The sequence below is a fragment of the Bombina bombina genome, chromosome 2 (assembly GCF_027579735.1).
Source record: "Bombina bombina isolate aBomBom1 chromosome 2, aBomBom1.pri, whole genome shotgun sequence".
Classification (NCBI taxonomy): Eukaryota; Metazoa; Chordata; class Amphibia; order Anura; family Bombinatoridae; genus Bombina; species Bombina bombina.
In genome coordinates, this window is record NC_069500.1 from 717,987,889 (window position 1) to 718,132,067 (window position 144,179).

The following is a 144,179-nucleotide window of genomic DNA, read 5'->3' on the forward strand; positions in this document are numbered from 1 at the left end:
GTGTTAGGTTTAAACATACCTTTTTTTTCCCCATAGACATCAATGGGGTTGCGTTACAGGCGATTGCCATTCCACGCTTCAGGTGTTAGTTTTATTTCTAACACTCTCTCCCCATTGATGTCTATGGGGAAAGCGTGCATGAGCACGTATTCTCAGCCCTTGGATTTTGGGCGGTATGGAGCTCATCGCCACCATATCGCACACACAAGGAGACTTTTTAGAAACTTGTAATGGCAGCACTATGGAGGGTGAAATAACGCAACTTTTGTTCTGTTCATTTCACACCCTCTATAGCGCAAAACTTGTACCCAATGGTTCTTATGCCATTGTTGTCACATTTTTCCTGGCTGTCAGAAAGTGTGGTAGCCAGGCTCAGCATTATCCTCTTCTTTACTCCCCTGCACAAGTTCTGCACACAGTGCTAAAGAGACAACACACCAACACAGAGAAAACCAAAAGCAGCAGAGAACCAAGTGGCCCAGGAATATAAGTTAAGTAAAAACGGCTCACTCAAAACACTTTATTAAGTAAAAAGTTTAACCAACGTGGGCAAAAAAGCATACAAAAAAATATGATTAAAAACTAAGAAAGAGCAGTACAGCATGCATCCCAGCCAAGGACGCGTTTCGGGATTGCCCCATACTCACATAAGCCAGGTAGGTGCTAATAGGTCTATTTATATGCGCATGCTTAGAAAACACCTGTTCTATGTCAAGTTAATAGCACCAATAGATCAAATAGACATAAGAGCTTATAAATACATTGCTAGCAAGGTACGGTATAACATTTTTAAATATAAAAATGCTGTAAAATTTAAAAGGGTCACATATAACTCCTAATATACATATATATTGCAATAAGAAACACATCCTTTTAGAAAAATAACCTTCCTTACCTAGATGATTGCTCCCATATCTATATAAATATGAAAACTGACTGATATACTCCAAAGGACAGTGAAATACCCTAAAAGTCAAAGACACATAAACATGTAGTGTCAAAATATGCATATCATTCACAGAATATTTGACCAATATGACAGGTGTAAATAAATCTACAGTGGTGTACAAGATTAAACAATACAAGGAAAAATGGTAATGAATGTTAGACAGCTTATATCGTTAACTAAAGTAAATTTCCAGATACAGAGAGCTTGATATATCTGTAAAAAAAGGGTATTGAAACCCATGTTGGCTATTCAGATAAATACAGAAGTAAACACATGAATTATTTATTTCCTTGTAAATAAATTGCATAATTTACCATCTCTGCATTGTTACCACTCTTGCACAATGTGTTAATTTCAAGGAGAAGTCAAAAACCAGTGGGAATTTAATCCTCTCATAGATATTGTAGATTATATGAATGCACATTAGCGAAAAGGACAAACAACCCCGAGTGAAAATATCCCAATTATTAGTTTATTTACTAAGTGGAACTGTGAGGGTAATAGTGTCAATATTATTTATTTACTTAATGGAACTGTGAAGGTAATAGTTTCAATAGACCACTTCAATAATTCTAATTTCTGACATTACTGTTCCCAATGGTTCATTATGTCGTAATCCAAATTGAAACCTTTTGGGTACCTAGTGCCTAATTTAAAGATCCAGAAGGTTTCTATGCGATTGAGTTCCTTGACTCCATAACCCCCTCGTTACGCTGTAGCATAAAACTCTTAACTAAAGTGCTAAAATGTACACTAACACCCATAAATTACCTATTAACCCCAAAGCCGAGGCCCTCCCACATCGCAAACACTAAAAGAAAAAATATAACACCTAATCAGCCTAACCGGACATTGCCGCCACTATAATAAATATACCCCATAACCGCCGCACTCCCGCCTCGCAAACATCAATTAAATATTATTAACCCCTAATCTGCCGTCCGTGATTGGAAAAGCCAATAGAATGCAAGCTCAATCCTACTGGCTGATTGCATCAGCCAATAGGATTTTTTTCTACCTTAATTCCGATTGGCTGATAGAATTCTATCAGCCAATCGGAATCTAAGGGACGCCATCTTGGATGACATCACTTAAAGGTACCTTCATTCTGTGTTAGTCGTCGGATGAAGAGGATGCTCCGCGTCGGATGTCTTGAAGATGGACCCGCTCCGTGCCGGATGAATGAAGATAGAAGATGTCGTCTGGATGAAGACTTCTGCCCATCTGGAGGACCACTTCTGCCCGGCTTGGATGAAGACTTCTGCCCGTCTGGAGGACCACTTCGCCCGGCTTGGATGAAGACGTCTCCCGGTAAGTCGATCTTCAGGAGGTTAGTGTTAGGTTTTTTTAAGGGTGTATTGGGTGGGTTTTATTTTCAGGTTAGGGACTTTGGGAGGCAAAAGAGCTAACTGCCCTTTAAAGGGCAATGCCCATCCAAATGCCCTTTTCAGGGCAATGGGGAGCTTAGGTTTTTTTAGATAGGTTTTTATTTGGGGTGTTGGTTGTGTGGGTGGTGAGTTTTACTGTTGGGGGGTTGTTTGTATTTTTTTTACAGGTAAAAGAGCTGATTACTTTGGGGCAATGCCCAGCAAAAGGCCCTTTTAAGGGCTATTGGTAGTTTAGTTTAGGTTAGGGTTTTTTTATTTTGGGGGCCTTTTTTATTTTAATAGGGCTATTAGATTAGGTGTAATTAGTTTAAATATCTGTAATTTGTTTATTATTTTCTGTAATTTAGTGGGTTTTTTTTTTGTACTTTAGCTAATTTAATTTAGGTAATTGTATTTAATTTAGTTAATTTATTTAATTATAGTGTAGTGTTAGGTGTTAGTGTAACTTAGGTTAGGTTTTATTTTACAGGTAAATTTGTCTTTATTTTAACTAGGTAGTTTTTAAATAGTTAATAACTATTTGATAATTATTCTACCTAGTTAAAATAAATACAAACTTGCCTGTAAAATAAAAATATACCCTAAGCTAGATACAATGTAACGTTATATTGTAGCTATCTTACGGCTAGATTTAGAGTTTTGTCGGTAACGACCCGAAAAGCTAATGCCGGCTTTTTTCTGGCCGCACCATAAAAATAACTCTCGTATTGAGAGTCCACATAAAGGCTGCGTTAGGCTCCAAAAAAAGGAGCGTAGAGCATATTTAACGCAGATTCAACTCTCGATACCAGAGTTGCTTACGCAAGCGGCCAGCCTAAAAAACGTGCTCGTGCACGATTCCCCCATAGGAAACAATGGGGCTGTTTGAGCTGAAAAAAAAACTAACACCTGCAAAAAAGCTGCGTTCAGCTCCTAACGCAGCCCCATTGTTTGCTATGGGGAAACACTTCCTACGTCTGCACCTAACACTCTAACATGTACCCCGAGTCTAAACACCCCTAGCCTTACACTTATTAACCCCTATTCTGCCGCCCCCGCTATCGCTGACCCCTGCATATTATTATTAACCCCTAATCTGCCGCTCCGTAAACCGCCGCTACTTACATTATCCCTATGTACCCCTAATCTGCTGCCCCTAACACCGCCGACCCCTATATTATATTTATTAACCCCTAATCTGCCCCCCACAACGTCGCCTCCACCTGCCTACACTTATTAACCCCTAATCTGCCGACCGGACCTGAGCGCTACTATAATAAAGTTATTAACCCCTAATCTGCCTCACTCCCGCCTCAATAACCCTATAATAAATAGTATTAACCCCTAATCTGCCCTCCCTAACATCGCCGACACCTAACTTCAATTATTAACCCCTAATCTGCCGACTGGAGCTCACCACTATTCTAATAAATGTATTAACCCCTAAAGCTAAGTCTAACCCTAACACTAACACCCCCCTAAATTCAATATAATTTACATCTAACGAAATTAATTATCTCTTATTAAATAAATTATTCCTATTTAAAGCTAAATACTTACCTGTAAAATAAATCCTAATATAGCTACACTATAAATTATAATTATATTATAGCTATTTTAGGATTAATATTTATTTTACAGGTAACTTTGTATTTATTTTAACCAGGTACAATAGCTATTAAATAGTTAAGAACTATTTAATAGCTAAAATAGTTAAAATAATTACAAAATTACCTGTAAAATAAATCCTAACCTAAGTTACAATTAAACCTAACACTACACTATCAATAAATTAATTAAATAAAATACCTACAATTACCTACAATTAAACCTAACACTACACTATCAATAAATTAATTAAATACAATACCTACAAATAACTACAATGAAATAAACTAACTAAAGTACAAAAAATAAAAAAGAACTAAGTTACAAAAAATAAAAAAATATTTACAAACATAAGAAAAATATTACAACAATTTTAAACTAATTACACCTACTCTAAGCCCCCTAATAAAATAACAAAGCCCCCCAAAATAAAAAAAATGCCCTACCCTATTCTAAATTACTAAAGTTCAAAGCTCTTTTACCTTACCAGCCCTGAACAGGGACCTTTGCTGGGCATGCCCCAAGAAGTTCAGCTCTTTTGCCTGTAAAAAAAACCATACAATACCCCCCCCCCAACATTACAACCCACCACCCACATACCCCTAATCTAACCCAAACCCCCCTTAAATAAACCTAACACTAAGCCCCTGAAGATCATCCTACCTTGTCTTCACCATACCAGGTTCACCGATCCATCCTGGCTCCAAAATCTTCATCCAACCCAAGCGGGGGCTGGGGATCCATCTTCCGGGGGCTGAAGAGGTCCAGAAGAGGCTCCAAAGTCTTCATCCTATCCGGGAAGAAGAGTAGATACGGACCGGCAACCATCATCTTCCAAGCGGCATCTTCTATCTTCATCCGATGAGGACCGGCTCCATCAGCCAATCGGATTGAACTTGATTCTGATTGGCTGATTCCATCAGCCAATCAGAATATTCCTACCTTAATTCCGATTGGCTGATACAATCCTATCAGCCAATTGGAATTCGACGGACGCCATCTTGGATGACGTCATTTAAAGGAACCGTCATTCTTCAGTTGGACGTCGCCGGATGAAGATGGGTCCGCGGTGGAGGTCTTCAGGATGGAGCCGGTCCTCATCGGATGAAGATAGAAGATGCCGCTTGGAAGATGATGGTTGCCGGTCCGGATCTACTCTTCTTCCCGGATAGGATGAAGACTTTGGAGCCTCTTCTGGACCTCTTCAGCTTGGGTTGGATGAAGATTTTGGAGCCAGGACGGATCGGTGAACCTGGTATTGTGAAGACAAGGTAGGATGATCTTCAGGGGCTTAGTGTTAGGTTTATTTAAGGGGGGTTTGGGTTAGATTAGGGGTATGTGGGTGGTGGGTTGTAATGTTGGGGGGGGGGTATTGTATGGTTTTTTTTTACAGGCAAAAGAGCTGAACTTCTTGGGGCATGCCCCGCAAAGGGCCCTGTTCAGGGCTGGTAAGGTAAAAGAGCTTTGAACTTTAGTAATTTAGAATAGGGTAGGGCATTTTTTATTTTGGGGGCTTTGTTATTTTATTAGGGGGCTTAGAGTAGGTGTAATTAGTTTTAAATTGTTGTAATATTTTTCTTATGTTTGTAAATATTTTTTTATTTTTTGTAACTTAGTTCTTTTTTATTTTTTGTACTTTAGTTAGTTTATTTCATTGTAGTTATTTGTAGGTATTGTATTTAATTAATTTATTGATAGTGTAGTGTTAGGTTTAATTGTAGGTAATTGTAGGTATTTTATTTAATTAATTTATTGATAGTGTAGTGTTAGGTTTAATTGTAACTTAGGTTAGGATTTATTTTACAGGTAAATTTGTAATTATTTTAACTATTTTAGCTATTAAATAGTTCTTAACTATTTAATAGCTATTGTTCCTGGTTAAAATAAATACAAAGTTACCTGTAAAATAAATATTAATCCTAAAATAGCTATAATATAATTATAATTTATAGTGTAGCTATATTAGGATTTATTTTACAGGTAAGTATTTAGCTTTAAATAGGAATAATTTATTTAATAAGAGTGAATTAATTTCGTTAGATTAAAATTATATTTAAGTTATGGGGGTGTTAGTGTTAGGGTTAGACTTAGCTTTAGGGGTTAATACATTTATTAGAATAGCGGCGAGATTCGGTCGGCAGATTAGGGGTTAATAATTGAAGTTAGGTGTCGGCGATGTTAGGGAGGGCAGGTTAGGGGTTAATAAATATAATATAGGGGTCGGCGGTGTTAGGGGCAGCAGATTAAGGGTACATAGCTATAATGTAGCTGGCGGCTCTTTGCGGTCGGCAGATTAGGGGTTAATTATTGTAGGTAGGTGGCGGCGACGTTGTGGGGGGCAGGTTAGGGGTTAATAAATATAATATAGGGGTCAGCGATGTTAGGGCAGCAGATTAGGGGTACATAGGGATAATGTAGCTGGCGGCGGCGTGCGGACGGCAGATTAGGGGTTAATAAGTGTAGGTAGCTGGCGGCGACGTTGTGGGGGGCAGATTAGGGGTTAATAAATATAATATAGGGGTCGGCGGTGTTAGGGGCAGCAGATTAGGGGTACATAAGGATAACGTAGGTGGCGGTCGGCAGATTAGGGGTTAAAAAAATTTAATCGAGTTGCGCCGATGTGGGGGGACCTCGGTTTAGGGGTACATAGGTAGTTTATGGGTGTTAGTGTACTTTAGAGCACAGTAGTTAAGAGCTTTATGAACCGGCGTTAGCCCAGAAAGCTCTTAACTACTGACTTTTTTCTGCGGCTGGAGTTTTGTTGTTAGATTTCTAACGCTCACTTCAGACACGACTCTAAATCCCATTGAAAAGATAGGATACGCAATTTACGTAAGGGGATCTGCGGTATGGAAAAGTCGCGGCTGAAAAGTGAGCGTTAGACCCTTTTTTGAGTGACTCCAAATACAGGAGGTAGCCTAAAACCAGCGTTAGGAGCCTCTAACGCTGGTTTTCACGGCTACCGCCAAACTCCAAATCTAGGCCTTAGGGTTTATTTTACAGGTAAGTATTTAGTTTTAAATAGGAATAATTTAGTTAATGATAGGAATATTTATTTTGATTTATTTAAATTATATTTAAGTTAGGGGGTCTTAGGTTTAGGGTTAGACTTAGGTTTAGGGGTTAATAACTTTAATATAGTGGCGGTGACGTTGGGGGCGACAGATTGGGGTTAATAAGTGTAGGTAGGTGGCGGCGACATTGGGGGCGGCAGAGTAGGGGTTAATAAATATAATGTAGGTGTCGGCGATGTTGGGGGCAGCAGATTAGGGGTTAATAAGTATAATGTAGGTGGCGGTGGTGTCCGGAGCGGCAGATTAGGGGTTAATAATTATAATTTAGGTGTCGGCGATGTCGGGGGTGGAAGATTAGGGGTTAATAATTGTAAGATTAGGGGTGTTTAGACTCGGGGTTCATGTTAGGTTGTTAGGTGTAGACATAAATTTTATTTCCCGATAGGAATCAATGGGGCTGCGTTAAGTAGTTTTACGCTGCTTTTTTGCTATGGGGAAATCATGCATGAGCGCGTTACACCAGCTCACCGCTGACTTAAGTAGCGCTGGTATTGGAGTGCGGTAATGAGCAAAATTTTGCTCAACGCTCACTTCTTGCCTTTTTTAACGACAGGTTTCTGAAAACTCGTAATACCAGCTCTGTAGGTAAGTGAGCGGTGAGGGAAAACTGCTCGTTAGCACCGCACAGCCTATAACGCAAAACTCGTAATCTGGGCCTTAGGATTTTATGAGGAGCCAGTACTGAATAACACATCTGTTCTATCATTCCATCAGTTAATGTATCTCATAATTTCCTATATCCCTACCTATTTTACCAATTTCTTTACCTTAACATCTATTTACACCTTGACTTCAAATTCCACTACAATGTCACCAGAGAGACATAAATATAGATAAGATATTAATTTAGATGAATATACTATTGTTGGATTGCATAAAAATTAGCGAGAATTTTTATAACTGTGAATCCATACCACATGTCTATTTGGATGTTTTATAGCTGTCCATGTTGAATATAAGAGAACGCTTTCACAAAATCAAAGTAACTGAACCCAATTCTCTGGTCTATGAAAAAGAAGGAAGATTCTTTTACCCTTGTCTTCGAAGACTGACATTGAATAGCTTTGTTATCTATAATAGGTTGAATTCTGCATCAGCATCATGGTTTATAAAATTGTACAGCGCTAAGTAAGGTTATCTTACTAATGAACCAACATATTAACATTGCAGTGCATATCCAGAGCCATATTTCTCCCAGCTCAATCTAGAGCTCAATCTGCATAGTAGTAAAATAGTTATTATGTTTCAAATATGTAGAAGATTCTTATGAATTGTCATGATTTGATTAATTTATTTGTAATTTGCAATTTTCTTTAGAATTATTGCCTGTTATTGAATCAACAATCTCATTAAAAAAAAAAAAAACTTTATATATAATATCTTTTGAAGAAGAGTTTAAGGGGTAGATTTAACAAGCAGAGGATGCTGCAATCTTCTCCCGTAGTTTCCAGATCGCTGGAAAAAGGAGTTAAGAAGCAGCTGCACCTTAACTCGGCCGCCACCTCTGAGGCGGTGGACAGCATTCATCCCAATCGGATATGATCGGGATGATTGACACCCCTTGCTGATTGGCCATGAATCTGCAGAGGGCGTCATTGCGCAAGCATTTACCTAGAAATGCTTGTGCAATGATAAATGCAGACAGTGTATGCTGTCTGCATTTATCGATGCTACAGCAGATCATGTCCACCTGCACAATGATAATTATTCTCAAATGTATTTGTTTTTTTCTAAAACTATTTTGCTCACCTTTACCAGGCAGGTTGGATGTTTTAAGGTAGTTCCTACTGAACATAATCAGTTAATCAGTTGTTATAAACTGTACTCAGACTGTCACTTGCTTTGAAGGCCATGCACTTCTGCCTGACATGTATTCAATATTAGGACTCCAGCTAATATCCTCAAACTATATCCAAATTTTTAATGATTGTGCAAAAGCATGTGTAATGATGCGGCTGGTCTTACTGCTATCAATCTGCTGTAGAAAGATTCCTCATGGAGATGGTCACACAGAGAACAGTGTGACACCCTCAACATGGCGGCCGCCATGCTTCCCAGCTGTTGTAATGTTTATGGGCGTGATAGTGACGTCAGCACCATACCCCCCTTCAGTAAAACACCCTCTGTCAGCTGTCAGTCTGCATGTTCAATAAGAAGTACATACACACACCTCCTGCTAGCTGTCAGTCATTATCATCCCCCTATAAAGAATTGCCTTACACACTACTCAGTACTCAGTTATTGAGTGAGTTTCATTGTGAACAGTACTCTGCTTTTGATTGCTCTGTATCCTGATATTGATCCTTTTGCCTGATTAACCATTTGTGAACCTTTTCTGCCTGCCTTGACCCTTTTGCCTGATTAACCATTTGAAAACCTTTGCTGCATGCCTTGACCCTTTGCCTGTTTTACCTATTAAGAACCTTGCTGCCTGCACCAACCTTGGCTTGTATACTGGACTCTGATTTTGGATTACCCCTATTCTGCTCTGACTTGTGTGTGCTTATCACTTTACAGAATCAAGCCTTACTTACTACTATTATTATGTGAACTTTTATTATTGCTGAAGCTGGGCTTATCATTATTATACTCACCATGTAACTGAAGGCAAGTATCTTCTTTGTTATCTTGTGATACTTTATCATTTCCCAAGCTATTGGGTCCTATCTGGTATCTGATCCTGACAAAATAGTCTTAAAATGTACCCCGCTGGGATATCTGCAGCACTCACGGCCATAACCCAGCAGTTAGCGGCTCTCACCCAATCAGTCCAAGAGATACAGACCGCCCAAGTCTCCCTACAAAGCAATCAATCTCGGCTTGACCAGATGCTACAGGCTTCTCAGTATCCACTGCTACTGCCTCTCTCCGAACTCTTAAACAAGGGAAAAGATGTGTTGAGGAGTATGTAACAGACTTCCGTCACCTGGCCTTGAATTCAAAGTGGAACGAGCCAGCACTCCTTGACCAGATGTGGCTTATCAGATTCTCTTAAAGATGAGCTAGCAAGAGTTGGCATCCCAGATACTCTGGAGAGTACTATATCCCTATGTATATATATGCGGTTGAGAGAAAGAAAGAGAGAACGCCTACAGATGTGCCCTTCAGCTCCCGGTCGTCCAGCCTTTCTTCGTAGTTCACCTGTACCAGTTAATGCTCCTGAAGAGAAATCCCTGCAGATCAGCATGGCTAGAGGACAACTGTCTGAGACAGAAAAAGCTCAGAGATGCTTCTAAGGTTTATGTTTGTATTGTGTAAAGCCAGGGCACCAGGTCCTAGAATGCAAGGTTAAACCTAAATCTTTGGGAGGTAAGGAACATTCCCCTCTTCTCAGCTGTAAAACCATGTTTAATAGTTCTGCCTCTCATCTGTCTATCTCCCTCTCTATACAGTTGAATAATAAACCAATGATTCTTGCTGCCATGGTGGATTCTGGAGCCAGTGGATGCTACATGGACATCACTCTAGCCAGAACTTTATCTATCCTTACAACACACAAATTCATACCCACTTATATCCAACTCATTGATGGCTCCTCACCTAGTTTGGGGCCTATAGTAGAAAAGACTGTTTCACTACCCATATTAATTGGAGTCAAAAAAGAAAATATGTCATTCGATTTGGTACACTCCCCTATATTTCCCCTAGAATTGGGGTTAAACTGGCTAAAGAGACATAATCCTACCATACTGGGAGACTGGCAAATTACATTTTATTTCCTCCTTTTTTTCTGTCACACTGTCTCACTGATTAATCTACCCATTCTGCCTTAGAAAAAACCGACATAGATAAAGAACAAATGCTAATTCCTCAATCATATAAAGACTTCTATGATGTATTCCAGGAAAAAGGATCAGATATATTGCCCCCTCATAGAGAATATGACTGTTCTATTGATTTATTACCTGGATCTACAGTACCTTTTGGACACATATATCCCTTATCAGAACTAGAATCTAAAATATTAAAGGAATATATATATAAGACAATCTTGCTAAGGGTTTTATCTGTCCATCAACCTCTCCTGCTGGAGCAGGAATCTTTTTTTGTTGGAAAAAAAGATGGGGGTCTACATCCCTGTGTTGACTATAGAACATTACATGATATCACTATAAAAAACAGATACCCATTACCTCTGATCCCTGAGTTATTGGAAAGGCTATGCGAGGCAACTGTATATAGTAAACTAGATCTACGTGGAGCATATAATTTAGTCAGAGTTCGGACAGGTGATAAGTGGAGGACAGTAGGGTGAGTGCCGCTGCAGAAACTTCCTCAGTGTGATAGAGAGACCAGTTCACAGCTAAGTGCAGGGGTTGTGTGGAGCCAGTGAAAAAAGTGGTGGACAGCCGCGCATAAATATAAGAAAATAACTGGCTACTGAGCAACAGAGTGAAAAAACGTCTTCTTTATTCCATAGGTATGGACATTTTGAATACTTTGTGATGCCCTATGGGTTATGCAATGCCCCTGCCACCTTCCAAAGATTTGTTAACGACATCCTACGAGACATTTTGGACATTTTTGTTGTTGTTTATTTAGATGACATTTTAATTTATTCCACATCATCAGACAAACATTAAGAACATATACATACAGTATTGTCACTCCTCCGAAAACTTTGCCTCTATGTAAAGCTAGAAAATGTGCTTTCCATGTTACCACTGTCAAGTTCTTGGGTTATGTATTATCCCCTGGTAAATTGGAGATGGATCCTGATAAAATTAAAGCCATAATAACCTGGCCTGTTCCTTCAACAAAAAAGGGTGTACAGTTCATTCTAGGTTTCTGTAATTGTTAAAATTCATACAAGATTTTTCAAAATTAGTTCAGCCCATTACAGTCTTAACCAAAAGGACACCAAATTCTTCTGGTCACCACAGGCACAAAGGGCATTTGAAGAATTAAAGAAATTATTCACCTCTACTCCTATACTATTATTACCCATGGTCAATCAACCCTATTTCTTGGAGGTAGATGCTTCAGAAACAGCTGTTGGAGCAATATTATCACAATGTGCTGGTCGAAAGAATTTAATACATCCTGTGGCATATTTTTCTCGCACATTATCTTCAGCAGAAAAAAATTACGATGTTGGTGATAGAGAGTTATTGACAATAAAATTGGCGCTAGAAGAATGGAGACATTTATTGGAAGGTACCAGTCATCCAGTAACCATTTATACTGATCATAGGAATCTGGAATATTTACAGTCTGCAGTAAATAAAACCCAGGCAAGCAAGGTGGGCTCTGTTCTTTAGTCGTTTTTCTCTAATCCTAATTTACAGACCTGGTTCACGCAATGGTAAGGCCGATGCACTATCCCGTATGATTGATAATAGTCCCAAGAACACAGAAATCTCTAAACCTATATTACAGAAAGAATGCTTTTTAGCAACCTCTACTAATTTATGGGGGAAAAACAAGTGCTGTAGTGATAACCACAACATATCAAATACTATTCCTCCTCTGCGAATACAACATGGTCTTTACCTTTATAAGGATAAGATATACTTTCCTCCAAAAGCCATCCCAGAACTTCTACAATATCATCATGACACCCCTTTGTGTGGTCATAGTGGGGTAAAGAATACCAAAGACCTTGTTTGTCGCAAGGTCCGGTGGCCTACACTTCCCAAGGATGTGATCTCCAATGTATCTGCCTGCCCTATATGTGCCAGAGCTAAAAGTCCCTGCAAAAGACCTTCAGGAATCCTAAGACCCTTGCCTGTTCCTAATAAACCTTGGGACAATATATCCATGGATTTTATCATCGAACTTTCTAAGACACAAGGATATAACACCATTGTCGCCATCGTAGATCGATTTAGCAAAATGGCACATTTTATTCCCACTAAAGGACTTCCTACAGCTAGTCAAACTGCTACTCTATTCATCAATGAAATCTTCTGTCTACATGGGATACCAGAATCCATTGTCTCAGATAGAGCTACGCAATTTACCTCCAAATTTTGGACCTCATTCTGCCAAGGATTACATATTCAAATATCTTTATCTACAGCCTTCCACCCTCAATAGAACGGACAAACAGAAAATACAAATCAAACTTTAGAGCAGTATCTACAATCTTTACATCTTCAAGATGACTCAAAGCAGTTTTTAGCCCTAGCCAAGTTTGCCTATAATAATCAGATACACTCTTCTATTGCTTATTCTCCATTCTTTGTTAATTATTGATATCATCCTGTGATGTTACCTGGATCTCCCATAGTCACTTCGGTTCCTGAGGCGGACAAACAAATTGATTCTCACAAATTGATTCTCACAAATTTTAAGGTTATCAGAAAAACTTTACTTAAATCTCAAGAGAGTTTCAAACATTATGAAGATCGTCACCGTAATCCAGCTCCTATATATAAAATAGGTGACAAGGTATGGTTGTCAACTATAAACCTAAAGATACAATGCCCTTCTAAGAAACTCGGCCCTCGATTCATTGGACCTTTTTAAAACATCAAAATCATCTCGCCTAATACTGTTAAGCTTCATCTTCCAAATAATTACAAAATACACCAAGTATTTAATACTTCTTTATTGAAAACAGCAATACCAGATTCCTTTACTTCCAGAACTCCAGCTCCTCCTGATCCTATCATGATAGATGGTGTTGAAGAATTTGAAGTACAGGATATACTAGATTCTCGCCTACGCAGAGGTTGTCACAGAATACTTCATTCATTGGCGTGGATATGGTCCTGAAGAGTGATCTTGGATGTCTGCAGATGATGTTCACGCTCCCATATGTGTCTGATTTTTCATAGGAAATACCTAGAGAAACCTGGTTCTTATCACCCCCTGAGGGCTTACCTTAGGAGGGGGAACTGTAATGATGAAGCTGGTATTACCACTATCACTCCGCTACAGAAGGATTCCTCAGGGAGATGGTCACACAGAGAGCAGTGTGACTCCCTCAACATGGCGTCCGCCATGCTTCCCAGCTGTTGATGTCAGCACCACGCCCCCCTCAGTAAAACACTCACTGTCAGCTGTCAGTCTGCATGTTCAGTAAGGGAGAAGTATATGCACACACCTCCTGCCAGCTGTCAGTCAGTTATTGAGTGAGTTTCCTTGTGAACAGTACTCTGCATTTGGTTGCTCTGTATCCAGATAGTGACCCTTTTGCCCGATTAACCATTTGTGAACCTTTGCTGTCTGCCTTAACCCTTTTTGCCTGATTAACCATTTGTGAACCTTTGCTGACTGACTTGACCCTTTGCCTGTTTAACTGATTAAGAACCTTGCTGCCTGTACTGACCTTGGCTTGTTTACTGGATTACCCCTATTCTACTGTGATTTGTGTATGCTTATCACGTTACAGAATCAAGCCTTACTTACTACTATTATTATGTGAACTTTTATCAATGCTGAATCTGGCTTATCGTTACTATACTCACCCAGTAACTGCAGGCAAGTATCTTCTTTGTTATCTTGTGATACTTTACCTTTTCCCAAGCTATTGGGGTCCTATCTGGTATCTGATCCTGACAGCATGATAGCTCAAATCTGTATGAAACAACATATAAATATATATAAAATAACAAGAGTATTGCATTGAGCAATGATACTTTTTATTTGACTAGCTATACATTTATAAGACAAAAAGCTTTCGGGATATAACTCCCTTTCTCAAGTCTGAAGCAATATTGACCAAATCAATGGAATTTTTCAGATTATTTCTTGAAGCAGAGGATGGTTAAAAAGACAGAAAGTGTTACAGAGGTCTGAATGAAGGGAGAGAAATGGGTGTCGTAAAAATCATAAGGGGGGTTTAGGTGACAGAAGCTGACAATATGCATTGTAACAGACAGGGGAAAGATAGTTTTACATAGATCATATACTGACATAACGTATATATCTACCTGGCATCAAGATGTATAAAGATGTGTAATTATGTATACGCGGAACATAAAATTGTAACAAAAAATAAAAAGAAGAAAAAAAAAATAAATAATAAGGGTTAGTATCCTGTGGATCAGTTTCTGTTTTAGGTTAGGTGGCTGCCTGAATGCCAAGATTGGGGGTAGTGGAAAGATTTTGTTTTGAGTGTGGAGTCCTCTGTGAGTAGTTGCTGTAAGTCTTTTAAGATTTTTCATATGCCCTCCAGAGCAGGATTGTATTTGACCACAAGTGGGATATGTGATATGTTTTTCTTCTCCCTGTATTGTAATAGGTGGTCACATGGGGTATTGAGGGCAGTGTTAATTTTTTTTAATTTATAACCCTTGTTTTGTAGCCTTTTTGTTTGAATGATTGGGACAGTGTGATGAAGTGTTTGTCACAGCCCATGGTATCTGATAAAATTGTGTGATATCTGGTAGCCTGACTGTAAGATTATGGATTTTTTAATGTGACTAGGGTGGGAACTGGAGCTGTGGAGGTAGCTGCACCTATCTGTTGGTTTCCTGGAGTGCAGTTTGCCATTTGTGATGGCTATTCTTGGATCCAGAAAGCTGACACAATCGTTAGAAAAGTTTATTTTAAGCTTGATTGATGCATGAAATAAATTAAATGCTTTATGAAAATGTTAAAAAAAAAATTCTCCTTCTGCCCATATGAATATATCATCAATGTAGCGAACATATTTGAAAAGTCTGTGAGAGTGAGTGACCCTATCAGTCATACATTGTTAGTAAACTATGCTCAGACATATTCTGTTATTTACAAACAAATTTGCAAAGGAGTTTGAGAAACAAAAATCTAAAAAAATGTCCTTTAATTTTTACTAATGAACTAATATTCCATATACTAATTAATTAACTTACTCCATGATATAAAGCAAACCCATTTTAAATACATACATTGCTTCATTTTGTTGTGCAAAATGAACTTAAAGTAAAAAAAACAAACATTTTATTACTTTTCAAAAATTCTCTTGTAATAAACTTGAAAATTAAATTAAAAAACAACAACATATTGCTATGAAACAATTATTTGTTGCACATAGAAATTAATAAAAACATTCTGAAATGAATTATACGAAAAGCAAACTAGACTTAACATAAAAAGGCACAGTATATGTATTTTGAATTTCAGCTAATTGAAAAAAAAAATATTTTGCAAAAGTAACTCAGAATGTTCTTGCTTAAAGGACATGACACCCAAAAATATTATTTCATGATTCAGATAGAGCAACTTTCCAATTTATATCTATTATCAAATTTGTTTAATTATCTTGGTATCACATGATCACATCAGGTGAGCCAATCACAAAGGTCATATACATGCAGCCACCATTCAGCAGTTAGCTAACAGTGGTGCAGTGCTGCTCTTGAGCCATCCTAGATATGATATTCAACAAAGGATACAGTGGAAGGAAGTAAAATAGATAATAGAAGTAAATTGCAAAGTTGTTTAAAATTGCATGCTCTGTCTGAATCATAAAATAAAACATTTGGGATTCACGTCCCTTTAATCAGTATGTTCAGGGTTGGTAACTCATGTTTCATTGGCTCTGTTTTGGTTCTCCATTGATTTGGAAGTAGAAGATGTTGTCCCTGGCCCAAAAGATGACCGAGAAGATGTTGCACGGGCTCCTTAAAAAAAAAATAATTGTGTAATTATCTTAAAGATATTTAATTTTATGACAGAAGATAGAAAATATTATTAGTTTTGCAATCCAAAACCATAATATGTATGTATGTATCTTAACAGTTTTCTAAAAGTTATTTATTTTTAAACTTACTTTGATTCAGCAATTAGTATTTGAATCTGTTTGGTGATGGGGCTTCCTACTGTCCTGGACTGGCACATGTTATCCCCTTAGTGACAAGACAATTTTTCAATTTTCTTACCGTTAGGGACCAGGGCTATTTTTACATTTCTGCGGTGTTTGTGTTTAGCTGTAATTTCCCTCTTACTCATTTACTGTACCCACACATATTATATACAGTTTTTCTCTTCATTAAATTGACTTTCTAAAGATACCATTATTTTCATCATACATTCAGCTAGATTACGAGTTTTGAGCGCTATAGCGAAATTAACGACCGCCACAAAAGTGGCAGTATTTAACCTCCCTATAGTGCTGCTATTACAGGTTCCCGTGAAACCCGGCCTGTGCGGGCAATATGGTTGCGTTGAGCTCCATACTTCACCCAAATACAAGCGGTGTTTTGATGTGCTCGTGCACGATTTCCTCATAAACATCAATGGGGATGCGATCGCGGAAACAAAAGCTCCCTAACGCAGCCCCATTAATGTTTATGGGGAAAGAAAAAGTTACGTTTAAACCTAACACCATAACATAAAAAACACATCTAAACACCACTAATCTGCTGCCCCTAACATCGCCGCCACGTACATTACAGTTATTAACCCCTAATCTGCCATCCCCAATGTCGCCACCACTATACTAAAGTTATTAACCCCTAAACCTGGCCTCCCACATCACTAACACTAAATAAATATATTAACCCCCTAAACCTAACCCTAACCTAGCCCTAACCCTAAGCATAACCCTAACAATAACGTAAACCTAAGCCTAACCCTCCCTAACTTAAATATATTTAAAATAAATCTAAATTAAACTTACAATTATTACCTAAATAATTCCTATTTAAAACTAAATACTTACCTGTAAAAAGAAACCTAAGCTAGCTACAATATAACTAATAGTTATATTGTAGCTATCTTAGGTTTTATTTTTATTTCACAGGTAAGTTTGTATTCATTTTAACTAGATAGACTAGTTAGTAAATAGTTATTAACTATTTACTAGCTACCTAGTTAAAATAAATACAAATTTACCTGTGAAATAAAACCTAAAACAAAAAGGGGTCTACAATCCATATAGGAGGCGCTATAAACAGTAACAAAGTATCCTATATGGATACGCAGACTCTCATAAGTAAGAAATACTGTATATATATACCAAAGGCAGATGTATAAACTGAAGTCAATAAGACTATATGTCTCTCATATACATGAAATATATATGGTGGAATCTTGATTATCTTAATTCATATATATAAAATAAAACCTAAACTGCCTTACACTAAAACCTAACATTACAATCAAATAAAATAAATTAAATTAATAAAATACAATTATCTTAATTACAAAAAAATAAAATAAACACTAAATTACACAAAATAAAAAAGAAATTATCAAAAATAAAAACGAATTACTCCTATTATAATAGCCCTATCAAAATAAAAAAGCCCACCCAAAATAAAAAAAACCCTAGCCTACACTAAACTGCCAATGGCCCTTAAAAGGGCCTTTTGCGTGGCATTGCCCCAAAGAAATCAGCTCTTTTACCTGTTAAAAAAATACAAACACTCCCCAACAGTAAAACCATCCAAGCGGGCAGAAGTCCTCATTGAAGCCGGCAGAAGTCTTCATCTAAGTGGGCAGAAGTCTTCATCCCGACGGCAACTTCTATCTTCATCCATCCGGCGCAGAGCGGGTCCATCTTCAAGACATCCGGCGCGTAGCATCCTCTTCTTCCGATCGCTGCTGTAGAATGAAGTTTCCCTTTAAGTGACGTCATCCAAGATGGTGTCCCTTATATTCCGATTGGCTGATAGAATTCTATCAGCCAATAGGAATTAAAGGTGAAAAAATCCTATTGGCTGTTGCAATCAGCCAATAGGATTGATCTTTCAGCCTATTGGCTGATCCAATCAGCCAATAGGATTGAGCTTGAATTCTATTGTCTATTCCAATCAGCCAATAGAATTCAAGCTCAATCCTATTGGCTGATTGCAACAGCCAATAGGATTTTTTCACCTTTAATTCCTATTGGCTGATAGAATTCTATCAGCCAATCGGAATATAAGGGATGCCATCTTGGATGACATCACTTAAAGGGAAACTTCATTCTACAGCAGCAATCGGAAGAAGAGGATGCTCCGTGCCGGATGGCTTGAAGATGGACCCGCTCCGCGCCGGATGGATGGATGAAGATAGAAGATGCCGTCTGGATGAAGACTTCTGCCCGCTTGGATGAAGACTTCTGCCGGCTTTGATGAGGACTTCTGCCCGCTTGGTTTAAGACTTCTGCCGACTGGATGAGGATGGATGTCCGGTCTTCGAAAACTGTAAGTGGATCGTCGGTGGTTAGTGTTAGGTTTTTTTAAGGGTTTATTGGGTGGGTTCTATTTTTAGCTTAGGGTTTGGGCAATGTTAAAAGAGCTAAATGCCCTTTTAAGGGCAATGCCCATTCAAATGCCCTTTTCAGGGAAATGGTTAGCTTAGGTTTATTTAGATAGGTTTTTATTTGGGTGGTTTGGTTGGGTGGGTGGTGGGTTTTACTGTTGGGGGGTGTTTGTATTTTTTTAACAGGTAAAATAGCTGATTTCTTGCCCCCTTTTAAAGGCCATTGGCAGTTTAGTGTAGGCTATGTTTTTTTTATTTTGGGTGGGCTTTTTTATTTTGATAGGGCTATTAAATTAGGAGTAATTCGTTTTTATTTTTGATAATTTCTTTTTTTATTTTTTTATTTTGTGTAATTTAGTGTTTATTTGTTTTTGTAATTTAGATAATTGTGTTTTATTAATTGAATTTATTTTATTTGATTGTAATGTTAGGTTTTATTGTAAGGCAGGTTAGGTTTTATTTTACAGGTAACTTTGTATTTATTTTAGCTAGGTAGTTAGTAAATAGTTAATAACTATTTACTGACTAGTCTACCTAGTTAAACTAAATACAAACTTACCTGTGAAACAAAAATAAAACATAAGCTAGCTACAATGTAACTATTATTTATTTTGTAGCTAGCTTAGGTTTTATTTTATAGGTAAGTATTTAGTTTTAAATAGGAATTATTTAGGTAATAATTGTAAGTTTAATTTTGATTTATTTGAATTATATTTAAGATAGGTTTAGGCGGTGTTAGGGTTAGGGTTAGACTTAGGCTTAGGGTTACGTTAGGGTTAGGTTTAGGGGTTAATGTTTTTATGTAGTGATGAAGGAGGCCAGAGGTTTAGGGGTTAATAGTTTATTTTAGTATATTTCGTTGTGGGGGGCTTGCAGTTTAGTGGTTAATAGGTTTACTATTGCGGCGGTGTGGGCGGACGGCAGATTAGGGGTTAATAAATAGTGTTTGCAATGCGGGAGGGTGGCGGTTTAGGGGTTAATAGGTTTATTATAGTGGCAATGATGTTGGGGAGTGGCAGATTAGGGGTTAATAAATTTATTTTAGTGTTTGCGATGCGGGAGGGCCTCGGTTTAGGGGTTAATAGGTAGTTTATGGGTGTTAGTGTACTTTTTAACTCTTTAGTTATGAGTTTTATGCTACAGATTTGTAACGTAAATCTCATAACTACTGACTTTAGATGGTGGTACGAATCTTGTCAGTATAGGGTGTACCGCTCACTTTTTGACCTCACAGCAAAACTTTTAATACCGGCGCTATGAAAGTCCCATTGAAAAAGGACTTTTTTAAAAGTGCAGTACTGACGTTGTGTGACGGCCAAAAAGGTTTGCGGTACACCTATACCTACAAGACTTGTAATAGCGGCGTTAGGGGAAAAGCATTGTTATGAAGCATAACGATGCTTTTTCACTCGTAACGCAAAACTCGTAATCTAGCTGCATATCATTTACTATAAAATCTTTTATAAAATATGATAAAAAAATTGAAAAAAAACACACTTTTTCTAACTTTGACCCCCAAAATCTCTTACACATCTACAACCACCAAAAAACACCCATGCTAAATAGTTTCAAAATTTTGTCCTGAGTTTAGAAATACCCAATGTTTACATATTCTTTGCTTTTTTGCAAGTTATAGGGCAATAAATACAAGTAGCGATAGTTACATTTTAACACTGATATCTGTCAAGAATCCCTGAATAACCCTTCACATGTACATATTTTTTTTTAGTAGACGGTATTGATCTAGGCCCATTTTGGTATATTTCATGCCACCATTTCACCGCCAAATGCGATCAAATTAAAAAAATTGTTAACTTTTTCACAAACTTTAGGTTTGTGCAATTATGATACAAATGGTTGTAAATGCTTATCTGAGATCCCCTTTGTTCAAAAATAGCAGACATATATGGCTTTGGCATTGTTTTTTGGTAATTAGAAGGCCGCTAAAAGCCGATGCGCACCACACTTGTATTATGCCCAGCAGTGAAGGGGTTAATTGGGTAGCTTGAAGGGTTAATTTTAGCTTTAGTGTAGAGATCAGTCTCCCACCTGACACATCCAACCCCTGATCTCTCTCTGACCCCTCTCCAACAGCTCTCTTCCATCCCCCACCCACAACACCCCCATCTTAAGTATAAAAGGCTTTTTTTTTTTTTTTTTTTTTTATATATATATATATATATATATATTCTACTGGGTAGTATCCCCCCTTACCTCCCAAACAGCTCTCTAACCCTCCCTCCTCTACCTATTTGCCGCCATATTAGGTACTGTCAGCTGTCTGCCAGTACCCAGTTTTCTGCAAATTAGGCAATTAATAAAAAAATTAAAAATTAAAATACAATTTTTTTCTGTAGTGTAGCTGCCCCCCTCAATACCCTACCCCCTCCCAGATCCCTTACCCTCTCACCCACCAACGATTGGCACCACCCACCAACGATTGGCATCGGTAACTCTGCAAATCTATTTCTGCAGTGCCCCACTCGTGGGGCATGAGAAATAGCACAATCTCGCTATTTTGAGCGAGATTGCGGCAGAGAGAAGCCCAGGACTGCAGCGACGTACAGGGTACGGCGCTGGTCGTTAAGGGATAGAGACATCAAAAATGAAATCTGCATGGGTGCATTTCAATTTGAAATAGAAGCATTTTTGCAATATACTATTACTACTACCATTAGCAATAATGCTTCTAGTAAAAGTTATGACTGTTTTTCTGTGGCATACGCACATATCTTGTGAGGGCCCATGCACCAGTATTCAAACAGCGCACCTTCTCAGGGATTCATTAGTGGCTTGTATGACACATATTATATTTTCAGAAGCAATACACACCACAGCCAGCTCTCTGAGCAGGTGTGGTGCTTTATTAATAGTGCACGGGCCCTCATAGGATATGTGCATATGCTGAAGAAAAACAGTAATAACTTTTACTGGAAGCATTTTTGCTATAGAAAGTATAATGCAAAAATGCTTACCTTTCAAATTGAAATGCACCCATGTACATTTCCTTTTTGACCTTTCTATCCCTTTAAGTATAAGGTCATTTTTCGCTTAACTGATAATGAAAAATATGTAAGAGATAAACAATGATAATGGCTGATTGTGATCACATAATTAAAATGCCGGTAATTATTAAAAGATAGAATGATGAATGAATTATTGATATATTCCTTTAAAGTGTTTTTATAAATAATTTTGTATTTGGAATATTGTTGCAATTACAAATATTTAGGCATTCTCCTGTTTATTTCTTTTGTTTGTATTGGTATGAAACAAAAAAGTGGAGAAAAAAAAGCCAAATCTGACACATTCCACGCAAAACTCTTACACCTCTTTACTGGAATTATGGACCACTCTTCTTTTGCCAACTGCTCCAGGTCTCTCAGATTGGTAGAGTTCCTTTTCCAAACTACTGTTTTGAGATCTCTCTACAGGTGCTCTACTGGATTGAGATCTGGACTCATTGCTGTCCAGTTCAGTACTCTCCGGCGCTTTGCCTTAAAACATTTCTGGGTGCTTTTTGAGATGTGCTTTGGGTCATTGTCCTGCTGTATGACTCATGACCTCTGACGGAGACCCAACTTTCTAACACTGGGCCCTACATTGTACCACAGAATTCTTTGGTAGCCTTACCATTTCATAATTCCATGCACACAGTCAAGACATCCAGTGCCTGAAGCAGCAAAGCAACCCCAAAAGATCAGTGAACCTCCACCATGTTTGATTGTAGGAACTGTATTGTTTTCTTTAAAAGCCTCATTTCTTTTTCTTAAAACAGTAGAATGATGGGCTTTACCAAAAAGCTGTAATTTGTTTTGTCTGTCCACAGCACATTCTCCCAAAAGGATTTTGGATTCCTCAGGTAAATTTTGGCAAACTCCAATCTGTTTTTTTATGTTTCTGTGTGAGCAGTGGGGTCCTCTTGGGTCTCCTACCATAGCGTCCCTTTTCATTCAGATGGCAACATATAGTACGAGCTAACACATTTGGACCCTGTGCCTGAATGTCAGCTTGACTTTGTCTGGAAGTTGATCAAGGTTCTTTATCCACCATTCGAACAATCCTTTGTTGCAATCTTTGATCAATTTTTCTCTTTTGTCCACATCCAAGGAGATTAGCCATGGGCTGTAAACTTCTTGACAATGTTGCTCACAGTGGACACAGGGACAATTAAGATCTCTGGAGATGGACCTGTAACCTTGAGATTTTCCATGCTTTTACACAATTTTGGTTCTCAAATCCTCAGACAATTATTTGCTGCTCTTTCTCTTCTCCATGCTCAGTGTGGCACACAGAGACACACAACAGAAAGGTTGAGTCAATTTTCACCATTTTAACTGGTTGCCAGTGTGATTTCTATATTGTCAGCACCTGTTAATTGATACAGGTGAGTTTAATTACAAATTACAGGAGCATCACAAACTTGGAATGCAATTATTTCTTACAACTTTGAGAAGGTGCCAATAATTTTGTCCAGTCAATTTTTGGAGTTTTGCGTGGAATGCGTCAGATTTGGCTTTTTTTTTCTTCACTTTTTTGTGTCATACCAATAGAAACAAAATACATAAACATGAGAATGCCTAAACATTTGTAATTGCAACAATTTTCTGGGCGAAGTGGTGCATTATTTGACAGAAATGCAGGAGTGCCAATATTTTTGGCTATGACTGTATGTTCATATATGTGTATATTTTTATGTATGTATACACATATATACACGTTTACATACACACAGACACTTATTTATACACTTCCTTACCATATACCATATCCCTTTTTAATCCTTTTGAAACATTTTTATATAAATGTTATATATATATATATATATATATATATATATTTATATTTAATATGTATATATAAGTGTAATACTTTATTTTAATATGTTTTAGATGTGTTTTGTGGGGTGGGGGGAAATTACCCCTAAACTTTACTTCACTTGTGTGCAATCCATACCTTTCAGCACTATAGGTTGTGATATCCTTTGAAAGTAATCGGTGTGCTAGAGCGATGTTGCCCACACTAAACCTTCTCTGGTAAATCTGGTTTACCATGGACATGTAATATCAAGTTGCGTGATAATATTAGCAAACTATACTCCTAGCATTAGCACACTTCTTGTAATCTGGCCCTAATTGTTTTCTTCTATTTCTAGTTTAGTTGGTTTAAAATAAAGTTCCTTTTTTTTTTCTTTTACCTTTTTTTATATAGAGGATTTCCATTAAAATAATTTAGTTTTACTTTAAATATGTTTTGTGCACCACATACAGATAATAATTAGTCACTTTGTGCATATTAAATTTAACTGTAATTTAATTTTATACTTCAGTGAGGTTAATACTTTTCTTTGTGTTTTGCTATTGTACAGTATTTGGAACCTTCCAAGTGAAGTCTGTCTAGAACAGACATCCTCAAACTTGGCCCTCCAGAGGTTTTGGAACTACATTTCCCATGATGCTCAGCCAGCTGATATGCTGGCTGAGCATCATTGGAAATGTAGTTCCAAAACCTCTGGAGGGCCAAGTTTGAGGATGTCTGGTCTAGACGTTCATCTTTGTACTTTACAGTTATTTAAGACCTGTTTATTTTTAGATAATAATTGTTGCAATATTCAGCAATATTTCCAATATTTTACTATCCAGTATTTGCCTAGACTATCCTACAACCAGAATATTTAGGTGGAAATCTGGAGTATGCCCAGATGTTGAAAAGTTTAATGTAAGGTGACTTTTGTTTAACTCTGGCACCAATCATAACCCTAGCCCAAGCCATAATTCGAAATGCAGGTTGCCAAAATGTCTTAAAAATTACTGTGCATTGAGATGTTTAATTACAACAATAGGATATAATGGGAAGCAAGATTTCATTATAGTAGAGGTATTTCTGCCCAAAATAACTTGGCCATGAGATAATGGCCTGCAGTCTCACAACTCTTAAATAATGGTTAGATACTGCTTTTGTATCTTAGAGGTTTTTTTATACCAAGTAAAATCTGGTGTAAAGCCTTTACTACCAGCTGCTATCCTTAAAAAAAAGTCCTACACTTAAAGCTATAATGATTTTAATAAAAAAAAATAGTTATATATTTAAAGTAATAATCCAATTTAATAAAATAAAGTTAATTTTATGTATTTGTTATAAGAATTTACAATTTATTTGGACAGTATTGGTGATTACGCACAGTGTGCAGCTCCCTACCTGCACTTTTACACTTTGGCATGCTATTTAAATTCATAGCTAGTAAATAGCTACCCTTTTCTTAAAACCAAGGTATAGATGCTCAGTATCACTGATTTCAAATACATCCCATATTGAAATGTATTAGAGAAGAACTTGTCTATGGGGTTGCCTAGATGTGGACTGATGAGCTTAAATATCTACGGGCCGAATGATCAAACTCTGAATAGAGCTTGATGCCCCTGTTTCCGCACAAGCCTTCAGGCCGCTGCTCGATAACTAATCCGCCTGCTCTGAGGCCGCGGACAGAAATCGACCCAATTGAATACGATCGGGTTGATTGACACCCCTTGCTAGTGGCCAATCTGCAGGGGGCGGCATTGCACAAGCAGTTCACAAGAACTGCTTGTGCAATGATAAATGCAGACAGTGTATGCTGTTGGCATTTATCGATGTGCGGCGGACATGATAAGCTACATTGTATCATGTCCGCTCGCACTATGATAAATTGGCCCCCTAGTCTAAAATATGGTACTAAAATCTCTCTTTTTAATATTAGTTTAGGGATAGTGCACAGATAACTGTTTTCTCTTGTTTATAAAATGTGGCGAAGGGCTCCATTTATCAAGCTGGGGCTGAAGCTTTGGTGCACCTTCAGGTCAGGCTTGCATGAGCAAGCCGGCACTCCATAGTTCAGAAGAAGCAGTCATAGCACCACTATTTACAAAAAATACGCTAGCTCTGAGCTAGTGGATTACAATCATCCCAGACTAGTCAAAGATTGAAAGCCCCTGCTCGCATGCGATTAGCTGCCCTCGTCTGCCCGGCATTTATATCATATTATAGCCTGACAAAGGGACCTTAGTGTCCTGGAAGCTTACAACTGTTTATATACATACATGCATAGATATACAAATACACACAATATAATTACCATGTGCTAGCATGAATATTTACATATTTACCTCTTGGTCCAAAATGCAGAAGATAGCATCGGTTACAATATGGTTTATCATCGTACTAAAAGAGAAATATAAAAATATATCAAAAACATTGTAACATTGTTGTGCAAATGGTGTTTAGCATACTCATTTCTAAAACAATTATACCAATGTTTTATACAGTGTAATTCTTTTGTTTTTTTTTATAATCTTTTTCCATTCTTCGACTGTGAAAATAGATGAGGTTTATTTCATTGTAATTATATATGAAATCTATGAAAACTAAACAACTCCATTCATATTTTTTTGCAGAGTGTATATATATATATATGTACACATGAAAGACTATGTTCTAGAGGCTTGCTAAAAAGTTTTTCAAGTGAAATTCTAATGTATCCAATAAAAAGTGGTAACAAATGTGGTAAACTGTTTAGTAATAATATCACATTAAGGGGTCGATAACAATAATTTTGATAATTTTTCGACATTAGAATGCAAATTACTTGTTGCATGTAGGTCATGTTGTCAATGTTTGTGATTGGCTATTGAGTCTATGGGGATGGTATGTAAAAGAAAAAGTGTGTGAACCAGCCATTTGGGGTTTGGATGCTTATTATGCAGTTTAATATTTTTTTTGTGTGTGTATTCATTCGGTTTTGGTGAACGTCAACCCTTATTGGTCAATTACAGTGCAATTGTACAAAAAAATCATATCATATATTGTGGGAGTTAAAAAGCTTACATGTGTTTTAGTAAGATTGTGATTGTTGTTTTAAAAAAATTATAAAAAAAAGTGTCTGAAGAATGTGGGTGTGTGATTAAAAGATACTAACACTCAATTTTCTCAAATGCTAATCCCAAAATAGGTGATCTAACCTCAAAAGAACACCCAAAAGCAAAAAGAAAAAGGGGGGATTATGGGATTGCGCTAGAATAGCTGAGAAGTGCAATATTAAAACATGAACTTCTACCTAGAAGATATAGTGTACTCAAATTAGGGGGATTGAGACAAATATGGTGACTATATTTACTTTCCCAAATATAAGGAATTATAGGGATTATAACCCACGTGATAACTGGAATAATGCCCAGATAAGCACAAAAGATGGATGATTCCTCCAAAAAGAGCCGAAAGCAATGTATAATTACAACTTCAAATGTCCAATAGAAATCACGGAATGCTAAAAGTATGAATATATATCAAAAATATTTAATAACAAAAAAATAATTAAATAACAAAAAAATAAAACATATAAATTCACAATAAAAAAAGTAAAAAAATTTTATGCACAATTCATAATATTCTGAAAACAATTTATGCACAATAATACATATATTCTGAAAATACAAATGATCCAAGCATCTAATATTGTGAGCTCAAGACCGGTTACGGATCAAGTGTTAGCAGTTAAAGCTTGTTACTATATATCAGCAACGGAAGCTTGTATAGCGTCTTTAGGATTTAACCTAATTGGTACCTTATGTCCTCAGTAAGTATAACCAAGTTCCGTAAATTGACAGGGTCACTTATGTGAATACCTGATCCTTGGAAACTGTACTGTGAAAACTCAGTTGGCTAAATTATTAGCTTGGGTGCTATAAACAGCACTATGTATCCTTGAGCAGTTCCGGTTGTTAGGTTAGCGCTGTTCTTGTAGGATATACTGGAAATTCGAAGTCCTAAGCAAGATCTTTATCAAGATCTTGATAAAGGCCCCTGGCGGCTGAAACGCGTAGATTTGCTTACTCTGGATACAAATATACTTATTGGGCTCAACTGGTGTGGTCTGACTGTGAGTAGATAGGGCAAGTACATCGAGCTATTTCCAAAATTTGAATATTCTCTAAATGTATAATTCCTGTTCCAGGACCTACTTGTACAAATAAGACCCATCAATCCAATTGATCTCTATACTGTTCCGATATCAATCATTGCTTAGTACAGAGCTTTCCAAACTTTTCATGTTGGTGACACACTTTTAAGACCTACATCATTTCGCGACACGGTAATTAATTCAGTTGTACTTGCAAAAAGGAGGTTAAACTAACTTGTCTAAAAATATACGGACACATACATAAATTATATAATAATAATATGTATTTACAAGTAACAGTATGTATGTGCAAGAATTAAAAAATGTTTTAATAACACCAATAGCTACTTACTATTTTAATGGGATTTATGAGGTTGATGGGATGAACACAATTTCTGAATATTTGGTGGAATATTAGATAAAGATACTCACATTTCATCATCAAGCATTTTTAAGCTTCCACTTCCTAGCCATATATCAAGAGCAGAAGCAGCAATGCACTACTGGGAGATAGCTGCAAAAAATACGCTCTGACTTCAGCTCAGCATTTAAGCTGCCGCCCTCAGAGCTCCGTGAGCCCTACTAACTACTGCATGCACTGCAAACACACTGCTGTCCCACTCACTGACTACACATGCAGTCACAAGCCAATTAAGGAGACTACATGTGCAGTCATGAGCCAATGTACCGCCAATGGGAATAGTTTCAGTTCCCACTGAGCTGCGCCAATTAGTTAAGATGATCTGTGACCCACTAGGTATCAATCATGTGTCAACCATGTGATATGCATAGCAGGCAGGCGGAAAGTCAGAAACCAAAAAAAAAAAATTAAAAAAAAATCAAATTTAAAAAAAATTGTGCTGAAGCAGGGACACACCTACACACTGCTGCCGACACACTAGTGTGTCCCGACACACAGTTTGGAAAGCACTGGCTTAGGACTTCGAATTTCCAGTATATCCTACGAGAACAGCGCTAACCTAACAACCGGAAGTACTTACAGCGAGGATACACTGTTTCTCTAGAACGCTAAAGACACACAGTGCTGCCGAGGATACATAGTGCTGTTTATAGCACCCAAGCTAATAATTTAGCCAACTGAGTTTTCACAGTACAGTTTCCAAGGATCAGGTATTCACATAAGTGACCCCATCAATTTATGGAACTTGGTTATACTCACTGAGGACATAAGGTACCAATTAGGTTAAATCCTAAAGACGCTATACAAGCTTCCATTGCTGCTATATAGTAACAAGCTTTAACTGCTAACTTTTGATCCGTAACCGGTCTTGAGCTCACAATATTAGATGCTTGGATCATTTGTATTTTCAGAATATATGTTTTTATTGTGCATACATTGTTTTCAGAATATTATGAATTGTGCATAAATTTTTTTTTTTTTTTATTGTGAATTTATATGTTTTATTTTTTTGTTATTTAATTATTTTTTTGTTATTAAATATTTTTGATATATATTCATACTTTTACACTAAAAATGTCTGACCCAACTTTTTAATATAGAACTAGTATTTCTGACAGACTGGAACTGAGGCCTAAGTCTACAACAACAATATATGACAAAACACATGGATATATCAAGCATCTGCTATATTCAGCCAGAAATTGCTGTAAATATATAACTCCAATTAAAGATTTTGAGATCTTCTCTTTAGGTCTGTTAATCATGCAGTGTTTAAAGCCTACCTCTGCATGCTGGCCTGCAGTAAGCTGTCGCTTGCACTTAAAACACTTCAAGCAAAGTGGATGGTAATCTTTACCTAGTGATCGTTTTCTTTCAGCTGTTCAGATAAAACAAAAACAAATTAATTAAAATTAATTCAACAAACACCTTTTAATAGATAGTTGTATGGAAAGATATATATTTTTCTTAAGTTTGAAATATAATATGCACAGACTTAATAATGTTACTGAGATGTTATGTATGAAGGTTAAAGATAAAAGGATATAAAGGTCAAAATTAAAATGTGTATTTCAATTTTAAATAAGCATTTTTGAAATGTACATCCATTAGCAAAAATGCTTTAAAGCAAAAGTTATTACTGTTTTTTAGACATGTGTGTTTCGTTTCATTCCGAATCGAAATTCGGACGAATTTGTCAAATTCGGAGCTTTGGATCGATTCAAATTTCCGAATTACCGTAGCACCGAAACTAACGAATAAATCTGAATTAGTGTAGATTTATTTGTTACAGTCGGATGGCCATGGACTAATCACAATTACACTAGTATTTTATAGTATATTAGGTTATATCACTCTGCTATGGGTTACACCTAATATTACAGTACATAATACTAGTCTAATACACAACACATCCCACCTAACACATACCAAACTTCCGAATTTACGAATCAAATCCAAACCGAATACATCCGAATAAATCCGAATTTATTCGAATCCGAATGAATCAGAAAAGAATACATTCAAATGTATCCAAATTCAAATTGATCCAAAAACAAAATTCGAAATCATTCAAATCGATCCGAAACAAATTTTTCCGCCGCGCACAAGTCTACTGTTTTTCAGCAGCATACACATATATGCTGTGCGTTGCTTGTGCACCAGCTTTCAAACTCCACACCTTCTCAGAGAATCAGCAGTGGCTTGTATGACACATATTAAGTCAATGCACACCAATGCCAATGTGTTTAAATCCTGATCCTCTAGCAAAATGTATCATTTGTGCATTTGCCACTGAAACAGTAATTCTTTTTACTAGAATTTCTTTTTTGCTAACGGAAATAAATTGCAAAGTGCTTCTATTTAAAATTAAAAAGCATCCATGTACATTTTAATTTTGACCTTTTCCTTTACGAAGCAGCGTCCTGGACTCATGATTGAATATCCCTGCTCATTCAGTTAGTTGCACAAAAGCAGGGGGCAAGGCTGCAGAAGCAGTTGGTTTTGTAATCTTACATTCTGGTAGAGGATGCTGCATCCCTTGCTGCAAACACAGTGGACAGATTTCCTATCTGGAAGCATTGTCCTGCAGTATTTTTATAAATTGTCCCTAAGTTTAATTTTTACAGCATTCAGTTGCATCTTAGAGAAACGGCCCCTCATTAGAAAACAAGGATGGTGTGGGTAGATGTGAGCTCTGTAAGAGCCTCCTACCATCACTAATAACAGTGACAAAGTCCATGTGCCCTTAAGAACTTCCACACTGAATGTGACATTATCATGCTTGTGAAAATCACAGCAGTCATAGGAGCACTGAGAATTAAAAGAGGCCATTGAAAACATATAGGATCAGATTACAAATGGAGCTCTAAATTTTGCTTTCATGAATTCTAATGAGCGCTGGTTTTACAAGTTCACAGCAATGCAAACGGGACCTTGCGTTCACATTGCTGGGAAGCATTGCGCTCACGAGAGCGCGCTTCCATAGGCTCCTATGGGATCCTCATTCTGATGTCTTTAACAGTATCATTAGAGGGAAATAATAGCCCCTACAAGTGAAAAGGAACATTTAATAGATTAATTGTAAATGGACAAAACAAATACACTTATTTTTCAAAATGTCAGTGCTGCAGTAATTTAAAACAGTGATGGCCCACTTTCTAGCAGATCAATATTTTAGGAGCCTTAAAGGGACAGTCTACTCCAAAATTGTTATTGTTTAAAAAGATAGATAATCTCTTTATTACCCATTACCCAATTTTTCATAACCAACACTGTTATATTAATATACTTTTTACTGTGATTACCTTTTTCTGTGATCACCTGGTAACTAAACCTTTTGCAGTCTGCACCCCTTATCTCAGGGTTATTTACAGACTTGTGTTTTAGTCATTTAGTACTGACTCGTGAATACTCCATAGGAGTGAGCAAAATGCTATTTATATAGCACACATGAGCTAGCTTTGTCTGGGTGTGAAAAGCTATAACAAATGCATAACATAAGAGATGGCCTGCAGAGGCTTAGAAAGAGATTTTTAAGTATATTAATATAACAATGTTGGTTGTGCAAAGCTGAAGAATGGGTAGTAAAGATGTTATCTATCTATTAAAACAATAACAATTTTGGCGTAAACTGTTCCTTTAATGTTCAAATATAAATGTATGGCTATAATACAAACAAATAATCTAAAATGATGTAATCATATAATAGATTTAGTTGTATGGGGGATTAGGGAACTGTAGAGGATTTTGGCATTTAAGCCAAGTGTTGAATTAAACACTAACTGATCAATATAAATGAGTAAAAAAATTAACACTTTATTTAACATATATGCGAATGGACAGAACAGTGAATCAGACACCAAAAAGGAATCTTAGAGATGGGTATAGGCACTTCCAAACTCTATATTAATCAATATTCCATAATAGGTGTCTTGAATTAAAAACATGAGGGCCTTGTGGACCAGAGGGTAGTGTGGGTTGTCTGCTTGGTTAGTATTGTAGGATAGATCTGGAGAGCTGATATAAAAGCTATCTGTATATCACAGTGTCAATCAACAAACTGTTGAATCATTCATATTCAAATACAGACATCCTATGTGCTCAAAGGCAGCCTCCTATCTGAGTACTGCTTTGATTGAACAAAGTCAGCCAATTTCTAGCTCATTTCCTCCATAATAAATACATACAGACTTACAAACACACAGCACAGCACATACTGGTTAATGGCTAATGAGACTTACCTATATATTACTATAATATTGATCAATAACTCCAAAGTAATAACAAGTGGAGAGGAAAAATATATATCTCACACCCTGGTTGCTGTAACCTTATGCTTGAGTATAATTAAAATTTTCGATATAGTAATATCTCGTAGTAGGTGAATATATTGTGTTGGGATAGACCATAAAGCATTGAGGCTATGTAAGGTATACTGCTTAGGCATTTATCTGCCCAAAGCTGCTATGGTAGATTAAATATTGTACCAATTAGTAACAGTATATTACACATAGTATAATTAGTATAGCTAGCACTATTTAATTACAAGGCCTTTTGACGATCACCCCAAATGCTACTTGAGCCCTTTATAACAATAGCTCTCAATACTTACAACAATGTATCAGCTGCGGTATCAATAAAAAACGCTAGTTAGTAATGCTGTATTGAACGAGTGTCCCTAGGCCACGCCCACCAATGTTTTTAATTCAAGACACCTATTATGGAATATTGATTAATATAGAGTTTGGAAGTGCCTATACCCATCTCTAAGATTCCTTTTTTTTTGTCTGATTCACTGTTCTGTCCATTTGCATATATGTTAAATAAAGTGTTAATTTTTTACTCATTTATATTGGTAAAATAGATTTAGGTAAGGCTGCAAGGTATATTCTGTCTAGTCTTCCCACCAGAGGGAATTTATAAGTTGTGGTCACCTGAAAGCACACATTTGGCAATACCTGATTTAAATGCCCCTGTCTTTGTACAAATACCTTGTTATCTTTAAATTAGACTGTTCTGTATATTAACAAGAACATGTGTCACTGTCTACAATACTTTTGAGCATAAATAGCTTCATTCTGTTTCAAATATCAGTTTCTTAGTCATTTATACAAGCGTTTCAGTCAAGTTCAACCTTAAATGATTTGCTTTTTTCTGTATCATTCTCTTTGAATCACAACAGGCTTTTAACTAAAGTTTTTTTCATTATTATATCTTGTACCTTCATTGTCTTATTTGATCTTTTTTCCCCTTACTATTCCATTTTTTCCTTTTCTGAAACTGTGTTTAATATAATTATGTCCTACTACTACAGACTTAAAGGTGCTCTATAGAATGATTTCGATCACATGACTTAGCATTTCCTAATTCGGCAATGCTTATTTCTCCATATATGTTCCACAATGGGTTGATTTATTATTTTTTTGAATAAATAGCATGTAAATGTTCTTCCTAGTATTAAAAGGACATTAAACAATAAATAAATGCTAGATTGAATTAATGCATTCAAAGAAAAGATTAATCTGAGAATACCATGTAGATGTATTTTTTAAAGTTTAATTTGCTGTTTAAATATTGATAATATCAGTGTATCGTTTTAGGGGCCGATTAATGTCTGTCCGACAGACATCGCTGAATGCCGACAGCATATGCTGTCGGCTTCTAACATTGCACAAGCAGTGCACTGCAGATTCGCGGACAATCGGCTGCTAGCAGGGGGTGTCAATCAGCCCAATCGTATATGATTGAGCGGATTGCATACCGCAGCCTCAGAGGTAGCGGACCAGTTGTGAAGCAGCAGTCTTTAGACCGCTGCTTCATAACTGCTGTTTTCAGCGAGCTGTTTTCAGAGAGCAGAAACAGGGGCATCAAGCTCAATTTGGAGCTTGATAATTCGGCCCCTTAGTGTCTATAAAGCAATGGGAGCTGCCATGTTGTAACTTAGGTTACCTTCTCTGCTGTGGTCAATCAGGGACAGTTATAAATTAGAGTCATTAGAGTGTGCAGCCAATAGCAGTGTGGAATATAACAGTGTTCTGCACTTCCATTTCTAATTACAATTTCAGAACGGGTTTACAGGAAAAGGAGACAAAATAATAATGAAAGTATTTTGCATACAAAGAGAGAAGCGCTCTACCAGGAACGAACAACAGCTCAGTGGCTTGTTCTATGGCGATTTACCACCCAGAGGCAGCTTCTTTTAGACCAGTGTGCTTTTTACAGAAGAAAACTTTCCTGAAGTATATCAGTCTGATCCCGCCAAGTAAGGTCAGTCCAGCCCCGAAATACCAGGCAATTCTCCTCTGAACAAAGAACATGACAACCCCAGACGATCGTTTCGGCCTACTATGGGCCTCGTCAGTGAGGTGCAGCCACATTCCTCTAAGCACACTGGGCAAGGAGTCCACGTCTGGTTTCCCCCATCACCCATAGGGAGACTTCCCCAGGGTTATAATAATTTGCATACAAAGAGAGAAGCGCTCTACCAGGAATGAACAACAGCTCAGTGGCTTGTTCTATGGCGATTTACCACCCAGAGGCAGCTTCTTTTAGACCAGTGTGCTTTTCACAGAAGAAAACTTTCCTGAAGTATATCAGTCTGATCCCGCCAAGTAAGGTCAGTCCAGCCCCGAAATACCAGGCAATTCTCCTCTGAACAAAGAACATGACAACCCCAGACGATCGTTTCGGCCTACTATGGGCCTCGTCAGTGAGGTGCAGCCACATTCCTCTATGCACACTGGGCAAGGAGTCCATGTCTGGTTTCCCCCATCACCCATAGGGAGACTTCCCCAGGGTTATAATAATTTGCATACAAAGAGAGAAGCGCTCTACCAGGAACGAACAACAGCTCAGTGGCTTGTTCTATGGCGATTTACCACCCAGAGGCAGCTTCTTTTAGACCAGTGTGCTTTTCACAGAAGAAAACTTTCCTGAAGTATATCAGTCTGATCCCGCCAAGTAAGGTCAGTCCAGCCCCGAAATACCAGGCAATTCTCCTCTGAACAAAGAACATGACAACCCCAGACGATTGTTTCGGCCTACTATGGGCCTCGTCAGTGAGGTGCAGCCACATTCCTCTAAGCACACTGGGCAAGGAGTCCACGTCTGGTTTCCCCCATCACCCATAGGGAGACTTCCCCAGGGTTATAATAATTTGCATATAAAGAGAGAAGCGCTCTACCAGGAACGAACAACAGCTCAGTGGCTTGTTCTATGGCGATTTACCACCCAGAGGCAGCTTCTTTTAGACCAGTGTGCTTTTTACAGAAGAAAACTTTCCTGAAGTATATCAGTCTGATCCCGCCAAGTAAGGTCAGTCCAGCCCCGAAATACCAGGCAATTCTCCTCTGAACAAAGAACATGACAACCCCAGACGATCGTTTCGGCCTACTATGGGCCTCGTCAGTGAGGTACAGCCACATTCCTCTAAGCACACTGGGCAAGGAGTCCACGTCTGGTTTCCCCCATCACCCATAGGGAGACTTCCCCAGGGTTATAATAATTTGCATACAAATAATGAAAGTATATTGCAGAGTTTTATATATATATATTTGTTTTATCATTTTATATTACATCTCAAAGTGTTTAATGTCCCTTTAATACTTAATAAATTAATTTCAGAAAAGCTATATACTTACAGGACTTACCTGTTTGGTTTGGTTTTTAATCATATCATATCATATTGTAGACATGTGTAATTACTGCATATCTATATAAAATATATCATGCTTTAGGGAATTTCTTATTGCAATTGAAATGCTTCTTTTCTCTTTCAAAGGGACCTCTATCATCTTTCAGTCTAAAAAAATCACCTTTTTTTCAAGTTGATTTCATGAATAAAGGCAGTATGTATATGTACACTTACCAATATAGGCACACATTACAAGTGGAGTGGAGTGCAAAATAGTAGCACTAATGTGTACTTATATTGCCTAAGCGCATTCAGTATTGCTTTTATTTTGCGCTTATATTACAAGCTGAAAATAACATATTTGCTCTTGAATGAAAAACTAGGGCGCGCTAACATATGCATGCTGGATATAAAAGGTGAGCTAAATCCATCATATAATAGACTTCTATTGGGGAGCTCTAAAAAATTAATGTTGGCTATCGCTCAAAAGATAATCAGAAGGTGCACTATGACAAAGGTCAATTAATTGAGTTCTTCACTTACTTTTAAACTATAGTTTTGCATTGAAGTATAAATGTAAAACACATACACACATACATATAGTACATACTGCGCATTTGAAAAATAGCATAAATTTATATACAGTAGGGGGCCAAAGTCTGACCCCATCATCATCAGCGAATGTTGTTTTTTTTTTTGATCATATAATAAAATGTAAGAAAATATTGTAATCATTTATGAAATTACAGATACAACTTCGGAACCCCAGCTGAACATCTTTGGGAACTTTTGAAAATGGAAAAGGTGAAACACACTGTGAAATCTCTAGATACTTTCTGAGATGTTCTAAAGGAGGTACAAAATAGCCTATTTGTTTCAGGCTTCCAACAGTGCCTCTAATACTATGTTCCACCATTGCAGTGTATGGTTTATCCAATACAACTTTAGAAAAGTGGTTCTAACCACTTTCTTATTATAGTGGCATCATGGCAGTACAATAGAAGTTGCAACATACACTTAACCAGTTCAAAGATGAATATGATCTCTGTGTTTGAATTAATATTTAGTGGATCTCTGCTATGCTCCTAGCTTTGCTGCTACTGCTATAGGATTATAGCCTTCGGATTGTCTCATTATTCACATTTGTTGATTTTAGCAATGATTTTCCTACAACTCTGTTAATTCAGACCTAGAAAAATTGTCACACCAGCTTAAAAGCCTTTATTTTGTTTAGATCTGCATTATTTTCATGGTTGGCAACTGTTTTATCTGATCCCTATATGAGGTATCTATTCTGCCCAATTCTGCAAGGACAACTTTGATTAAATTGAAAAAAGGAACCCACTTACAATAATAATTTGCGATTTATATAGCGCTTTTCTCCCTGTGAGACTCAAAGCACTTTACAAATATACCAACATAAGACATAAAAGTTAGGAGTTTATGAAGGTCAGATAAGCGGACTGAATGCCTGATGGAAGAGGTGGGTCTTTAGCTTTTTTTTAAAAGTCTGTAAGAATGGTGCCTCTCTGATTGCGCATGGTAAAGAGTTCCAGAAAGTAGGGGCAGCGTGGCAGAATGCTCTGGAGCCTGAGTTTGTCCTTATTCTTGGCACTGAGAGGAGGGATGTGTTGGTTGACCTAAGTGAACGGGATGGGATGTAGGGTGCCATTTAATTGGAAGCCAATGCAGAGAGTGGAGAACAAGTGTTATGTGGCAGGAGCGAGTTTGATTGGTCAATAGTCTGGCTGCTGCGTTTTGTACTGTCTGAAGGCGATGGAGTTCTTTTTTTGGGAGGCCCAAGTAAAGTGCATTGCAGTAATCTAGCCTAGAGGATACAAATGCATGGATTAATGTTGGCATATCATCCGGGGGAATTAAGTGTTGTATCCTGGCTATGTTTTTCAGATGAAAGTAGGCAGATTTTATTACGGAGGAAATCTGCTGTTTAAAAGATAGTCCAGCGTCAATCAGCACTCCGAGGTTTCGTACCTTTGCTGAACTAACGAGTTCAGAGCCTCCAAGCTCCATGCCAGTTGGGTGATCGTGGGATATTTTTGATGCTCGGGGTCCCCTCACCAAGAGTAACTCTGTTTTGTCTGGGTTCACTTTGAGACAGCTAGCATTCATCCATTCGATGGGGTCTGTTAAGCAACTGTTTATGCGGCATGCTGGGTCTGTAGTATCTGGAGCAAAGGAGAAGTAGAGTTGTGTGTCATCAGCGTAACAATGATACCTTAGGCCATGTCGGTTAATGATGTCCCTCAGTGGTAGTAAGTAAATTGCGAATAGCATGGGAGACAGGATAGATCCTTGTGGAACTCCGCAGGCCAGTTCTGTTGGTGCTGATGAGCTTGATCCTGATATTACTCTCTGTGATCTACCAGCGAGGAAAGATTTAAACCAGTTAAGGACTGTGCCTCCTAGACCACAGAATATATTATTAAAGGGACAGTCTACACCTTAGTCGTCTTAAAGTCTTACCTTAGATTATTCTGCATATAGCCTCCTGCGCCCTTTCTATATCATGCAGCAGCAACAGTAAAACAGTTATTTTAAAATTAATAGTGTTTCTGGCCAGTTTGAAATGGCTGCCAAGCTCAGCCCACTGATGGCATCATGATGTGGGCTGCATTTGATATCCAATCACAAAAGGCTCACTAGTTAAATTTAACAGACTGTCAATGTTATTCAGCAGAGTTCCTAGATGTTTTAGTGAATAGGATGGAGGGTGATGGATGGAAAACTCTTAAATAGCCTTTTTCCTTTTTTGTAAATTTGACCCTTAATCATTCCTACCTCTGTTTTTTTCTGAAATATTTGTTCATTTTCTATTTAATTTAAACTTTTGATATTCCTTTTGTATGTATCAAAAGTATTACAGTAATGTTAATGTAAATTGTAGTAATTGTATGTTTCATCTAAAATAGAGGATTTCAAAACAAATTTTAAAAAAAAATCACATTCCTGTTTTCCTGTCACAATTGCAGAGGCATACCCCACTAAAACAATAAACGTGTCCTTATCAACCAGTGGGAATTAGTAGAAAGTACAAAGCAAATACTGTAAAAAGTAAATTTAAATTTTAACAGCTTTTACTTAATATTTGGAAGAAAAAAATATTTTTGACACATGCAAATGCTGTCCCTTTCAATTTTGTATTACCTGTAGAACTTTTATGCCCCAAAGATAATGGTTGATCAGAAATGAGTTGATATTTTATTAACTGATAACATATGACATTAAATATTCAAATGGTTTTGATTCTGGGAAAAAAGAAAATTGCTAGTTTCCTGTAATCATCTAAAAAAGCTGAAACAATACATCAATGTCTTTCTCCATTGCCCAATCAGCTGTTTTCACAATTTTTAATTATTTAAAAAAAAAAAAGACATGCTTTTTATTCAACAATGAATAATTAAAAAATAGATTATTTTACTTATTGAGATACATTGTAGCTGAGGTCATTTTAACAGTTCACATAAAACCTATTCAATTAAATTCTGAATTGAAAAAACAAAGTAGTCACCTTAGCAAGACATTTAACTGTCCTGATTTTAATTAAAGCAGAAGAAAAAAGTTATATTTTCAAACATTTTAATGCAGCTCCTATTTTTGCCCTTTTACACGAAGCAAAGAAGTCAATGGTTTGGTATCATTTAATCGTTATTTTACTTTTCAATAGATGCAACTAATCCCTAGGGGGCTGATTTAACATGCTGCGAATGCAGCAGTTTCCACACAAGCCATTAGGCTCGCCGGAAAACTTAAGTTTAGAAGCAGCGGTCTTAGACCGCTGATCCTTAACTTATCTGCCGCCTCTGAGGCGGCGGACAGCAATCATCCCGATCATATACGATCGGGATGATTGACACCCCCTGCTAGCGTCCGATTTCATTAGAAATGCTTGTCCACTGTTAAATGCTGACAGCCTGCATTTTAATAAATCGGCCCCCTAGCCTCAACTTACAAATAACATACAAAGAGAAAGACGAAAACCGGAACCAGGGTGCCATTGCAAGGATAGTTTATTCAAGCTGTTAACAGTAGGTCATGGAAGCACCTACTATCTGATGCGTTTAGCGCATGAGCACATGCGCTTCATCAGAGATAGTTGGAGGTTACTATTTGGACAAATAATGCTTGATTTTAAGTATAGCTAACATGAAAATCAAATTCTTAAAATGTGCCTTTAATTTTATTCTAGACAAAGTGCACCTAATTAAATAGTTTGGTGTCCACCATCTGTAACATGCAGATTTATCATGCACTATTCATCACAGTGAATTTTTTAAGTTTTCCAATTCGTATAAATTTGTAGTAATTACAAAAATCTGTAAAAAATATTTTATAAAAGACTTTATTGATGTTTAATGAAATAATTGTGTTTAATTAAACAGAAAATAGCAATGTGGTTTGTATTCGTTTATTTTTTTTCTACTTTTGTTTTGTAATTGACCTTAAAATGCTTTTAAGCTTTTTCCACTCCCCTAAAGAGACTGATGTCTATATTGCAAAGTTACAGTAAAGTTAAAATTAAATGTTCGTGATTCAGATAGAGCGTTCAATTTTAAAAAAACTTTCCAATTTAGGGCTAGATTACGAGTGGAGCACAAAATTGTGCTTTTGCGAGCGCGATATTTGCACTCCACTCAAGTAATACGCAAATGTTGACCTCGCGTTCGCATTGCATGGAAACTTTGCGCTAACGAGAGCGCGCTTTTATAGGCTTCAATGGAAACCTTGTTCTGATGCACAGAACCTAGCACAGCAAAGGGGGTAAATTGCGCAGTGTTGGGCAGGATATTTAAAATATATATGTATATGAATATATACATATATATTTATGTGTTTATATGTGTATATACACATATAACCACATAAATATGTATGTATATAAGCATATACATATATAATAACAGTAAAAACACAGTCCTTATAGACCACTACGTAAAGACAGTTTTCAGTGCCATTTCTTTTCTAACTCATATATTTTTTATTTTTTTTGTAATAATTTTTATTAAGGTTCACCAGGCAGTACAGACAAAAAGAAAAAAAACCACAGAACAAACACAACTTGCAATGTGAGAGACTAATACATAAATGCACAGTTACATACAATGGGAGGTGCTACGCACCCCCCCTCATGTTGCAAACAATCGGCTAGAATATGAGTTTTGCGTTATGAGGGGTGCAGTGCTAACTTGCACGTTATTGTCACCGCTCACTTCCCTACAGCGCTGGTATTACAGGTTTACAAAAACCCAGCGTTAACAGGCAAGAAGTGAGTGTAGAGCAAAATTGTGCTCCATACCGCACTCCAATACCAGCGCTGCTGAAAGCTGTGGTGAGCTGGTTTTACGTGCTCGTGCACGATTTCCCCATAGACATCAATGGGGAGAGCCAGCTGAAAAAAAAGTCTAACACCTGCAAAAAAGCAACGTAAAGATCTGTAACGCAGCCCCATTGATTCCTATGGGGAAACAAAATTTATGTTTACACTTAACACCCTAACATGAACCCCCGAGTCTAAACACCCCTAATTTTACACTTTTTAACCCCTAATCTGCCGCTCCGGACATCGCCGCCACTATAATAAACATATTAACCACTAAACCGCCGCACTCCCACATCCCAAACACTAGTTAAATATTATTAACCCCTAATCTGCCGCCCCTAACATCGCCGCCACCTACCTACATTTATTAACCCCTAATCTGCCGCCCCCAGCATCGACACCACTATTCTAAATTTATTAACCCCTAAACCTAAGTCTAACCCTAAACCTAACACCCCCTAACTTAAATAAAATTAAAATAAATCTAAATAAAAATTACTATCATTACCTAAATAATTCCTATTTAAAACTAAATACTTACCTTTAAAATAAACCCTAAGCTAGCTACAATATAACTAATAGTTACATTGTATCTAGTTTAGGGTTTATTTTTATTTTACAGGTAAGTTTGTATTTATTTTAACTAGGTAGAATAGTTAGTAAATAGTTATAGTAAATAGTTAACAACCCCCAACAGTAAAACCCACCACCCACACAACCAACCCCCCAAATAAAAACCTAAGCTCCCCATTGTCCTGAAAAGGGCATTTGGATGGGCATCACCCTTAAAAGGGCATTTAGCTCTTTTTTAAGTGCCCAAACCCTAAGCTAAAAATAAAACCCACCCAATAAACCCCTAAAAAAAAACTAACACTAACCCCCGAAGATCCACTTACAGTTTTGAAGAGCGGACATCCATCCTCAACAAAGCCGGGAGAAGTCTTCATCCAAGCGGCAAGAAGTCCTCAACGAAGCCGGGAGAAGTCTTCATCCAAGCCGGCAGAAGTGGTCCTCCAGACTGGCAGAAGTCTTCATCCAGACGGCATCTTCTATAATGATGTCCCGAACTGTTCGCCCGCGAACGGTTCACAGCGAACATAGCTTGTTCGCATTCGCGTTTGTGGGTCCGCCCCTATGTGTCATCATTGTGGAAACTTTGACCCTTTATGTCACAGCCGGCTGACACATTAGAGCCAATCAACATCAGACACTCCCTCACAGACACTCCCAGCTACTCGGAATCCGCCATTTTAGACTCATAACGACCTTGCTTTTTTAATGAGAGGACGTGTTGTGTTTTTGCTCCTGACATTAATAGGAAAAACATAGCTAGGCTAGTGTATTTACAGTCCAGAAGGACTCCACTCATCTTTGCTGCAAGCACAGCACCCCAAAAAGCCCTTTTTAGAGCTATATTTTGTGCCGTCTTTTTTTTTTCGTTTTTTTTTTATTAGCATTTGCCTGGCTTTCAGCTGTGTGTTTAAGGCTCACAGCATATGCTGTGACTACTGCCACCACTGATATCTCCCTAACAACATTAGTTTAAATTTAACTAACCCAAAAATTTAATTATTTTTCTAGTGTAATTTTTTTTCATTTTCTATCAGGCCAGTGTCACACAGCATATACTCTGGTTCATTGCTCTGTGCCAGCCAGCAGCCACCAGTGTTAATATCTGTTTATAACATTATTTTAAATAAAAAAAAAATAAAAAAAAAATATTTTGCTAGTGTAATCTAATTACATTTACTATCATGCCTGTGTCTGTCAGGCTCACTCAGCATTAATATACCTCTTTTTTCAGTCTTTTGGTTAATTGGTCTGTGCCAGGCAGCCACCCAGCACTCATATCTATTCTTCTTCACCTTAATTTTAATATATAAAAAAAAAAGTTTAAATTTGTTTGCTAGTGTAATCTAATATAATTTTCTATCTGGCCTGTGTGTTTTGCTGACATAGAGAGCCTACTGTGTTTACTTGCTGCCCTCCCTAGTCTATGAGCCACGACTCATATGTGTTTAACCTTTTTTTAATTCCCCCCCCAAAAAAATAATTTCAATCATTTTTCTAGTGTAATCTAATAGTATTTTCTATCAGGCGTGTGTGCATCTGACTTACAGAGCCTACTGTTTTTAATAGCTGCCCTTCCAAGGCTATCAGCCACGACTCATATGTATGTGCTTAACCTTTTTCTTAAAATTTCCAAAAAAAAGTCTTTAAATCATTATGCTAGTGTAATCTAATTGTATTTTCTATCAGGCCTGTGTCTAACTGTCTATCTGACTTACACAGCATACTGTTGTTATAATTGCTGCCCTACGTAGCAGCCAGCCAGTGCGACCACTCATAGAGTCATATGTGCATTGCACTTCTTAACATAATTTTAATATTAAAATCTAAAATTTTAAAATATTTTGCTAGTGTAATCTAACTTAATTTTCTATCAGTCCTGTGTTTTTGTCACTTACACAGCATACTGTGTTAAATTGCTGCCCTATCTACCATCCACGACTCATATCTGCCAGCCTGTCTGCCAGGCCCAAGTAGCCAATTAGTGGCACCAATCACAATTCTTGTAACAGTAATTAAAAAAAAAAATCATAATTTTTTGGACTGCAAATATTCAGTCTCCTAGTGCCATTGAATTTCATTTACCTCCTGCCTGCCACTGCCAGCCTTTTGTGCCAGGCCGTCTAGCCAACTATTTACACCAATCATAATTGTTGTCACAGACAGTATAGTTATTAATTTAAATAAAACATTTTTTTAGTGTTGATCTTAATCCTCAATTTGCTCTTGCCCTAGAATTGCACTTTTCTACAGCCTTCCAAGCCTGTGTGCCAGGCCTACTTAAAAAATATTTACACCAATCATATTTGTTGTGACAGTATTCTAATAATTAAAAATTAAAATTTTTGGTAATAGTTGTTGTGATTTGAATCCTCAGTTTGCTGGTGCCATTGAATAGCACTTTCCTCCTGCCTTGCAGCCTGCTGTGAGCCAGGCCCACCTAGCCAATTGTTGTCAGCAATCATATTTCTGTTAACAGTATTGCAAAAATTGTCAATCATCACTGTTTAGACTGTCAGTAATCAGTCTCCTAGTGTCCTTGAATTGCATCTACCTCCTGCCTGCCATCCTTTTGTGCCAGGCCGTCTTGTCAACTATTTACACCAATCCTAATTTTTTGTCACAGTATAGTTACTAATTAAAATTAAAAAAATCTTGATTGTTGATGATCTTAATCCTCAGTTTGCTCGTGCCCTAGAATTGCACTTTTCTACAGCCTTCCAAGCCTGTGTGCCAGGCCTACTTAAAAAATATTTACACCAATCATATTTGTTGTGACAGTATTCTAATAATTAAAAAATAAATTTTTTGGTAATAGTTGTTGTGATTTGAATCCTCAGTTTGCTGGTGCCATTGAATAGCACTTTCCTCCTGCCTTGCAGCCTGCTGTGAGCCAGGCCCACCTAGCCATTTGTTGCCAGCAATCATATTTCTTTTAACAGTATTGCAAAAATTGTCAATCATCACTGTTTTGACTGTCAGTAATCAGTCTCCTAGTGTCCTTGAATTGCATCTACCTCCTGCCTGCCATCCTTTTGTGCCAGGCCGTCTTGCCAACTATTTACAACAATCCTAATTTTTGGTCACAGTATAGTTACTAATTTCAATTTAAAAATTCTTGATTGTTGATGATCTTAATCCTCAGTTTGCTCATGCCCTAGAATTGCACTTTTCTACTGCCTTCCAAGCCTGTGTGCCAGGCCTACTTGAAAAATATTTACACCAATCATAGTTGTTGTGACAGTATTCTTAATAATTAAAAAATTAAAATTTTTGGTAATAGTTGTTGAGAATCCTCAGTTTGCTGGTGCCATTGAATAGCACTTTCCTGCTGCCGTGCAGCCTGTTGTGAGCCAGGCCCACCTAGACAATTGTTGCCAGCAATCATATTTCTTTTAACAGTATTGCAAAAATTGTCAATCATCACTGTTTTGACTGTCAGTAATCAGTCTCCTAGTGTCCTTGAATTGCATCTACCTCCTGCCTACCATCCTTTTGTGCCAGGCCGTCTTGCCAACTATTTACACCAATCCTAATTTTTTGTCACAGTATAGTTACTAATTAAAATTAAAAAAATCTTGATTGTTGATGATCTTAATCCTCAGTTTGCTCGTGCCCTAGAATTGCACTTTTCTACAGCCTTCCAAGCCTGTGTGCCAGGCCTACTTAAAAAATATTTACACCAATCATATTTGTTGTGACAGTATTCTAATAATTAAAAAATAATTTTTTTGGTAATAGTTGTTGTGATTTGAATCCTCAGTTTGCTGGTGCCATTGAATAGCCCTTTCTTCCTGCCTTGCAGCCTGCTGTGAGCCAGGCCCACCTAGCCATTTGTTGCCAGCAATCATATTTCTTTTAACAGTATTGCAAAAATTGTCAATCATCACTGTTTTGACTGTCAGTAATCAGTCTCCTAGTGTCCTTGAATTGCATCTACCTCCTGCCTGCCATCCTTTTGTGCCAGGCCGTCTTGCCAACTATTTACAACAATCCTAATTTTTGGTCACAGTATAGTTACTAATTTCAATTTAAAAATTCTTGATTGTTGATAATCTTAATCCTCAGTTTGCTCGTGCCCTAGAATTGCACTTTTCTACTGCCTTCCAAGCCTGTGTGCCAGGCCTACTTGAAAAATATTTACACCAATCATAGTTGTTGTGACAGTATTCTTAATAATTAAAAAATTAAAATTTTTGGTAATAGTTGTTGAGAATCCTCAGTTTGCTGGTGCCATTGAATAGCACTTTCCTGCTGCCTTGCAGCCTGTTGTGAGCCAGGCCCACCTAGACAATTGTTGCCAGCAATCATATTTCTTTTAACAGTATTGCAAAAATTGTCAATTACTGTCAGTAATCAGTCTCCTAGTGTCCTTGAATTGCATCTAACTCCTGCCTGCCAGCCTTTTGTGCCAGGCCAACTTTTTACACCAATCATAATTGTTGTCACAGTATAGTTACTAATTAAAATTTTTGATTGTTGATCTTAATCCTCAGTTTGCTTGTGCCATTGAATTGCACTTTTCTACTGCCTGCCAGCCTGTGTGCCAGGCCCAACTATCCAATTAGTGCCAGCAATCATATTTCTTTTAACAGTATTGCAAAATTTGTCAATCATCACTGTTTTGACTGTCAATCTGCAATCTACTAGTGCCCTTGAATTGCATTTTCCTCCTGCCTGCCTGCCTGTGTGCCAGTCCCAACTAGCCAATTAGTGCCACCACTCATATTTATTGTAACAGGATTGGAATTTTTGTTAATCATAACTGTTTTGACTGTGATTCTTCAGTCTCCTAGTGCCATTGAATTGCAGTTTCCTTTCTCCCAGCGTGTGTGCCAGACAGGCCCATTTGCCAAATAGTGCCAAACAATCATATTTGTTGCCACAGTACTTGTAAGTTGTAATATTTTAAAAAATTAACAATTTGTGATTTTTAAAACATCTGTCTTTTTTGTTGTTGTCAGTCTCACAGCGTATACTGTACCCACTTTCACAGTGCCACCACTCAATTGGTGTAATAGTATTGTTAGTGTCCATTTAAAAAAAAATGACAGGCAGAGGCAGGCCACCCCGCAGGTTCCGTGGTCGTGGTCGTGGTGCTGTGATTCCTTTAGATCCTACAAATATGCACATTGTTCAGACGCGGGGTGCCAGGGGGGACGCAAAAACTTCTGAGGAGGACCTAGTTGAATGGCTAACACAGGACACCCAATCTTCTTCAGCTTCCGCTGCTAGTCCTCCTAACCTTGACGCACCATCTAAGTCCAGCTGTGCTTTGGGCAGGTCTCAAGTGACCAGTGCCACTCCGCCGCCTGTCGCCACCACCAACACTAGCACCACAGCCGCTTCACTTGATCTGTCACAGGAGTTATTGACACATCATTTGGAAGAAATGAGTGATGCGCAACCATCATTGACAGAGGATGTAGATAATAGTGATTAGTCTCAGTCAGGCAGCATTACCGACATGGAGGTACGGTGTGATGATGATGATGATGTTGTACCCGCTGCTGCTTCCTTTCTTGATGTATCGGTGGATGTCACGTGGGTGCCTGCTAGAAGAGAAGAAGAATAGGGGGAAAGTTCAGATGGGGAGACAGAGAGGAGGAGGAGACGATTTGGAAGCATGGGGAGGTCGTCTCAAGGAGCTAGTGGCACAGTCAGACAGCATGCATCGTCACCAGGGGTCAGCCAGACAGCACGCCGATGCCCATCAACGCATGCTGTTGCCACCACCAGAATGCCGTCATCGCAGAGCTCAGCAGTGTGGCATTTTTTGTGTGTGTCTGCCTCTGACAACAGCGATGCCATTTGCAACCTGTGCCAAAAGAAACTGAGTCGTGGGAAGTCCAACAGCCACCTAGGTACAACTGCTTTGCGAAGGCACATGGTCTCCCATCACAAAGGCCGATGGGAAGAACACATGAGTAGAAGCAGCACACAAAGTGAAAGCCGCCCTCCTCCTCCTGCTCCAGCATCTTCAGCCACGTCAACCAGTGCTGTCCTCCTTGCCCCCTCTCAACCATCCTCCACTCAGTCTCTCTTACGTAGCAGTTCCTGGTCATCTGCCCACAGTCAGGTGTCTGTCAAGGACATGTTTGAGTGTAAGAAGCCAATTTCTCAAAGTCACCCCCTTGCCCAGCGTCTGACAGCTGGCTTGTCTGAACTCTTAGAACGCCAGCTTTTACCATACAAGCTGGTGGAGTCTGATGCTTTCAAAAAATTTGTATCTATTGGGACACCGCAGTGGAAGGTACCTGGCAGAAATTTCTTTTCACAAAAGGCAATCCCAAACCTGTACTCTGTTGTGAGAAAGGAAGTTATGGCATGTCTGGCACACAGTGTTGGGGCAAGGGTCCATATGACCACGGATAGCTGGTCTGCAAAGCATGGTCAGGGCAGGTATATCACCTACAATGCGCATTGGGTAAACCTGCTGACTTCTGACAAGCATGGAATGCGGGGCTCTGCAGAAGAGTTGGTGACACCGCCATGACTTGCAGGCAGGCCTGCTGCTACCTCCTCTACTCCTCCTACTCCATCCTCTTCCATAACCTCTTCCTCGGCTGAGTCCTCTTCAACTTCTGCATCTTGCTCCACATCTATGGCACCCCCCCAGCTCCCCAGGTACTATGCTACATCCCGGGTACGGCAGTGTCACGCCATCTTGGGGTTGACTTGCCTGAAAGCGGAGAGTCACACCGCACCAGCACTCCTGACCGCCCTGAACGCACAGGTGGATCAGTGGCTGACTCCGCACCAACTGGAGATTGGCAAGGTTGTTTCTGACAATGGAAGTAATTTGGTGGCGGCATTGAAATTGGGCAAGTTGACACATGTGCCGTGCATGGCACATGTGTGTAATCTAATTGTACAACGATTTGTTCATAAGTACCCAGGCTTACAGGACATCCTGAAGCAGGCCAGGAAGGTGTGTGGCCATTTCAGGCGTTCCTACATGGCCATGGCGCACTTGTCCGATATCCAGCGTCGAAACAACCTTCCAGTGAGGCGCTTGATTTGCGACAGCCCGACACGGTGGAATTCAACACTCCTAATGTTTGACCGCCTGCTCCAACAAGAAAAAGCTGTTAATGAGTATTTGTATGACCGGGGTGCTAGGACAGCCTCTGGGGAGCTGGGGATATTTTTGCCAAATTACTGGACGCTCATGCGCAATGCCTGTAGGCTCATGCGTCCTTTTGAGGAGGTGACAAACCTTGTCAGTCGCACCGAAGGCACCATCAGCGACATCATACCATTTGTTTTCTTCCTGGAGCGTGCCCTGCGAAGAGTGCTGGATCAGGCAGTAGATGAGCATGAAGAGGAAGCGGGAGAGTTGTGGTGTCCATCACCCCCGCAAACAGCCGAATCAGCATTGCTTGCTGGACCTGCGGCAACGCAGGAAGAGGATTGTGAGGAAGAGGAGTCAGAGGAGGAATGTGGCTTTGGGGAGGATGAGGAGGAGGAAGACCGAGCACAACAGTCATCCCAGGGTGCTCGTTGTTGTCACCTCTCTGGTACCCGTGGTGTTGTACGTGGCTGGGGGGAAGAAGATACCATCAGTGAGATCAGTGAGGAGGAGGAACGTGACATGATTAGCTCAGCATCCAACCTTGTTCAAATGGGTTCTTTCATGCTGTCGTGCCTGTTGAGGGACCCTCGTATAAAAAAGCTGAAGGAGAACGACCTGTACTGGGTGTCCACGCTCCTCGACCCCCGGTATAAGCATAAAGTGCCTGAAATGTTACCAAATTCCCGCAAGTTGGAAAGGATGGAGCATTTTCATAATAAATTAAAAACTATGCTTTACACAGCGTATAAGGGTGATGTCACAGCACCACGGGAATGTAACAGGGGAAGAGATGAAATTAATCCTCCTCCTCCTTCCACGACCACGGCGGCAAGGACCGGGCGCTTTCCTGACATCTTGTTGATGGAGGACATGCATACCTTTTTAACTCCCATGCACCATCAGAGCCTTTCGGGATCCAGCCTTAGAGAAAGACTCAACCGACAGGTAGCAGACTACCTAGCTTTAACTGCGGATCTCGACACTCTCAGGAGAGATGGACCCCTTGACTACTGGGTGTGCAGGCTGGACTTGTGGCCTAAGCTATCCCAATTTGCAATGGAACTTCTGGCCTGCCCCGCTTCAAGTGTCCTGTCCGAAAGGACTTTTAGTGCAGCAGGAGGTTTTGTCACTGAGAAGAGAAGTCGCCTAGGTCAAAAAAGCCTTGACTATCTCACTTTTATAAAAATGAATGAGGGCTGGATCCCGAAGGGACTGACATTGGGCGATACATTTGAATAAAAAACTCCTGATGATGAGATGAGCTGGCTTGGGCTACAACTGGTACACAGGCTGGCCTTTTTTTTTTGGTTATAAAGCCGGAGGACTTGCTTGACTTATCCGCCAACAACTAGTGTTCAAGCCACAAGCTTTTAGGGCACTTTATAAATGTTTTACAAACATCGATTTTTCTGGCCGCTGCTACAGCAGTTGCTACAACAATACCCCAATTTTTCAGTCATTTGTACATTCCGAATTTTTCTGGCCTCTGCTGCAGCTCTGTGGGTACAAAACTCAAATAAAAAAAATAAGGCACATAACACTAGTGATTAAACTGTTACGAATTGTACAACTTAACACACCACTCATATCCGGTGGACCATTAAATTGAATGCAAAATGCCACAAATTTGAAAGAGTAGGACCGACCAAGCATCTTTATCCGTCTCTTGGTTGCTCTAAATTATCTCCGTGTTCCATCTATGCCATACCTGTACTCTATTGTGCAAAAGGGTGGCATATGTGGTCTTTCATGCTGTTGTGCCTGTTGCGGGTCGTGGCCCATGATATAAAAAGGCTGAAGGAGAATGACCTGTAGTAATGGGTGCCCCATCCAGTTTTTAGAAAAATGTTCCTGGTTCCTCTCAATTATCTCTGGGTTTCTAAAATGGATGCCATACCTGTACTCGCTTGTGCAAAAGGATGGCATATGTGGTGGTGTTTCCTGCAGTTGTTTCTGTTGAGGGTGCTGGACCCTCTTATAAAAAAGCTGAGGGAGAACGACCTGGAGTGGGAGTCCAAGCATGGTTTTTGGGGCTATTTCACTTTTACAAACAATTATCTGTGGGTTTCACAAATCAATGCCGTACCAGTACTCTATTGTTCCAAAGTATGCCATATGTTCTCTTTCCTGCTGGTATTTTGTTTGAGGGTCCTGGACCCTCTTATAAAAATGCCTAAGGAGAAAGAGGTGTACTGGGTGTCCACTCATTTTTCTTTTCTATTTCACATTTGACCAAAATTATCTCTGGGTTTGTAAAATTAATGCTGTACCTGTACTCTATTGTTCAAAAGGATGCCATACGTCCTCTTTCCTGCTGGTGTTTTTTTTTGAGGGTCCAGGACCCTCTTATAAAAAGGCCTAAGGAGAAAGAGGTGTACTGGGTGTCCACTCATTTTTTTTTTCTATTTAACAATTGACCAAAATGATCTCTGGTTTTGTAAAATCAATGCTGTACCTGTACTCTATTGTTCAAAAGGATGCCATACGTCCTCTTTCCTGCTGGTGTTTTTTTTGAGGGTCCAGGACCCTCTTATAAAAAGGCCTAAGGAGAAAGAGGTGTACTGGGTGTCCAATCATTTTTTTTTCTATTTAACAATTGACCAAAATGATCTCTGGTTTTGTAAAATCAATGCTGTACCTGTACTCTATTGTTCAAAAGGATGCCATACGTCCTCTTTCCTGCTGGTGTTTTTTTTGAGGGTCCAGGACCCTCTTATAAAAAGGCCTAAGGAGAAAGAGGTGTACTGGGTGTCCACTCATTTTTTTTTTCTATTTAACAATTGACCAAAATGATCTCTGGTTTTGTAAAATCAATGCTGTACCTGTACTCTATTGTTCAAAAAGATGCCATACGTCCTCTTTCCTGCTGGTGTTTTTTTTGAGGGTCCAGGACCCTCTTATAAAAAGGCCTAAGGAGAAAGAGGTGTACTGGGTGTCCATCTAATCATTTTTTTTATTCAAATTTCCATTTGCAAAAAATTATCTCTGGGTTTCTAAAATCAATGCCTTTCCTGTACTCTATTGTTCAAAAGTATGCCATATGTCCTCTTTCCTGCTGGTGTTTTGTTTGAGGGTCCTGGACCCTCTTATAAAAAGGCCTAAGGAGAAAGAATTGTACTGGGTGTCCATCCAATCATTTTTTTTATTCAAATTCACGGTTGCAACAAATTATCCCCGGGTTTCTAAAATCAGTGCCTTTCCTATAATCTTTTTTTCACAAAGGATGCCATATGTCCTCTTTCCTACTGCTGGTTTTGTTGAGTGTCCTGGAGCCTCTGCTAAAAAGGCCTAAGGATAAAGAAGTGTACTGGGTGTCTATTCAATGTTTTTTTATATTTCCCGGTTGTAACAAATTTTCTCTGTGTTTCTAAAATCAATGCCTTTCCTGTAATCTATTTTTCAAAAGGATGCCATATGTCCTCTTTCATGCTGTTGTTTCTGTTGAGGCTCCGGGACACTCTTATAAAAAGGCCTAAGGATAAAGAAGTGTACTGGGTGTCCAATCAATGTTTTTTTCTATTTCCCGGGTCATATAACTGATCTCTGTGTTTCTAAAATCAATGCCTTTCCTGTAATCTAATTTACAAAAGTATGCCATATGTCCTCTTTCCTGCTGCTGGTTTTGTTGAGGGTCCTGGAGCCTATGCTAAAAAGGCCTGAGGATAAAGAAGTGTACTGGGTGTCCAATCTATGTTTTTTAGATTTCACGGTTGGAACAAATTATCCCCGGGTTTCTAAAATCAATGCCTTTCCTGTAATCTATTAGTCACAAGGATGCCATATGTCCTCTTTCATGCTGTTGTTTCTGTTGAGGCTCCGGGAGTCTCTTCTAAAAAGGCCTAAGGATAAAGAAGTGTACTGGGTGTCTAATCAATCTTTTTTTAGATTTCACGGTTGCAACAAATTATCTCTGGGTTTCTCAAATCAATGCCTTAAATGTAATCTGTTAGTCACAAGGATGCCATATGTCCTCTTTCATGCTGTTGTTTCTGTTGAACCTCAGGGAGCCTCTTATAAAAAGGCCTAAGGATAAAGAAGTGTACTGGGTGTCCAATCAATGTTTTTTTTCTATTTCCCGGGTCATATAACTGATCTCTGTGTTTCTAAAATCAATGCCTTTCCTGTAATCTAATTTTCTAAAGGATGCCATATGTCCTCTTTCATGCTGCTGGTTTTGTGGAGGGTCCTGGAGCCTCTGCTAAAAAGGCCTAAGGATAAATAAGTGTACTTGGTGTATAATCTAAGTTTTTTGAGATTTCACGGTTGCAACTAATGATCTCTGTGTTTCTAAAATCAATGCCTTTCCAGAAATCTATTTTTCTAAAGGATGCCATATGTTCTCTTTACTGCTGCTGGTTTTGTTGAGGGTCCTGGAGCCTCTGCTAATAAGGCCTAAGGATAAATAAGTGTACTGGGTGTCTAATCCATTTTTTTTTAGATTTTCCGGTTGCAACAAATTATCTCTGGGATTCTCAAATCAATGCCTTAAATGTAATCTATTAGTCACAAGGATGCCATATGTCCTCTTTCATGCTGTTGTTTCAGTTGAGGCTACAGGGAGCCTCTTATAAAAAGGCCTAAGGATAAAGAAGTGTGCTGGGTGTCCAATCAATGTTTTTTTTTATTTCACAGTTGCAAAAAAATTATCTATGGCTTTGTAAAATCGATGCCTTACCTGTCATCTATTGTTCAAAAGATGCCATATGTCATCTTTCCTGCTGTTGTTTTTGTTGGGGGTCCGGAACACTATTCTAAAAAGGCAGAAGGAGAATGACCTGTACTGTACTGGGTGTCCAATCATGTTTTTGTTTTCTATTTCACGGTTCATAATAAATATCGCCGTGTAACTAAAATCAATGCCATACCTGTACTCGGTTGTTCAAAAGGATGGCATATGTGGTGTTTCATTCTGTTGTGGTTGTTGAGGGTCGTGGCCGTGGGACAGCGTATAAAACGGCTGAAGGAGAACAACCTGTACAGCCTTGCTCCTCTTTTTAGGCAGGCCAGCTCTTTGCATACATGCCCACAGACTCTGTAACGCATGCCTCTTTTAGGGAGAGGTGCAGCCATAATGCAGGGTCAGAAACTCTGCCTGCAACTGTTATACTCGATTTTGCGAAAGGAAGTAAGCTTACCATGGTTCCCTGCACGCACGTATTGTTGTTATATTTTGGTGAGGGTAATCATGATGGCCATGAAACAACAGAGTTAGCCATGGGTGTTAGTGCAAAACCGCTTGGCTTTTTTTTGGCTTTGGGTGCGGCTATTCATGCAGGCCATATAGAGCTGCCACCATTCGGTGTCGTATCAGCTATTAAACTAATAAGAACAGTACTACCAAAATACAGCCAATGAAGGGCCTTAGGAAGACTGAGCCAAGGTTGGATTGTAGTATTTGGTTAGGCTAATCATGATGGCCATGTAGACCACCACCGAGAGTCCTGGAAGTAACAGGGATGAGATGAAAGAGCTAAGAATAGTAGAACTTGAAACAACAGAGTTAGCCATGGGTGTTAGTGCAAAACCGCTTGGCTTTTTTTTGGCTTTGGGTGCGGCTATTCATGCAGGCCATATAGAGCTGCCAACATTCGGTGTCGTATCAGCTATTAAACTAATAAGAACAGTACTACCAAAATACAGCCAATGAAGGGCCTTAGGAAGACTGAGCCAAGGTTGGATTGTAGTATTTGGTTAGGCTAATCATGATGGCCATGTAGACCACCACCGAGAGTCCTGGAAGTAACAGGGATGATGAGATGAAAGTGCTAAGAATAGTACTACTTGAAACAACAGAGTTAGCCATGGGTGTTAATCCAAGACCGCTTGGATTTATTTTTGTATTGGGTGCAGCTAATCATGCAGGCCATATAGAGCTGCCACCATTCAGTGTTGTATCAGCTATAAAAATAATAAGAACTGTACTATCAAAATACAGACAATGAAGGGCCTATGAAGACTGAGCAAAGGTTGGATTGTAGTATTTTGTTCGGCTAATCATGATGGCCATGTAGACCACCCGTAACAGGGATGAAAGTGCTAAGAATAGTACTAATTGAAACAACCGAGTTAGCCATGGGTGTTAGTCTAAGACCACTCGGCTTTTTTTGGGTTTGGGTGCAGCTAATCATGAAGGCCAGATAGACCTGCCACCATTTGGTGTTGTAACAGGTATGAAACTGCAAAGAACAGTACTACTTAATACAACCTACTTACCATGGGTCCCAGAGCATATGTTTGGTTGTTATATTTTGTAAGGGTAATCATGCAGGCCATATAGACCTCCACCAATAGGGTGAGTATGAGTAACAGCTATTAAAATGCGAAGGACATTACTAATTAACACAACATAGTTACCATGGGTCGCATACCAAGAGCAGATGTCTTATTATTATATTTTGCATGGGTAATCATCCAGGCCGTATAGACCTCACCAAATAGGGGGAGTTACAGAGATTAAAGTGCTAAGAATGGTAGTACTTAAAACACAACCTAGTTAAAATAGGTAGCAGACCGCATGTCTTATTATTATAATTTTTCAGGGTAATCTGGCAGGCCATATAGAACACCCCCGATAGGGGGGGGAACAGGGATTAAAGTGCTAAGAAAAGTACTAATTAACACAAGCTAGTTGGGTCCAAGAACGCATGTTTAATTATTAGAATTTATTAGGGTAATTATATATCTAACAAATCTATCTATTTCTCTTCTATTGATTCTATCTAACTATCAATCTATGTATATCTATCTATCTATCCTATCTATCAATCTATCTTCTGTCCGGGATATTTTGAGACAGCCACTTTGGGAATGTTAGTTGATTTAGACCCATTATGGCTTAAAAGCAGACTCTGCATAAACTATGTAATTTTCCATGGGAGTTTTGCCAGGGATCCCCCTCCAGCATGCGACAGTCCAGGTGTTAGTACCCTTGAAACAACTTTTCCATCACTATTGTGGCCAGAAAGAGTCCTTGTAGGTTTTAAAGTTCGCCTGCCTATTGAATTAAATGGCGGTTTGTGGGTTCGCGAACAATACCGGAAGTTCGAGTCCGCCGTTCGCAAACCGAAAATTTTAGGTTCACGACATCACTAATCTTCTATCTTCATCCATCCGGCGCCGAGCGGGTCCATCTTCAAGACATCTGGCGCGGAGCATCCTCTTTAATCGAAGTCTTCTTCCAGAATGAAGGTTCCTTCAAGTGACGTCATCCAAGATGGTGTCCCTTGAATTCCGATTGGCTAATAGAATTCTATCAGCCAATCGGAATTAAAGGTGAAGAAATCCTATTGGCTGATGCAATCAGCCAATAGGATTGAGCTCGCATTCTATTGGCTGATTGGAACAGCCAATAGAATGCAAGCTCAATCCTATTGGCTGATTGCACCAGGCTTTATTTTATAGGTAAGTATTTAGTTTTAAATAGGAATTATTTAGTTATTAATAGTAGATTTTATTTAGATTTAGAAATGAAAAAGAATAAGCACTACTAAAATGAAATGGGGATGCTCCGTCAGGTTTTGCTGTGGATATACCTAATGAGCTAGAGTGCTTGTGCAACAGAACAACTTACAAACACTGGTCTGAATCACAAAGAGAATTGGGATTCGCAGGTTGCACTTCTCTAGCACTTCTATTACCCCTATAAATGTTAGGCATCCAACTAGGCTGAAAAGAACCATCTATATTGGTGTGCTTGATTTCGTTATGGATGTCTGTATTTATTAAATACTACAGGAGCTTAGTTTTATAGGAGTATGATAGTTCATATTCCGCTTGCGTTGTCACTTTAAATAATACAGAAATCTGAACAATGTATCTAATATCTACTAGGATGACTAATATTGGGATGGATGCCTAGTTGCTCAAATTATTGAAGCAATCCATATATTTAAGCTAAGCCTACAACGGTCACCTTATGTGTTACGCTTTAAAGTTAAATGTTAATACTATTGTGAAGTTAGTTCATACTCATGCAGCCTTGTTCTGACATTCGTGCAATTAAACGTATAGTTGGTCAAACAGGATTTAAATAATTCAAGGTACTGCAGGCAACAGCAATCCCCGTATATTTTGCTGTTAGCAACTATATGTAAAAGACCCAGTTTAAAGTAACTACATACCTAAGAGTATTGATGCCAAAACAAGGCTGTGTGACTGTGAACAAACGGTTACACGGAGCTGTTAATTGTAATTTACATGCAGTTACCTATAGGATCTTGAAATAGCGTAAACCTATACAAGTCACCGCTTTTTCCTACAGTACCGTGAAATATTTAAATTCCTTTAAACAATCACATACCCAAGTGTACTAATATCCAAGGGCTGTAATTTGACGAACAAACCTTAATACCTAGATGCTAACCGCAATTTACATAGTCACTGTTGCTGCCTGCAAGACTTTGAAATACTCAGACCTCATTAGAGTAATTACGTATCTAAATACATTCATGCCAAAATAAGGCTGAATGACTGAGAACCAATTTTTACATATAGTTGCTAACAGCAAAATATACGGGGATTGCTGTTGCCTGCAGTACCTTGAATTATTTAAATCCTGTTTGACCAACTATACATTTAATTGCACGAATGTCAGAACAAGGCTGCATGAGTATGAACCAACTTCACAATAGTATTAACATTTAACTTTAAAACGTAATACATAAGGTGACCGTTGTAGGCTTAGCTTAAATATATGGATTGCTTCAATAATTTGAGCAACTAGGCATCCATCCCAATATTAGTCATCCTAGTAGATATTAGATACATTGTTCAGATTTCTGTATTATTTAAAGTGACAACGCAAGCGGAATATGAACTATCATACTCCTATAAAACTAAGCTCCTGTAGTATTTAATAAATACAGACATCCATAACGAAATCAAGCACACCAATATAGATGTGTATTACAAAATTGAGATATTCAATAGAAGATGCAAATTCTTTTTTCTTTTGCTTAGTAATAGATATCCTTATACATTTATATTAAGGAAACACTATATCTAATCCAACTGAATAAAGTGTCCAATTACATGAGGTGGCTGTATAAACCATACATCATAAAACATATCAATGCCCCTTGGTGAATAACTACATGAGTAACTTATAGCCAAGAAAGTACATTACATTATATCTACCCAATAGCCCTTCAAACATACTAGCTAATCCGAAGAATATAAAAGTTAGCTATCCTTACGCTACTCACTGAAAATATTGATGTAGACTCGAGTCTCTATGTGTTTTTAAATTACACACACGTACACAAGGATTTTATAAAAAAAATTCTAACAATAAAAGTTATGTTTTAAAATAAAAAACTCTACCCCCTGGTTCTTTTCAGCCTAGTTGGATGCCTAACATTTATAGGGGTAATAGAAGTGCTAGAGAAGTGCAACCTGCGAATCCCAATTCTCTTTATTTAGATTTATTTTAATTATATTTAAGTTAGGGGGTGTTAGGGTTAGGGTTAGACTTAGGCTTAGGGGGTTAATGTATTTAGTATAATAGTGGCGGCGATGTCCGGAGCGGCAGATTAGGGGTTAATAAATGTAGGGAGGTGGCGGCGATGTTAGGAGCAGCAGATTAGGGGTTAATAATATTTAACTAGTGTTTGCGATGCAGGAGTGCGGAGGGTTAGGGGTATATGTTTATTATAGTAGTGGAGATGTCGGGAGCGGGAGATTAGGGGTTAATAATTTTATTTTAGTGTTTGCGATGCGGGAGGTTTAGGGGTTAATAGGTAGTTTATGGGTGTTAGTGTACTTTTTAGCACTTTAGTTATGAGTTTTATGCTACAGCTTTGTAACGTAAAACTCATAACTACTGACTTTAGATTGCGTTACGAATCTTGCTGGATAGGCTGTACCGCTCACTTTTTGGACTCCCAGAAAAAGCTTGTAATATCGGCGCTATGGAAGTTCCATTGAAAAAAGACTATATGCAAATTGTGTAGGTTAATTTGCGTTACGGCCAAAAAAGTGTGTGGTACAGCTTTTTTGACAAGACTCGTAATAGCAGCGGTTGTGAAAAAGCAGCGTTATAACTCACAACGCTGTTTTTTCACTTATAACGCAAAACTCGTAATCTAGCCGAATGTTAACAGTCACATTGAATTGTATTCACATTTTACTGTACATCATGATATGCCTTCCAACTAAAAGTTAAGGTTACTTTTGAACCCTTCACATTCCGAAACATATAGATGGCCATTGAGAAATAAGGGACCATTATTGGATCCCAACTAAAAGGTAAAGGCTAATTTTATTTTTTATGTGGATAGCACTTAGGATAGAGCAGAGACTCCCTAAGTCTGCCTGGAACTGCGGAAAGTATTGAATACCCCCATTCGCACTAATTCCAAGTGTGGAGGCGGAGCTCAGCAGAGCAATAGCTCGCTACTATAATAAATGCCATACCCTCTCCATCCAAGGCAGTAAAGTTATTATATGTATTGCCATAGGAAATATTTAAATGGTACCCTCAAAGAAAGGGGTATTTAGATTACACTGGCCAGATAACACATATAAGGCTTCAAATACCCCACTTTGATAATTCCTGTAGGCTTATTGAGGGATATAATATCAGCTTATATTTACAGCAGGTATCATATAACAAAAATCATTCAGATAAATTACCTTAATAAGTAGCCCACTCATAAATAGGACTATTTAGATTACACAAGTCACTGTAGGACCTCTAGGAATATTAAATGCATTTATCAGCTATTAGTTGCACAAGTAAAAACCAGGGTCAGAATTATAACATAGTTAGTAAGTGAACAAATATTCTAATTATAAGATTGGCATTTAAAAAACATATATACTAAGACCCAAGATAGCCGTGTCTAGTAGTTACCTAAACAGGACAGGTGGTACTACTTTAGGGCTAATGTGTTCACATCTGTAGGTTATGAAGGCAGGTTAAGCAACGATTTTATAGATGCTCAAAAAGGCATAGATAACAAAAGCACTGTATGTCTTTAGCCAGCATAGATATAGTTCGAAACTAGAAAAAATAAGCTAAACAGAAAAAAACTTCCCAAGCTAAACTTTAATGGAACTATGGCACTATTGATTATTAGAAGAGGTGGCTTTTGTGACTCATCTGAATAATACAGCAGCTCTAGATTAGTCAAAAGAGTTATATGTATAATAGTTGTCTCACAACCTATGTGAAATAATTTAGGAGATAAGGAGGCATCAGCCACAAAGAGTACTACTAAGTCCTACAAATATGGGAGTCAATAAAATATAAATAAGCAAGCGGTAGAAACATAGCACATACCCATAACTCTGCTCTCATTAATAAATGTTAACACAAACAGGCCCGTTCAGATCTGCCGTTCCGGCCGCTGACAGCAGAAGAACAGCTGTATATAGTACCAAAGAGAGCTATACATTTAAAATAAAGCAATGCTAGTATGTCAAGGTAGCAACGACGACCAAAATAACAAAACAAAAAAGATAAAATAAACTTATGCAACAGGAAGATGGTGATTAGTCTATGTAAATCTCTGAAGATGTACTGATATCTCCATAGATGTAAATGTCACGTCACCCATTGCCAGACCAGGAATCAAGGGGGCAAAATCCATGTAAGGCCAGAACTTGAGGTGTATGTCTCTGAACTAGTGAAAGTGGGACAGGATCTGTGAGGCCGTGTGATATTACTTCACAGTCTCCCTTAAAGATGGCACATCAGGCTGACCCCATATCTCCTTGGACAAGCTCGGACACTCCACCAATGAATAAAAATAATAAGGGCATATTTAATAGCCCCACTCCACAAGGCCTGCCGCTTCCCTTTAGGCAGGGACAACAAGCTCAAAAAGAGTCGCCCGAGGCGAATCCCACACTGGATAGACAGTAGCCCCAATTGTGACTGCCTGACTGCCACTAGGTTTGGTCTCAACAGCTCCACAGTGTCTGTTTCCCCTACCAGCGAGGTCTCAGAGGAGCCTTTCCCCTTAGTCGCCATTTCCACAAGAGCTTAGAGGCTATCAAATCTAGCAGTCATATTTATCTCCTGTTCCTTCAATAGATGCTGTAGGGTTATATAAATGTCCTCCACTTCTGGGAGTTGCAGTAAGTGTTACAACGCGCCCTGCAGTGATGATACAGCCTGATGGCACAGTTTTAATATGCACAGCTGCTATCAGGCCCTCTTTGGTTGTCTGTGTGTCTTACGACTCCCGCCTGCGAGCTATAATAAAATCGAGATCAGCCTCGTAGCTGTCACATCTTATAGCTGGTTTACCATCTTGTCAGGGCTATTGTCGGTGCCAAAAGCTGGTCTATTTAGGATAACAGCACTGGATGCTTCAGAGCTATGTTAAAGTGAGGCTATCTTCCTGAGCAGCTGAGCTCCGCCCCCTTATATTTGTTTTTAATAAAGGAAATATACACTTTATTTTGGGGGCAATTGGTGGGCATTTTTTTTTTTTTTTTAATATAATTTTTTATTGAAGTTAAAGTATAGATTAACAAACAAGCTTCGCCATGAGGCCAAGATTACATCAGAGTAAATAATACATTGTCTATAATTTGACATTATTGGAATAAGAAAAATAAGAAACACATGTAACAGTATAATTACATATCGAATCGTTATCTGAAGATAGACAATAAGTTTAGGCGAGGTGAGATATAACTTCGTTTTATGTTATATTATTAATAAATGATCTCCACAGAACTATATAAAATGATCAATAAAGCATCAGAGTCTGAGATATCAGGCTGTGGAGATCTATCATATGCATCAGCCACTCTTGGGCTGAGATATATAGGGGGGGGGGGAGATATTCAGCGGGTAAGCACCGCTATACATAAGAGGTAAACAGTGTAGGGGGGGGGGGAGCCTTATATAAGTATGAGAAGTTTAGAGTATGTGCTAGGAGTTTAGGAATGTTCAAGTGAAAGGGTCCCCGCTCTGTCTAGGGAAGATTATATCTAGTAAATCATAGAGCAGATTAGGGTATACTCTGTCATTAAGCTTCCCCTCTGTTAATATGATTGTACCTATAGGGTAGAAGAGAGTTAGTTAACAGAGGGACATTATCAGGGCTTAGGATGGCTTAACATTGTCATCACGGCAAGACTTGTGAACTATGGGCAAGGAGGTTTAAAAAAATAGGTTGGTTTTGACCATCGTGAAGTTCTATAAGAGCGGGGAAGTTAGAAAATGTGGAACAGGACTTAAAATGGCTTAGTATTGACATCACCATAATATTTGTGAGCTATGGGACAGAAGATTAGGGGATTATGTTAGTTATAACCAGAATATGATTATGCAATAGGGGGGATATTAGGAAGTATGGGGTGCAGAAAAGACTTCTGGGTGAGCTCCTCTCCTGGGGAAATGCTAGCTATAAGCGATGTGGGAAAAAGGAGTAGGGATATGACCCACAGGCAACATGTACCTGCGGGAAAGGGAAGAGAGGAGCTCAGCATAGACAGACACATTGTGCTACCAATAGATTCTACATAGGGGGTATGCCATTATCCAACAGGGAACATAAGTAGATTGAGTAGAAATTGCTCCCTAATATATGGGGAGATGAAAACATCACTTAAAATATCTAGAACTTAGAAAACCGACATAGGGCAAACATAGATAATAATAATCAGCGTCACAGATATAAGACAACTATATAAATTTAAAATATTGTTAATTGCATTTTCCTTTTACAAAGATTGCCATTTGGTAAAAATTAACTGCTAAGCTAACTCATGCAATGTGATAACTGTGCAATACATAAAGCTGGAGCTGGAACCCATTGCATACAGTAAAACTTATAGGAGAATATTGTCATGTATACTGTTACCTAACAACATAAAACATATAAACTTCAGTAATACAATAAATATATAAATCTCGTTAAGCATAATCTAGTTGGCTTATATGTATATCCCTCAACTGGAGGCTATAGAAAGCTTGAACAAAGTACATTAAGAAATATATGCTGACCGTACATATTATTACATTATACAGAGTAACCGGTTATGACATATATAACAAGAGACATGTCTTACTGAGTTGCTCACTAAACTAATTCTAAATCTTTGCTCCTTGTGGAGCTATGCAAGGTAATATGTATAGTGATGCAGAACAACCATAGCTTGGATCCCTAAGTATAAGTCTCCTAGTGGCAAATAGAATAGCTAGGGGTCTAGAATAAGCACTCATATTTTGTATGTGAAAATCTGCAAAAACCATACTAGCATAAAGACATTCTTAAGGCACAATTAGTTTGTCATGCATCTGACTAGAACCTTAAATTTTATCAGTACATGCTTGTTGTTGAGCATGTAGTGAGTAGCATATAATACATAACATTTATAAGACATCTAAGGCCTCTCATTTTGCTAAGAATCAAAATAAGACACTAAACTGGATTGCAGATACAATCATGGTAAGACATATCCTGCATCTTCACTAGCAAGAGAGTACAGGTGGTTGTAAACAGATAGTGTCCCAGTTACCTCCAGCACTTAGGGATTGTGATTTTAGGCAATAACATTTTTTCCTTTTCTTAAATAGCATGTTAATTCCACATCTCCAACTCTCTTACTCAAGACTATATACAGGCTGTACCTATATATGAGATCTACTGTAGTATACCTGCTACACATTTATATATAAGCTGCTATGCGGTGATCTAACTGAATATATTATATAAGATCCTACAGTGATAGTGTATGTAGTGTAAAGCTGTACCCATTCACCCCAGGCACTGCACTAGACTGCTGACTATATACAAGCTGTACCTATATATGTGATCTACTGCAGTGTACCTATTGTAGCTCTATACATAAGCTGCGATACTATGAACACACATGGAGAAGCTAAGCATTTAAAAAGAAGAGCAATCCTTAAAGGTATAAGAGCTCAAATAAGACAAAGTGAGACTACTATAAGGGTTTTCTATACAATAAGTAACATAAATAGCTTAGTAGAATCATCTGAGTAAAATAGGCATTAGATAGTGGTAGCTAAGATCAAACTAGGATGTGGTGTGTCTTTTAAAACAGTAATAGAGAACGTTTCATATGGGGAGACCTCTGAGAGCAGTCTATTAAATCAATCAGCCGCTAAAAAGTTTAGGCATAGTGAAGGTGAGAGGGTTGAATCCCACTCTAGCGGTTATTTCAAGGATCAGTAATGACCCACTTGGCATCCGGTCAGCGAATAAATGAGTTATTTGTCAAGTAGAGACTAGGCTGGCTTGTAATTCAGGCAAATGTTATAAACTTAGTTTCCCCATTGTGATGAGCCAAAAAGAGTCCAGATATCTTCAATTTTAGCAAGGGATTCATCACATCGGGCTAGCTGTATAAGTCTGACATATCTCTAGCCAACACCGGTAACGTCAAACCGGGGTCTATCCTGCAGAGGGTTCAGCAGATGTAGTGTCGGAATCCAGTGTCTCCGGCCCACGTCCACAGAAGCAGGTAGGGCACTATCTTGATCCCAACCACTTAGCCGCTTAACAGGGTGAAGTAGCGTAGAGGCAAGCGGTACGGCAATTTGAGCAGTGCCGTCTATCTTCCAGAAATATAGTTGCGGTAAGGTGAGGTGCAGCTCCCTGCCTTTGCTGTAAGAAGTTAGATCTACAGGCCTGTTTTCTCTCCTCTCATCTGAAGTGGTCCTATATAGATTGTGGGTAGTCACAGTTGAGCGCCTGGTGTAATCTTCCACATCTCTCAGACTATTGATCCCTTCTAATGTCAGAGCTGTTTGAGAGAATAGACAGTGGGTGGGAGAGAGCTGAGGTTGTAGTTCGGTAGCGGGCCGGGTTGGCCTTATAAAATCCTTGTCTACAGCCGTAGATCGTGATGGCGCCTCAAGATATAACAGTGTCAGATCTCTATTTGTATGCACCTGCGGTATGCTAGCAGAACCACAAATATGTTGTTCCTCTCGAGCGTGTCGTTGTAGTTGCCAAGCTGGTGGGAGGCCTTCTGACTGATTTTCCCCGGTGGAGTCACAGGCTGATAGGGGAATAGCGCCATCTTTGTTGCGCAATTCAATAAGCGTATTTTTTAGGCCGAGAAAGTTTCTGTCGGCTTTTCTACTGATGCCCTCCAATAAGGTTATGAGGGGTGCTGTGAGCTTCTCCATTTTGAGAGCAGCTTAGCAGAAATATGATTCAGCTAGACGTGGGACCGGGGGATATGCTTGAGCAAATTAGCGGGTAACTGAGAGTCCCGATATCCAATACCCCGGTGCGGCTGTAGTTGGCTGGGATTTTACAGAGACAGCTGAGTTATTTGGTGTCTAAGCGTAAAGCCCATGTCCTAGGGTTATGTCATAGTCAAAATACCTGTTGTTCAGGGATTTAGAACGCCATAAGAGACGATTTTGATGAGTCTTCTTTAGGAGCTCTGTAATGGCGTGTCTTGTTAGCTTGGCGGTTGGCTCCGCCCCCGGTGGGCATTTTTTTAATCAACCAGAGGTCTGACCTCTGGTAAATTTTGATTAGCACAAAGTGCTATTGCAACCTCGCGGTAGCATTAACCAGCCACTTGTAATTCAAATTTGCCCCTTTATGTGCACTTGTTACATTAGCGTCCTACTTGTAATCTAGCCCTTATTATTGTTATCAAATATGCTTTCTTCTATTTGTATCTTTTATTGAAAAGTAAACCTAGTAAAGCTAATATGTATCTAGCACTCTAGCAGTCTGTTGTTGCTTAAGAAATATCTAATAATAATAATAATAATAATAGGTATGTCTTTAGCATTCTATGGCAGCAGTGTTTGCAACTATGTATAACACTAAAATAAACAATTTGGCAAACGCTGCTGCCAGATGTCTAAAAACACATACACCGTCCTGAGCTCATCTAGGATTACTCTTTAACAAAGGATACCACAAGAACTAAGGAACATTCATAATACAAAGTTGCTTAAAATGTTATGCTCTGTCCAATCCATTGAAGTTTAAATTTGTTAGAATATGAGTGGAGCGCAAAACTGCGTCTTTGTGAGTGCAATATTTGTGCTCCACTCAGTAATACCAGTGCAAGCAAATGCGCACTAGTATTACAGGTTCAGTGCAATGCAAACTCGAAAGTGCCATTTTGCGCTCCACTCATAATCTAGCCCTTAGGGAATATAAAATTCCACAAGATTATTTGTTTTCAAAAGTTAACATACCATAATGTTTTGTTTTTTTCTTCTATGGTAGTACTGTAATAGACTGGAAGTATGTTAAGGGTCATTATCTTGCTGTAGAAAGAACCCCCGACCAACTAGACACTTTAAATTGCTGTGGTAGTCTTTTTGATTCAGGGTGCCACTCACTTTGTGTAAGCAAGCCCAGAGCATCACGCTTACTACTCCTTGTTTGATCATGCGTGATGAACCAAAGATTTACATTTTTTTCATTGGTGTTTAAGGTCTTCTCCCAATCTTCAGTAGTCCACTGACAGTGATTCATGGTCCAGGCAAACCTCTTTTATTATTTAGTCATCTTAGCAATGCTATTCTTACTGAATCTTGACCTATCAAACCTGCAGTTCAAAGTTTTCTCTTTATAGTTGAAAGTGAGACTTGCTGATTTTTGACCAGTGTTAAGCTGTTCCTGAAGTTGTTGTCCTGAGAACCGCCTATCATGCAAAATGGTGACTCTGATTCTTCTGTGATTTTGGAACTACTTGACCTTTTCCTATGAGAGTTTCCTTCAGTTTCCAAGTGTTTTATCATGTTGTAGGAAACTAAATTTACTGACACCTTGCCTATCTTTCAGCTAGATTACGAGTTGAGCGTTATGAGTCAAATAGCAGCGTTATGGCCCATAACGCATCATTTTTCTTAACGCAGCCATTACACGTTTCCAAAGCGCCACAAAATTCCCCATCTATGCTCAAATCCATAACGCTCTCCCAGACCAGTAGTTATTGATATACTGCTACCATATACATTCACGAATCACTTCAAAAATATTATACAAAGTACAGTTACACTCATACAAACACTGTACATTTTTTTTTTTAAATATAACGGATAAGAGATACGAGATCTCGAGTGTTAGAAAAAAAATGCACACAAACCCATTTTACATTGACTTACATAGACATACATGAACTTATTCTCATTTAGCTACATCTACGTACAAATATCATCACATACATACAAAAATCGATACATACAAACAATATACAGCACATTACGTACACAAAACATTTTTTTAATATGAAATTATCACGATTTTCTCAGAATGACATGATGTCACTCACTTTACGCTCAACAGAAGTGTTGGAAGTTTTTTTTCTTTCAATTTCTAACCTCCATTGTCCTCTATGGGGAATACGTGCTCGTGCACGCGATCAGCCTCTTTCCGTAACGCACACAATATTTTTCTCTTTTAAAACTTGTAATGGCAACGTTAAAATTGTGGCACTAATTCATTCATTCTTACGTTGGTCCCGCAATGACAAATAGATCAAGAAATAATCTATTTGACACTGAAGTTACAGTATGTGTTTTACATGTGTGAACATCACTTCAACATCAAATTCTTTTAGGAAATTACATTACATCAACTATAAATTACGATCAATTCTATCATCACCAATACGAAATAAGATTCAAGAATTAATTCATATTTAAACGGACATAAAAAATACTTTTTAATATTTCATTATTCAGAAACAGTAGGCAATTTTAAACACTTGTCTCATTTATGTCTATTATAGCATTTAATTTATTCTATTCATATGCTTTGATGAACAGCATATCTAGATAGGCTCACCAGATGATGATTGATGGCTGCACATAGATGCCTTTTGGCATTGCCTCACACATCTGTATTGCTATTTATTCAACAAACCATATATAAACAATGAACACATTTACATCATACAAATACATTGGAAGGTTGTTTAACATTGGATTCTCTCTCTGAATCATGAAAGAGAAATTGTGGCTTTAGTGTCCCTTTAACATCACAATTTACTCATAATATACCATTAGGAATTCCGTAGAATAATAAGATATCCTTAGAAAATATTATAGTTGTCGCTTATAAATGAACTTATGTGGGAGAGAATCACAATACATACATATATGTACATAACACACATCACACAACAACAAAACACACATTTATCTTTTTAATCATCACACAAAAAGAATGTTGCAAACTAGAACAACAGAACGAAGATTTGCAAACTAGACAGGCATGTTGCTAATATGATGACATCATTCTAAGCTTCAACCATACAGATTCCAGCTTTAGGACTTTACCGCCCATTTCATCAGTTTCTCACTCAATATTACATATACATAGACGAGAGGTTTGGAAGATCTTCATTATTATTGCGATTTCAATGGGACACGTAAAATATTGAAATCTCGACAATCACATACGTATATACTGTATATATAATATTATAGATGTCAGCCGTTACTTTATCGTTTTGCAACAATATTGCAGCAACATTGATTGATCAGATTATATGCCATGTCTATGCACACATTATACACATGTATGCACTTTCAATCATGTTAGCGTGGACGTGTGTTTTATAATATAACCGCGTTTAATAAGTATTTGTTACGCATATGAACAAACATCACGAAGGTGCACTGGATATGTTAGATTTTACACTTTAACATTACAATTTATTGGGGGAAAACATAATTTCATCAAACACACTAAAAAAACACCCACTTTGAAAGCATTCGCGTGTAGCAGGTCATAGCTTAAATGTGCAGCTATAGGATGCGCAATAACCATTTATTTGTCTCTTTCTGAAAATATCTAGTTTTAGCGAAAAACAGATATGTAGCAGGTCATAGCTTAAATTTGCAGATCTAGGATGCGCTTTAACCATTTATTTGTCTCTTTCAGCAAATGTCTAGTTTAGGCGATTTTCGTAAACACAAATGCATTGTATAATTTTATTTATTTTTTTAATGTATTTTTTAATATAATTTTTAAGATATTTGTAATATTGACATTTTGTCATGTTAATGATTTATAGGTGATTCAGGTTATATGAGCCAGCCTTGGCTCAATACGCTATCACGTAATACGGCTGGCAAGGCACAGGTGCGCTACATTTGTGCGCACAAGCAGACTAGGGATGTAGAGGAGCGGATGTTTGGGCTCCTCAAAATACGGTTAAGATGTCTAGACAGGTCTGGAGGAGCCCTCCAATACAGCCCTAGTAAGGTGGCAAAAATTGTTATAGCCTGCAGAGTCCTTCATAACATAGCTCAGCAGGTTGGGAGGCCCTCCTCCAAGATGAAGACGACACAGTTCTAGAGGGGCCATTCCGGGACGAGGGGGTCAATGTCAGAGACAACATCATCAACCGCCACTTCAGACGGTAAATACTATAAGTTATATAGGAGCATTGCGAATATGTGAGACTTTTAGTAAAATAAAAGTAGAATTGTGCGAACATGTTAGGATTGTTCAAGAAATGATTATAGCAAAATCTAAAATCTATTTTATTATCATAGGTAATTTATGCATCATATGATTCAGGCTTTGGCTCGTGTAATGACTTTGTCAACTAATTTCTAAAGACAACATCAGATGGTAAGTTTACACAATGAGCCGTAACTCAGTGCTTGGATTTTCAGTAGCGGGTCAAGATGCTAACCCGGATGCTGACACGCCCCCTCCGACCATGCGGTAGCTAGCGTGATAACTGATGGCGGAGTAGACATTTCTTATGATGACTTATATGCTGTTGATACACAGTAAGTTGCCTTACAGCTAAATGAATAAATGTTTCTAAGTAGTGTACAGGTGGTATAAATAAGTTACGGCTCTTGGTAACAACACGTCTAATATACCCCTTATGTTTTGTTCATAGAATGTATTATAAGAAGGCAGATGTATTTTCATTATCTGTTGGCACACTCCATAGCCGTCCACTTCACTGTCACTGACACTGTAACATAATACACTATATATGGTTATATCACACATGTGCTTTATACAAGCATACACTTTATTGATTTTGAACAGAAATGTAATTGTGTTTGTCTAATATACATCCCCTATTGATTGCATTGGATGTATTTTGATTGGCTGAAATTTGATGGGGGAGGGGCTTGAGTTACTATTTAACTTTGCTTGTTTCACATTTTGGGTTGTCTGAGGAAGGGGTGAATGCCCCGAAACGTCACTGCCAAATATATATTTGTTGTTTTGAAATCCAGTGAGTGCTTATTCCTATTCAGATTGTTCAGTCCGTTAAGCACCCTGGTCTGTGTCTGGGTTGGCCAGTGAGAGTGCACTTAATCGAAGCTTTTATATATATATATATATATATATATATATATATATATATATATATATATATATATATATATATATATATATATATATATATATATACTGTATATATATATATATATATATATATATATATATATATATATATATATATATATATATATATATATATATATATATATATATATATATATATATATATAAATAAATTCTCTTTCCAAGGATGATAATAACAAATGCATCCTTCTAATATTAGGACATGTCAAGAAAAGATTATTCCCATGACTGGTTGTTAAAGTATTTATTTTACAAGCACATGCCTGATATTAAATATAATACAGTTACCTATGTTTATTTTTATTTAAAATATCAACACAGCTCAAGCCGATAATGAGTGTTAAAGTCTTGTATTTTACCAAAGTTAAGGTGGAGTTAGATACAGCCATATATTTTTTGGTTGTGTGATTTAGAGATGTACAAATCATAAAATATTAATGACGAGGCTATGCAGTATAAAGTCTACATAACAACTTTGGTTAGGTCACTTTTAAGAAATGTGTAGGGTGAACTTATTAGATTAAAGTGACAGTATAGCTTAATTTTGTATTCACATTCTAATATCTATCATTAATTTTTTTGAAAAGTTTAATTTATTCTTGAAGGGCCATGATACCCAAATTTTGAAATACTTGAAAGTGATGCAGCATAGCTGTAAAACGCTGACTAGAAAATATCACCTGAACATCTCTATGTAAAACAGAAAGATATTTTACTTAAAAAATTTCTCAGTAGCCACATCCCATTGGAAAGGACTTTAAGCAGCAAATCAGTATGTCTGTCCCGGGACAGCTAAGGGAGTGAGCTTACGTGCACATCATTAGCTTTTTACAGTTATATTGCATCAGTTTCAAGTGATTTAGCATATGAGTAAAATGTCCCTTTAAAATAAATATAGCTTAGTTATTATGTTATCATTATTTGCAAGGTAACCTAGTAAGTTTATTTTCATATTTAGACAGAGCTAGTTATTGTATGCCATATTGATGACTTTTCAGTCTAGTGGAGTCATTTGAAGGGACAGTTAACTCATAGATATTTCAAAATATAATTTCTCACAATTATCCTCTTTACCTGCTGGAGTGTATAAATTGTTTACAAGTATTTCCGTTACCCTTAATTTTTATTTTCAAATAGTTTATTTCTCCTATGGTATCTCCACCTATTCATAATGTTTTTGGCCTTAAGGCAAAGCTGGGTAAACACAAACAGAAAAAATTAACATTGCATATTTACTATTAGAATAGTGGCTATTACATGCATTCATCAATGAGAAGAGCAATATTGTAAAAGTAAATATGTCAACTATTTAGTTTTAGTTAATCGCTTGTGATGGCTATTTCATTTGTAGTGAAAGGGACATGCAACCCAAAGTTAATCTTCCATGATTGCGACAGAGCAGATTTGAATTTATAATAAAATTTTACTTAGATATTCACATACGGTTAATTCTCAGGTTATCCTAAGTTTGAAAAAATGATATGCATAGGCTTATGAGCAGCAAAGCATTACTGGGAGACATCCGCTTATTTGTGCGTGGGCAACAATGCATAGTTGCAATGGTTAGCCAGATGTCTTTAGATACGTCACACTATTGCATATCTGCTCCTTAACAATAGACACCATGAAAAAGAAAATTATATGTGAACATTTCAGACAAATACATGCTCTATTTGATTTTTATAAATAAGGACCAGAAACATTGAATTTCCATAAAAAAATGTCCCTTTATTTTCTCAAAGTATTATTATTAAATACGAAGAACATATTTTACCATTATTGAAATATCGCGTGGTAAACATATCTTTCAACACGAGATTTGCATTTATGAAAAGTCGAATATCATATCACACTGTCATTTAGCACACAATCTATGTGCATTGTTGGGATTGTAAATACATTTAAAAGAGCACTGTCAATACTTCCCAATGAGTCACGATATTTATTTAATAAAGAATGAATGCATAAAATATTTACATTTTTGAACCTAAAATATTTGTAAACTTTTTTTAAATAACTTGAACAATGTTACACATCTATTGATCAATATTAAACATCGAAATGTGTCATAAACATTTACTAATGAGACTGGATTATATATATTTAAAAATAATATCTAGTTCAAATGTCAACAAAATAGATTAATATTTAACTAATTCTGTATATTATATATGCATCACATATACGCATTCCATTCCCATAAATTCTAAAGAAAAGTCTACATGCCAAATGTAGTAACAGCACCCCCAGGAGGTATGTGTATGTAAGTTACAAATATATGAATCCATGAACCATTAAGTAACGGCCAATCAGAGTTCATCACACAAACATGACTTGAGTCAGTATGGCCTCACAGAAATGATAACAAAATTACATTATTTTATCCAATCCGATGTACAGATACCATGTCCCATGGTGTATCTCATGTTTACTTCCCCATATAAAAGTCCATTAGACGTTGCCATTTTTGTCAGTTATCTTATGCCTGTATTTTGTCAGGATGTCTCCAAGGTTCACCAGAGAGGAAAGTGCTGCACTGGTGTATGCGGTCGAGGAGTTTTATCCACAGCTGTTTGGGACTCAGAAGAGGGAGACTCTATGTGCCCTCCTCAATTTCCGTTTCCCCCAGAGATTTTCTGCCACCCGGTCCTCGGGCCCCTCCCAGTCCCCAGCTGCTGGTCCTGAAACTCCCAACCCAGGGGCCAGTGCAGCTCCAATCGGTGACCTGGGAGAAGGCAGTATGGAGGCTGAAACAGGTAAAGATCAGGCTTCATATAAAATGTTAATATTTGAGTATATATTTAAACAATGTGTATATAGTCATATATTCAACCTATATAGATCTCACAACAGACGTTACCTATGATGGTAGACATCTTAATTTAGATTCGTCACACATCAAATAGGAATAATGCTTTTTCTTACGCTCTCCCGAATATGCGTCACAGAGCTAAAATGGAATTGCGCATCCGTGAAATTAATATTTCAAAGTTTTGTATGTACATTTTATTATTTTTGCTTTGGAAATCAACATACACATATAATGTATTTAAAACAGACTATTATCTGAATGTAGGCAGCACATATATTCAAAATTTTCTTATATCTTATTGTAGTAGTATAACAAAAGAAATCACTGTGTGTAATGCACACATTTTAGATGATTACTCTCTTTCTATTATTTTTGATTATATCTAATTATCAAACAATATATTGCTATAGGTAAAATATAATGTATAAACAATACACATTTTCGTTATGTATATAGTAGAATTATTTCTATGTTAAACCCTGCTGCTTCCTAAATATTTCCTAATCTTCCTATTCTAATGAAATATATATTTTTTTACCAACAATGGATTATATTTCACATATCACAGTATTATGTTATCTAGCGTTACATTATGTGAAGCTGTGCATTACATAAAACAAACACGCTTGCTAGTTAACAATATAGCACATGCTAGTTTTTGAAATAGAAATACATTTGTTATTGACAAGCAAAGGTGTTAAATCCGTCATTTGATTGGATGACGTTGTTCCGCGATATTGGATGTGCGATGTTGCGTAAGACGTCACATGCAAAGGTGTTAAATCCGTCATTTGATTGGATTCCGTTGTTCCGCGTAATTGGATGTGCCTTGTTGCCTAAGATGTCACATGCAAAGGTGTTAAATCCGTCATTTGATTGGATTACGTTGTTTCGTGATATTGTATGCGCCATGTTGCGTAAGACGTCACATGAAAAGGTGTTAAATCCGTCATTTGATTGACGTCACATGCAAAGGTGTTAAATCCGTCATTTGATTGGATTAAGTTGTTCCGCGATATTGGATGCACCATGTTTGCGAATGAGAACACAAGTTTAAAAACATGATTTTCTCGGTTTATGGATTGTGTCAGTCATGTACATTGTTGAAACATAGATGATAAAAAGTAAATAAATATCTATTGATGGCAGTCTCGTGAAAGAAATGAATGAAGGCAATGTGTTGTTGATCCCGAATATATTTTGAGGCAAGTGCTAATCCATGAATGTTCATCGATTAATATACTCAATCTTGATTAATATGTTTGCCAATAATATTTGCACATTATCAAATAATGAATGTGTTGTGTTTAATTGTCTACATTTAAAATTCCTAAACATGCGCATTTGTATTTGAAGTCATGTCTCAATATACATTCACCTATATCATGATATATATATGAGATGTATACTTTTTATAGATGTTATGTCCTGAAATGTTCAATATCGTGTCATGTATCGATTCAACATTGTTGTTCTCCAAATATAGTACTGTGAGCATGATTTTGATATGTAACTCTTAAAGGGACATGAAACCCTAAATGTATCTTTCATTAGTTATGTTGAACATACAATTTTAACCCGGTTTCCAATTCTCTTCTATTCTCAAATGTGCTTCAGTCTCTTGGTATAATGTGTTGAAGGAGTATAAATACACTACATGGGTGAGGCAATAACAATCAGAAGATATATGCAGCCACCAATCAGCAGATCGAAGCCATGTTCTTTACTGCTCCTGAGCTTTCCTAGATAAACCTTTCAGCAAAGGATAACAAGATAACAAATCAAAGAATATGAGTAAACGTGAATGTTGTTTAAAATGTTATGCTCTGTCAAAATCATGTAAGCAAATTTTCTGCTTTCATGCACCTTTTAAATGAAATATATTTCCCAAATAAGTAAAACACTTTAAGCTAGCTTGAAAAATATACACTTTATTTAACGTATTCAATGTTGTCAACACATCCAGAGAAATATGGCATACAGGCTTATTAAAAAATACCAATATTTGCTTTATTTAACAAGTACATGTAGATATACCAATGTGCCATAATTCTTTGTATATGTTAGCATATGTTCTTGTTTAAGCTATGTTGTTTGCATCAACACAGTGATATGCCATCATGTATAATTGTAATGGTCATTGTTTTGTATTAGGAGAACAGGTTTGGACATCACATCACAAAAACCAATCAATCTAATCAACAAGGATAGCATGTGATGATGTTGTCTCAACACACTTGTAAAACACACTCTGCAAACCATCTGCCTCCATTAAGCTGGTCCCATAGAAGCCTATTCAATACAGAGTGTGCTCCACAAGTGTAAGAAGACAACATCATCACATACCTATCCTTTACACATTCAATTTAAAATTAAAAAAAGAATATACATAATTACTTCTTCCCTCCTTCCCTTCTTCCCATGAGACTGAAGCTCTGGCGAGGGCAAATGCTCCCTCAGATGTGTCCTCATTGGAGATGGTTGGGGAAGAATGGGAGGAGGAGTACTGTGAGTGGTTGGGGATTCACCAGGCAGTAGGAGATGGAGGAGGCCCAGGAGCTGATGGTCCAGGAGCTGATGGTCTTCCCATTCCTGGATCTGGTCTGCTTGACACCTCCCGGAGGACCTGCAATATATTATTTCGAACATTTAACATATTAGTTTGTCCTTCGATCAGGCAGTTCACTGCGTTGGTCAGGAACTCTGTGTGTGCCTGTTGTGCCCTCTGGGAGGTCTGCATTTCCTCCAGGAAGCCCCTCATCAGCTCCACCTCTGGGATTTCTGGGGGGATGTTCTCCTCAGGGGGAGCTGCTGCATGGGGGGCTGCTGCTGCAGGGATATCTTCTGCAGGGGGGGCTTCTACAGGGGGGATGGTGCAGGGATATCTTCCAGTTCTCCCCGAGGTGGCCTGTCATCTTCTGCACCACTCTCATGCCTGGGTGAAGGAGGAGCATGTTTGTGCTGTGTTTCCTCCTCCCCGGCCTCAGACTCTGTATATTTGAAAGTGAAAGAAATAGAGATATTAGCACAGTTCCAAATAAAGATGTAAATGTTATATTTGAAAGTGTATTAATGAGTCTGCCTTCTAGATGGTCAATATGAATGTATTTTTGCGTGCGTCTTAAATCTGTTTAAATGCGTCGCCCGCAAAATCCTCTGCAGCCAGATTTTACGCTATTTTGGTATAGCATACAAGTTATGCGCGTATATTTCACCCGTCGCCCGCAATTATTACTCCCATAGGCTAACATAGAACCGCTTCACAAATCGGTATCCAATATCCAGCGCAAGGACTTACGTGGCAAAAATGGAAAATCTTACTCCATTTTTACCTCGCCATAAAAGGCAGCCGCAGCAAGCCTTGCGCTGAGTATGGGAGCACCGTAACTCCCGAAAATGCCTGCAAAAATAAACTAACACCTAACGCATGCGCAATGTCTATCTACCTGTCAACCGCAATCCCCCTCCGCAATAACTAATAAAGTCTATTAACCCCAAAACCGCCATAGCCCACAACGCAATAAACCTAATCACTAACTTAACCTAACCCCCCTTAAATAAACTAAAATTACCTAAGTTACAAAATACTAAAGTTACTATTACATTTAAAAAAACAAAAACCCCACTACTTTTAAAATACAAATAAACTAAGTATAAATTAAAAGGGCAGTCTAATAAAAATTCAGGAGTAGACTGTCCCTTTAAGCGAGAATTACAGAAAATAAAAAAATCTAAGATTACAGAAAATAATAAATAAAATTACAAAATTTTGAATAAATTACACCTAATCCCTATGAAAATAAAAAAGCCCCCCCAAAATAAAAACACCCCCTAAACTAATAAACTACCAGTAGCCCTTAAAAGGACTTTTTGCAGGGCATTGCCCCAAGATAATCAGCTCTTTTGCCAAAAAAATACACAAAGCCCCCCTGATTTGAACAGCCAATAGGATTTCAGTAGCTCTCATCCGATTGGCTGATTTGAATTTGAAGGCTCACATCAGCCAATAGGAATTCAGGGGACGCCATTTTTAATCGCGTACCTTGAATTCCTATTTAGTGTACAGCGGAGATCGTATGAACAGGATCCTCCACGCTCCATGGCTCTGCGGTCGCCGGTCTTCAGTTCCAGAGTCGCCGGTCTTCAGCTCCGCCCTCCGCTCTGCGCCGTGTGGTTCCTGGAAGAAGAAAGAGGTCGCCGCTTGGAAGAAGACTTCACCGCCTGGAACAGTACCTTCTCCGCTGGACTTCAGGACAGGTGAGGACCACTTGGGGGTTAGACTTAGGGTTTTTTAAGGGGTTTTTGGGGGGATTTATTTTATTTAGATAGGGTGGGCAACAAAAGAGCTGAATGCCCTTTTAAGGGCAATGCCCAACAAATGCCCTTTTCAGGGCAATGGGTAGTTTAGGGTTTTTAGTGTTAGTTTTTTTTTGGGGGGTTTTACTGTTGGGGGGGTTTGTGTATTTTTTTGGCAAAAGAGCTGATTATCTTGGGGCAATGCCCTGCAAAAAGTCCTTTTAAGGGCTACTGGTAGTTTATTAGATTAGGGGGTGTTTTTATTTTGGGGGAGCTTTTTAATTTTCATAGGGATTAGGTGTATTTTATTTAAAATTTTGTAATTTTATTTATTATTTTCTGTAATCTTAGATTTTTTTATTTTCTGTAATTCTTGCTTAAAGGGACAGTCTACTCCTGAATTTTGATTAGACTGCCCCTTTAATTTATACTTAGTTTATTTGTATTTTAAAAGTAGTGTTTTTTTTTAAATTTAATAGTAACTTTAGTATTTTGTAAATTAGGTAATTTTAGTTTATTTAGGGGGGTTAAGTTAGGTTAGGGGTTAGGTTTATTGCGTTGTGGGCTATGGCGGTTTAGGGGTTAATACTTGAATAGGTTTATTGCGTTGTGGGTTAATGGTGGATAAAGGGTTAATAGTTTTAATAGGTAGTTTGCGATGTTGGGGTTGGCGGATTTAGGGATTAATAATTTAGTTATTACTTGCGGTGTGGGTTTGATGGCGGATATAGGGTTAATAGTTTAAATAGGCATATTGCTTTGTGGGGGGTTGTCGGTCTAGGGGTTAATACATTTAATATTAGTAATGAGAGGGGGGGATTGTGGATATAGGAGTTTTACGTGTCGGGCTTATTTTTAGGAGGCGTGTTAGACTTTTATGGGAGATTTGTTATTTTCTTTACTTTTCTTAGGCGCCGGCAGTTTCTAAAGTAAGTCACTGGCGACTCCAGAAATTTGTATTTACGCTCATTTCTGGACATTGCTAGTTTATCAGACTTACGGCACTTTATGAACTGCTGGCGGGGTTTATGTAATACCCCGATGTGCGAGGTGAAATTACTGGTGGCGCGGGTTCCCACGCTTGCGCCGAAACCTGCGCCGTATATTTGATCGCACCCCTGATCTGTAGACTAGATACTAATGTAATGGCTTTTCTTCAAATCCAACTTTCTCAAGGTAATTCTGAATGCATTTACGTAATAATGTTGAAAAAAGCGTAATTGTGTTAGTCATTTCCCTAATTTATTTTGCGTGTGAATGGGTTATGAGGTGGATGTAAAGCGATTATTAAATGAGCTTACCAGCAGATGAGAAGTGCAGGTTCCCGGTATCAATTCCTCCTTCGATACCGACTATGGACACCTCGGAGATGTTGGGACACAGCATGTCCTCCCAGCGGCTGTATGCAAATGTCTGTTCTTCTTGAGTTCACTTCTGCAGTCCCGGTAGCAGTGCTGTATTGATTTGACATCCCTCCTGAACTCCCCCACTGCGTTGATGGCATCCCTGGTCTCCAGCCATAACTTTTTTTATCTGAAAGGGTGGCCTTCGGTGCCTGCAACCTCCTAGCCCTCTCCATATAGGCTGCTATAAAGGCCTCCTTCTCCTCCCTGGTATACCTCTCCTCCCTCTGCCTGGGCTTCCCCTGTAATGTGAGCCTCTGTTCTCCGGACTGTAATGCGCCCTGTCTGTGCTCCTGCCCTACACCACTGGGCCCAGCCACTTGTTTATCTTCAACAATGGCACCCACCCTGACCTCTCCCCCTTCCTCTCCCCCCTTCCTCTCCCCCTTCCTCTTCCCCCCCTCCCTCCCCCTTCCTCTCCCCTCCTTTCTCTCTAGTTCCTCTCCCCTTCCTCTCCCCCTCCCTGTCCCTCTCTCCTGCCTAACCTCCTCCCTAACCTCCTCCCTAGCCTCCTCCCTAACCTCCTCCCTAACCTGCTCTCTAACCTGCTGACTAACCTGCTGCCTAATAAGCTCTAAGAGCTCCTCGCTGATCTCCTGCCTTGGCTCTCCCCTAGGCCTCCTTCCCGCCATACTCTTTCAAAATGTGAAAGTGCACAAATGAAAGGGGGTCAAAATAATGAAATAAAAGTAAAAAGTGCTCAAACAGGGAATGGGATTAAAAAAATAGTGTAAGGGGTATTAATAAACAGACAAACGTATAAAAAAAGGAGTAAATGAGGGTATGTAAACAATAAGTTGGTGTAAATCAAACAAAATCTAACTATGGGATGGGTATGGGATTAAAGGGAATGGGGTATGGAATGTATGTGTGTGTATGTAGTGCTACTGATATGCGTATGTATGTATTGAATGTGTTTGCGTGTAAATGTGTTTATGTAAGTAATGTACAAAAAAACAGCACTCGCACACTCACCCAGACAAACTCTCACACACTCTCGCTCACTAACGCTCTCTCTCTCTCTCTCTCTCTCTCTCTTTCTCTCACTAACTCTCTCACTAACTCACTCACTCTCTCTCACTAACTAACTCTCACTCTCTCTCACTAACTAACTCTCGCTCTCTCTCACTAACTCTCTCTCTTTTACTAACTAACTCGCTAACTCTCTGAAACCTCCAACGCCTAGACCTGCACCTATCTCAAAAAAGCAATACAGTCAAGGAAGCCATGTTTCTAGCGTGCTTATACAGGGAGTGCAGAATTATTAGGCAAATGAGTATTTTGACCACATCATCCTCTTTATGCATGTTGTCTTACTCCAAGCTGTATAGGCTCGAAAGCCTACTACCAATTAAGCATATTAGGTGATGTGCATCTCTGTAATGAGAAGGGGTGTGGTCTAATGACATCAACACCCTATATCAGGTGTGCATAATTATTAGGCAACTTCCTTTCCTTTGGCAAAATGGGTCAAAAGAAGGACTTGACAGGCTCAGAAAAGTCAAAAATACTGAGATATCTTGCAGAGGGATGCAGCACTCTTAAAATTGCAAAGCTTCTGAAGCGTTATCATCGAACAATCAAGCGTTTCATTCAAAATAGTCAACAGGGTCGCAAGAAGCGTGTGGAAAAACCAAGGCGCAAAATAACTGCCCATGAACTGAGAAAAGTCAAGCGTGCAGCTGCCAAGATGCCACTTGCCACCAGTTTGGCCATATTTCAGAGCTGCAACATCACTGGAGTGCCCAAAAGCACAAGGTGTGCAATACTCAGAGACATGGCCAAGGTAAGAAAGGCTGAAAGACGACCACCACTGAACAAGACACACAAGCTGAAACGTCAAGACTGGGCCAAGAAATATCTCAAGACTGATTTTTCTAAGGTTTTATGGACTGATGAAATGAGAGTGAGTCTTGATGGGCCAGATGGATGGGCCCGTGGCTGGATTGGTAAAGGGCAGAGAGCTCCAGTCCGACTCAGACGCCAGCAAGGTGGAGGTGGAGTACTGGTTTGGGCTGGTATCATCAAAGATGAGCTTGTGGGGCCTTTTCGGGTTGAGGATGGAGTCAAGCTCAACTCCCAGTCCTACTGACAGTTTCTGGAAGACACCTTCTTCAAGCAGTGGTACAGGAAGAAGTCTGCATCCTTCAAGAAAAACATGATTTTCATGCAGGACAATGCTCCATCACACGCGTCCAAGTACTCCACAGCATGGCTGGCAAGAAAGGGTATAAAAGAAGAAAATCTAATGACATGGCCTCCTTGTTCACCTGATCTGAACCCCATTGAGAACCTGTGGTCCATCATCAAATGTGAGATTTACAAGGAGGGAAAACAGTACACCTCTCTGAACAGTGTCTGGGAGGCTGTGGTTGCTGCTGCACGCAATGTTGATGGTGAACAGATCAAAACACTGACAGAATCCATGGATGGCAGGCTTTTGAGTGTCCTTGCAAAGAAAGGTGTCTATATTGGTCACTGATTTGTTTTTGTTTTGTTTTTGAATGTCAGAAATGTATATTTGTGAATGTTGAGATGTTATATTGGTTTTACTGGTAAAAATAAATAATTGAAATGGGTATATATTTGTTTTTTGTTAAGTTGCCTAATAATTATGCACAGTAATAGTCACCTGCACACACAGATATCCAGTGGCGGCTCTAGACTTTGCGAGGCCTTAGGCGAAACTTGAACATGAGGCCCCTACTGACACCCATAGTAACAAAATAAGTGTGTGGCGATGACTCAATATTATTGTTGCTCTCTCCTTAATGTGAAATATATTTATCAACAGTGTTTTATTGAGAAAACAATCTTACAACACTTTCTTGAACATATCTAGATATGCTTTTCAACAAAGGATATCAAGAAAATGGAGCAAATTAGATAACAGATGTAAACTAGAAAGTTGTTTAAAATTGCATGCTCTTTCTAAATCATGAAATAAAAAAAATTGGGTTTCATGTCCCTTTAACAACAAGCAAATAAGTAAGCAGTACTTACCAGTTAGTTGGGCGTTACCTGGGAGATGCAGATGATGGCTGCCTAGTGCCTTTGCCTCCTTCACGTGCCTCACACGTTGCTATATCCTGTTGCCTCCTCTGATTTTAGTAACTGCGCATTGAGCAGTCAAAAGTGCAAGCAGTGCGGCGTCTGGGTGGGTGGGTGTAGCTGGTGCCGGCTTGAGTCTGGTTATTATAAATATGTGGACCAGAGTCATCCACAACCGCAGGGCCGCCACTAGCAATTTTTGGGCACTTTGCTAAACCATTCATCAAGGCCCCCATATATATGTACTGTATGTATAGGTTTGTCTTACTAATTCTTTTTTATGAGAGAGACAGAGAGACAGAGGGGAGAGACAGAGGGGAGAGACAGAGAGAGATAGGGGAGAGAGAGAGAGACAGAGACAGGGGAGAGAGAGAGAAACAGAGACAGGGGAGAGAGAGAGACAGAGGGGGGAGAGAGAGAGACAGAGACGGGGAGAGACAGAGAGAGACAGGGGGAGACAGAGGAGAGAGACACACAGGGGGGAGACAGAGGAGAGAGACACACAGGGGGGAGACAGAGGAGAGAGACACACAGGGGGGAGACAGAGGAGAGAGACACACAGGGGGGAGACAGAGGAGAGAAACACACAGGGGGGAGACAAAGGAGATAGACACACAGGGGGGAGACAGAGGAGAGAGACACACAGGGGGGAGACAGAGGAGAGAGACACACAGGGGGGAGACAGAGGAGAGAGACACACAGGGGGGAGACAGAGGAGAGAGACACACAGGGGGGAGACAGAGGAGAGAGACACACAGGGGGGAGACAGAGGAGAGACACACAGGGGGGAGACAGAGGAGATACACACACAGGGGGGAGACAGAGGAGAGACACACACAGGGGGGAGACAGAGGAGAGAGGCACACAGGGGGGAGACAGAGGAGAGAGACACACACAGGGGGGAGACAGAGGAGAGAGACACACAGGGGGGAGACAGAGGAGAGACACACACAGGGGGGAGACAGAGGAGAGGCACACACAGGGGGGAGACAGAGGAGAGACACACAGGGGGGAGACAGAGGAGAGACACACACAGGAGGGAGACAGAGGAGAGACACACAGGGTGGAGACAGAGGAGAGACACAGGGGGGAGCCTCATTTATTGTGCCCTGGCCTGGTAACCCCCTCCCCTGGGCCCCCCAGGAGAGACTCACTCATCGTTAGCTGGCAGCTGCCCTCTGGTCCACCAGGCCAGCCCCTACTTAACTTACTCTTACCCTGACCCTCTCTAGCAGTACAGGCCAGTGTAATTGGGGCCCGCTTTGCAGACAGAGACACATATGGGGGGATCTTCCCCATGCCTCAAAGTCTTAGCCTCCACTCCCACTGCGGCCTTACCTTACCCCCCCTCCCCCCAGTAAGATAGAATGCAGGTCAGCAGGGCAGGGCCCGGCAACTAGCCGCAGAGTAAAAAACTCTTTGCCTCTCCAACTCGCCACTATATACCTCTTGACTCCAGGATCCATCCTACTACTTACACTTGCTGCACATGTCAGCAGAGCAGCTACTGAGTACTAGTCTGAGTCAGACTAGTAATCAGTAGCTGCACTGCTGACATGTGCAGCAAGTGTAAGTAGGAGAATGGATCCTGGAGTCAGGAGGCACAGCGCTCACACTGGCCCCAGACTTCCACCGCTGCTGCACAAATGTGAGAGCGCCCCCCCAGAAAGTTCCTGCACCGGAGTGAAGTGGAACCTCCCTACCTTCACTTGTCTTCTTGTTCTAGACCTGGCTGGCTGCTCTCCTCGACACAGCACCTCTCACTGCCACTCTCTGCTGCAAGACAATTTAAATTTAGCGCGCTCAGCGCTGCATCTTTATCTAACCTTGGCCCGCCGCCCCCCAACCAACAACAAACATGGCGGCAGCATACGTGCGGGTGACGTGGGGATGGGTAAAGGAAGGAGGTGGGATGGAGACACACTGGAGAGACAATAACAATCTATCAGCCTCAGTGGCGGCTCTCTAATTAGGCCAATTAGGCGGCCGCTTTAGACTTTACTAATTAACTAGTTGCCGGCTCGCGAGGCCCCCAGTGAGCGCGAGGCCTAAGGCAGCCGCCTAATTGGCCTAATTAGAGAGCCGCCACTGCTAAAACTAAAAACTAAAAACAAACTAAAAACTACTTCCAAAAATATTCAGCTTGGATATTAATGAGTTTTTTTGGGTTCATTGAGAACATGGTTGTTGTTCAATAATAAAATGAATCCTCAAAAATACAACTTGCCTAATAATTCTGCACTCCCTGTATACCCTATGTAAATGGTTAATGATGTACCGGTTTGCAAAGTAAACAAGGTCCAGGTGTGCTTTAGTGATGATTTGTATGTGTGCAATGTCGAGTAGTTGTTTTAATTTGTGCATGCTCATATTGAGTTTCTAAATGCACATATGTATTTCTGGAATGTATATAATGCGATGATGTCATAGTGATCGTTTTGCATAACATTCTCCTAATTTAGTATCTCAAAATCTAAATGCTGATTTCTGATGGTATCGTATTTGTTGAGAGTTGTAAATGTTTATTTAAAAAAAAAATCCTAATCGCCAATGCAAATGTTTTGTTTGTGTATCAGTGTACAATTCTTTTTTCATGTTGTTTTGTTCTGTGATGCAGATCGCAAAGTATTTTCCTAATCCTCGTTTAGTGTAAATGTTGTGTAGTATTTGTTGTAAAGGATTGTGAATGTTGAATGTGTATGTGCTTTGTTGTGTGAGTGATTGTTGTTTGTACATTTGATCTGATTCTTTTTAGTGTCCATTATGTTGTATGTGTAATATGACAGAGCAGTGTGTAGTTCTCGCGATATTGAGTGTTAGATGAAAAATCTGTCTATTCTTCAGTTTGCATTGATCTCTATGGGAGAATCCATTACGCATCGGTGATTACGCTAGGCAAATAAACGCTGTACTCGTGTTACCGCAATGTGTAAATAGGTTCTTTTCAGACTCGTAATACCTACGTTATGAAGAGTGCGCAATGAAAATAACACACGCGCTATTTGTGAACAGCCATTATGCCACAACTTGTAATCTAGCTGTTTGCAATTTCTAAGATGAGACCTACAATTATTAGGTTTATAATGGTCTGTCTGTCTTCCTTTGTTAAAGTGATGGTAAAATCAAGCTTATGAATTTTAATACTTTGGAAGTAATCATCAATATATGAACAGTGATGCCTGAATTTGACAGACAGGGGCATCATTCATCGGGGACTGCACCATACACCCTATGTCAGTCTAGTATAAGCACGCTCCCATGCCGGTGATTTCAAGCAGCATCCCCAGAACTACAACTGTGCAAGTGCAGTTGTAGCTTTGATCTGACATTTTTTTTCTCCTGGGAGAATACCCTTATTTTAAACAAGTAGTTTATTGTTATTAAAAAAGTAAGTATTTTCAAATTAAATGCACATTTTTATTTTATTTATTTATAAGGTGCTACATATTCCTTATTGATTATAAGCACATGGGGGGGGGGGGTTGTGGGACTCTTTAGCATGTGTAAGCAGTGAATCGCTACTGACAGGAAGATTCACTGTTTACTATAAGCACTGGTGAGATTGGAGCCACAACTTGCCCACTTGTAGTTCTGGTGATGAAGCCACGTCACCAGCAGGGGAGCGTTCTTATACTAGGTTGACATAGGGCATATTATTATTATTGGATGATGCACCTGCCTGTGAAATTGAGATTAAAGAAATTCTCACATGGAGGTGGCCGGGGCACAGGTAACGGAGCCACTTTAAAAAGTTATATTTTTTTTGAAAAAAAAGTTTATTTAAAAAAAAAAAATCCGGCATCACTGTGCATATATTGATGCCTTTTTCTCACTATTATGATAACAAGATACTACTTCAGGAAGTTCAATACTATACAAATATTCCTTAAGAGGGTGTAGTAACTCAGTCTGTCCCAGTAATTACAAATACAGGTTTTGTAAGAAACCAACAAGGTTGGGTCACCTTTAGACATTGTTAGCATCAACATTCAAGGCCTTATTCATTTCCATTGCTGCATAACCATTGTTAACCCATTACTTGTTCCCTGAAAGGGCATGTGCTTATGTAAGGTATATTCGTTTTCAGTTTTTGTTAACCTAAACTTGTTCCTTTAACCTCTGGCAGTTTACCGCTTTCCTCATTACATTTCAATAAAACTCACATGGAGGTGTTCATTTTACCCAACAACTGTCAAATATTTAGACAAAAAAGGATGCAACATAGAATCGGTCCTAAACTTTGCCTAACCTGCTGGCTTTTTACAATGATTCCAATTTGCAAGATATACAGTATATAGAATTGTAACACTTATTTAAAATATCATTGCATCCAGGAAATCTAGTATATAGAATTTAACTTTAAACTGCTACTTCCATGCATGTTTCAAGTAAAAGAGAATAAAAAAGTCTGAACCTTATTCTAGTTTTTTTGTTTTGTTTTTTAAAGAAATTTGATTTAAAAGCATGAACCTCATTAAATGTCCTTTGATTGCACATAACATTTATTAGATTCTTTACCAATATTCTTGTATTATCTATGCAAAAAAAATTACTTTTTTAATTGGCTGTAGTCATAATTTTTCTACTGCTTAAAAAGATGAGATTTTGCACTGCCTGACACCTGGAGGCCCATTTATTAAGCTCCGTATGCAGCTTGAGGGTCCGTGTTTCTGGCGAGTCTAAAGACCGCTGCTCCATAACCCTGTCAGCCTGCTCTCGGCAGGCGGACAGGAATCGCCACAATTCAACCCGATCGAGTACGATCGGGTTGATTGACTCCTCCCTGCTGGCGGCCCATTGACCGCGAGTCTGCAGGGGCCGGCGTTGCACCAGCAGCTCTTGTGAGATGCTGGTGCAATGCTGAATACGGAGAGCGTATTGCTCTCCGCATTCAGCGAGGTCTTGTGGACCTGATCCGCACTGTCGGATCAGGTCCGCAAGACCTTTAATAAATAGGCCTCTAAGTGGCAGAATAAGCAGCTGGGGTTCTCTGACACTTTTTAAATTTTTGTCTTACATCCTTCCTCATTTTGCTGTGTCTGAGCAACTAGATATTATGGTTATTATGAAAAATTAAAGAAGAGCTGCACTCTCATAGGTGGAGAGTGAAAATCCTTTATTAGGTGAACTGCACTGAACTGCACTTTCACTTTCCACCTATGAGAGTGCAGCTCGTCTTTGATTTTTCTGATACATGGAACATTGGAGCTCTGAAATTGCTGCACCCACCTTGGAGCTTATTGGACATTGATTCTAGGTGTGCTGGTCTACTTTGTGTCTATTATGGTTAGGAACACTTCAGTTGTCTTTTCCACAATCCAGGTTTTTAACAAATGTAGACTCATAAAATGTACCATTCTCAAAGTTTCCCCTTTTTTGCCATATGAGAAAGAGAATGGCACATCATGTTATTGTAAATCTTACAAGACTGAAGCATATGAAGATAAACGTGGGGGGAGTTTTTTTCAAAATCTCATAGCAAAAACCCTAATGTGGTGTTTTCCAATAGCAGTTGCTTAAATGGTTGTAGGATGGCTTTAATTATCATTGCAGCTTCATATCTTAGAATGTGGGCAGGCATATTTGCCTTGTCCCACAGAAGCATATATTGATGTCATCTTTTGGTGACGCTTGTTTGTTTTGTCTATGTGTCATTTTTTTACACCACGGTCGCATCATTGCTTCCTTTTTTGTTGATGCGGTTGTGTAATCGCATAATTTTTACCCTATTACACATTTACATTATCATGTCATTCCTGGCTATGCAGTCCTGTCTCTTGCGTCACTCTTGTGGCAAGCTTTTGGCTTTATTAGGTTAATCAGTCTTTCCATTGGTGCCCAACTATAGTATACAAGGGTGTGATTTTCTGTTTGAACTTCTGGCTATGAATCTTCTGGACTGTGTTTTGACCTTGCCTCTTCTCTTCCTTTGGTATCTCGCCTAATAGGACTTATACCTGGCACTGATCTTGGATTGTTTGATGACCTTGACCTTCCTCTACCCCTGGTACATTGAAAAGATAAAACTGATACCTGGCTCTTGGATTGGATTGTGAACTTGGCCTTCCTTTACCCCTGTTACTTCACAAGATAGGACTGATATCTGGCTTTGATCATGGACTGTATTCGGAACTTGGCCTTATATCTCTGATCTCAATTTTTTTCCTGCTCCTGGAGATACCTCAGTACCAGTCTATCCTTGAAGATTCTACGTGTCAGCTTCTATGCACTTTATCTTTGATTTTACTCTGTTCTTTGGCATATCAATATGTGGAACTAGTCACAGCCAGGAGTTGTCCAGAGTCCTCGGTTGGCTATACCTTATTCCTACCTCAGTCTCTGTGTTATTTCTGACTGGACACTAACTCGAGTAGTGTGATAGTATGTGTTCTTGACATAAACAAAAAGTATTTGCTCCAAACGTATAAAAAGCAATCCACTTTTTTAGAATATATTAAAAATACATGATGGTCAGCATCAAAAAAGTTAAAAGTAACATAATCTAATGCATTTCGGCCATGATGGTTGTAATTATTGATCTGATCTCCAAAAATCTGAAGGCATGTTTTATAGGGGAATATACTCCTCCTCCTTAAAACGTAATAACACAATTAAATAACTTTAAGTATTTAGTTTGCCAGATTATATAAAAAAATAGAAACAGTATAACTCAAATTAGATAGTATGTATACTGATTAATCAGATTAAATACCTTTCATAACTTGAGTAGAGAAGCATTAAACAATACATTTGATATTATTTTCGTACCAATGAACAAGGTATAAACATTGTAAGAACTTACTGACAGTAGGTATATTGAACCCAAACTATGGCACTAACGTCTGCAATTTATGGATTTAATATACCTCCTGTCGCCCTAGTAAGGTAAGTTTGCTCCCTCCTCTACGTGGTGTATGTACAACCTCTATTGACCTCCATTAAAAATGTGAACATTCTTATTGTGTAAACGAGTCTGGGTCAGGAACACAAAGATCAGCAGAGTCAGGAAAAAGCCAGGGATCAGGAACCAGAAGGGACATCAAACAAGCCAGGTTATACACAGAAACAGGAACACAGGAACTCACAGAGAAGTCTGAGACAATGCAAGGGCAAAGGCAAACAGGACTGAACCAGTTAAATAGGGAATTATGACATCATCACTCTGGGACTGCAACCTGTTTCTTTCTGATGATGTTCTCCAGTTTGGCCATAAGAGGGAGCCTGGAGAAGTGAGCAGCATTACACACTCTGCTACAAACAAGGGGAGAAGACATGTGAGTCTAATATGGCAGCAAAAAAGTATAAAAATCAGGGAGAATCCCTGACATTTTCTTTCTAACCTGGATAGATTAGAATGTATAGACCTATTTTGAGAAAGGGAAGATCTTCCAAAACTCTTTTATGAAAGAGCTCTAACTGTTTACCTCATGTGTGAATAGGATAGAATTTAGAGCTATGCTTCATGGTTTTACCCACCCTGATCTCTTTTCCTTCGGAAGTGTTCTGTTCATACTCAAGTGGCATTAAAGTGAGAAAAGAGCAAGCATCTGCAAAACCAAGAGAGTGCACTTCTCCCAGACTATCCGTAGTGTATTCTCTAATGTTAACCTCTTGTGAGTTAAAATATAATTTTTTCAAGGTGAGTTGTTGCACAAACTTGTTTACATCAAGGATATTCTGGAACAAATTAAACTCTCTGATAAGACAACATTTTAATCCATAGCTCAAAACCTTTAATTCAACCTCACTTAATATATGAGAAGACAAATTAATGACTCCTGAATTGATTAATTTTTGGGTTCTCAAGTCTCTCTCAATTGATATTTGCCTCTGTCTCTTACTGGGATGGGGTCTTTCTGCCCTCCCTATGAACTGCTATCAAAGCTTTGTGAAAAACCTGACTACCAGAATTATTATACCCTTTGGTTTGAAGAATGGATTGAGGTATTTTATTAGTCAAAATTGGTTTTATACATCTCCTTGATGGTATTCAATGGTGGATGGATTATTTCTACTAAATGTGGATGTCCTACGATTAAGTCTATATGTATAAAAACCTGGCCTGTAGAATAATTATTCTTGTCCCTTAAATATTTTGAGTGTTAAATAGGAATAACATTTTGTTTACTCTCTTCAACTGTTTTCAACAATATTTTATCCAAATTACCATAAACTTCACCATCTTGGAATTGATTAAATTCTAACGGCAATTTTTCAATCTGATGTCAAAATTTGTGCAGTTTTATATTTAACTAAGAGCATCGTTAATCTTATGAAGCATTCAGAAACGACTTTGTTCCAATCCTTTATAAACTCTTGATTAGTTGTATCCAAGGTTGGAAATTTAAAAACCCTTAAACCACGTGGCATCATCTTTAATTGTCAATATATGTTTAAGATCCAAGTATCCAATTTGAGTCTCTGTTCTTTTAGCCTCAAATGTTCCATTTGCTGAAACAATTCACTCAGCTGAATGCCAGGACTGTCCAAACCAAACATATCTTCAAGCTCTAATCCCTGAATGTCAAAATTGTCCAATTTAGCTAGAGAGTAAAAGCTTTAGTAGTAATGTCAATGGCAGCTGATGCCTCCACCATAAACTGTATATCAGACATCATTATTGAAAGCTAATAACAGCTTCATTACCCAAGATTGTATTAATTGCACGTCACATTACGTTATTTATCTGATTGATTGTACCCAGTGTTTGAAACAATATAAAGGGTTAACGACTAGGGATGTGCACACCCGCATTAACGAACATTTGGGTTAAATCTCAAATTCTGAAAATTGTTCAGCATTGTCACAACATTTTATTGAGATACACTGTAAGAATGTTGAAATTTTGAAGAGGGAGCAAACTTACCTTACTAGGATGACAGGAGATTTATTGGATCCATAAATTGCGGACCTTAGTGCCACAAGGTTTTTACTCCCAATTTGATATAATTAATTATTGGGAATGATATGGTTTGGGTTCAATATACCTACTGTCAGTAAGTGTATACAATGTTTATACCATGTTCATTGGTACAAGAATAATATCAAATTTATTTTTAATGCTACTCAAGTTATTAAATGTATTTATTCTGATTAATCAGTGTACGTACTAAGTGGATTGCTTTTTTTCCATTGGGAGAAAATCATTTTTGCTTATTTCAATTATACGGAGGTTGGGGACTCTGACTAGTGCTGCAACATACTTCTGATGTTATCACTCAGGGACCGAGTTTTCCTTTCCATCAGACAATGTCGAGCGTGAAACCACAACATAGTATGAAGTTATCTGCTGAAGTGGAGTAGAGGGCTGAGTGGCAGTCCAAGTACCTGAAAGGCAGGATGACTTCCTCTGTGTGTTTTATATATATATATATATATATATATATATATATATATATACACAGTATATATGTATATATATTTTTTTATTTATTTTTGTTATCTATAATAATTTTTAATCATTATTAATATTTTTAATATTTTATATTTAATATTTCAAGAATGCACTTTAAGATGACTTATTCTTCATGTGCGCTAACCGCGTTAGACCTAAAGCCCAAAATATATATATAGAATACCAAACTATCCCACAGGGGAATAAGGCAAGCTGCAGAAAAGTTTGCGCTGTAAAACTCACTTCAACAGACACTAAAGAATAAAGACCCTAACACATCTGCTTAAATCTCAGTAAGAGTTACCCCACAACAACTACACCCCACTAGGAGGTAAGAGGAGGAGGAACACAAAGAGTGAGAAAGAGAGGGTGAGACAGCGCTGAATAATGGCCAAAAAACTTTAGTAAAGGTAAATAAGTAAATAAAATAAAACGGCTAGATTATGAGTTTGGCGTTAGCCATAAAAAGCAGTGTTAAGGGGTCCTAACGCTGCTTTTTAACCCCCTCTGGTATTACAAGTTTGGAAGGTACAGGTGGGTGTACCGCTCACTTTTCTTCCGCGACTTTTCCATATCGCAAATCCCCTTACATCAATTGCGTATCCTATCTTTTTAATGGGATTTGGCTAACGCTGGTATTACAAGTCTTGGAAAAAGTGAGCGGTACAGCCTCTACCTCCAAGACTCCTACCGCATATAAAAGTCAGTAGTTAGGAGTTTTATGGGCTAACGCCGGAACATAATGCTCTTAACTAAAGTGCTAAAAAGTACACTAACACCCATAAACTACCTATTAACCCCTAAACCGAGGCCCCCCCACATCGCAAACACTAAAATAAAATTTTTAACCCCTAATCTGCCGCCCGGACATCGCCGCCACCTACATTATACCTATGAACCCCCTAATCTGCTGCCCCTAACATCACCGACACCTACATTATATTTATTAGCCCCTAATCTGCCGCCCCCAACGTCGCCGCCACCTAACTACATTTATTAACCCCTAATCTGCCGACCAGACATCACCACCACTATAATAAATGTATTAACCCCTAAACTGCCGCACTCCCGCCTCGCAAACACTAGTTAAATTTTATTAACCCCTAATCTGCCCCCCATTGTCGCCGACACCTACCTACAATTATTAACCCCTAATCTTCCGACCCCAACATCGTCGCTACTATAATAAAGTTATTAACCCCTAAATCTAAGTCTAACCCTAACACCCCCCTAACTTAAATCTATTTTTAATAAATCTAAATAAAATTACTATAATTAAATAAATTATTCCTATTTAAAACTAAATACCTGTAAAATAAACCCTAATATAGCTACAATATAACTAATAGTTACATTGTAGCTATTTTAGGATTTATTTTTATTTTACAGGCAACTTTGTATTTATTTTAACTAGGCACAATAGTTATTAAATAGTTATTAACTATTTAATAAATACCTAGATAAAATAAATACAAATATACCTGTAAAATAAACCCTAACCTAAGTTACAATTACACCTAACACTACTCTATAATTAAATTAATTACCTAAACTACCTACAATTAAATACAATTAAATTAAATAAACTAAATTACGAAAAAAACAAACACTAAATTACAGAAAATAAAAAAGAAATTACAATATTTTAAACTAATTACACCTACTCTAATCCCCCTAATAAAATAAAAAAGCCCCCCAAAATAATAAAATTCCCTACCCTACACTTAATTACAAATAGCCCTTAAAAGGCCCTTTTGCGGGGCATTGCCCCAAAGTAATCAGTTCTTTTACCAGCCCTTAAAAGGGCTTTTTGCGGGGCATTGCCCCAAAGTAATCAGCTCTTTTACCTGTAAAAAAAATACAATACCCCCCAACATTAAAACCCACCACCCACACACCCCTACTCTAAAACCCACCCAATCCCCCCATAAAAAACCTAACACTAACCCCCTGAAGATCACCCTACCTTGAGCCGTCTTCACCCAGCTGGGCCTAACTCTTCATCCAATCCGGCAAGAAGAGGTCCTCCAGAGGGTCCGAAGTCTTCATCCTATCCGGGCAGAAGAGGACATCCAGACCAGAAGAAATCTTCATCCAAGCGGCATCTTCTATCTTCATCCTTCCGGAGCGGAGCGGCACCATCTTGAAGACCTCCAACGCGGAACATCCTCCTTGCCCGACGACTAGACAACGAATGACGGTTCCTTTAAATTACGTCATACAAGATGGCGTCCCTCGAATTCCGATTGACTGATAGGATTCTATCAGCCAATCGGAATTAAGGTAGGAAAAATCTGATTGGCTGATCCAATCAGCCAATCGGATTGACCTTGCATTCTATTGGCTGATCGGAACAGCCAATAGAATGCAAGGTCAATCCGATTGGCTGATTGGATCAGCCAATCGGATTGAACTTCAATCCGATTGGCTGATTGAATCAACCAATCAGATTTTTCCTACCTTAATTCCGATTGGCTGATAGAATCCTATCAGCCAATCGGAATTCGAGGGACGCCAATAGCAAGTGTATAAAAATAAAAAATCTTGCTATTATACACTTGCTATTGTGTGGTTTATCACCTCCTGTGAAAATTACATTTTTGTTCCTGGTTCCTGCTGAGGACTGTCTTTTGCACTAGTCTACTGGGCGACGTTTTGGTTCCAGTTTGCTGATATTGCACCTATAGGTGCCTGCTATCTTGTAAGTACAGGCACTTGGTCACATTCTATTTTTGTCCAGACGATATTGGGCCATGTTGGTTTGCCTTTTTTGCCCCTATAGGCACATGAACATTGGTATTTCAGAGGATTTCTGAGTGTCTCTGCGCTAAGGATAACAGTGTGCTGGACCACTGTGACGTTTCAGCCCGCTCCACTAGCACCAGCTGGGTGCGTTATGTTTGTGAGTATTCAGATTCTCCTGTGTTGTTGTCTTTACCTGTGTTGGCGATATTAGGCCATGGTGGCGCCTCTGTTTTTTACATTTTCCAGATTTTGAACACCAGGATAGCCATCCTTTGACAGAGTGCTGCCTCAACGTCCGGATTTTCTTATTTTCTTATTTGATTTTATTTTATTTATTTTATATATAATTTTAATTTTTATTTTTCATCATTTTATTATTTTATTTTATGATTACTGTTATTATTATTTTTTATGGTGTTTAGCATAGAATACTGTGCTGCTACTCATTATTGAGATTCTTTCAAGTCCCTACATAGAATATCAATTTTATTTGTTATTGAGGAAGCGCCCCCTAAGGGTGTGGTGTGTTTAGAGCACACATCACTCTCTATATAAATACAAAGTTGCCTGTAAAATAAAAATAAATCCTAAAATAGCTACAATATAACTATTAGTTATATTGTAGCTATATTAGGGTTTATTTTACAGGTAAGTATTTAGTTTTAAATATGAATAATTTATTTAATTATAGTAATTTTATTTAGATTTATTAAAAATAGATTTAAGTTAGGGGGGGTGTTAGGGTTAGGGTTAGACTTAGGTTTAGGGGTTAATAACTTTATTATAGTAGCTGCAACATTGGGGTCGGAAGATTAGGGGTTAATAATTGTATGTAGGTGTTGGGGGAGGCAGATTTGAGGTTAATAAAATGTAACTAGTGTTTGCGAGGCGGGACTGCGGCGGTTTAGGGGTTAATACATTTATTATAGTGGCGGCGATGTCCGGTCGGCAGATTAGGGGTTAATAAGTGTAGTTAGGTGGCGGCGATGTTGGGGCGGCAGATTAGGGGTTAATACATATAATGTAGGTGTTGGAGATGTTGGGGGCAGCAGATTAGGGGTTCATAGGTATAATGTAGGTGGCGGCGGTGTCCGGAGAGGCAGATTAGGGGTTAATAATATAATGCAGGTGTCGGCGATGTTGGGGTCGGCAGATTAGGGGTTAATAAGTGTAAGGTTAGGGGTGTTTAGACTCGGGGTTCATGTTAGGGTGTTAGGTGTAGACTTAGAAAGTATTTTCCCATAGGAAACAATGGTGCTGCGTTAGGAGCTGAACGCTGCTTTTTTGCAGGTGTTAGGTTTTTTTCAGCCAGCTCAGCCCCATTGTATCCTATGGGGAAATCGTGCATGAGCATGTTTTGCCAGCTTACCGCTACCATAAGCAACGCTGGTATTACAGGTAGAAGTGGCGCTACATTTGCTCAATGCTCACTTTTCTGAGGCTAACGCAGCCATAATGCATAAAGTAAGCGTCTCACTATACCTCGCTTAGTGCAATATAGCTATCAACAACCAAGAGGAAGAAGGCTCATACAAATGAGTCTCAACAAGGTAAGTTTTAAAAAAGCATCTCAGAAGGAGCTGCTGACGCGTTTCATCCATTTTGGCTTTTTCAAAGACAGCGATCTGCCCGGTTTGGAGAAATTTACGTGCTGTGATAACCGGAAGTTCCGCCTCTTGTGCGTAGTAATAGGATCAATAGAATGTCAATCATTTGGACACACAGTCCATGATTTAAGGTAGTATATACCACTATTACGTGGTTTCCTAGATAATGAAATTAGATCAATTATATTGACACACTATATTCATTACCTGTCATGCTGGTATACATAATATGATAGGCTGGATGTAAAAATCATATGACTCTCATAACTACATATTTCTTATAATTGCAGGGGGATCCCTCTAACATATTTCAAATCAGGACATGAAGCATGTATAGATTAGAGAACGAATTTTCCATGGGTATTGATGTATAGACATAATATTGGAGATATATGGTTATCCCCTGAATAGTATACACAAGAACAAACAAAATAAAATGAACATGTCTAACATACAATCGAATATCAAGTGCATGTGCAACTAGGATATAAAAATGGTGAAAATTACTAAAAGGTGGTAAAAGTATATCATTAAAATAAAGATAACAATAAATATGGCATATTACTAATACATAATAAAAGGATGTGTGATCATCTTCCGACAAACTACTCAAAGTCAAGACCACTTAACAACACTAGTTAGCGTATCCACTTATTGATATCAGATACCAAGTGTAAATAAAAGTGTCTAAAAAAGGTAAACTTGGTGAAGTGACAATAAATGTGAATTGTGAATGACTGGTGATAAAACTCAAATAGATCCTATATGCATACCTTAGTATGATAAATTGGGGAGTGTTAGAGAGTGTAAGATTAAAATGAATGAAATTAGAGTGGATGAGTGAAAATTATTATAGTACTGATACCTACATAAAAAATGACATGTGAAAGGAGAAATCCAAAATCCAAAAAATGTGTAATAACTATGATGACTCGTGACAATACAAAAGTGAAAATAGTGAATATACCATTCTCATAAAGAAAAGTAAAATATGCTAAATGACATGTTATTCCGTATTTTCCTAACTCCATATATTGTACAACTATGTACAAATTACTCTATGGAAAATTATCTGTTTGCATACTTTCATAAAGTGCTGTACTCGCTATTATATTACTTCATAGAAATGGGATCTAATTAGAGTACAGTATTTATATGAATGTCTTTATAAAGATATATGATTGTAATTCTATTCACTCATAGGGAAAGTATCTTAATGGAATATAATATTTGTGTAAATTATCTTTATAAAAATATGTAATAGTTGTTCTGTTCATTCATTACATGGGGATAAACTGTATTTAACAGATATATCCATCTGCTTTCAGCTTTGAGGAGTGCAGATTCCAAACCCCCACCTCTTACACCTAGGCTCACTTTCTCAATACCCCAACATTGTGGTTCCTCTCTCTTAGAGAGATGATGTGTTAGGAAATGGGAAGTTACACTTGTGTTTTGCCATTTTCCAGGTAATTAGCTGCATTTTTTATATTGCGCAGGTGTTCCATCAATCTTAATCTAAGTTTACGGGTAGTCATCCCTATGTAAAGCAAATTGCATCTGCAGCGAAATGCGTAGATTACACCTTCCGTGTTACAACTAATGTATCTTTTAATAGTATGTCCATTTCCAAATCTATCTTCTATATAGGTAGTTTGAACCATATATTTGCATGTGGAAACAGGAAACAAAATGGAGCCTTATTCAGGACACCACTATCTATTTCTCAAATACTGTAATACATTTAAATGTACACTTTTTTAGAGTAATGAAAAAAAAGTGAGAAATGCTTGATGGTTGCCAGGTGGAGGATAGTGCTCAGTCATTATTTCAGGGGAAGGTATGAGAGTTTGTGTGTGAGATGTATTAAAATGTAGGTGTGTACATAGTGCCATTTTCCAGGTCCTTAGCTGCATTTTTTATATTGCGCAGGTGTTCCATCAATCTTAATCTAAGTTTACGGGTAGTCATCCCTATGTAAAGCAAATTGCATCTGCAGCGAAGTGCGTAGATCACACCTTCCGTGTTACAACTAATGTATCTTTTAATAGTATGTCCATTTCCAAATCTATCTTCTATATAGGTAGTTTGAACCATATATTTGCATGTGCTGCAGTTACCACATCGAAATGTGCCTTGCTTAAAAGCAGTTTTAGTCCTTTTGGTTTGGAGATGACTACAACTAATTAAATCTTTAAGATTTTTGGTGCATCTATATCCTATTACTGGTTTGTCCCCCAACTTAGATAGGATTGGATCTGTCATCAAGAGTTTCCAATGCTTGTTAATAATTTCAATTATTTGAGGAGTTTGGGTATTGTAAGTAAGAATTAGTCTTGGAGCTTGTGAATCTTTTTTGATCTATTTGTACAGCAATTCTCTTCTGTTGGTATGTAATGCTCTGTACTTGGCTCTTTTTATACTTCTCTTACTATATCCTCGATTGGTAAGCCTCTCTTCAAGTTCTGTAGCTCTTAACTTGAATGTCTGCTCATACGAGCAGTTTCTCTGTATTCGCAGAAACTCTCCAGTTGGTAGACCTCTAATGGTTCCTGGGGCACTGGCACTGGTGCTGTAAAGTAAGCTGTTAGTTGCCGTTTTCTTTCTATTTAGATCTGTTTTAATGTTTCCTTGTGCATTTTTGTAAATCGTCAAATCTAAGAAATGTATTGCATTTTGGCTGGCTTCATGTGTTAGTTTAATATTAAGATAATTTTGGTTTAGTATATTCAGGAACTCTTGTAGTTTATCATATGTTCCTTCCCAAATAAAGAAAATATCATTGATGAAGCGCAGCCACAAGGGGATCATGTTGGTATATTCGATGTTAATATCTGTAAATACATGCTCTTTTGTTAGGTTTTTTTTTAGTTTAAGCTTAGGTTTTATTTTTATTTCACAGGTAAGTTTGTATTTATTTTAACTAGGTAGTTAGTAAATAGTTATATTGTAGCTAGCTAAGGTTTTATTTTTATTTCACAGGTAAGTTTGTATTTATTTTTAAATAGGTAGTTAGTTAATAATTGTAACTTTAATTTAGGTGTATTTTAATTATGTTTAAAGTTTGGGGTGTTAGGTTTAAGGGTTAATATAGTTTAATTTAGGTTGTTGCGATGTGGGGAGGCGGCGGTTTAGGGGTTAATAGGTTTAGTTAGTGTCGGCGATGTTTGGGAACTGTGGTTTAGTAGTTAATAAGTTTAGTTAGTGTCAGCGATGTTTGGGAATGGCGGTTTCAAGGTTAATAGGTTCAGTTAGTGTTGGTGATGTTTGGGAACTGTGGTTTAGGGGTTAATATGTTTAGTTAGTGTCAGCGATGTTTGGGAACTGCGGTTTAGGGGTTAATAGGTTTATTTAGTTTCGGCGATGTTGGAGAACTGCGATTTAAGGGTTAATAGGTTTAGTTAGTGTTGGCGATGTTTGGGAATGGCGGTTTAGGGGTTAATAGGTTTATTTAGTGTTTAGTTAGTGTCGGCGATGTCAGGGGGTGGCGGTTTAGGGGTTAATAGCTTTATTTAGTGTCAGCGATGTGGGGGGTGCGGTTTAGGGGTTAATAGGTTTAGTTAGTTTCGACTATGTGGGGGGTTAATAGGTTTAGTTAGTTTTGACTATGTGGAAGGGGTGGCGGTTTAGGGGTTAATAGCTGTATTTAGTGTCGGCGATGTGGGTGGTGGTGGCGGCGGTTTTAGATCATTTTGTTTCTGCATATTAGTTATGTTTAGTTAAATCGTTTTTTTCAGATCTTTTTGCTTTTTTGGATCCATTCTTTATTCATATTCATTATTCTATTCTAAACTTCAGAATAGAATAATGCATATGAATAAAGAATGGATCTGAAAATACGAACGGATCCGAAAAAACGATTTAACTTAACTAAACTCATTTGCCGAAACAAAATTATTTATTTAACTAATGAAAACGAAACAAAACAAATTTTTTAGCATTGCGCATGTCTACTATAAAGAAGGATATGCACAGATACTGATCTAAAAATCCAGTATAAAACCTTTTAAAAACTTACTTAGAAGCTCCCAGTTTAGCACTGTTAATAAGATTTGGCTGGGACAGTGAAAGGGGGTGGGGAAACAATAAGAGTAGACACTCCCCCTCCCCCCTTTCCTGCATATGAAAAGACAGATAACACAAACAGGAGCCAGCAGTAGTCTGTAAACACATGTATACATCTGACACTGTGGGGCTTGGTTAGGAGTCTGAAAATCAGCACAATGTTAATAAAAAATTAAGCAAAACTATACATTTTTACAATAACAGTACCAGATGGCCTATACAAATGGATCATCTACAAAACATTTATGCAAAGAAAATCTAGTGTACAATGTCCCTTTAGTGTCCTTTTAAATATTCGAAAAACTTTGATCATATTGTATTCTAGATGAAGTTTCCCACAAACCTCTGGTATAGTAACAAGCAGAAGCAATCAAAAATAAATAGCTGAATAGCTCAGTCCAGTTCTCAAAAGCCAACAGACAGGCCATAGTTTTGTAAGTGGCAATTACATCAGCTTTACAAAATTGTTTCAAACAATGAGAAGCAAATGACTGGCAGCTCAAAGGAATTGTAATTGAGAAACACTTACTACATACATATAAAGACCCCCATTTATAAAAGTGCAGGTAGAAAAGGTTTCTGGGTAAGTCCACTATGGCTCATTGTCGCTTCTTACCAAAGCCAGATCTTTATTATAAACAGTACTGCAAATATGTTCATTAAACTGCTAAATCCCTTTTTTACTACACACAGTTTATCTTGACATTTGTCTTGTTCAAATACTCAGACCAGCTGTTTAACAAAATCCATATTGCTCAACACTCCTTGGACATAAAAAGGGAAAATAAAACCCCCTACATTTTGCATCTTGAGCTTAAAAAGTATGTTTAATCCTCATCCTGAAAATAAAAGTACATTACTTCTCTCTTCCAGGATTTGACAAGCTGGTTCAATTTTATCCAGGGAGTCAGGACTTATACAATGGTATTGAAAGTATAGCTGTTGTTCAGGAAGACAGCCTTCCTATCTCTATTATAGAGGAGGGCTATGCAGCTATTTTAATAACAATGCAAAAACATACTTGTGCTGCAAGACATGAAATAAGAATACTAGACTGCAAATCACATTTTATTCACACAAACCTTCTCTAATACACAATTAATACTCTTCTAAATTCATAGAAAATGTGAATATTTTCTTTATTTTTAAATGTATTATTTATTTTATACTTATTTTTCAGTGTGATTGTCTCTTGTAAATGCAGAAGGAAGGAAGTTTCAGATTATTACATCAGGTTTGTCTGATCATTATCACAACATTCTTTGGTTTTAAAGACAGAGGCTGCAGATTAGTAGAATCTGAAACTACACTACACTGTATTTTGGGGGCATTTGGGGACAATTTATAAAATTAACCAGAGATCTGATCTCTGGTTAATTTTATAAGTGCTAATTGCTACCGCAAGCTCGCGGTAGTAAGAACCAGCCACTTGTAATGGCTGGTTATTTATCGCGCAAGATATATTAGAACTCCACTTGTAATCTAGCTCTTTATGTGCCTTAGCACAAGTCACTTAATATTAACAAGCAGATTTATATCAGGGCTGCTACAGCTATTGCCTGATGACCACTTCTGTCTTCTGGCCTTTAGCACCACTAGCAAAAGCAGATATCAATATAAGGTTGTCAAAAAAGCTATTATACATATCTCTTGTAAATTTGGGTAGTATATACATTAAATATACAATTGATCAATGGTAATTTACTATGTCTTTTTTAAAAACGTGAATAGGATCTAGTTTTATTTTTGAGGTGTTATCTTTAGCATAGGTGTGTGAGTCCAGTCTTATGTGCCCCCAAACCAATCCCATTAAGTGACTGGCCCCCCACACAAACATTTTGGTCTGACTTCATATGGTTTTTTTTTTGCTTTTGTTTTTGTAAAGAAACATACACATATTTTGAGAATAATGATGTAAAATCATTAGTAAGTGACCATGAGAAAACTGTTCTTTAAGTAATGCCTAATATGTACTGTTTTACAAGAATGTAAAGCCATGTAAAGTATACAGACAGAAAACCCCTACCAAAAATTACATTTAATTTATTTTAGTTTTATGTTTTTCTCTCTGTTCTTTTGCATTGAATTAAAATCAAGTACATTATGTAGGAAATGTATCTCATTATCACAAGTCACAGAACAAGCCCTGGATAAATAATGAAATATCTTTTGATAAAAGTAATATTTCTAACAAGCAGCATGAGACGAAGAGAATACTAAATAACTTACCAAAATATACAGGTTTTCCACATATGGGACAATATGAAATCATCTTTTCCTCAGTGTTCTATTTAATATACAGAGCACTTTAAAGACAAACAAACGGTTGAAGCTTTGTCTCATCTGACAATCTTTGCTTTTTCATGCGTTCTGTTTTTGCAACAGGATGTTGTGGTATGTAAATGAGAACTTTTGATATACTTTTGATATAGTGTAAAGAAGCACAGCCTTGAAGTCCTTGCCAGTAAATAAATATGCTTCAAAATCACTGATTATCTATCGTGTGTACCTTTTTTTTTACCTTTGTTTTATTGCTAGGGCTTTTGTCTCTGCTTGAATACTTAATCAAATGCAATGTTAGCTTTGAAAATAAACTAATCAGACAAAAATTATTCTGACATCCTATTCGTTGCCCTGATCTTTTCTATATATAAATATACTTGCAAAAATGCAGCTTCCTGTTCTAAAAAAAAAAAGGACTGTAAAAACCTGACTAGAAAATTTCACTTGAACATCACTATGTAAAACTAGAAGATATTTTTACCTCAACGTTTGCTCAGTAGCTACATCCCATTGTAGAGGAACTTTAAACATCCAATCCGGAGGCTAGTCCCAGGACTTACAAGGGACCATGCATCTGGCACAGTTACTATATTTTTCTATTCAGTTTATGGAAGTTTAATATGGAATCTCTAAAGATTATTATGAAATACCATAATAATGGTGAATATCCACATAATCACAGTAAAGCACTAATGAGGCTGATTGGCTATTTTGTATCCAAAGAGAGTATCTGAATGGTAACTGTTTAAGCTCTGGTGAGCTGATCTTAGCTTTAATAAAGAAAAACCCAGGTATACTCATAATTGTTTTTCTTTCCCATAGTTGAATAAGGATAAATAAGAATTAATGTTGTGCAACATGTCCCTTTAATGATTACATCACACTTTTACCATAAAACAGTCTCATCTGTTCCTATGGCTTGTACCAGTTCCTTCTGATGTGCCTTGGCCTCACCTATTCCAGCCGTATTGCCTTGACTTCACCTGTTTCTGTAGTCTATACCAGTTCCTATGGCCTTGCCTTACACTCACCTGCTCCTGTGGTCTCTCCAGCATCTGACTAAAGTACATGTCCACACCAGTATCCCTAGTATCCAAACGAAAGATCATAACAAAACGTTTCTGTACCTTACATATACTCTATACATGGGTTTTGTTTTGGTTAATTTTGTAATTTGCCAACATATTCCAGAGGCCTAAATATTAGATATAGATATAACCTTTAAACAAATATAAATATATTTTTTACTGAAGTATTTGGGGCCCTTGTTGCATGAGAATTTTAAATTTAAATAAATATTTAACTTAAAAAAGTTCTACAATATATATGGAAGAACAACAATGTTATTTTTTTTTATTAAAAAGTAAAAACTAATATTAAAACTAGCAAAATGTAAGCATGTGTGCAAATGATCTCCAGGCATCTCTATGCAGGAAACAAAATGGAGCCTTATTCAGGACACCACTATCTATTTCTCAAATACTGTAATACATTTAAATGTACACGTTTTTAGAGTAATGAAAAAAAAGTGAGAAATGCTTGATGGTTGCCAGGTGGAGGATAGTGCTCAGTCATTATTTCAGAGGAAGGTATGAGAGTTTGTGTGTGAGATGTAATGTAGGTGTGTACATACAGGTATGTATTTATGTGTTTATATGTGTATATATGTCTGTAAATACATATATACACATATAAATACATATGTATACATATGTATACACACACACACACATATATATAGTAAGGCCTTAACCCATAACGTTTCGGGTTCTGATACAAACCTTTCTCAAATGGAGCCCATGGAAGACATAAATAACTCCCAAACAAACCCACCTTATATACCCAGTGTAGTGAAAATACCTAAGTAAATAATTACCCTGATGCCTGCTTTCCCGCTCCACATCGGACCTCCTGTCACGCTACTAAAGCTTCATGCGTGTTCACGCATATTGATGTAATCAGTCACAGCCGACAGTGGAGCAGGCCGTGAGTGTGTTGGCATAGCAATGGTAAACAGCCGTTTGTAGCGATGCGATGCAGGGAGATGGGGAACACAGACAGCAGGATTGTGTGCATCTAAAAAAGATGTACACCTAAAGAAAAAATAAATAAATGTATTCAACACAGTGCATATAAAGAAAAAAGCAATAACTAGATTGCCTAAATACATATTGCTATACGCTAATGACAACCCTAATATAGGGGGAAAAAAGTTAACACACAATTATTAATGAGCCCTAAAAGAAACCAATCTATACGCCTGATATCAATGGAAAACTACACCCAATGCACACACAATTTGTTAACACCATTCATGCCTATGAAGTAGGTAGAAACTATTTGTAGTCCCATAGAGGGGATTCCCGTAAGACAGTCATTTATACCAACATCCAAAGTCAATCATCATATTCAAGCCCTTAGGAGTGACAGTGTCAAGATCAAAAATCCATTTTGCTTCTGATCGTAATAAGGCCAATGCCCTATCACCCCCTCGTCTCAAGCGTGCAACATGATCTATGAGTATTGCTCTTAACATAGATACTGAATGTCCCGCTTGTAGAAAATGCCTTGCAACTGGTTGTTTCGCACTACCCTTCTTGATGGCCTGACGTATAGCAGATTTATGATTCACCAGCCGTTTTCTGAAGGTAGTCACCGTTATACCTATGTAATATAGGGAACACGGACAAATAATCACGTAGACCACAAAATCAGATGTGCACGTAAGTCTGTGCTGAATCTATAGTCTCTGCCAGGGGGGCCCTCTTTCAGCCTCTTGCTGAATATATTGATTTTTTCCTTCAGCCTGTAGTCCAAGCGACTAAATCATATCTAAGAGACTCATTTGAGCTCATTAAACTTTTGAAAACATTTGAGATTGACCATACCAGGGTCATTCCCCATAAACATGGGTTACAGATGATTAAGGAGCAGTTCATCAATAGTGAGCACTATACTGCCCCCCCGATAGAATGCTTGCTTAATCTGATGGAGCTGTGTTTGGAAAAAAAATTTTTTTTCGTTTTGAGAATTAATTTTTTCTTCAAATACTAGGGGTTGAGTGTGGCCCCGTCTTATGCCAACTTATATATGGCACAATTTGAACAATATAATGTTTTCTTTGTTTTTTTGAATAAATTTTTTTATTGAGGTTCTCATACATTAACAAAGACAATAAGAAAACAAGAGATTGACAAGTCAAAGCTGTACAGTAGTCATACAATAAAACAATGTCTTGTTTCATTAATAGGTGTGTGGTAGTCATACATTATAGATCACGTATATAAGTTGCAACAAATTAAATAGTAATAAACAGGTCAATATCATCAGTAGACTGACACACACACAAATGAAACCTAATTTTTCTTAATAACTATAGAAATGATGTAGCCACAACAAATGCCCATTATGGGCTAGAGAGATAAGACATTTTCATGGTGGTTGATAGCTATGTGGAGGTCACACCAGGACCAATATGATAAAGAGTGCGGGTATATCAGCAGACAAGAGCTGCTGTAGGTTGGGGAGAGGGGGGGAGGATGCATGTCCGGGAGATTTAATCATATAGATGAGATATTTATATGGCCCGATAAACCTCAAATTTATAGTTTAGCCATGAAGGTGTAATGGAAGCATTATAAGTAGTGCTATGGGCAAATAGAATTATATATATATATATATATATATATATATATATATATGGGGAAAGTATTGTTACCTCCTCTATCATGTACCTTAGTAAGATGCTAAATAAAGATCCGGAAGGTATATAAACATCCTAGACCTAGCTAGTATAGATAAAAGTAAAAGTGACAGCTCCTTTATTAAATGCTATTATTCGTGAGTAAATTATAGCCATGAGGGTGTCCCAGTAGCTTTTTGTACATATATTATTCCCTGTGGGCTTATTTAATATAGCCCATCAGTTTGAGTGATATAGATAGCAAAAACGGAGGCTAGGAACGGTAAATGAAACCGGACATAACACAAACCAGCATATAAAGACGGCAGGTATAGATGTATCTAAAATCTTTGTGTATATAGCTTAGTAAATACAATGGGAAGAAAATTGGCTGACTGAGGTAGCTCTTGATATAGTTACTGAATATTTAATATCATAATATAATTCTCAGGTATAGGTTTTCTAATCTCTTACTTATATCAGCTCACCATCTAAATTTTCCAGTATTAGTAAAGGAGATGGACCTAGAGCTGTATAATCTCCTTTTAAATAGAACTGAACTGAAATGCCTCTCAAACTACGCAGGTCACTCCTGTACCCAGATGAGGGGTTCTCACATGGTAGAGGGTCCCAAGCGAATTAGAAGGTCTCTTTTGGGCTATTTAGAAGAAGTTGTGACTAGCATTTGATAGCTTATGGTAAGATGACAAAAGAGCTGATGAGTTTCTATCATGTTAAGATAAATACTTTCAGAAGGAATGAGGAAGTCTATATGTTAGGTTGGCTACATAGCCTCATATAACCTCATATGGCAAACATAAATACATTATCAGGAGACCTTGAGATAATTAGAGATTTAGAGTAAAACAAGAACCACATATCTATACATATACAATAGCATAATAACAAAGGATAACTCCCTTAATAGTGGCTGTAAACTAGTAATATCAGCATGGACAATTGGAGATTATATGGTGAATACCTGCAACCTTTAATTGATAAGAGACTTAAGCTAGATGCAGAGCTGAACATTTGCATACCAATAAATCTGCTGGGGTGGAATCATGAAGTGCAAATGTCGCTAGTGGGCATGTTTCAATTAGCGAGTACAAGAAACTAAAAGGCACACAATGATATAATGCAGGGCTTCCTTTAAACTCCGTAATAGTAATTGATGACAATCAGTACTATGAATCCAGCTTACTAATGGATATGCTGTATTCAAATGTTCAGAGTATTTAAGTGTATGATATAAATATTATCCTTGTGTTTGAGTCTAATGGGACACTAATTCTAATCTATATAATATGATAACTACAAAACCATTTTTAAAGTTACAAACTAGGAAGGGAATGACATTACAGGAAAACCAGAGAAAAAATATACAGAGTATGAACTATACAAGTGGCTGGCGCATGGAGGCTTATAAGACCATATCTCAAGTAGTGCTACTGTCATTAGAAACCCATACATCCATAACAGGGGTCCGTCTCCCAATACCTCTCCTAAGTAGCTCAACAGAATCATTCCAAAAACACTGGAGAGTTCAGCTAAAGAGGGCCTGCTGTGGGTCAAGTATACTCTTACATTAGTAAGCCATTATTACAGACGGTCGTTAGGAATCAGAGTTCAGGAGACTGGGAGGAGGAGTTCCATCACTTCAGACCGCTGAAGTTCCATCTTCTATCCAATCCCAATAGGCCTAAATTGGTAGGGAGAGAGACACTCAGACCAGCAGATCACGCTCTTTAAGTGCCAATAGCTCCAGGCACGGTGCTCCACTGTTGTCGCGGAGGCATATAAGCCATTCTCTTGCCTGACATCCGTAGCTCTCAGCAGCAAATCTTCCGCCTGCCTCAAGTCAGCGGCCAAACGGTAGCCCCTCTCGACTGGCCGCATCTCCAGGGGCTCCGATAACATCGGAGTATTGGCGGGTAAGGCTCTGTAGTGTAGATATACCTCAAGCGAGATGTTTGGTAATATAGGGCAAGGTAGTGCTGTTCCAATTATTCCGGTTAGGCTTGTAGGGTGAGTGGCCTCCTCTATATTGCCACAGCCTCCCCTTTTACTATTCGCTATGGTCTGCTCCTGCAGGATGTTTGCGCTGATGCTGTAGGCTGAACAGTGACCCGTGTCTCCCTCCTTCATTCCGTTCTTCTTATATCTTAGTTGAGCTACAAGAGAGGCATGATGACTGTCCAGCTTATGGGCGAGTTGGTCTAGGAGGGCTTTAATTTCTGCCTCCATTATGTACTGCTCCCCTGTATTTCTGAATGAGCTTGCGTCTTCTGGCCTTTTTGTAATGGAGGTATGGCTAATCTCTCTGCTACTCTGGGTTTCCTCCTATAAGATAGAATTTTTAGTGATTGAAGCTATTATGCTCAGTGAGAGATCAGTCCAGATGGGAAAATAGCCGGGCGTAAAGATAGGTCGTCACATGTATTCGTGAATATGCAAGGCCTCTGCCCATTGTTTTAATAGTCCGGTCCCAAGTCTCACAGTCATGAAAACCTTCATCCGGGTATCAAATTGTTCAGTACAGTAAACAGAGATCGATTCTATAAATTATAACCCTGGATGGGGTAGTGAATCACTTCTAATCGATGAATACTTTTTGTTAAGGCAGGAGCACCATATTAGTGTCTAAACATGTCGGCTGTCAGGACATGCCCCCTGAGCAATATAATGTTTTTAATCGACAGCACAAATCCATCAGATTCTACCGCCGCAACATCGATGATGTGTTCCTCATTTAGAGGGGCATATCAGCATCCCTCATGGAATGGTTTAATGCGCTGAATCCACAATCAAATTTAAGATTGAATGGCATCAATAAAAAATAAATTTTCTTGATTTGGAGATATATATAAAGCGAAGGTAGAAGGTCATTAAGCTACAAACTACTTTGTATCTTTATGACATTATACATTTTGACAGTTTTCATCCCTATACACAAAAGAATGATGTCAGTTCCTCGCAGCTCCTGAGGGTTGTCAGAAATAACACGGATTCCCGTAAGGACCTCCAACTGCAAGATATGGCCCAGAAGTTTCTACAATGAGGATATCCCCCACGTCTCATTGAACAACAACGAATGGTTGTGGAGCAACAGACCCAGGACAGCCTCACAGTGAGGAAAATTGAGAAAAAGGAAGACCCAAGACTGAATTTAGTGACTACCTATACTCCAAGTTCAGAAATGGAAGCAGCCACCATAAAAGAAAATTGGAAAATTGTGGCTAAAGACATGAGTCTACCTTTTTATGACTTACCTCCTCCTAGGATGGTCTATAAGAGGTCTAAAAACCTATGAGATCTACTAGTCTTGAATGACCCAGTGCCCTGCTACGAATGCCAATCCTGGCTACCAAAGGCAAGATTGGGTTGTTACAGATGTGGCAATTGTGTCACCTGTAACAACATGGTGACCTGTAACAGTTTTCATCATCCGCACACCAATAAACAATTCAGCACAAACTTATGTGCACATCTGATTTTGTGGTCTACGCGATTATTTTTCCGTGTTCCCTATATTACATATATATATCATAAATCTTCTATACACCAGGCCATCAAGAAGAGTAGTTTGGAACAACCAGTCGCAAGACATTTTCTACAAGCGGGACATTCAGTATCTATGTTAAGAGCAATACTCATTGATCATATTCCACGCTTGAGACGAGGGGGTGATAGGGCTTTGGCCTTATTACGATCAGAAGCAAAATTGATTTTTGATCTTGACACTGTCACTCCTAAGGGCTTGAATACGATGGTTGACTTCGGATGCTGGTATAAATGACTGTCTTATGGGAATCCCCTCTATGGGACTACAAATAGTTTCTACCGACTTCATAGGCATGGATGGTGTTAACAAATTGTGTGTGCATTGGGTGTAGTTTTCCATTGCTATGCCAACACACTTACAGCCTGCTCCACTGTCGGCTGTGAATGATGACGTCAATATGCGTGGACACGCATGAAGCTTTAGTAGCGTGACAGGAGGTCCGATGTGGAGCGGGAAAGCAGGCATCAGGGTAATTATTCACTTAGGTATTGTCACTACACTGGGTATATAAGGTGGGTTTGTTTGGGAGTTATTTATGTCTTCCATGGGCTCCATTTGAGAAAGGTTTGCATCAGAACCGAAACGTTATAGGTTAAGGCCTTACTATTTTACACTTTGCGGATTAAAAGGCTTGTTACAAAGTTTCCTGTGCTGCCTGCTTTTTTTCTGGATACACAATATACAATAAGCCAGGTTTGTGTTCTGGACATTGCTTGTATTTACCTCTACTGCAGAGCACCAGGCTGGGGGATGGATGGTGTGTGCCACTTTGCCTAATTATATATATATATATAAATATATATATACAGGGAGTGCAGAATTATTAGGCAAATTAGTATTTTGACCACATCATCCTCTTTATGCATGTTGTCTTACTCCAAGCTGTATAGGCTCGAAAGCCTACTACCAATTAAGCATATTAGGTGATGTGCATCTCTGTAATGAGAAGGGTGTGGTCTAATGATATCAACACCCTATATCAGGTGTGCATAATTATTAGGCAACTTCCTTTCCTTTGGCAAAATGGGTCAAAAGAAGGATTTGACAGGTTCAGAAAAGTAAAAAATAGTGAGATATCTTGCAGAGGGATGCAGCACTCTTAAAATTGCAAAGCTCCTGAAGCGTGATCATCGAACAATCAAGCGTTTCATTCAAAATAGTCAACAGGGTCGAAAGAAGCGTGTGGAAAAACCAAGGTGCAAAATAACTGCCCATGAACTGAGAAAAGTCAAGCGTGCAGCTGCCAAGATGCCACTTGCCACCAGTTTGGCCATATTTCAAAGCTGCAACATCACTGGAGTGCCCAAAACCACAAGGTGTGCAATATTCAGAGACATGGCCAAGGTAAGAAAGGCTGAAAGACGACCACCACTGAACAAGACACACAAGCTGAAACGTCAAGACTGGGCCAAGAAATATCTCAAGACTGATTTTTCTAAGGTTTTATGGACTGATGAAATGAGTGTGAGTCTTGATGGGCCAGATGGATGGGCCCGTGGCTGGATTGGTAAAGGGCAGAGAGCTCCAGTCCGACTCAGACACCAGCAAGGTGGAGGTGGAGTACTGGTTTGGGCTGGTATCATCAAAGATGAGCTTGTGGGGCCTTTTCGGGTTGAGGATGGAGTCAAGCTCAACTCCCAGTCCTACTGCCAGTTTCTGGAAGACACCTTCTTCAAGCAGTGGTACAGGAAGAAGTCTGCATCCTTCAAGAAAAACATGATGTTCATGCAGGACAATGCTCCATCACACGCGTCCAAGTACTCCACAGCGTGGCTGGCAAGAAAGGGTATAAAAGAAGAAAATCTAATGACATGGCCTCCTTGTTCACCTGATCTGAACCCCATTGAGAACCTGTGGTCCATCATCAAATGTGAGATTTACAAGGAGGGAAAACAGTACACCTCTCTGAACAGTGTCTGGGAGGCTGTGGTTGCTGCTGCACGCAATGTTGATGGTGAACAGATCAAAACACTGACAGGCTTTTGAGTGTCCTTGCAAAGAAAGGTGGCTATATTGGTCACTGATTTGTTTTTCTTTTGCTTTTGAATGTCAGAAATGTATATTTGTGAATTTTGAGATGTTATATTGGTTTCACTGGTAAAAATAAATAATTGAAATGGGTATATATTTGTTTTTTGTTAAGTTGCCTAATAATTATGCACAGTAATAGTCACCTGCACACACAGATATCCCCCTAAAATATCTATAACTAAAAACAAACTAAAAACTACTTCCAAAACTATTCAGCTTTGATATTAATGAGTTTTTTGGGTTAATTGAGAACATGGTTGTTGTTCAATAATAAAATTAATCCTCAAAAATACAACTTGCCTAATAATTCTGCGCTCCCTGTATATATATATATATATATATATATATATATATATATATATATATATATATATATATATATATATATATATACATATTAAGACATCACTTGAGACCTCACATATTTGAGCCCTTGTAACTTCTTAGTGCTATATTTTTTTTTATTTTAATTTTTATTAGATAGTGTTATTATGAGTGTAACTCTACATTGTAATGTGTTTTTGATGTGTTTTGTTTTCTGAAACACCAAACAAAAAGAAAAGCAGCGCTAAAATAAGACCCCTTATTCAAATGTCAATAGACATTTATATATTTATTTTACAGGCAACTTTGTATTTATTTTAACTAGGTACAATAGTTTTTAAATAGTTATTAACTATTTAATAACTACCTAGTTAAAAGAAAGACAAATATACCTGTAAAATAAAACCTAACCTAAGTTACAATTACACCTAACACTACACTATAATTAAATAAATTACCTAAACTACCTACAATTAAATAAAATAAACTAAATTACGAAAAAAACAAACAGTAAATTACAGAAAAAAAAAAGAATTACAAAAATTTTAAACTAATTACATCTAATCTTATCCCCCTAATAAAATAAAAAAGCCCCCCCAAAATAATAAAATTCCCTACCCTATACTAAATTACAAATAGCCCTTAAAAGGGCCTTTTGCAGGGCATTGCCCCAAAGTAATCAGCTCTTTCACCTGTTTTTTTAAGGGGGGATTGGGTGGGTTTTAGAGTAGGGTTGGGTGTGTGGGTGGTGGGTTTTAATGTTGGGGGGTATTGTATTTTTTTTACAGGTGAAAGAGCTGATTATATTGGGGCAATGCCCCGCAAAAGGCCCTTTTAAGGGCTATTTGTAATTTAGTATAGGGTAGGGAATTTTATTATTTTGAGGGCTTTTTTATTTTATTAGGGGGATTAGATTAGGTGTAATTAGTTTAAAATTCTTATAATTCTTTTTTTTTCTTCTGTAATTTAGTGTTTTTTTCCCATAATTTAGTTTATTTTATTTAATTGTAATTAATTGTTGGTAGTTTAGGTAATTTATTTAATTATAGTGTAGTGTTAGGTGTAATTGTTTTATTTTACAGGTAAATTTATCTTTATTTTAACTAGGTAGTTATTAAATAGTTAATAACTATTTAATAATTATTGTACCTAGTTAAAATAAATACAAAGTTGCCTGTAAAATAAATATAAATCCTAAGCGAGCTACATTGTAACTATTAGTTATATTGTAGCTAGCTTAGGGTTTATTTTATCGGTAAGTATTTAGTTTTAAATAGGAATAATTTATTTAATTGTAGTTATTTTATTTAGATTATTTTAAATTATATTTTAGTTAGGGGGGTGTTAGGGTTATGGTTAGACATAGGTTTAGGGGTTAATACCTTTAATATAGTAGCGGCGAAGTTGGGGGTGGCAGATTAGGGGTTAATAAATACAAGTAGGTGTCGGCGATGTTAGTGACGGCAGATTAGGGGTTAATAAAATTTAACTAGTGTTTGCGAGGCGGGAGTGCGGCGGTTTAGGGGTTAATATATTTATTAAAGTGTTTCCAATGTGGGGGGGGGCTTGATTTAGGAATTAATAGGTAGTATATGGGTGTTAGTGTACTTCTTATTACTTTAGTCAAGAGTTTTATGTTCCGGCGTTAGCCCATAAAACTCTTAACTACTGACTTTTAAATGCGGTAGAAGTCTTGACAGGAGAGGGACTACTGCTCACTTCTTCCAAGACTCTTAATACCAGCGTTAGGCAAATCCCATTAAAAAGATAGGATACGCAACTGACGTAAGGGGATTTGCGGTATGCTTGAATAAAAGTGAGCGGTACACCTGTACCTGCCAGACTCGTAATACCAGCGGGCGTTAAAAAGCAGCATTGAGACCTCTCAAAGCTGCTTTTTAAGGCTAACGCAAGACTCATAATCTAGTTTTAGGATTTTTAAAGTGTTAATTGGAGCAAATGGTTATATAAACATAGCGTGATATATATATATATATATATATATATATATATATATATATATATATACATATACTGTATTTAACAGTTCTTCAAAATCTAGGCTAGAATCTTAGCGTGGTCTAAGATAAAGGGAAAAAAATGAAGAAGCAAAATCTCGACATGGTGCTATAGCCTCTAAAAGAAGTTGAAAAAGTTTCTTTTTATGCTATTTACTTTTGTATATACTTTACTTTGTGTTTCTTGGTAGGTTAAGAAAAAAAAATGAAAACTATTAGCACAGCTGTTAGCCACTTTGGCAGGCTGTCAATGTAACTCTGTCTTTAAAATATATAGATCAAGCCATGTACAAAATATATGCAACTGAGACACTTAAAAATGCATTTCAGTAATACTCGCCCTGCCATGTAATTGCTTCTTTACACAATGAACAAACTAAAATCAGGGGCTTTGCTATAAAAAAAAAAAAAAGGTTTCTGAGTTTATTATAACAAAATAGAAACACACACAGGGATAAATGAAAGGAAATATGTATTATTCTGTAAATCAATTCAATAGAAATTAAAGCTCGCTTAAAAAGCATTTATCTCAGTGCCAACTCTGATGAATGTCTTTTTGACATAAAATGAAGTCCGGCATTAGAAACAGATTTTAAAACCCAGCTGTTTGCAGCATACACACACTTGTAATCGGAAATAAAACGCTTTGAAGTGTTCCGAATCATATAAATACAAAAGGTAGGCAAATTTGAAGCCGTATAGACTAATGTTATCATGGACACTAGATAAGTGCACATTTCCTTGTTAGAAATGGAGGGGCAAGTAAATCTTGTCAAGTTATGAGTGCTACAGACCTGTCTTATTTTGTGTTTTGTCAAGATCAGATAAATCATTTGTGTAAAAATAAAATTTGTGTTAAATAAATCTAATAAATACAGTAGGACGTTAAAGGGACAGTAAACTCCAATCTTTTTATTGTTTAAAAAGATAGATAATCCCTTTATTACCCATTCCCCAGTTTTGCTTAACCAACACAGTTATATTGATACACTTTTTAACTCTGTGATTACCTTGTATCTAAGCATCTTCTGACAGCCCCCTGATCACACGACTTTTTATGTATTATCTATTGACTTGCATTTTATACAATTAGTGCTTTGTTGTGCTGACTCTTAAATAACTCCACGGGTGTGAGCAAAAGGTTATCTATATGGCTCATATGACCTAGCAGTCTTCTGTTGTGAAAAGCAAATAAAAAAGCATGTGATAGAGGCTGTCTATATTAGCTTAGAAACAGGCAGAAATTTAGAGGTTTAAATGTTATAAAGTATATTAATATAACAATGTTGGTTGTGCAAAGCTGGGAAATGGGTAGTAAAGACATTATTTAACTTTTTAAACAATAAAAAATTTGGTGTTGACTGTCCCTTTAACAAGCTAAAAGGTATGCAGTATTTCCTTTTACAGTTTAATTTGTACAATCTTGGAGGACTTTTTTTTAATTTAGATAGTTGTATTTTATAGCTGTATTTTCCTTTAGTAAATTGACTTTTAATCAGTATGATTATGATAATATTAAAATAAGCACAATTTCATTATTTTGTTTCCACCAGTGGTAAATCTTGGTCTTGCTCTGCTCTAGCAATCACTGTGGTAGAGCTCCTAATTTTCAGAGGTATCGGCATCGGAAAAAGTAAAGGCAATGCAGTTTTTTTATACATATATTGCACAGCTAGAAAAAGTTCAGACAAGAGCAACAAAACTAATAAGGGGAGTGGGGAATTTAAAGTTTTCCTTATAAAAAAGTAGCTTGAGAGGAGATATGATTACTTTATGTAAATATATTCAAGGCCCATATACAGAGGTGGCAGAAGCTCTGTTTATTCAGAGGAAATTGTTTGTGTCAAGAGGGCACAATTTTAAGCCGGGGGGGAAAGGAGGTTTTATCTCCAGCAGCGTAAACATTTTTTCGCTGTAGGAGCAATAAAATTGTGGAACTTATTGCTTAAGGAGGCACTGAATGCCAATACCTTAGATACATTTAAAAATAGCTTAGATATATTTCTGGCTAGACACAGAATTCATGGATATGATTGCTTGTGTTAAAGGGACACTCATGTCAAAATTCAACTTTCATGATTCAGATAGAGCATGCAATTTTAAATGACTTTCTCTTTTACTTCCATTTTACTTCCATTAACAAAATCTGCTCAGTCTTTTTATATTTACACTTTTTGAGTCACCAGTTCCTACTGAGCATTGCAAGAATTCACAGAATATACTTATATGCATTTGTAATTGGCTGATAACTGTCACATGATACAGGAGGAGTCACAATATAAAACATTCATTTTTATTAAGGTTGTTGATTATAAACATAAATACAAAAATAAGGTACAATAAATAATACATATTCCTATAATATCTTCTTTTCATTAGAACAAGAAAGTATATGTTGAAATTATCACATTCCTGTGCATACATTTGAATAAACATATAAGATTTAGCTGTATGAGGGTCATCAATTATACATATAAGTACAGGTCCCATAAAAAAAACAAAAAAAAAAACAAAAAAAAAAAAACTGTCACATGATACAAGAGGAGTCAAAATAGACTTAACTGAAATTTGTCAAACAAAAATCTACTAGTCTTGTAAAGTGCTATTGCATTGTCTTGTTATCATACATTTGTTGATTATGTATTGTTTAAAAAGATAGATAATCCCTTTATTACCCATTCCCCAGTTTTGCACAGAAAACATGGTTATATTAATACACATTTTACCCCTGTGATTATCTTGTTTCTAAGCATCTTCTGACGGCCCCCTGATCACATGACTTTAAATTTATTATCTATTGACTTGCATTTAAGCAAATTAGTACTGTGTTAATAGAATCCACGGGCGTCAGCACAATGTTACCTATATGGCTCACATGAACTAGCTTCCCCTGATGTAAAAAGCAAAAACATGCATGTGATCATGGGGCTGTCTTTAGTAACTTAGAAAAATACAGAAATTTAGAGGTTTAAATGTTATAAAGTATATTAATATAACAATGTCGGTTGTGCGAAGCTGGGGAATGGGTAGTAAAGGCATTATCTATCTTTTTAAACAATAACAATTTTTGAGTTTACTGTCCCTTTAAGGTAAGATCATTTGGAGCTTTTATTTTAAATCAGGTAGGATCTGTGTAGGTTGATCTCAATGGACTTCTGTCTTCTTTAAACCTCATCTTCTATGTTACTATGATACTATATGCTAACTGGGACAAGTAGAAAATGGATACAAAGGGCTCCATGTACGAAGCAGTGAAAGCTGCTCCGGTGCCCTTGTGGGGCAGGTTCGCATATGCGAGCCTGTTTCCCCCAATGTAAGAAGCAACAGTTATTAGACCACTGCTTCTTACACCATATGCCACCTTTGAGGTGGCGAGGGCAAATCACAGAGAGATCGCTCTCTTGGTGTCTGACAGCCCCTTCAGTTGTGCGATTGGTCGCGCGAATGAAGGGGCGGGCATTACACACTCCGATGAGTGTGTATTGATACATACATGCCAGCGGATCAACAAATCCATTGCCCGTGTGTAGCGAAGGGCGGCGGACAACTTCACGAGTTGAGAAGCTGTCCTCCCGCCTGTTAGTACATGGAGCACAAACAATAATTTAGATAAGAAATGTTGGAATCAGTAAAATAAACTTATTATCCCTGTACTGTACCACGTTTCATCTTTGTGGCACCCACAAACCACCAAAGCAGATGGTGTGACCCACTTGCTAATAATTACTGATGATGAGCATAAAGCCACCTGCTACTACTTGCCCCTACTTTATATTCCTTAATACCCCTACCTTTTCCTTCCTTTATTTTAATATTTCTTAAACTATTGACACAAGAGACTTATTTTTTTTACACACTGTGATTAATTCACCATTTTGTTCTTAAACAGCTCTCATTTTGGCCTTGATGATATAAAGCATTGTGGTAATGACGATATCTTACAAAGGAATCCATTGCAGGATTGAGATTGCCTGTGAAGCTTTCAAAAGGGCTGAAGTCAGTGTTGCCGAGAGGCATTTTACTATACATCTCTGTGGGCGACAATGCTTTTTTGATACTGGCAATATTTTAAAAGCAGCGTCGCCACCTACATTGAAAATGATCCCTTTTACACGTTAGACATGTCCATTCCCTAACTTGTGCATTCAGTGCAGAACTGAATAAACGAACGGCAATCTACAAGAATTAAAAGAATAAAAAAAGAATGTATTATATAGCCCTCTAGGCTTATATATATATATATATACACACACACATATGCATGAGATTAAAATCCTTCATTTCAAAAAAGAGCCAAATAATTATTGTATAGAAAATTTAGCAAATCTGGGCAAGTATCCTTTCTTGTTTTACCCCAATGTACTCTGTATACATTGTTACTAAAGCACCAGGGAATTCTGGGTAATATATGCAAAATAGATATACAATATCTCATGCTTTTTGCTTCCAAGTGCAATCATCTTTTGTTTTTGTTTTTTTCTGCATCTACCCCATTACTTTTTATGAAATTGAGGATTTTAATCTCTTGCTTTTATTTCCACCATAACTCAAATGACTATTGTTTTTTCTCTGGAAATAAGCTTTATCAAGCAGCAAATCAAAATGGTTATACCACAATATTTTGCAGTACATCTTTGTATTTGCTTTAGTTGGCACTAATACATTGAAGAAGAAATAAATCAACTGTGATACATTTTTTAATATTGCTTTTTTTGTTCAGCAAATAAAAAAAATATTTTCATATCCCTTTAAATAAGCATTATGCAATTTGTTAATAAATGAATAGTATAGCAATTATGTACCGCATTGCAAAAGACCCTCATACAAAATAAATGTTTTTTAAAAAAACTATTTAAAATGGTGTCTTTAACTTATCACTTTTGAATGTGTTCAATTACAAAACTGGTTAATGCTATTTGCAGCATTTTGAAGAAAACATAGGTTACATAATTTGCCAGTCTAGTGTACGTGGGACAAGTGAATTTTTTTACACAAACACAAGAAGTTTTTAATGTCTTTTTTGTTAACATGTTTTGATCCTTGGTGATCAAAGCATAGTTATTTTCTAGGTTTAGTGAAATGATGTTTATAGAATCCCTTGAGCCTGCTATACTAGCATATTTTCAACCACTCCTCATGAAAAAAATATTAGATGACACTATGTAGTATTATTCTACAAGATATCAGCATATCCCATCATAAACATAATGTAATGTAAAGTCCTATGAAACAAGGGTTATGAATACGCTGAACCATTGTTATTTTTTTTTCTCATTCAATTGTACTTTCCCTGGAGAAAAACAGTTTTACAATATGTATTACAAAAACACAGTGGACTGAGGATTATTGAAATATAACATAATAGTAAAGTGGTTGATAATATTTCCCTTGTGTAAGAACTTCTGAAATATCTGTTAACAGTGTGAATATGCCATTCAAGAGAAGCCATTATTCTCATTACTGGGAGACCTGAAAGATTTTATTTTATCACAGTCTTAGTTTAAATCCTATTTTAAACAAAATGCACTATTTATATTCTATAAATGAAATGGTGTGGTGATATTTAAAACTATAACTCTAAATATGATTGGATTATACATTGTACCTTGTGTTGTTTTATCATTCTATCTTATTTATCATGAAAATATGGAGATACTTCAAATGTACAATACAACATAAAAACTTTATCTGAACACTAGATCACAAAAATGTCACTACAGAGGAATCAACAAATCCCCCCCCCCCTATTTCAGTAGTGTTTTTTAATAAATGAAAATGCTACTTTTAGATTACATGAAATACAGTGTAGACGTTAAAAGAAAAAGAAAACTAAATAATAACTATTAACAACTTATTGTAGAATGTATATTTATTACATTTCAAACAACATTAAAGTAATTTCTTATCTAGTTTATCTCAGATTTTATCTTTAACATTTCTATTATACGTTTAGGGATAATTTAAAGGGACGTAATACCTAGACATGTGTGGTTCGTTTCGGATTTATTCGGAAAATTCGGTAAATTCGGAGATTCGGATCGATTCGGATTTCCGAATTAAAATACTTCAGAATCTACCGAATGAATCCGAAATAGCTGCCGTATCTCCGAATAAATCCGAATTAGCTCGGTAAAATTCGGCATTTCCCCATAGGAAACAATGGGAGTTTCGGCTGAAAAAAAACTAACACCGCAGCCCCATTGATTCCTATGGGGAAACACTAAGTCTGCACCTAACACCCTAACATGTACCCCGAGTCTCTAAACACCCCTAATCTAACACTTATTAACCCCTAATCTGCCGCCCCCGCTATCGCTGACACCTGCATTATTTTATTAACCCCTAATCTGCCGACCGAATATCGCCGCCACCTACATTATAGCTATTAACCCCTAATCTGCTGTCCCTAACACCGCCGACCCCTACATTATAGTTATTAACCCCTAATCTGCCCCCCCCAACGTCGCCGCAATCTAACTACAAGTATTAACCCCTAATCTGCCGACCCGATATCGCCGCCGCCTACATTATAGCTATTAACCCCTAATCTGGTGTCCCTAACACCGCCGACCCCTACATTATAGTTATTAACCCCTAATCTGCCCCCCCCCCCAACGTCGCCGCAATCTAACTACAAGTATTAACCCCTAATCTGCCGACCCGATATCGCCGCCGCCTACATTATAGCTATTAACCCCTAATCTGGTGTCCCTAACACCGCCGACCCCTACATTATAGTTATTAACCCCTAATCTGCCCCCCCCAACGTCGCCGCAATCTAACTACAAGTATTAACCCCTAATCTGCCGACCGCAAATCGCCGCCACTATAATAAATGTATTAACCCCTAAACCGCCGCACTCCCGCCTCGCAAACACTATAATACATTTTATTAACCCCTAATCTGCCCTCCCTAACATCGCCGCCACCTACCTACAATTATTAACCCCTAATCTCCCGCCCCCAACGTCGCCGCTACTATAATAAGGTTATTAACCCCTAAACCTAAGTCTAACCCTAACACTAACACCCCCTAACTTAAATATAATTTAAATAAAACGAAATAAGTTTACTATAGTTAAATAAATGAATCCTATTTAAAACTAAAGACTTACCTGTAAAATAAACCCTAAGATAGCTGCAATATAACTAATAGTTACATTGTAGCTATTTTAGGATTTATTTTTATTTTACAGGCAACTTTGTATTTATTTTAACTAGGTACAATAGTTATTAAATAGTTAATAACTATTTAATAACTACCTAGCTAAAATAAATACAAATTTACCTGTAAAATAAATCCTAACCTAAGTTACAATTACACCTAACACTACACTATCATTTAATTAATTAAATAAATGAATCATATTTAAAAGTAAATACTTACCTGTAAAAAAACCCTAATATAGCTGCAATATAACTAATAGTTACATTGTAGCTATTCTAGCATTTATATTTGTTTTACAGGCAACTTTGTATTTATTTTAACTAGGTACAATAGCTATTAAATAGTTATTGACTAATTAATAGCTACCTAGTTAAAATAATTACAAAATTACCTGTAAAATAAATCCTAACCTAAGTTACAATTAAACCTAACTCTACACTATCATTAAATAAATTAACTACAAGTACCTACAATTATCTACAATTAAATAAACTAAAGTACAAAAAAACCCCACTAAATTACAAAAAAAAACAACCCCACTAAATTACAAAAAATAAAAAAATATTACAAGAATTTTAAACTAATTACACCTAATCTAAGCCCCCTAATAAAATAACAAAGCCCGCCAAAATAAAAAAAAAAATGCCCTACCCTATACTAAATTACAAAAGTTAACAGCTCTATTACCTTACCAGCCCTGAACAGGGCCCTTTGCGGGGCATGCCCCAAGGAAAACAGCTCTTTTGCCTGTAAAAAAAACACAATCCCCCCCACATTACAACCCACCACCCACATACCCCTACTCTAACCCAAACCCCCCTTAAATAAACCTAACACTACCCCCCTGAAGATCTCCCTACCTTGAGTCGTGTTCACCCAGCCGGGCCGAAGTCTTCATCCGATGGGGCAGAAGAGGACATCCAGACCGGCAGAAGTCTTCATCCAAGCGGGGCAAGAAGAGGTCTTCCATCCATCATACAAGTACCAAAATACAAACAAACACTAAATTACCAAAAATAATAAAATATTACAATAATTTTTAAACTAATTACACCTAATCTAATCCCCCTACTAGCTATTAATAAAGCTACAATATAACTAATAGTTACATTGTAGCTATTTTAGGATTTATATTTATTTTACAGGCAACTTTGTATTTATTTTAACTAGGTACAATAGTTATTAAATAGTTAATAACTATTTAATAACTACCTAGCTAAAATAAATACAAATTTACCTGTAAAATAAATCATAACCTAAGTTACAATTACACCTAACACTACACTATCATTAAATTAACTAAATAAATGAATCCTATATAAAACTAAAGACTTACCTGTAAAATAAACCCTAATATAGCTGCAATATAACTAATAGTTACATTGTAGCTATTTTAGCATTTATATTTATTGTACAGGCAACTTTGTATTTATTTTAACTAGGTTCAATAGCTATTAAATAGATATTGACTATATAATAGCTACCTAGTTAAAATAATTACAAAATTACCTGTAAAATAAATCCTAACCTAAGTTACAATTAAACATAACACTACACTATCATTAAATAAATTAACTACAAGTACCTACAATTAAATACAATTAAATAAACTAAACTAAAGTACAACCCCCCCCCACTAAATTACAAAAAATTAAAAAATATTACAAGAATTTTGAACTAATTACACCTAATCTAAGCCCCCTAATAAAATAACAAAGCCCCCCAAAATAAAAAAATGCCCTACCCTATACTAAATTACAAAAGTTAACAGCTCTATTACCTTACCAGCCCTTAAAATAAACCCTAATATAGCTACAATATAACTAATAGTTACATTGTAGCTATTTTAGCATTTATATTTATTTTACAGGCAACTTTGTATTTATTTTAACTAGGTACAATAGCTATTAAATAGATATTTACTGTTTAATAGCTACCTAGTTAAAATAATTACAAAATTACCTGTAAAATAAATCCTAACCTAAGTTACAATTAAACCTAACACTACACTATCATTAAATAAATTAACTACAAATACCTACAATTAAATACAATGAAATAAACTAAACTAAAGTACAAAAAACAAACACTAAATTACAAAAAATAAAAAAAATTACAAGAATTTTAAACTAATTACACCTAATCTAAGCCCCCTAATAAAATAACAAAGCCCCCCAAAATAAAAAAAATGCCCTACCCTATACTAAATTACAAAAGTAATCAGCTCTATTACCTTACCAGCCCTTAAAAGGGCCTTTTGCGGGGGCATGCCCCAAAGAAAACAGCTCTTTTGCCTGTAAAAAAAACACAATACCCCCCCCCCCCACATTACAACCCACCACCCACATACCCCTACTCTAACCCAAACCCCCCTTAAATAAACCTAACACTACCCCCCTGAAGATCTCTCTACCGTGTCTTCACCCAGCGGGCCGAAGTCTTCATCCGATGGGGCAGAAGAGGACATCCAGACCGGCAGAAGTCTTCATCCAAGCGGGGCAAGAAGAGGTCTTCCATCCATCAGAAGTCTTGATCCAGGCGGCATCTTCTCTGTTCATCCATCCGGAGCGGAGCGGCAGCATCCTGAAGACATCCCACGCAGAGCATCCTCTTCTTTCTTGATCCGACGACTAAGTGACTGTACCTTTAAGTGACGTCATCCAAGATGGCGTCCCTTGAATTCCGATCAGCCAATAGAATGCGAGGTCAATCTGATTGGCTGATTGGATCAGCCAATCGGATTGAACTTGAATCTGATTGGCTGATTGAATCAGCCAATCAGATTTTTCCTACCTTAATTCCGATTGGCTGATAGAATCCTATCAGCCAATCGGAATTCAAGGGACGCCATCTTGGATGATGTCACTTAAAGGTACAGTCACTTAGTCATCGGATCAAGAAAGAAGAGGATGCTCTGCGTGGGATGTCTTCAGGATGCTGCTGCTCCGCTCCGGATGGATGAACAGAGAAGATGCCGCCTGGATCAAGACTTCTGATGGATGGAAGACCTCTTCTTGCCCCGCTTGGATGAAGACTTCTGCCGGTCTGGATGTCCTCTTCTGCCCGATCAGATGAAGACTTCGGCCCGCTGGGTGAAGACACGGTAGGGAGATCTTCAGGGGGGTAGTGTTAGCTTTATTTAAGGGGGGTTTGGGTTAGAGTAGGGGTATGTGGGTGGTGGGTTGTAATGTGGGGGGGGGTATTGTGTTTTTTTTACAGGCAAAAGAGCTGTTTTCTATGGGGCATGCCCCCGCAAAAGGCCCTTTTAAGGACTGGTAAGGTAATAGAGCTGATTACTTTTGTAATTTAGTATAGGGTAGGGCATTTTTTTTATTTTGGGGGGCTTTGTTATTTTATTAGGGGGCTTAGATTAGGTGTAATTAGTTTAAAATTCTTGTAATTATTTTATTTTTTGTAATTTAGTGTTTGTTTTTTTGTACTTTAGTTTAGTTTATCTCATTGTATTTAATTGTAGGTACTTGTAGTTAATTTATTTAATGATAGTGTAGTGTTAGGTTTAATTGTAACTAAGGTTAGGATTTATTTTACAGGTAATTTTGTAATTATTTTAACTAGGTAGCTATTAAACAGTAAATATCTATTTAATAGCTATTGTACCTAGTTAAAATAAATACAAAGTTGCCTGTAAAATAAATATAAATGCTAAAATAGCTACAATGTAACTATTAGTTATATTGTAGCTATATTAGGGTTTATTTTACAGGTAAGTCTTTAGTTTTATATAGGATTCATTTATTTAGTTAATTTAATGACAGTGTAGTGTTAGGTGTAATTGTAACTTAGGTTAGGATTTATTTTACAGGTAAATTTGTATTTATTTTAGCTAGGTAGTTATTAAATAGTTATTAACTATTTAATAGCTATTGTACCTAGTTAAAATAAATACAAAGTTGCCTGTAAAATAAATATAAATCCTAAAATAGCTACAATGTAACTATTAGTTATATTGTAGCTATATTAATAGCTAGTAGGGGGCTTAGATTAGGTGTAATTAGTTTAAAATTATTGTAATATTTTATTATTTTTGGTAATTTAGTGTTTGTTTGTTTTTTTGTACTTTTCTGATGGATGGAAGACCTCTTCTTGCCCCGCTTGGATGAAGACTTCTGCCAGTCTGGATGTCCTCTTCTGCCCCATCGGATGAAGACTTCGGCCCGGCTTGGTGAACACGACTCAAGGTAGGGAGATCTTCAGGGGGGTAGTGTTAGGTTTATTTAAGGGGGGTTTGGGTTAGAGTAGGGGTATGTGGGTGTTGGGTTGTAATGTGGGGGGGGTATTGTGGTTTTTTTTTACAGGCAAAAGAGCTGTTTTCTTTGGGGCATGCCCCCGCAAAAGGCCCTTTTAAGGGCTGGTAAGGTAATAGAGCTGTTAACTTTTGTAATTTAGTATAGGGTAGGGCATTTTTTTTATTTTGGGGGGCTTTGTTATTTTATTAGGGGGCTTAGATTAGGTGTAATTAGTTTAAAATTCTTGTAATATTTTTTTATTTTTTGTAATTTAGTGGGGGGGGGTTGTACTTTAGTTTAGTTTATTTAATTGTATTTAATTGTAGGTACTTGTAGTTAATTTATTTAATGATAGTGTAGTGTTAGGTTTAATTGTAACTTAGATTAGGATTTATTTTACAGGTAATTTTGTAATTATTTTAACTAGGTAGCTATTAAATAGTCAATATCTATTTAATAGCTATTGAACCTAGTTAAAATAAATACAAAGTTGCCTGTACAATAAATATAAATGCTAAAATAGCTACAATGTAACTATTAGTTATATTGCAGCTATATTAGGGTTTATTTTACAGGTAAGTCTTTAGTTTTATATAGGATTCATTTATTTAGTTAATTTAATGATAGTGTAGTGTTAGGTGTAATTGTAACTTAGGTTATGATTTGTTTTACAGGTAAATTTTATTTATTTTAGCTAGGTAGTTATTAAACAGTTATTAACTATTTAATAACTATTGTACCTAGTTAAAATAAATACAAAGTTGCCTGTAAAATAAATATAAATCCTAAAATAGCTACAAAGTAACTATTAGTTATATTGTAGCTATATTAATAGCTAGTAGGGGGCTTAGATTAGGTGTAATTAGTTTAAAATTATTGTAATATTTTATTATTTTTGGTAATTTAGTGTTTGTTTGTATTTTGGTACTTGTATGATGGATGGAAGACCTCTTCTTGCCCCGCTTGGATGAAGAATTCTGCCGGTCTGGATGTCCTCTTCTGCCCCATCGGATGAAGACTTCGGCCCGGCTGGGTGAACACGACTCAAGGTAGGGAGATCTTCAGGGGGGTAGTGTTAGGTTTATTTAAGGGGGGTTTGGGTTAGAGTAGGGGTATGTGGGTGGTGGGTTGTAATGTGGGGGGGGGGGATTGTGTTTTTTTTTTTACAGGCAAAAGAGCTGTTTTCTTTGGGGCATGCCCCGCAAAGGGCCCTGTTCAGGGCTGGTAAGGTAATAGAGCTGTTAACTTTTGTAATTTAGTATAGGGTAGGGCATTTTTTTTTTATTTTGGGGGGCTTTGTTATTTTATTAGGGGGCTTAGATTAGGTGTAATTAGTTTAAAATTCTTGTAATATTTTTTTATTTTTTGTAATTTAGTGTTTGTTTTTTTTTTGTAATTTAGTGGGGGTTTTTTGTACTTTAGTTTATTTAATTGTAGATAATTGTAGGTACTTGTAGTTAATTTATTTAATGATAGTGTAGTGTTAGGTTTAATTGTAACTTAGGTTAGGATTTATTTTACAGGTAATTTTGTAATTATTTTAACTAGGTAGCTATTAATTAGTCAATAACTATTTAATAGCTATTGTACCTAGTTAAAATAAATACAAAGTTGCCTGTAAAATAAATATAAATGCTAAAATAGCTACAATGTAACTATTAGTTATATTGCAGCTATATTAGGGTTTATTTTACAGGTAAGTATTTAGTTTTAAATATGATTCATTTATTTAATTAATTTAATGATAGTGTAGTGTTAGGTGTAATTGTAACTTAGGTTAGGATTTATTTTACAGGTAAATTTGTATTTATTTTAGCTAGGTAGTTATTAAATAGTTATTAACTATTTAATAACTATTGTACCTAGTTAAAATAAATACAAAGTTGCCTGTAAAATAAAAATAAATCCTAAAATAGCTACAATGTAACTATTAGTTATATTGCAGCTATCTTAGGGTTTATTTTACAGGTAAGTCTTTAGTTTTAAATAGGATTCATTTATTTAACTATAGTAAACTTATTTCGTTTTATTTAAATTATATTTAAGTTAGGGGGTGTTAGTGTTAGGGTTAGACTTAGGTTTATGGGTTAATAACCTTATTATAGTAGCGGCGACGTTGGGGGCGGGAGATTAGGGGTTAATAATTGTAGGTAGGTGGCGGCGATGTTAGGGAGGGCAGATTAGGGGTTAATAAAATGTATTATAGTGTTTGCGAGGCGGGAGTGCGGCGGTTTAGGGGTTAATACATTTATTATAGTGGCGGCGATTTGCGGTCAGCAGATTAGGGGTTAATACTTGTAGTTAGATTGCGGCGACGTTGGGGGGGGCAGATTAGGGGTTAATAACTATAATGTAGGGGTCGGCGGTGTTAGGGACACCAGATTAGGGGTTAATAGCTATAATGTAGGCAGCGGCGATATCGGGTCGGCAGATTAGGGGTTAATACTTGTAGTTAGATTGCGGCGACGTTGGGGGGGGAAGATTAGGGGTTAATAACTATAATGTAGGGGTTGGCGGTGTTAGGGACACCAGATTAGGGGTTAATAGCTATAATGTAGGCGGCGGTGATATCGTTTCGGCAGATTAGGGGTTAATACTTGTAGTTAGATTGCGGCGACGTTGGGGGGGCAGATTAGGGGTTAATAACTATAATGTAGGGGTCGGCGGTGTTAGGGACACCAGATTAGGGGTTAATAGCTATAATGTAGGCGGCGGCGATATCGGGTCGGCAGATTAGGGGTTAATACTTGTAGTTATATTGCGGCGACATTGGGGGGGCAGATTAGGGGTTAATAACTATAATGTAGGGGTCGGCGGTGTTAGGGACACCAGATTAGGGGTTAATAGCTATAATGTAGGCGGCGGCGATATCGGGTCGGCAGATTAGGGGTTAATACTTGTAGTTAGATTGTGGCGACGTTGGGGGGGGCAGATTAGGGGTTAATAACTATAATGTAGGGGTCGGCGGTGTTAGGGACACCAGATTAGGGGTTAATAGCTATAATGTAGGCGGCGGCGATATCGGGTCGGCAGATTAGGGGTTAATACTTGTAGTTAGATTGATGCGACGTTGGGGGGGGCAGATTAGTGGTTAATAACTATAATGTAGGGGTCGGCGGTGTTAGGGACAGCAGATTAGGGGTTAATAGCTATAATGTAGGCGGCGGCGATATCGGGTCGGCAGATTAGGGGTTAATACTTGTAGTTAGATTGCGGCGACGTTGGGGGGGGCAGATTAGGGGTTAATAACTATAATGTAGGGGTCGGCGGTGTTAGGGACAGCAGATTAGGGGTTAATAGCTATAATGTAGGTTGCGGCGATATCCGATCGGCAGATTAGGGGTTAAATAATGTTATTATAGGGTTTGCGATGTGGGGGGCCTCGGTTTAGTGGTTCATAGGTAGTTTATGGGTGTTAGTGACTTAGTGTACTAAAACATACCGAATTTCGGAACCGAATAGAACCGAATTCAGCCGAATCCGAATAAATCCGAAACGAATTTATTCGGCTCCGAATAAATCCGAAACGAATTTATTCAAATTTTGCCGAATCCGATTTGATCCGAAACGAAATTTGAAAAGTCCGAATCGATCCGAACGGAAAACGAACCGAATTTTTTAGCCGTGCACATGTCTAATAATACCCCAATGTTTAAACACTTGAAAGTGATGCAGTATAGCTGTAAAAAGCTGACTAGAAAATATCACCTTAGCATCTCTATGTAAAAAAAAAAGAAGATATTTTACTTCAAAAGTTCCTCAGTAGCCGCATCCCATTGTAAAGGCCTTCTAAGCAGCAAATCAGTATGTCTGTCCCGGGACAGCTGAAGGATTGAGCCTTGTGCACTCTCATGTTATTTCCCTATTCAGTGTAAGGAAATTTACAATTAAATATCATGAGAGTAAAGTGGAATCTCATGAGATCAGAGTAAAAGAGTTCATGACCTCAACACTGTAGATGCTGATTGGCTGCTGTTCATTTCTTCATTTTTACCTGCAGCTGGGCAGTAACTGAGTATAATTTTTTACACAGAACTTACTCTGCTGAGCTGAGGGAATTGTGAGGTAAAATATCTTCAGTTTTTACATAGAGATGCTCAGGTGATATTTTCCTGTCTGCTTTTTACAGTTATACTGCATTAGTTTCAAGTGATTTAGCATATGAGTATTATGTCCCTTTAAGTAAATGCTTATAAGCATTTAAAAGGTATATGAAACCCAAAAATTTCCTTTTGTGATTCAAACAGAGCATACCAATATAAAAAAGTTTCCAATTTACTTCTATTATCAAATTTGCTTCGTTATAATGGTATTCTTTGTTGAAGAAATACCTAGGTAGGAATCTGGAGCACTAAATGGCAAGAAATAGTGCTGCCATCTAGTGGTTTGGCAAATAGATAACATACTTGCAAAACTGCTGCCAAATAGTTCTCCAGAAATAGGCCGGCTCCTAAGATTAGGTCCCTGCTTTTCAACAAAAAATACCAAGAGAACAAAGAACAATCGATAATAGAAGTAAATTAGAAAGTAGCTTAAAATTGCATGCTCTATCTGAATCATTAAAGAACAATTTTGGGTTGCATATCCCCTTAAATGAAATAGAATGTACCCCAGTTGGTCAAAGGGACTTGAACTTTAAACCTTTGTGACACAAGCCAGATACTTTATCCATTTTTTTTTACCTCGTCTCCAAAGGGTTGAGGACATTTCTGTATGCACTCCCAGAGATTATTATGAAAGAGGCAAACACAAAACTGAAATCTTTAATATAATTTCAATTTCAAATCATGGTAACATGTTTAGAGTCAAATAAATTCTTCCATTTTCTGCATTTTTTTAAATTAGTCTGGAGACACACCTTTTAAGCTCAAGTAAAATGTGTTTACAAATATACTCTTTATGCAAATGATCTTCCCTTGAAATTTCCATAACTATAAACAATGAATGTAAAACTCATTTACAGCTTAAATCTATATCTGCCAGACGTGATAATGCTAGATTTCCTATTTTAAACAAACAAAAATGCTTCAGCAAATACAGTGCTTATTCTCTTCTTCATTTTTATAATTTATGTTTTCATGAGGCATATACTCAAAATGTTTCTATTGCAATTTTGTGCAGTCAATCTAGCAGCAACAGTTTACTGATCAAACAGTCTAAAAATCTAAAAAGTATTCTAAACTGTCAAAATAAGAAAAATAAGTCTCTTTGGAAAAAATATATATATATTTTCTTATACAATGCACTGCTAACAGTCCAGATACTAATTCCCTGCATGGACTGGTCAGTTGCTCACTCACTGGGACTGACTCACCTGTACTCAGGTAGGGCAATACTTTTAATTAAATTTGAGGAGGAGTTTAGAAACACTGATATAAAGTATATCACAGGGTTAGTTCCAGGTAAAGAAAGTGGTAAAGAAAGTGGCCAGATATCGGACTTCAGTAAAATATCAGAAGCAAAATATGCCATGTAAAGTGTTCTATAACCCCTGGTATGTTACAATGAAATGAGCATGATAAATTGCATATGTGATGAATTTAGAGGCATAAATGAATATTACTTCCCTCATTGTCTGTTTTTTTCTAATAGTAAATTTTTTTGGACCAGATTATGATTGGAGCACTAAAAGGGATTTTTCGCTGGTGTTTGCATCCATCGGGTGTAGCCCTCATATTACAAGTTGAGTAAATGCGATCGCTTGAGCTCAATTGAAGTTAACAAGCTTCGAGATAGTACGTCCTCAGAGCTCTGGTTAACTGTTTTGTGAAACAAAAAAGTGTGACAAAACACATCAAAAATACATATAGCCGTACGGTTACACTCATAATATCACTGTCTGTGGCCCAGTCTCCAAAGGGAGGGGATCATGCTCTGCTTCAGTATGTCACAGTACATGTTGGCATTCATGGTTCCCTCAATGAACTGTAGCTCCCTAGTGCCGGCAGCACTCATGCAGGTCCAGACCATGACACTCCCACCACCATGCTTGACTGTAGGCGAGACACACTTGACTTTGTACTCCTCACCTGGTTGCCGCCACACACGCTTGACACCATCTGAAGCAAATAAGTTTATCTTGGTCTCATCGGACCACAAAACATGGTTCCAGTAATCCATGTCCTTATTATGCTTGTCTTCAGCAATCTGTTTGAGGGCTTTCTTGTGCATCATCTTTAGAAGATGCTTCCTTCTGGGATGACAGCCATGCAGACCAATTTGATGCAGTGTGCAGCGTATGGTCTGAGCACTGACAGGCTGACCCCCCCCCCACCCCTTCAACCTCTGCAGCAATGCTGGCAGCACTCATACGTCTATTTCCCAAAGACAACCTCTGGATATGACGCTGAGCACGTGCACTTAACTTCTTTGGTCGAACATGGCGAGGCCTGTTCTGAGTGGAACCTGTCCTGTGAAACCGCTGTATGGTCTTGCCCATCGTGCTACAGCTCAGTTTCAGGGTCTTGGCAATCTTCTTATAGCCCTGGCCATCTTTATGTAGAGCAACAATTCTTTCAGATCTTTAGAGAGTTCTTTGCCATGAGGTGCCATGTTGAACTTCCAGTGACCAGTATAAGAGCGTTTGAGAACGATAAAACCAAATTTAACACACCTGCTCCCCATTCACACCTGAGACCTTCTAACACTAACGAGTCACATAAAAGCGGGTAGGGATAATGGCTTATTGGGGGTGTACTCACTTTTGTTGCCAACAGTTTAGACATTAATGGCTGTGTGTTGAGTTATTTTGAGGGGACAGCAAATTTGCTGGCTGTACACTCACTACTTTACATTGTAGCAAAGTCTCATTTCTTCAGTGTTGCCACATGAAAAGATATAATAAAATATTTACAAAAATGTGAGGGGTGTACTCACTTTTGTGAGATACTGTATATATATATATATATATATATATATATATATATATATATATATATATATATATATATATATATATATATATATATGTATATATATATATATATATATATATATATTTATATATGTGTACATATGTATTTATGTATTTATATGTATATGGTATATATGTATTTACAGACATATATAGAAGTGCATTGGAGCCCATTGCAGTTAAGTAGATGAAAACATAAATAGGCAAATTTATGCAATATTCAATATTCATATTTAATAACGTGTTATACTGTGTATTTACTGTAAATATTTCACAATCCAATTTTCTGCACATAGGGGAATACATTTTTTTTATAAATAGATGTTCCTATATATATATATATATATTTGGACAATATTTAAGACAGAAGAGGAATTGCTCCTCTGATGAATCCTTCAAACAATATGCAGATGCTTTAAAATGAGATTTAAAGCTAGGGGGTACCACAACAAAATTATTAAAAAGGGATTTCACAGAGCAAGGGATACTACACGTGCTAAAATATTATATGACAAAGTGGAAAAACAGACTAGCTCACAAGTCAGATTCATCAGTACCTTTAATTCAGAATGGGGGAACTTAGAAAAATCTTATGTACACATTGGAACATTCTTACTTTAGATTCAGATATATATAAAATTGTGGGGGATTATCCCTTAATGACGGCTAGACGAGCACCCTCAATTCAAGACAAACTGGTTCACAGCCATTACAAAGGCACTAAAGACTGGTTAGGCAAACATCAAAGTAAAGATGGTTGCTACAAATGTGGCAAGTGCAAAATGTGTAAACACATCAATAAAGGCCAAGTTATAATAGACAACAGGGGCTACCCACATAGAATTAAGGGTCACATCACCTGCCGCAGTGAGGGTGTAGTCTACGCTGCTATCTGGTCATGCCCAAGATTTTATGTGGGCAAAACCTATCGTGAGTTCAGGGAACGCATGAAGTAGCAAAGGAGAGATATACTCAAGGAAAAAATCAAGGATAGCGGTGTTGCCAGACATTTTTCAGAAATGCATCAGAGCAGTGTGTTAGATTTGAAATTTATGGGTCTTGAACTTATCGATGTTAGTAAGAGAGGGGGTGATTGGGATAACCTTTTATTAAAATCCGAGTGTAAATGGATATACAATCTATACTCTATGCAGCCCAATGGCCTCAATGAGGAGCTGAATTTTGCCCCCTTTTTAAGTAATTGATATGGACTCTTAATGTATTTACCTGTAAATCATGCTGTTGCTTTATATCTAGGTATAATGGCAAATATCCCTATTTTCGGATGCCAATTACACTAACATGTATATACCTTTAAGAAGTCGCTTGCCTTTATTTAATTTTTGGCTATTGTGATATTCTCTGATACATTCGTCCCTAGTATGATAATTACTAGAAGTAATACTTTAAACTTATTATTCAGAATCAAAATTTTCAATTTTCCCTAGGAATTTATATAGTGGTTAGTATCAAATTATTACCTTATGTCATGCTACTTTGATATTTGTCGCCTATACACTTCGGTAATTGCCTCATCCTGGATGCTATATATGTTTTGATTTTTGTATATACCTTTAAATATGTGTTAGCCTTGATATATGAGATGAGGTTAACGCTTCATATTTTTGATTTATTTTATTAATTTGTGTCGATGCCTATCACGGTAGTCATAAGTAGCAACTATTGATATTGTTTCATATTTTGTATTTGGTTGAATTGGTAGGAATATTAGTGATTTGTTTTTTGTGCAACTGTTATACTGTTTCAATTCACCTGTGGGATCTGTGTTTAAAAGGAGCTGAATCTGTATACCGGATATCGATTCATTCAGCTTGAGAAAGCCCATTGTGAAGTAGGGTGAAACACGTGTAGCAATAGTCAATTTGGCTTGCTGCCGATGTCCACGCTGCCTGGAATTTCAGCGTTTTGAATTTACAATTACCTCTGACTGGATCCTTGGTAACTTTCTGGGGACATCTTTGGAAATGTGGTGAGCGGTGGTTATCCTGTTTTAATATTAACACAGGGGTGAGGAATTACAAGCACTCAAGATGCAGGTAATGCTAATAACGACACGGAGTAAGATGCTGCTATCCCTGCTGAGTGACATACTCAGCCCCTCTGGCACTTGTTCAGCTCTCTCATAAACAGAGTGAGTGGTGGGGACTTGATACAGGGACTTTAACATATATGCCTGCCCCGACAGTGTTAATGAACACCAGCAAACACGCTCTGTACCACGCTGGACTTTCCTCTAATTGATTCCAGTCAGATACACACAACAGGAGGAATACTGCTTAAGCTTTAACGCAATTGTATATTTGCAATGACTCTTTTGCTTTAAACAGTGGACGCACTGAGCCATTTATTAATAGCGCTCTAATGTTTGTGTGAGGGGTAATGAATGAATTGCATGTGCTTGAAATAGGATAGATGAATTGTATCCTTTTTGTCTCAATTGTTGCACATTCATTTTTTATGCAATAGTAATAAACTATGTTGCATTATCTTTAGACTACTGTGGTAATTTGTTTAGTTTTGAGATGCTCATAGCTCCTTCTCCGTATTTAGTTTTTGACTTTATGTGTAGTGCTGGATAAGGTTTACTGTTTTCTCTTATAGAATTTATTAATTTATTTAAACCTCCTTGCACCTGGAGTCTCATCTCTACATTGAAGATAGGTGGGCCCCAGTTCATAGTCTAATATATATCCTGTGTTAGCTGGTATACATTTATTTTATATATATATATATATATATATATATCTGTATATATCTATACCTATATATAATTTTATATATATATATATATATATATATATATATATATATATATATATATATAGTTATAGATATATATTTTAGCAAAAAAACATCAGATACATCTATATGTAGAAATATGTATTTATGAATAAATAGAACATATTCTGCTATGTGAAGAACATTGGAATGTGAAATATTAATATTTTCCTGTTGGGTTAGCGCACTTGAGAATATGCGATTGGGATTGTGCGCTTGTGCGTTCGCTATTTGCGCACATCGGGTTAGCACGCGAGCAATAACCTTTTACTTTCAAATTGTAATAAGAGTGTTACCTGACACACTCAAAAAGCTTACTTCTATCGGAGCTAGCACACGAGCGGGAACGATAAATACTGTTCCACTGGTAATCTGACTCTATCGCTGAATACAGCAAGCAATACGCTCACCGTATTCAGCATTGCACCAGCAGCTCACAAGATCGTACTCAATCGGGTTGATTTCCGGCGATGTTATGGAGCAGCGGTCTTTGATACATATGCCCCAAAGTGTGTGTGTTTGTTGTTTTCTTTATTACTTTTTTATTATAATTTCTTTTGGCTAGATTCCGAGTTTTACATTATGAGTGAAAAAACAGAGTTAAGGCTCTTTTTCACTACCGCTGGTATTACGAGTCTTGTCAGAATATCTGTACCACACACTTTTTTGGCCGTAACGCAACGTAACTACTGCAGCTTTCAAAAAGTCCTTTTTCAATGGTTCCATAGTTTGCCTGGGAGGCCAAAAAGTGAGTGGTACAGCCCTATACCATCAAGATCCATACCGTAAACTGAAAGTCAGTAGTTATGGGTTTTACGCTACAAGGCTGTAGCATAAAACTCATAACTAAAGTGCTAAAAAGTACACTAACACCCATAAACTACCTATTAACCCTTAAACCGAGGCCCTCCCGCATCGCAAACACTAAAATAAAATTATTAACCCCTAATCTGCCGCTCTGGACATCACCGCCACTAGAATAAACATATTAACCCCTAAACTACTGCACTCCCGCATCGTAAACGCTAGTTAAATATTAACCCCTAATCTGCTGTCCCTAACATCGCTGCAACCTACATTACTGTTATTAAACCCTAATCTGTTGCCCCCAAAATCGCCACCACTATAATAAAGTTATTAACCCCTAAACCTAACCCTAAGTCTAACCTTAACACCACTAACTTTAACATAATTAAAATAAATCTAAATAAAAATTACTATCATTAACTAAATAATTCCTATTTAAAACTAAATACTTACCTGTAAAATAAAACCTCAAGCTAGCTACAATATAACTAATAGTTACATTGTAGCTATCTTAGGTTTTATTTTTATTTCACAGGTAAGTTTGTATTTATTTTAACTAGGTAGACTAGTTAGTAAATAGTTATTAACTATTTACTAGCTACCTAGTTAAAAAAATACAAATTTACCTGTAAAATAAAACCTAACCTGTCTTACACTAACACCTAACCTTACACTACAATTAAATAAATTACATTAATTAAATACAATTAACTAAATTATAAAAAAAAAACACTATATTACACAAAATAAAAAAGAAATGATCAAATATTTAAACTAATTAACCTAATCTAATAGCCCTATCAAAATAAAAAAGCCCCCCAAATTAAAAAAAACCCTAGCCTAAACTAAACTACCAATATCCCTTAAAAGGGCCTTTTGCGGGGCATTGCCCCAAAGAAATCAGTTCTTTTACCTGTAAAAAAATACAAACACCCCCCCCAACAGTAAAACCCGACCACCCACACAACCAAACCCCCCAAACAAAAATCTATCTAAAAAACCTAAGATCCCCATTGCCCCAAATGCAAGGGCATTTGGATGGGCATTGCCCTTAAAAGGGCATTTAGCTCTTTTTCAGCCCAAACCCTAAGATAAAAATAAAACCCACCCAATAAACCCTTAAAAAAAACCTAACACTAACCCCCGAAGATCCACTTACAGTTTTTGAAGACCCGACATCCATCCTCAACAAAACGGCAGAAGTCCTCAGCGAAACCGGCAGAAGTCTTCATCCAGGCGGGCCAAAGTCTTCATCCAAGCCGGTAGTCTTCATCCAGACGGTATCTTCTATCTTCATCCATCCGGCGCGGAGCGGCTCCATCTTCAAGACATCCGGCGCGGGGCATCCTCTTCTTCCAACGGCTAACGATGAATGAAGGTTCCTTTAAGGGACGTTATCCAAGATGGCGTCCCTTGAATTCCGATTGGCTGATAGAATTCTATCAGCCAATGGGAATTAAAGGTGAAAAATTCCTATTGGCTGATGCAATTAGCCAATAGGATTAAGCTTCAATCCTATTGGCTGTTCCAGTCAGCCAATAGGATTGAGCTCGCATTCTATTGGCTGTTCCAATCATTCAATAGAACGTGAGCTCAATCTTATTGGCTGATTGAATCAGCCAATAGGATTTAAGCTCAATCCTTTGTTGAAGAGATATAAAGATAGGTAGCGTGCACATGTCTGGAGCACTAAATAACAGGAAACAGTGCTGCTATCTAGTGCCTTTGCTAATGTATAACATTGTTGCAAAATTGTTGCCATATAGGGATGCAGACACGTGCACATTCCTGAATTTATATTCTTGCTTTTCCACAAATAATAACAAGAAAACAAAGAAAATTTTATAATAGAAGTACATTGAAAAATTGTTTAAAATTGTATGTTCTTTCTGAATCATGAAATAAAGGAGGTATCATGTTCAAAAATTCTTTCAGTGTTGCTTCACCTACCTTTTCCCCACTTTTGTTAATGTGTGTTCCTATCATCAAAATCTACAGTTGATTGAGGTGCCCAGTACATTATATATTTTACATCAAACGTGAATACATAGTAACATGGAAAAACAATAACTACAACTGGACTACAGCTGTACTGAGTACAAATTTGCCATAATGAGGTAAAAAGGGCTTGTCACAGGGGCAGTACCCTTAAAAGGCCAAATTGTCATCATTTTTAAGGGTACATCATGGTACCATAGCACTGAGGTCCAATATAGTCACCAAAGGTACAGTAGATGTACCTTTGAGGGTACTGCTCCAGGGACAAGCTGTTGTACCCCTAAAGGTACAATGAATAGATTTCCCAACCTTAGGTATATTAATCTCAAAAAATAAACCACTAAGGGTTAGATTATGAGTGGAATGCAATTTAGCTCTCCTACTTAAGCAATACCAACTTTTTGTGTGTGTCGGGTTGTGCTTGTATTATACACAGTTAAACACATTATTAAATATTAATATTGAATTAAAATTATTTTTCAAGTTTTCAGGTTTTTTACTGCAAAGGGCTCCAATGTACACACACACATATACTGTATATACAGTATCCCACAAAAGTGAGTACACCCCCCACATTTTTGTAAATATTTTATTATATATTTTCATGTAACAACTTTGAAAAAATTACACTTTGCTACAATGTAAAGTATTGAGTGTACAGCCTGTATAACAGTGTAAATTTGCTGTTCCCTCAAAATAACTCAACACACAGCCATTAATGTCTAAACCGTTGGCAACAAACGTGAGTACACCAATAAGTGGAAATGTCCAAATTGGGCCTAAAGTCTCAATAATTTGTGTGGCCCCTATTATTTTCCAGCACTGCCTTAACCCTCTTGGGCATGGAGTTCACCAGAGCTTCACAGGTTGTCACTGGAGTCCTCTTCCACTCCTCCATGACGAAGCTGGTGGATGTTAGAGACCTTGCGCTCCCCCACCTTCCATTTGAGGATGCCCGACAGATGCTCAATAGGGTTTAGGTCTGGAGACATGCTTGTCCAGTCCATCACCTTTACCCTCAGCTTCTTTAGCAAGGCAGTGGTTGTCTAGGAGATGTGTTGGGGTTTGGGGTTCTTCATGTTGGAATACTGCCCTGTGGCCCAGTCTACAAAAGGAGGGGATCATGCTCTGCTTCAGTATGTCACAGTACATGTTGGCATTCAGAGTTCCCTCAATGAACTGTAGCTCCCCAGTGCCGGCAGCACTCATGCAGGCCCAGACCATGACACTCCCACCACCATGCTTGACTGCAGGCTAGACACACTTGTCTTTGTACTCGCTTGACACCATCTGAACCAACTAAGTTTATCTTGGTCTCATCGGACCACAGGACATGGTTCCAGTAATCCATGTCCTTAGTCTGCTTGTCTTCAACAAACTGTTTGCAGGCTTTCTTGTGCATCAACTTTAGAAGAGGCTTCCTTCTGGGACAACAGCCATGCAGACCAATTTGATGCAGTGTGCAGCATATGGTCTGAGCACTGACAGGCTGACCCCCCACCCCTTCAACCTCTGCAGCAATGCTAGCAGCACTCATATGTCTATTTCCCAAAGACAACCTCTGAATATGACGCTGAGCATGTGCACTCAACTTCTTTGGTTGACCATGGAGAGGCTTGTTCTGAGTGGAACCTGTTCTGTGAAACCTCTGTATGGTCTTGCCCACCGTGCTGCCCACCTTCTGGGACGACAGCCATGCAGACCAATTTGATGCAGTGTGCAGCATATGGTCTGAGCACTGACAGGCTGACCCCCCACCCCTTCAACCTCTGCAGCATTGCTGGCAGCACTCATATGTATATTTCCCAAAGACAACCTCTGGATATGATGCTGAGCATGTGCACTCAACTTCTTTGGTTGACCATGGAGAGACCTGTTCTGAGTGGAACCTGTCCTGTGAAACCGCTGTATGGTCTTGCCCACCGTTCTGCAGCTCAGTTTCAGGTTCTTGGCAATCTTCTTATTGTGAAAATGGCTAATTGGGCCCAATTTGGACATTTCTACTTAGGGGTGTACTCACTTTTGTTGCCAACGGTTTAGACTTTAATGGCTGTGTGTTGAGTTATTTTGAGGGGACAGCAAATTTACACTGTTATACAGGCTGTACACTCACTATTTTACATTGAAACAATGTGTTGGTGTACTAAATTTTGTGGGATATTGTATATATATATATATATATATATATATATATATATATATATATATATATATATATATGGATGGATGTGTATATATATATATATATATATATATATATATATATATATATTATATAAAATATATATATATATATACACATACATACACATACATATATATCTAAGTATTTATTTAATTGTATATTTTAATGTTCACTCACCGGCTTCTTTATTAGGTACACCTTGCTAGTACCGAGTTGGACCCCCTTGTGCCTTCAGAACTGCCTTTATTCTTTGTGGCATGGATTCAACAAGGTGTTGGAAACATTCCACTGAGATTTTGGTCCATATTGACATGATAGCATCACGTAGTTGCTTTAGATCTGTCGGCTGAGCATCCATGATGCAAATCTCCCGTTCCACCACATTCCAAAGGTGCTCTATTGGATTGAGATCTAGTGACTGTGGAGGCCAATGGAGTACAGTGAACTCATTGTCATGTTCAAGAAACCAGTTTGAGATGATTTGAGCTTTGTGACATGGTGCATTATCCTGCTGGAAGTAGATGGGTACACTGTAGTCATAAAGGGATGGACATGGTCAGCAACAATACTCAGGTAGGCTGTGGAGTTTAAACAATGCTCAATTAGTACTAAGGGGCCCAAAATGTGCCAAGAAAATATCCCCCACACCATTACACCACCACCACCAGCCTGAACCATTGATACAAGCCAGGATGAATCTATGCTTTCATGTTGTTTATGCCAAATTCTGACCCTACCATCTGAATGTCGCAGCTGAAATTGAGAATCATTAGATCAGGCAACAGTTTTTCAATCTTCTATTGTGCAATTTTGTGATCCTGTGTGAATTGTAGCCTCAGTTTCCTGTTCTTAGATGACAGGAGTGGCACCCGGTGTGGTCTTCTGCTGCTGTAGCCCATCTGCTTCAAGGTTGAATGTGTTGTGCATTCAGAAATGGTATTCTGCATACCTTGATTGTAACGAGTGGTTATTTGAGTTACTGTTGCCTTTCTATCATCAGTCTGCCCATTCTACTCTGACCTCTGACATCAACAAGGCATTGTTGTCCACACAATTGCTGCTCACTGGATATTTTCTCTTTTTCAGACCATTCTCTGTAAACCCTAGAGATGGTTGTGCCTGAAAATCCCAGTAGATCAGTAGTTTTTTAAATACTCAGACCAACCCACCTGGCACCAACAACCATGCCACGTTCAAAGTCACTTTAATCAGCTTTCTTCCCCATTCTGATGCTCGGTTTGAACTCAGCAAGTCGTCTTCACCACATCTAGATGCCTAAATGCATTGAGTTGCTGCGATATGATTGGCTGATTATCAATTTGTGTTACCAAGCAATTGAACAGGTGTACCTAATAAAGTGGCCGGTGAGTGTATATTTACTGTACATATTTCACATTCCAATGTTCTTCACTTACAGGAAAATGTCCTTTTTATTATAAATACATATTTCTAAATATATATCTGTATATAACTATACCTGTAAATCTATTCCTATAGATATATCTGTATAGATTTTTTTTACATGAACATTATCAGATATACATAGAAATATATATTTAATAATAAAAAGTTAAAAAAAAAAGTCTATGTGAAGAACATAGGAATGTAAAATATGCATTTTGTGCTTTGAGGTTTGCAATTTAGATTTAACGCAGTTGGGTTAGCGCACATGAAAACTTAGTAATCTTAAAGTGCGTTATTGAAATATTACTGTACATATAGAATATTTAAAAATATTAATACAAAATATTTAAAACCATTAAACATACTGTGAAATATTCAAAATAATCCATACCATATATCTATATTTTTTTACAGTATATTAAATTATTTTTAATAATTTTTATTATTATTTTTAAATATTTTATATTAATATGCAGAAACTTGCCCGCGACAAATTTAATCGAAAAAATGCACATTTTACATTCTTTTGTTCTTCTCGTAGAAAAAAGTACTTTTTATTATTAAATATATATTTCTATATATAGCTGATAATGTTCATGTAAAATACATATCTATACCTAGATATCTATAGGAATAAATATACAAGTAAAGGTATATACAGATTTTTATGCAATTTTGTTTTTCAATAATTTTTATCAGACAGTGTTATTATGATTGTAACTGTACTGTGGAAGATATTTTTTATGTGATTTCTGCAACTTTTTAGTCTTGCGTAACAGCTAACCCGAGATCTGAAGTCGCACTAACCCGATGCACATTAAATTCGATTGCGCTCAAGCAAACATGTTTACTTTCAACTCATAATACATGCACTATTTCCGTTGCACGAAAAAAGTTGAAAAAATCTATATCACTTGCGCGCAATAGTTGTGCACCATTAATAATCTAACGCTAAATAGGGAACTGTATAATGTAATGTAAAAAAGTAGATTTTACAAAAGCAGGAAATATTAGTGAAATATTTGGAATGTTGGCATTTCTGAAAATCAAGCAGATAATAATACATTACATTAAGAGAGAAAAACATTGCCTGAAAAAATATCCAAGACCACAACACAGTTAGACATTCCTACTTACTATTCTTTAATAAATAATTCATAGGATGCAAAATCAATCAAATAACTACATTAACACATACATACAAAGCCAATCTTATCTAAGGGCCACAGATAATGAACATTGTCAAAATATAAATGAACTAGATGAACAGATGACGAAAGGCTCATCCAATTAAATTAGGTGTTTAATGTTTTTTTTCAGTAGCTACAAAAGAAATAGCTTTATTTAGTGCCATGCTGATCTTCCCATTGCTTGTATAATATATACTTACAGCTAGAGTATTTATAGAAATAGAAAACAGTTGGAAATTAATTATGGTAATACATATTGTAGATATTTAATGTTTTAAATCTAAGATCAAATTCAAAAGCTATTATGCTGTGGAAGAAATGCATTAAAATTCTTTCATAGTACCAAGTGATGGACAAGGGAAGATAACGTTATAAATGTTTAAAGAGAATGGAAAATGTTGTTTGTACACAAGGGGTTCACCTGCTTGTCATAGATCTCATTGATGCAAATTGATTTTAGAATGTATTCATTGCTTCCATAAATAAAACTATGTGTTAATTAAATGAATGTGATACATATATTTTATGAAAGAATACAAGTGATATATGGGCATTGGTTATAATGGTTGGACCTTGATGTACTGTATCATTTTTGTAAGAACTAGTGGACAGATAAAATGGTTGTTTTGGACTAGCATGTGTGACTCACCATAGATCAAAAGACTTGTTAACTAGACCCTGTTCCTATAATAAGTTACAGGTGGTCATTTGAACACATATTCCTTTATTTAGTTTATGGGGGGGGGGGGGGTTGTTTTACACTTACTTACTCATTGTTTAATTAACACTATTATAAAAATATATATATGTAAAAAAGTCAATATCAATGGTGGACATTTTATTCCTTTAGAAGAGCTTAGTTATGCTTATTCCTACACAATTTATCCAATTTACTTCTATTATCTCATTTGCTTTTTTCTCTTAGTATCATCTATTGAAGAGCATACCTAGGTAGACTCAGGAGTAGCAACGCACTGGTGGGAGCTAGCTGGTGATTGGTGACTGGACATATATCTCTATTGTCATTGACTAACAAGATCTGTTCAGCTAGTTCCCAGTAGTACATTGCTGCTCCTAAACTTACTCTTCAAAAAAAAGGTACTAAGAAAAAAGTAAATTTGAAAATGAAAGTAAGTTGTTAAAAAAATTGCTAGTTCCCAGTAGTACATTGCTGCTCCTAAACTTACTCTTCAAAAAAAAGGTACTAAGAAAAAAGTGAATTTGAAAATGAAAGTAAGCTGTTAAAAAAATTGCTAATTTAGTTAATTTATCTGTTTGTTTTTGTTTACCGCCCTCCTCTCTCACCTTATTTGTAGTCATTTGTTCTGTTAAGGTGGATTATCAGTTTTGCATCAACAGTCATGAAAGGAAAAGTTTGATTTTCAATGGCAGAAGGCATACTAGGTAGTTTAGGTGAGAATATTATGGTGTATATATAAATATATATTGCTATTTCACTGTTAGATAGAGATTAGAAAGGAATATACTGTATACCTTAGTGATAATTTATTTAAAAGGCATTTAAACAAAGTAGCTTAATCAGTGCTAAACCAGGACAGCCTATCCCAGTATATTTCTTTAACTGCACATGTGCATACAGAGTTCATGCTAGATATGTGTATTCGTTTGCGATTGGTTGGCAAGGGTTCTTTTGTTCCGGGGAACAGGGAAATCATGGAAAAGAAAAAACATGAAAACAATATGCTTAATTGACTAAGCTCACAATTTGTATTGAATGTCCCTTTAATTTTGACTTTACTGTCCCTCTAAAGTCACTGGTAATTTATAGATAGA

At 37.5% G+C, this 144,179-nt stretch overlaps 1 protein-coding gene across 1 annotated transcript; it reads right to left on the minus strand.

The window, feature by feature from the left end:
• Positions 1–15,973: 15,973 nt before the first annotated feature.
• Positions 15,974–102,115, minus strand: LOC128647966 (cysteine-rich protein 1). The gene is made up of 4 exons (XM_053700645.1): positions 102,001–102,115; positions 29,755–29,849; positions 26,261–26,315; positions 15,974–16,552 (listed from the first exon to the last, which is right to left on the minus strand). Exons 1-4 carry the CDS (start codon positions 102,041–102,043, stop codon positions 16,455–16,457), a joined length of 291 nt encoding a protein of 96 aa, XP_053556620.1. The 5' UTR covers positions 102,044–102,115; the 3' UTR covers positions 15,974–16,454.
• Positions 102,116–144,179: the final 42,064 nt, after the last annotated feature.

Excerpts from the sequence above, each read along its gene's own strand:
- LOC128647966 (XM_053700645.1), bottom strand. The coding sequence starts at position 102,043 with ATGATTTCATATTGTCCCATATGTGGAAAACCTGTATATTTTG. Across the intron at positions 29,850-102,000 it reads TGGAAAACCTGTATATTTTG|CTGAAAGAAAACGATCACTA; the intron begins GTAAGTTATTTA and ends TTATCTGAACAG. Across the intron at positions 16,553-26,260 it reads TCTGCATTTTGGACCAAGAG|GAGCCCGTGCAACATCTTCT; the intron begins GTAAATATGTAA and ends TTTTTTTTTAAG.